Here is a 143,724-nt window from a genome sequence, read left to right as displayed (position 1 = left end):
ATTACTTTTATTTATATGATTTTTTATAGGAAAAAGTCTACTTAACCCCCCACCTTTCATACTTGGTCTACTTCACCTCTCAACTATAAAACCGTCTGTTTTACCCCCTGAACTTTCTAAAACCGTCTATTTTACCCCTGGGCGGTTTTCAGCGGCGGTTACTACAGTAACAGCGGGTCCACTACAGTGTCAGCGGGTTTGCTACAGTGCCAGTGTTTTGAATTTCCTTTTTTATTTATTTTCGGTGAATTTTTGAAAAATCATAGAAAAATCTAATTTTATTGGACTCCACATGAGTAGATCTACACAGTGAATATATAATACGGTATGCTTTAGTACAATTTTTTTTTGTAGCTTTAGATTAATTGGAAAATCTAATTTTGTCTGTAATTAATCAAACGATTTCATAAAGTGATTCTGATTAATTATCCAAAATGTTTTCTTAAAAAATTCTGGATCCAAACAGATCTAAAAAAATTCTGAATCCCAGCCGAACGCACCCGTCCTCAAACCAAAGTCTCATAAGTTGAGCCGCAGGATGTTGAATTGTTGAGAGTTGAGACCGTCCTAGAAAATCCATAAATCCTTTCTCATATTCACTTATCTTCCAATAAACTACGCACGTAGAAGAGACTTTTTTCGATCCATCGAGACTCATTTCTCGATGACTTATATATATATATATATATATATATATATATATATATATATATATATATATATATATATATATATATATATATATATATATATACTATTTTGTAGTTGGCCGTAGAATAAGTTATTCTATGGCCACTTTGAGTTATGATAATTACTATACTAATTTACGAGATTATGGTAACTCCTTCATAAGTGATTTACTATATTATTATAATAAGTATCATCTTGAATTATAATAACCTATGTATCGTAAATGTGTATTGTTATTATCGTAAATTGGTATAAACAAACATTGTCATAAATTAAGGTGACCATAGAATAAATTATTCTGTGGCCAGCTGGAGAATAGTCTTACCTTGTGTATATATATATACACACACGGCGAGCGCGTACTGTTACTATCGAGACTTTCTCATGTCACAGTCACAAAACCACACATATATATATATATAGTCATCACATGCTGCTTTCCGCTTCCGCTCGTACGTACACAGTTTTTTTTCTGGTCTCCGAAGTCTGGAGAAAAACGTTGGTTCCGAGCGTACTCTTTGATGGTTCAGCTGCCGGCCAGCGCCCGGACGACTATAAAGAAACGGCGAACGGGAACCTTTTCTTTTTTTGGGCTCGTTCAGCTAAGCTGTTGACTCGAGCGCCTCCTCTGCTCCAGGTCATCTTCTTGCGTGCAAGCATCGCCCATCTCTAGCACGCTTCGCTTGCCTTGCAGTTGTGGGAGTACCAGGTACTCTGCCTCCTCTCATTCGCCCCCGGCCGCGCATGCGAGTTTGATTTCCCATGCCAAGCAGAAGTAGAGATGGGACTGCTGTTAATTAATCAATCGTCGGGACTTCTAGCATCTTGTTTTCGCAAGCAAACGTGCCAAAAAAAAAGTGTTAGCAAATAAAGCGAATCGAGATCGAACACAAGACATTTTTTTTTGAAAAAATGTACGCGCGCCAACTGATAATAGTCTTCACTATAGAGTTTATAAAACACCGAGAATATAAAATGGTGTGTCAGCTCTTTTTGTTTGAAAATTGTAATAACCGTGTACATAATCCGCTAATCAGGTAATCCGAACTGCCGGGTCCTTCAGGCATCATCGCAAGACTCACTTCAACAAAGTTCCATTGTTGACTAATCTAATTCACGTTTTTTCTCCAACTAACGTGTTGAACACCATGATGTGTAGAGCTTAGCTACGAAAGCATGTGTAAATAATTTGCTCCTTATTATTTGTCCGGATGCTTGTCCGAGTTGTCGGACGGTGATCTGACAAAGACGGTTGGAGTGGGAACAATTAGGCGAGCATGACGTTGACGCGCCATATGTAGGACAGCCTTAAAACCTGTTTGGGTGCTAACAACTAGTAGCAGTTAAAAATTACCTCTAGTTTATCTAAACAGGACAACTAAAAAGATGTACTAAGCCATTGCCTACTTGTGTTAGCCAAACATAACTAGTTTTTTTAGCAGAACCAAAAATAACTAGGTAAATAATTTATTTGTAGATATGTATGCATCTATTATCATAGTCCCTTAGTGTCTGTTACCGGCCGCCATGCATGTTTTGAACCCAAGATTTTAACATGGCCATGCAGTTTTTAAATCCTGCACCTTAAAGAAAAATCACGTTTTACAAATGAGGCCTACAGCTAGCAAGACTCCGACTCCAAGATAAATGTAAGATTTTGAGTATGTAAAAAAAAATTAAGCATACAAATTTAATAAAAAAATATAGTAATAACATTGTTAAACCAACATTTTAAGCATACATATTTAATCCCATAGTTTCAGCTACAAAATATTTTTTAAGCTATGATAACCAGAGCTCTAATAAATCAGGGAGTTAGAGGAATGCCAAGCACAACAGTACTCTATGGAAATGAAACGTAATTTAAAGCTTTAAGGTAACCTAGGTGGGTATTGGATCCCAGTCCCTTTGGAAAGCATAGGCCTACGAAAGGTGTTGTTAATTTTTTTATTCCTCTTAATGAAAATATGCTAAGTACAGTTGTGAAAAAAAGTAAAGTGGGTGGGTGATGTTAGTTAATGAGTAAAGTGCATGGTGTGTCCTTAAATTAGTTGATATATTCTGTGTTAGACCCACGAATTACTAAAATGAGTACTGAACACCCCCCCCCTAATCTATTTAAGTGGGTTAGCAGGACGTCCAAAAGCTACCCTAGATCCCCTCTAGATGCCTATGAGGACAACCGAACACTACTACAACAATCTTAACTGAGACGAGTAAAAAACATTAACCGAGGCGTAAGAAAGCCCGTGGACAAGCCCAGCGAGCCCATCCACGGGCCCACCGATCCCATCCACGCGCCGCCGCCACCGCTGCTCACCGGTGACGCATCCTTGCCGGACCGCCAGGATTCGCTCGCCCACCTATGGATCTGATTCGCATCCAAGTAGTACCCATGTGGGAAACCCCTAGGACCCTGGTCCATCAAGCCCCCGAGCGTGTCATGGCTGAACTCGAAAGCCTTCTTGTTCCGCCTGATTTTGCCGAGTAGAAACAAGCGTAATCCAAGTGCTTTCGTGAGTAAAGCCATGTGGTGCTCTATAAAGCCTCCAGGTGACGTGCACTTTTTCAAAAAAGTGCACTCACTAAGTATAGCCCCCGAGCCTCTTGTTGTTTGCAAAACAAAGAGTTAGAGGGTTTAAAAGAAAAAAAAACATTCGTAGAGGATATGTACATAGTGAAGGGCCACATAGTGAAGGGTCAACTAGAATAAGTCTTGTGACGGCTGGTAGGGTGGCACGTCCAGCAGTCTAATGCCAATTCTTCTAGGGTGCCTATCGACGTCTGTCTATGAAGGGTCATACCCGGACCCGAATGTGTACAGATGGCGTTGGCTAGGTGGCAAGATGTGCAAATAGCTCATCCTACATACTAGCCTGTAGGCTTCCTCTTGCGGTAGCTATGCTCCCAAGGGCAGCCAACCAATAAATGTTCGTAGCCAGGACAGTCTACCCAAGGTTCTAGGCTAGGACACACTGCACTTCTGTTATCTACCCAGATGCATTACTCTTCTCCTCTTGGATCCAGGTGCATTGTGTACGAAAGTACCTACTGAGAGACACTTAGAGCATGAGTACTCTATTTTATTCGAGCAGGTGTTATCTTTGTTATTGACTGAAAAAATCTTGTATCCAATACTTGTACCTCTCTAAATAAATAGTCGCTCATTATTCTGAGTGGTCTTAAATCTTGTAAATTGTGCAACTTTGTATCTCTTGAACTGTTGTTCAATAAAAAATCTTCATCCAGGTACAACATTTTTTAATATATACTGTCAAGCGATTGTCTGAACACTGCATCAATCATCCAGGTACTTCACGATGTGGCCATGTAGATAATGGTCGTAGCATGGCCAGTACCCGGATAGAAAAAATCCAAAGGATAAGTTTGAACACATTGTGACGTGTTGGAAATCCTGAAAAGGCGTGCAGCCGTCGTATCAACCATGCAGCCACATTAAAATGGAAGAGAAACCGAAATGCCACACCCGTTGGTGTGATTATTGGGCCAATATCATGGTAAAAACCCTATAAAAAGGGAACCATTCTTGTGCATCATCTACCTCTACTCCATTTGCATTCTGCCTAAGCCCCTGAGCCACCATGAGCGCTGCCAATCTTGCATCTTGAAACCCTAGATCTATAAAAAAGCTCTACTTGATGGGTAAAGGCAAGAACCCGAGCGCCGCCGCCAAGAAGACTAGTCGAGAAGAGGGTGCTGGAGGTGTTAGGAGATGGTCAGTCGCAGCCCAGATCTAGGCAAGCACCAAGCACGAAGCCGAAGCACCTCCAGAAACTCCACGAGCAGGGCTATTTGCTAGATTAGAAGCTTGGTGAATGGAAAGCATCTGGTGAGCACCAGTATTCCCAATCTTGAGCCAGGAGAGATTATGCTTTTTGTGCCAATCATCCAGCATGGGTTAGGGTTGCCAGCTTGTCCCTTTTTGCATGGTTTTTTGCATCATTATGGCATAACCCTGAATCATCTGAACCCTAACTCCATTCTGCATCTTTCAATTTTTGTTCATCTTTGTGAAACTTTCCTGTGGCATCCCCCCATCTATCACTTTGTTTCGCTACTTTTTCAAACTAAAACCACACCTGGACGCCACAAGTCCAAGTGTTTTGGGGGTGCTGGTATTCAATTTCACGTGGGGAGAAAGAACGAGTATATCCACTAAACCCTAGTGGATTCTGTGAAGAACTGGAGGGTCAAGTGGTTTCATGTGGGGAACATGTGGCCCCCTAGAAGTGCATAGCAACACCACGCCAGTGCCCAACAACCATTGGGATAAGGAGACACTGAGTGTGACATAACTTGAGGGTATTCATCCTTTCCTCAGGCAAATCTGAGCCATGAAGGACCAAGGCCTTAGTGGAGTCAGAGTAGTTGCCAGCTTCATTAGATGCCAAGTACAACCTCTGTAAAAGAGGATCCACTATGGGTTCGAGTACACTGGCTCAGAGGACCCTGCCTAGGTAACCACTGATGAACTGACGGAGGGCAAAGTTCCAGAGAGAATTCAGAACATGCTTGCATCGATACAGGTGATACCATACCAGTACCTAGAGCATGATCATCAGAATCCGCCAGTCGTTGTAAGTATATTGGCATTGTGTTTTATAAATATCTTAATACTGTTGAAAACTGACTCCTGTGTGTTGATTGCAGGAGTTGGGGTGGAATTTCAATGATTTGCCTGCCCGTCCTCCGCGTCCCAATTCTAGAGGAGTTGGCGGAAGTGGAGCGGCATCCGGCGGAGCAACCAGAGGGAGCGTCGCCTTTGCTATCCTTGTGGACCTAGAAGCTAGTGGCGAGTCTAAAGAGAACCCAGGCATCATCATAGTCCAGGCAATCCCAAGTGCCAGGCAAGGAGCCGCTGGCGAGAAGTAGTCGTTGGAGGCTGATGTTGCCGTCGGGAGCGGGAAAGTGCCCAAAAGGCCCCATCGAGCCTGCACATTGAGACTAGGTAAAAGATGTCTAAACCATCTCCATGTAGTCTAAATTTTACCTAACGCTAAATCCAACTCGTGAACAGCTACTGCACATGAGGCCGTGGAGGAACAGCCAAAGGACGAGGAGGAAGACACCTCATTTTCTGTTAGATAGTAAGTAGTCTTCCAGAGTAAAATTCTGTTGCTGAATTCTTGACATAGGTATACTTGATGAAGTTTATTTGCTTTTGGCAGTATGCTGCCACTAGACATGTTGAGCGCCCGGGTGCCAACTTAGGGTGATGGGATCACGATTGGACAAGGTGCTAGCACTGCGAGTCATCAGGAGGACTCAGTTATGTCAGCATTTGTATCAAGCCTGGAGCTGGGTGGATCGCTTAGTGATATATCACTAGGAAAGCCCACCTTGAAGAAGAAGTCTAGTGCCAAGTAAGTGTCGAAGTTTGCTCTGTATGTTACTTCATTCCCAAGATATCAATTGACTGCTACTCATATTAGGGTAAAAGGGCACTGAGTACCCGGGCGTAGAATGAAGAGCCCCGGGTTGAATAGAGCCCATGTACCAATGGTGACCGGGTGGAAGAAGGCTAGACAAGCGAGCCTATGTCTCCACCCAGGTCCATTGAGACACCCCGAGCACAGGGGCCAACGTCCACAGAAGGTGAGGCAAAGCAACCTACGTAGCCGAGTACCAGCAGAGAGTGTAGAGGTGCCACAACCATAGGTAGTGGTGTATGTGGGTAATGAAGCACACCAGCCGCCAGGGCTAGACCCACAAAGGCTACTGCTCAAGAAGTGCAGGAGCACAAGGACTGACCCAAGCGCTACTGCACCGAGTGCTCATGCCCTAGAGGTGCTGACGGCGAGCAGTCCAATAAGTGGAGGGGGATGACGTCGTCCAGATTGCTGGACCAGGTACCCAGCTCTAGGCTTATAGCTTAGAGTTTCATCGGGTTGATGAAGTCATGGTCTGGGCTGCTAAACCAGGCTTCCATCTTTGATGGCTAGTTGAGGGTAAGTAAACGTATTTTGTCATTTCCTGTTGTAAATAACTTAAATTCTCATTCCAGAAACAGTCATATGCTTAGAGCATAGAGCTAAAAGCCTCTATCAAGGTCTAAAAGATCTAGGTAGAGCTCGCCAAACTAAGGGAGGAGCAGGCCATGAGGGAGACCGAGTGGGAATCTATGCAGAAGCACCATGAAGTGACCCTCTGTATCCTCCATTCTCAGATTGGTGAAGCTGGGCGACAAAAAGAGGCCTCCGAAACAAGGAAAAATGAAGCCTCTGACTCTTTGTTGAAGATGATAGAGAAGGCCGAGCTCTTTGATACAAAGCTAAAAGGTAAAGGAATTGTACGACTTCTCTATAGTTCGTGACATGTAGTAGTCGGTGATCATGATGATGATCGTTTATGGTCCTTTTTGCAGAAGAGTAGATCAAAACCTGGTGGTTGGAAGGTGAGGTAAAGGAGCTGAATGAAGCCCTGAGAACCCAGCACAACCAAACTAAAGAGGTAACTGAACAAGCAAGTGAAGAACTCGCTTGAGGCTAAGCTGATAAAGCTGGGGAGCTGATCGTGATCTTATGCAGGCTCTAAAGTTAGTGACTGATATGAAGGCCCAGCTAGAGAGCACACAGTCGGAGAAAAGCACGGTCTAGGAATCCGTGAAGCCACTCGCCCTCCTCTTTCGTAGGCTAGAAGATGGTGAAAAGAGGTAGGTGGATATAGTGAAAGACATCCCCAACCGCTTTGAGGGTTATGTGCATGGAGTCACCAAGGTCTACGTCTGGAATGTACTCGGTACACTTCGGGTGCTATACCTGGCTATGGATCTCCATCAGGTGACCACAGAATATGATGATGAAGGCCATCTTGCTACTGTGGAGAGAGCTGAGGAGGAACTCGATGGACTCACCACCACCATAACTGATGAATTAGACCTTAGGATGGAGAAGCCTGATGAATAGGCTATGTAAGTTTGAAGAAAACTTGTTAAGCATGTGTGCCAGGGTAGGCACATAAGAAATAATGTTCTTTTGCTTGTGTAGGCTGCTAGTTGAATGAAAAACTTAGCTTGTAAGTAATATGTCTTGTTAGGGTACTTATATGCCAAAGACTGGTTTTTCAACTAGGTTAGACTTGGTAATATTTTAAGTAAGATTGTAGTCTGCTTAGGCTATAAATTTGTCTTGTGGAGTCCTTTAGAAGGGCGTATAAGACTGAATAGCCGAGTAAAGAGTGATCAACGTAGTCGCTATGATTAGAATCATGTTAGACCGTTACGTTGATGTTAAGTGCTTGAAGTCACTTGTTCAAGGAACCCTTATAACGATTGTTTGGTGTTAGGATCCCGTACTGTAGCCAACAAATCAGGTTACTTGCTTCTAGGAATCAGCCTACCCAAGACAACATGCAATAGTTTAGACTAAATGTCGGTAATTGGCTCCCGACCAAGGAGATATAGGCAATCTAGGTAGGATGCGTATCTCGTATAATATAGCCTAGTACTCGGTATACAGAATAAGAACTATGTGTCGATTATATTTATCATATTGAGAGATGTGTAGCCGCATAATTAGTCAGTTGTATGTCTCGTATATGATGTAATAAAGGTTGCAACAAAAGAAAAAGATAGATTCATCTAGCGAAGAACACTGACTCTGTATTAATAACAAAGAATCTTAAGTATAGAAGCTAGAACACTGATTTTTCTTAAACATGGCAACTACTTAAGCATAAAATCTCCGTAGCTGATCAATGTCTAGGAATTAGGCATGGGATCGTCGTCCTCTATGATTAACTCAAAGGAGCCTGGCCGAGTAACTTTAGAGACGATAAAGGGGCCTTCCCAGGGGCTAAGTAGCTTGTGTTGTCCTGAGGTATTCTAGATACGCTTGAGGACTAAGTCTCAGACTTGAAAGGTGCGAGGGTGCACGTTCTTATCATAGTGACGTCGTAGGCCTTGTAGGTACCTGGCAAACTGGAAGAGTGCGTTAAGCTTGATTTCTTCAACACTATCAATTTCTAGCCACCGGGTTTCGTCTGCTTCGCCTTCATTGTACTATTCAACCCTAGGAGAGTTCTATATCAAATTCACTAGGCAAGATGGCTACTGAGCCATAAACCAGAAAAGGGGGAGTACCTTGTTGCTCTGCTTTGCTGAGTGCACAATCTCCAAACTATCTTGGGTAACTTGTATATCCACTTGCTACCATAGTCTTTAAACTCGTCGAATAGCCTAGGTTTTAGTCCGGCTAGAAGTAGCCTGTTAGCCCTGCTCTACATGGCCATTCACTTGAGGATGAGCTATGGAAGCATAGTCGATGCTAATGTCGCAATCTTGAGCCCAACTTCTGAACTCAATAGCTATAAAAGGTGAGCCGAGATCTGTAATGATCTAATTGGGCATACCGAACCGGTACATAATGTTTTGCATGAACTTGACTACCTTTGTAGCATTGAACTTTATGAGTGGCTTGTATACGATCCACTTAGTGAACTTGTCAATAGCCACGTAGATGTGCTCGAAACAACCCAGGTGCTCATTTGAGAGGCCCAACCATGTCAAGCCCCTAGAAAGAAAAAGCCATGATGCAGGGATGCAGATGAGGTTGTGAGCCGAGACGTGGGCATGCTTGGTGAAAAACGGACAGCCCTTGTAGTGTTGTACTAACTCTTCTGTGTCTTTTAGTGTTGTAGGCCAATAGTACCCGGATCTAAAGCCTTGCGTGATTACCACAACACCCAAAATGGATTTCCTCCAAGATCTTCTGCCCTTCTTCAGGTGTAATGCATTTGAGGAGAACACCAGATCATGCACCTCGTCGATAGAGCCTATCCCCGACTAAGACATAATTCTTGCTTCTGCGCGTGATCTGCTCTGCTTCTACCTTGTCATCGGGCAACTTATGGTCTCAGATGTAATCAATAAATACTTGCGTCCATGCTGGGTTGACCACTAGTACCTAGACATCAGGAGTCAGAGTACCGGTGAATGTGGAGGCTTCTTGTTTGATCAAAGGGACTTGGAGTTCCTAAACAAACACATCAGGGGGTACCTAGGCTCTATCTGATCCCAATTTGGCCAAAACATCAGCCGCAACGTTGAGATCTCTCATAACATGGAGGATTTACAGACCTTGGAAGTGTTTCTCAAGTTTGCGGACTTCTGTGCAGTAAGCATCCATGGTTTCCTTAGTACAGTCCCAACTCTTGTTGACCTAGTTGATGACCACCGAGGAGTCACCATAGACGAGCAAACATTTGATGCCAAGTGAGACTGCTACTTAGAGGCCATGTCAAGGAGGGCCTCGTACTCGGCTTCATTATTGGTAGCAGGCCAAAGTATTTATAGGACATATTTAAGCTACTTTCCATCTAGAGATATAAAGAGAATGCCAGTGCTTGTGCCTCCAAGCTTGAGGGAACCATCGAAATACATCTTCCAATGGTCGAGGATAACTATCGGAGTAGATTGTTGGGCTTCGGTCCACTAGGCTATGAAATTAGCCAAGACTTGAGATTTGGTAGCCTTGCGAGAGACAAACTTAATGTTCTGAGCTCCGAGTTCGACTGACTAGTTGGATATGTGTTCTGTTGCATCCCGATTACGTAGGACATCACCAAGTGGGAAGTCGGATACCAATGTTACCTTGTGTTCATCAAAGTAGTGGCATAGTTTGCGTGAAGTAATTAGGAGGGCATAGAGGAGCTTTTGAACATGTGGGTACTTGGCCTTGGATTTTGATAGCACCTCGCTAATATAATAGTAGGTCGTTGTACCTTATATATATGCCCTTCTTTAGCCTGCTCCACAACTATTGTCGTGCTGACTACCATAGTAGTAGTTGCAATGTAGAGTAAAAGTGGTTCATGCTTCTCGGGTGGGGTAAGTATTAGAGAGGTGGACAGATACTCTTTGAGCTTCTAGAAGGCTTTGTCAGCTTTAGCTGTCCACTCGAACTTGCCTGATTTTTTCAACAACTTGAAGAAGGGTAAACCTTTCTCCCTAAGTCACAAGATGAAATGATTAAGGGTGGCCATGCACCCTATCAGATTCTAAACATCTTTGACGCAGTGAGGTCAAGTCATCTGAGTGATTGCTTAAATTTATTTCGTGCTAGCTTTGATACCCCGATGGCTCACAAGGAAACCCAGTAGTTGTTCAAAAGAAACTCCAAACACACACTTTGTTGGGTTAAGTTTCCACTTTGTACTTACGAAGACTATCAAAGGTTTGCTTCAAATCTACTGATCAGGGTAGAAGGGTCAGGGTGAAGAATTTCTCTAATGAACCTGGCTGCCAATAGCTTGGTGATTTCCTTCTTGATTGCTGCATTCTTATATGGTGAACACCATCGTAGACGTTGTTTGACTGGCTTTGAGCTAGGATTAAATCTAATTTGTTCTTAGCCAACTCTCTCAGAACCCCTGGCATATCAGCCGGCTTCCATGCGAAGGTATCCTTGTTTTCCCTAAGAAAGTTGGTGAGCATGAGTTCCTATTTTTTTGGAGAGGTGGGCGCTGATGATAGCCATCTTGGTGGGATCACCAGTACCTAGATTAATCTCGATGGTATCCATCTTAGAGCGTGGTGCAATGATTCCTGCCTTCTTAGTCGAAATCTCCATGTCTTCTGGCTTAGTCTGCTGTGTAATGTTGGCAACCTCATGTGCTTCATAGGCTTGCTGCGTTCTAGGCTGCAATCTGGATGGCTTCCGTGTTGCAGTCATATGAGCGCTTGAGGTCACAACGAAAGGAGAGTACGCCATTGGGACCTTGGCATCTTGAGCAAGAGGTACGGGTAATGTGGTTTGGCCATGAACTTGGCCAAAGTAGGTCACCCGAAGATAGCATGGTATGATGATTCAAAGTCAGCCACCTCAAACTTGATAAACTTCATTCAAAAATTGTTTGGTGTGCCAAACGTTACCAGGAGCATGATCCATCTGAGTGGCATGGCAGCCTTGCCGAGAACTATCCCATAGAAAGGGACGTTAGTGGGGGTGAGTAGGCTGGTAAATGTAACACCCTCGGTGTTACACCCTAAATCATTTACTAAAACATGTCATGAGCATCATATTTATGTGTTAATGCATGTGATAGGATGTGTAGATAAATTTCTTGTAACTTAAAATGATCAATAAAATGTTAAATGAAAGTTGATTCAATAGCTCATGTATATCAAGTAGGGTTGAAAACCTAATTTTTATTAAGCAAAAATACTTATAGAACATGTGTGTGATACTTAAATAAAGTTTGAAGTACAAACTTTGTAGATGACAATGCAACTTTCGAGGTAGAAAAATAACATTGCTAGCTAGTAATTCTAGTAGCTTAGAAATGGAACTTAAAATTGAATTCAGCCCAAGACTTGGAAGATTCTTTTAGTTTATTGACAGCTAGACAATGCCATGTTTGAGAATTTATTTTGTGAAAGTGAGTTAAGAGGTGGTGTCGTGTTTTAGCTTCGAATTGGTAGCCTAATAGACCCTCTTTAGCATAGTGAAGGCGGTTTAGTGTCAACCTCAACCATTTAGTTGCTATCTATGCTTTAAAATTCGTGCACGTCAATGTTCTCGGGCTTGGCTCGCCTGGTGGACGCGGTCACCAAGCTCGGGTGCTCGGCGTCACCGCACTGGTCACGCGCGCACGCTGTCGCGCGTGGCCGGCCGTGGCTGCCTTTGGCCTGGCTACGGCCCGGCCATCGCTGGCCCCGCCACGCGGAGCCACCGCTGCCGCCGCCTACCCTGCCACGCACCGCAATGAAGCTGCTGCCGACGCCATCACCTCATCATCACATCCGCACTGCTGCCCTACCTCGTGTTGCCGCTACCAATGCCACTATGGCGCTGTGTTGTGCTACTGCTCGCCTTGTCCCCGTGCGCACGTGGGTTGTTCCAGCTACCTCATGTCGTCGCCTCACCTTAATGGTGCTACGGTCGCACATGCCGTGCCCCCACCTACCTCTGCGCATGCGCACATGGTATGGCCGCATTGTCATGTAGCGGGTGCGCAAACGCTGCCTCGGGTCCGATCGATCGTTTGCTGCCAAGGCGAGGATGAGCCGAGCCAGACCTACCCCTCCCTCTCTATCACTGCGACCGACCGACCCCACTCGCTTAATTCAACATGGTTGAGTCACCATCGCTCGATTCATCATGTCCTTGGATTCTCCATTAAGCCACCTGACCCCCGACCCCCTACCTAGCCTTGAAGCGAGCATGGCCAAGCTCCAATTTGGAGTTTTTTCCCACCGCCAGTGCCATTAAGGCCGCGCTCGGCCATGGTCAAGGGTAGCCCTCCTACCGTCCCTCCTGAGCCAATTCGCCTGCACCACTAGCTTCTCTTTATCTCCCTCTCCACCTTGCGCATGCCAGTGGAACCACTACCGCCTCCCCATCATCGCTAACGCGACTGTGCCACCGCGGTGCGCCACCGCATGGCTCGGCCACACGTGGCCAGCCCTCCTCCATCATCCTCCGCCCTAACCGTCACCTCGGCCTGATCCAAGGTTATCTCCTAATGCTCATAGCGCTAACCAATTAGGCATGTAGCTACCCCAGCTCACTGGAATAGTGGCGCCGCCATCGCGGATGGCCGCGTGCCGTTGCAGCCTTCCCCAACAAGTCGTGTCACCCGCACCGCCGCTTAGCGTAGCCGCTCGGGTTAGAGATGGTGACTGACCCGTTAGGTGGTCTGTCACAGGTCCCAGGTGGCCGGCGTAGCCACGCTGTGTCACCGGTCGCCACGCCGCCGTGCGTTGGGTTGTCGAGGGTGTGTGCGAGGAAATTCTAGGAAAGCCAGGGGGTTAAGTGAAAAGGTTTGAGAGAGGGAAAATAGTGTAAGTACAGTGAAAAGGTTTGAGAGAGGGAAAATAGTATAAGTACTTAGTTGTAATTTGAGAGAAGTTGGAGGTCTCTTTTGCAAAATCGCCAGCGCGCACGGGCTTTCCCCGGCGCGGGCCGTCTCCACGTGGGCCGACGTGTTTTACCATCTGAGGTCGTTTGACAAATTTGAATTTCAAAACATCAAAACTTCAGCCAAACTTTTGGTACCTCAAATGTAAAACTCATCAACTACAAAGTTGTTCTCATCGAGATCTACAACTTTGGGTTTGGTCGATTTTCCATCCGAGGTTGTTTGAAAATTTTGGTTTTTAAAATTTTTAAAATTTCAGATACAAATTTGAGACTATAAATGATCTCTAACGAAATAGTTGTCAACTACAAAGTAATATACCTCATCGAGATTTACAACTTTGGTTTTGGTCGTTTTTCCGTTTAGGGTCATTTGTACAATTCGAAAAAAATTGAATTTCAAAATTTGAGCGCTTCAAACAGAATTGTGGGACCGTAAATTATTTTCAAATGAAAAGTCATCAGCTACAAAGTTGTTGATTGCAGTCGAGATCTACAATTTTGATATAAAGCTTGTTATCATCTGACTTTATTTGAAAAGGTTATGAATTTATTTTTACTGCAGCATGGTTATCACCGCCGTATTGTATAACGAGCTAGCGGTGAAAATATCTTCACCACTGGTTCATATGACGAGGGCGACAGTGTTGATGAGCACATCATCACCGCTGGATAGTGGTGCAAACCGGCTATGATGATGGACTATCACCGTCGGTTGGTAAGACGAAGCGGCAGTGATAGTTATTGACCCGGACATTTTTACGAACTGGCAATGATACTCTCATCACCAATGGTTCATATGAACCGTTGGTGATAGCTATCACCATCGGTTTTAATGATATCGGCGGTGATAGAGGCGTTGGTGGTAGGTCAATCTGTAGCAGTGTTTGCCTAAGGTTATGAGCCCACATAAGGTTGATATTGTGCAAAAGAAATCCAGTGAGAAGCTTCCTAAGTTTCACATTGATCTACATAGCAGCAGTGGACGTAGGGTGCTATATGGCCTGACAGTGTTTGTATGCTCTGGTTTGAATTCAAGCAATTTATGATGCTTAAAAAGGTTTGTTCTGCATTTCTATGTTACTTGTTTGCGATCTAAACATACAAAGAAACTAGAGATTTGATAACTGAAGATACTTTATTTATAATTCAACTAGGCACACATAAGAGTACTCCATACATAATCACATTGCATCCAAGTAGACACTAGTTGACCAGCTGAGTAATTTGCACGGATAGGATGCACATACACAACAAAAAAATATCATCCTAAGCGAAGTAATTACTTCATGACTATTTTTGATAATTTCCTCTTTTTCCCACAAAGGGCATCATCTATGCCTACACTTTACTTCTTCTTGGATTGTGCACCATTGCCCTCCATCCTCAACTCATCTTGCCCTCCTCCGAATACTTCATTGCCTAGATTCCCTTCTCTCCTCAACTTTTTGAGGAAAGTAGCATACTCACCTTCTCAGTCATAGAATGCACAATCAACACCATTGTGCTACAATATAATAGCAACAAGATCAATAAGAAATCAAGAGACTTAACCACTCATGCTGCGCATCATCATCTCAAACCCTAACTCTCACCTTGCGCTAGGATCCATGTTTTGGTCGGCAAGGCATCAAACCACCTTCCTAACTCCACAATCCATGCAAGTAATGAGTGGTAGCTCACCCACGCCATGCCTCTTTCATCCACATGCACTTGATTCAACAACCATGGTTTTTATCCTCGTTGGTGGCCACGTCGTAGATGGAGCAAGAGGCTGCGGAGAGATTGGGAACGATTTGAAAGGAGATATAGCATTATTGTTAGGGATAGGAAGGGTACTCGATTTATTACGATGCTATGGGTCAAATTGCAAATTTCCATCTACAATTGTGCTTCAAATATCCTGCATGGATTGAGTAGGATCCAATGTGGTTGTCCACATAGCAACTAGAGAGGGTCTAGGGATCTTTTTGACCTCTACTAACACGATTAAATAGATTAGGGGGCTCAATACTCATTTTAAGAGTTCACAGACCTAAACAGACTGGACCAACTAGTTTAAGGACCTACCATGCACTTTACTCTTAGTTAATCTAGTTGTCATACCGAAACATGTACACTTTTGAATAGCATGACATGCACACCATGATTCATCTTTATAAAGTTATTCTTGTATGATGATGTCCCAATAGAAATGTTTATGGGATAACGAATATTTGAATTCTAGTATATGTATCCTTTAGTGAAGTGATGTATAAAACCAAACTTAAGTTTAGAAACAAATTAAGTTTTTGACCAGACTCGATGTGAGATTGAACTTCAAAAGCTTCAAGTGAGTTTTATACAATCTTTTAAGCTCAAAAGGGAGGTTTTTTTACTTTAAGTTCTATACCACCGTTGACTATAATAGAATATGTGCGGACACGTTTTGAATCTAAGTAGAAATCTCAAGCAACATTTTTACATTGGCAAATCTTTTGTAAGAATAAGGGCAAATACCCACCTACACACTATATCAGTTGTTAGATCAGTACTAAGAGAGCCACTTTTCATCCCATCCCTCCGATAACATGGCTTAATCTCAGGCTTTGGTGTAGCCAATCTGATAGCTAATAGTGAGCCACGTCATAGGACCGAGTGGGCACAAGGAACTCTCGAGAAACTCCGAGACATTATTTCTGTCATAAAACAACTTAACAAATAAACTCAAACTGAAACCGAAAACTAGCATTGGATATTTCTAATACATCATGACACATGTGAGAGTGTTTAGACATGCATGTAGCATTGTGTATGTTGGGTGATGCCTAATTGGAAGTTTCATGGACGTTGCTTATTAGCTAATCACTAGGGTTCGAAAAGGACAGGTTTTATATATTCCATGGAATCTATTGTCCAGATTTGTTACTTAAAGTTTCCTTAAAATAAACCAACTGCCTGCAACTACCCTACAACTAACTCCAACAAGATAGGCGAATAATTTATCCTCTTATTAAGTATACATCATCATATAGTAAAGTTGTAAGATGCTAATCAACATGTAGCTCAGTTAAGTCACTTGTGTATTTGTTTTTACGAATTAACTAATTCATCAAGCCACTAATTCCCATCTAGATACATTTTCATCTTGCGTGCGCCACTGCATCAAACTTGACATTAAGACTTTTCATACTCAAATTCTCAACCTGATAATTGGAAAATAAGTAGAAAAATGCAAATTCTTGTTTGTGAATCATAACATGAATGGAATAGGACAGCTCAGTAGATTAACGACGACTTGACATCATCGTCGTTGTAGCTAGGTAGCGACCCCACGCCTTCATTAATTTGTTTGAATAATATCATCAGTAACCATATATATACGATGCTCTTGCCACTTGCTGTTATATTGATGGAGGAGTTTCCACAGCTATTTCTTCCCATCTCTATCTGTAAAGAATAATGTGTTGGAACTAGTGTGTGTGTGTGTATATACATATATATATATATATATATATATATATATATATATATATATATATATATATATATATATATATATATATATATATATATATATATATATTGTAGCGATCAAGGAATATACCCACACCGTTATCTGTACCTTTTTTCTTATCTCATCCAACCTGACTGAGGGTGGAAAGGGGAGAAAAAGAAAGAAAAGAAAATGATAGAACTACTAAAAGTCAATAAGGCAACAAAATAAACAATATGTAGCTTTTGCAAGTGATGAATTGTTGCTATATAACACCATGCAAAAGGTAATTAACAAAGATCTCTTCCTGATACTTTATGTGCTTCCTAATCATCACCTAATAATGGCTGGGATCATTTGGGCGATTAACAAACAGACATGATGAGGAATCTTGCCCAATTAGTCAACAGAAAGAATGATCGGCGATATATATATATATATATATATATATATATATATATATATATATATATATATATATATATATATATTGCTGCCTACTCCTATGTATGTGTATGTATGTTTGTATATATATAACTATATCCCTGCATCATCATACATATTCCTATCAGCTGAATTCTGAATTCTGAAATCCTGAAGGTAACAGATGCTGTCTCTTCCTTGTCTTCTTGCACGGAAGGTAAAGGGCATGGCATGCCTGGGCCGATACGTTACAGGAAAGCTTGCAGGCGTGCATTCTTTTTTGGGAAGCTGCTGCTAGGTGGGACGCAATTATCACCAAATCATTTTATTGGCAGGGCGTCACCCCCTTTGGCCCAAATTTTTCTGCCTTGTAATTTGACTTGCCACAGACTCTAATATATTAAATGCAAGCAAATAATATTTTTTATTAATATTTTCTACTCGAAAAAACAAAATTAAATTCTGATAGTTAGGAGTTGTGATGTGTCACCCACTAGTTAGCAATATATAACGTGTTAGCGCCGGCTTCCCAGTTTCTGCAATATAATCAGACTGTTTGCTTGTTGGTTTCAGCCAGGGCTTATCACTCAGTCAACAGTGTTCTCCTCTCGTAACAAACCAGTACCAGCCGAGCTTATCAGCACATAAACCAACCAGCGAACAGGCCGGATAGAGACAAGCAACATATATGCATGTGTGTCGTAGCTTGAACCATGCAGATATATGATATTTAAGCATGTTCGGTTGACTGGTTCGTATCGTTGCTGGTTTGTGAAGAAATACTGCTGACTGATTTATGTGAGAGAAAAATATTGTTCCAGCTGAAAATTTACGATCGTTTACGACAAGCCAAAGCCAAACGAACAGGTTGTATATGTATATGTATATGTATATGTATATGTATATGTATATGTATATGTATATGTATATGTATATGTATATATATATGTATATGTATATGTATATGTATATGTATATGTATATGTATATGTGTATGTGTATATGTTAGTCTACTTTTTGATTCATCTAATCAAATCAAGCAAAGCATGACTGTCTGTCTCCAGTATACGTATGGAGCTGATGCATTTAGCAAATAAACAAATTTGCAAAGATGTATATTATAGCTCGTTTGTTTCGCTGAAAAAATAAATCAAAACATTGTTCCGATTGATTTGTTGCGAGAGAAAAATATGGTTTTAGCTGAAAAAAAATACGCTAAAAAATACGGATTAGAATTGAAGTGAACCGGGGCTATACCGACCAGTCTCACAACATCGGCCTGTTCGCTGGTTGGTTTCTGGACTGGTTTGGGCTGGCTGGTGCTGATTGATTGTGAGAGAAAAACACTGTTGACTGGCTGGTTTAGGCTGGCTGAAACCAACAAGCGAACAGGCTGCATGGCTCCCTGCAGCAGCACATTTAATAGAGGTTGATTTATGGCATACTCCCATACAACCATGCAGGGGCCGGGAGCAGATAATTCATCAATCACAGACCAGTTGATTTATGGCATTTAATTTACTGGTCAAACTGTCACAGCAAAGGAGCTCTCTTAATTTCCATCACACGCTATGTCCACTGAGAATTAGTACTATTTCCAGGGGCCTGAACTGTAGACACGTGCTCTTTGCATCTTAAATTGCAAGTCGTTACGGGTTTTCCTAGATACATGTACAGCCGTGTTCGGCAGGTTATACTCCTTATACTTATACAGCCGTGTTCGGCCGGATCCGTATCTGGCTGATCTTTTTCTTTCACACCAAACCAGTCAGCAGTACTTTCAATTCACAGTTATAAGTCAATTCAACCGAAACGAACAGGCTCAACAGTCCATTATTATATAGTAAAATTGTGTGCTACATATAAAGTATGTCTAAATGTGCGGTAAAAAACTATGTGTAACTAAGGCCCCGTTTAGATCTAAAATTTTTTAGATTTTAGTACACTTTTGTTTGTATTTAGTAATTAGTGTCTAATTATGGACTAATTAGGTTCAAAAGTTTCGTCTCGCGATTTCTCATCCAACTGTGCAATTAGTTTTTTTCGTCTATATTTAGTACTTCATGCATGTGGCGTAAGATTCGATGTGACGGGTACTACGCAAAAAATTTTAAATCTAAACAGGGCCTTAAAAAAAGGTTAAAACAACCTACGAGTTGGAACAGAGGAAAGTGCTTGGTTTTAACTTGTGTGCGTGCATGCAAGTACATATTACAATTTGGATGGTTTTTTAACTTGTGTGCGTGCATGTAAGTAAATACTGTTACATACTGATCTGCCCTGACATGCATTATTATATATTATATATAACCAATTTTAAACAGAGGGCAGCGTAGGTAGTGTTTAGATGGCGATTTTTTTTTGCAAAACACTACTGTAGTACTTTTTATTGTTATTTAACAATTAGTATTAAATTATAGACTAATTAGATTTAAAAGATTCGTCTCGTGAATTTCGTCTAAACTGTATAATTAGTTTTATTTTTTATCTATATTTAATGATTCATACATGTATAAAGATTCGATACGATGAAAAATCTTAAAAAAATTTACAAAATTTTCTGGAACTAAACTGGACCTTAGTCATCCATATAGGATAGCAGCAGAGAAAGCACCAATTATTTATGCCCCCAGGCGGGCAGGGACAGCCACCCACGTTGCCGCTTCTTTCCCTTCCCCCCCTGTATACATATACATATATACACCTCAAACCCCTCCCTGCGAGACAGCCTCCCCTCCCCTCCCCTCCAAAAAAAAATCTCAATCGGCCTGGCCTGGGCTGCCACTGCCACTGCCACATACAGGAACAGTCGCCAGCCCCCAGTCCACCTCTCGTCTCTCCTCCTCCTCTACTTCTTTCTCTTTCTTTCTAGAGAGAGAAGGAAAAGAAGCAGAAAAAGGAGAGGACAATAAACTCGAGAGGGAGAGGCACACTGTTGTGCTGTGTGCTGCAGTAGTGAAGAAGCAGAAGCGAAGGGATCGGAGGAGGAGAGGAGAGGAAGTGGTGGTGACAGACACAAGAGAAGAAGAAGATGATGAAAAGAGATGGGGAGGATGCAGCACCAGCACAGGCGGCGACTGGAGTTTGAGCAGCAGGAGCGCAGCTGAGGCTGAGGCGCTGAGCCAAGAAAGCAGCTGCAACCGCTTCCAGTTCTCCCTGACTCTCCCAGCCCAGCCAGTCGCCCAAGCAGCAAGCACCAAAGCGATCGAGCTGCGCTCCGTCCTTGCTGGTCCCCTCGCCTCGACTACACCTCCTCTCTCTGATCCATCCACCCAATTCGCCAGCTCCGCCGCCACCCTAGCTAGCACTCACTCACTAGCAGCTAGCGACTGAAGCTGAAGGCCGGATCGATCGGAGCAGGGAGATCGAGTCGAGCAGCCGGCGGGCGGCCATGGAGGACACGCTCAAGTCGCTGTCCATGGACTACCTCAACCTGCTCATCAACGGGCAGGCCTTCAGCGACGTCACGTTCAACGTGGAGGGCCGCCTGGTGCACGCGCACCGCTGCATCCTGGCGGCGCGCAGCCTCTTCTTCCGCAAGTTCTTCTGCGGCGCCGCGGCCGCCGACCAGGCCGCCGCCGCGCCCGGCGCGCTGCTGCTGGATCACCTCAGCCCGCGCTCCCCGTCCTCCTCCTCCTCCTCCCCGCGCGGCGGTGGCGCGGGGGCCTCCGCGGCCGCAGCCGCAGCCGCCGCCGCGGCGCCGGGCGCCGTCATACCCGTCAACTCCGTCAGCTACGAGGTGTTCCTGCTGCTGCTGCAGTTCCTCTACAGCGGCCAGGTGTCCCTGGTGCCGCAGAAGGGGGAGCCCCGGCCGGGATGCGGCGAGCGCGCGTGCTGGCACACGCACTGCGCCGCCGCCGTCGACCTCGCGCTCGACACCCTCACCGCCGCACGCTCCTTCGGCGTCGAGGAGCTCGCGCTCCTCACCCAGGTAACCAATTCGAGCATCTATCTCCCTCGCTCCCCTCCCTCCCAACTGCAATTCTTGACTTTCTTGTTTCGATTTCTTCTCCATTCCCGATGCTCCTGTTCTTCTTCTTCCTCCTCCGAAGGAAAGATATATATAAATAATTATTAATTTAAAAAGAGAACGGAAAAAAAAAGCAACGACATCGATTTCTTGCTTCCAATATATTTATTTTTCGCGTCTGCTGCTCGAGGGAATTGAGGATTGTGGGGATCAAGATGGGAGTTGGAGTTGGTTATGTTGGGATTGCCGAGCATTCTGCAGCATTGATTTGATCTCTGTACCCCCTCCTGCTTCCGCTCCGCCGTCCGCCCTTTTTAAATGAAGTGAAGGATGATGAGTCGGAGCAGCAACAGGCAGGCACTCAGGCAGTGGTCGGCCATCGCCGCCGTCGCCGCCCTGCGCACGCGTGCGTACCTGTGCGCTCCTTGCTTTCTTCCCTCTCTTTGTCCATCCATCTTTCTGTCCGTTCGTCCGTCCGTCGGCCTGCGGCTGCGGCTTGCCGCGCTTTCTCCTTTCGCTCTTAGGGTTCGTTGCACGGAGATCTCTCTTTATCTTTCCGCCACTGTAGGAGAGCTGGAGAGGAGGCATCGCTCTGCCATCGTCTTCTTTTCTCTCTCTCTACCGCATCCGAAACGCCATTGCTGCCGCACTTCTCTTCTCTTTTATGGCCGCGCGCGCCCACGCACACCACTGTTGCAGCGCAAGCAGCACGGATCGATAGAGGATGGCTTTGCCTTTCCGTCGTGCAGTGCAACTGCAACTACAAGCCTGCGCGATTTGCTAGCATGCATCCTGCTGTCAGCTGGAAAGAAAGAAAAAAAAAAAAGACACCTCTTTTAGTTTTCCCCTGATTTGTGATTTGCAATTTCTGTCTAGGGTTTCGTCATGCTGGGCTGGGTCTCTCCAAGACGGCAATACCTAGTCTTAGTTGTTTAATTGCCTCTCCTCCTTTGGTTTTTCCCCCAAAACTTTGCTCCCCCAATCAGCACCATGATGCTCCCATACTGTTGCACCCCTTCTCTATATTTTATGCACAGGGCCAATCCACTCACACTCACTATATATGCTGATGCTTATCTGAGGGAGGGATTCCTCTCGTCGCGTCTCTCTTCCCTTTATATGCCATTGCCACCGCACCGCATGCTGTGTGCTCCATGCCTGTGTGCTTTTGCAATGCGCTGCTACATACCAGCAGTGAGTGACTCACACTGACAGATGAAGAATACAATTCATTCGTTCCATTGTTGTCGCGCGCGCTTGCAGAAGCAGCTGGCCGGCATGGTGGAGAAGGCGTCGATCGAGGACGTGATGAAGGTGCTCATGGCGTCGCGGAAGCAGGATCTGCACCAGCTGTGGACCACGTGCTCCCACCTCGTCGCCAAGTCCGGGCTTCCCCCGGAGGTGCTGGCCAAGCACCTCCCCATGGACGTGGTGGCCAAGATCGACGAGCTCCGCCTCAAGTCCTCGCTGTCCCGCCGCTCGCCGTTCCTCGCGCACCACCACCCGCACCATCCGGCGGCGGGCGGCATGGAGGCCTCTTCCGCGGCTGACATCGACGACCACCACAAGATCCGCCGCATGCGCCGCGCGCTCGACTCCTCCGACGTCGAGCTCGTCAAGCTCATGGTCATGGGGGAAGGGCTCAACCTGGACGAGGCGCTCGCACTGCACTATGCCGTGGAGAACTGCAGCCGGGAGGTCGTCAAGGCGCTGCTGGAGCTCGGCGCCGCCGACGTCAACCACCCCGCGGGCCCCGCCGGGAAGACGCCGCTCCACGTCGCGGCCGAGATGGTCTGCCCGGACATGGTCGCCGTGCTGCTCGACCACCACGCCGACCCCAACGTGCGCACCGTCGAGGGCATCACGCCGCTCGACATCCTCCGCACGCTCACCTCCGACTTCCTCTTCAAGGGCGCCGTGCCGGGGCTCGCGCACATCGAGCCCAACAAGCTCCGGCTCTGCCTCGAGCTCGTGCAGTCGGCGGCCATGGTCATGTCCCGCGAGGACGCGCACACGGCCGCCGCGGCGGTCAACGCCGCGCCCATGTACGGCGAGCTCTCCGGCGGCGCCGGCGGCCCCGTGTACAATGCGAGCGGCACCAGCTCGAGCATGGTGAACCTCAGCCTGGACAACAGGATGGTGTACCTGAACCTAGGGATGGACGCGCAGTTCGGCAAGATGGGCGACGGCAGCGACGACGATGACGGCGGGAGCAGAGGGCAAGGGGGCCCGTCTTCTTTGTTCTCCCCGCATGGCTACCATTGACAAGCTGGAGCGGCTGCTGCTCTACTATCTCCTTGTAAGCTTAGAACTAATTAATTACAAGTTGTTATTCATATCCACATTACAGGAGATGATGATGATGGTCAGATAATCCTTTTGCCCTCTATCTATCATCCTCGGACTCTTTTAGCAGAGACGATTAGAGAGAGAGATCATGCATGCAAAGTGATTCATCATCACAAGAGTATGGATCTTGGTGAGTTGTTGTCTACTAGTTGTAGCAGTTCTATTGGTGGGGGTGTTGTTTTGGAAATTCTAAGAGATGTTTAAGAGGTACTTAAAACTGTTTTTTGTTGGTGGTTACTGGTGATGCATACAGAAGAAAGCTTGACTTGACAGTATGTATCTTTGTCTGGACTACATATATATATTTTCCCCCTGTTTTTTTTTTCCTTTTTCTCTCAAAAAAACTCATACCATTTCATAAAATGTTCTCTCTTCTAGAGGCATGCATATCTATCCAATTTGGCTAAATTGAATTACCTTTCTTTTTTATTAGGCTGATCATGAGACTCTTAATTAGCTAGGTACCATAGTGTTTTCCTTAAAAGACTAAAATTTTAGCCAACATGCAAACAAGGAAAACTGCTAGTAAACTCAAGTTTATGTATTATCTAATTAAACTTTATTGCATATACATATTGAACCAAATTACTTTTTGCAGCTACTATATAAATATGGTCTTTTATTTGTGGGTACATGTATGTGTGTGCCCTTTTTACTGTGAATGAGTGAACATGCATGTAAAGTGAAGGAAGCTTTTTATGACAAGGGCCGGGGGAAATCCGGCCAATTGCTGCTTTCAACTGTTGACAGTGTGTTGTCTTTTATGGGGTTTATTTGCGGCCCAATTCAAATATTTTTGGTGAGTATAGATAGGGCAGCTAGCTAGAGCGCCGGGGCCGGGGGTACACACAAACACACGCATGTGGGGGATCTGAAGAGGGAGACAACGGGAATCTACCTTGAGCTGTGAATGATGGAAGCGATCGATGCCGGTCAATGGTTTAACCCCACGACCCCTCCCCGTTTGCAATCCTCGTCTCCTTCTATACATCTTAGCTTTGTTTGGCACAGCTCCAGTTCCTTAATTACTACGGTGCGCGAAAAAATCAGAGTTGGTAAAGCTAAAGAATAGTGGTTTCATTGGTTCTTATTCACTTTAGAAACCGGGATAATAAAACATCTTTTTGCTACAGTGCATAGAGGAGCGGGACCGTCTAAAGCTCCACGAAAATGAGTCTTAGGTCGTGTTTTGCATAGCTCCGCGTCCGCATGCTCCTTGCCAGAGCCGGAGGCTAGAGCTGCAAACCGTGCCTAAAAAAAGAGCTTCGCCTCCTCAAACACACAGAGAAGCTGGAGTTGCCGCCGGAGCCGAAGCGACACCAAATAGGCTCTGAACATTTTTCTTGCAACCTATAGTTGCATTTTTCTTGCCATGTATAAGTATGTGTGTGTAGTGCCTACCATACCTAGTACGCATAAGTGAGTGTATGTGAGAGAGCCGAGTATTTGGCTTGTTTTTTATGCGAATGAACATAATAAAACTACCTCAACTGCTGCAATGGGGTGAGAGGTGTGAGTAGCTGTTGTATGCTCCCCCTTCTCTCTCTGTTTTTTTTTTTTAATTTTGGGGTGCGTGGAGGGGAAAGAACTGTATGTCCCCTCTCTTGCGCCATCTCTCCTTGACGAACAGTCCGTCACTATTGCTGTAGCATTGGTTATGAGAGATCGCCAGTAATCTCTCCTCTTTCTCTCTCTCTCCGACCCCAGCTGCCCAGCTGGGTTGTCTCTCTCTCTCTCTCTAGTGTAGCTGCTAGTGCAACGCTAGCTTTCCATGAGACATGGCCTATATCTATTTTTATGGCCCAATAGTGCCTGGGCTCACACGCTGCAAGGAAACTAGTGGGTTTTGCACAGCTGTGGACAAACGGATCCCTTGTCTTGCATGTTGCATGAGTGCAACACTGAGCGTGGCTAAACACGACGCATGCACACAAACACACACACACACACACGCGTCACACCGCTGCAAGACTGCATCCGTGTTACATGTGCATGCATGCTGCATTCTAGCTATTATACATTCATGCTGATTTCCTGTGCGGCCTCTTTCTCTTATCTTTGGCTCACGCCTTTACTTTCCATTTATGTTGTGGTTTCTTTATAAAGCTCATGATCTCTCCCTCTCTCTCTCTCACTCACACACACACCGGTAAAGTTGCATGGGTGTTTGACTACCTCCTGCATCCTCCAAAAACTAACAATTTATTTAGACCAAGAGATGTTAGGTGTGCGTGCTGCGTACGTTGTATGATGCTGTACATATATTATCATAATACACTGTCCCTTGTTGTCGGTGTTTTGGGTCCGACGAGTTCCTCAACCGACTAGTGAAAATGTACTGCGTGCCCTAATCCCGGATGGTGATGCAAAGAGACACGAGGTTTATACTGGTTCAGGCAATAGATGCCCTACGTCCAGTCTGAGAGAGCGATCTTGTATTCCTTGCACCGAGGTGCTTGTAGTAGGGGTTTACAAGCTGAGCGAGAGAGGGAGCTGGTCCTTGGATGCGAAGAGTAGCGTGGGTTGCTTGAGATGTTGATCTCTTGCAGCGAGAAAGCGTGTGTGTTACAGAGCGTTGTGCGTTGCTTGCACGTGTGAGTCTCTTACATAGAAGCGGCCCTGGTCACTCCCTTTTATAGTTGAAGGGAGGCACAGGGGCGGTACATGGATTAGTTACGTGGCGTTTTGTGAGCAGATGCGGTATGTCCGAGCAGATGCGTTTTGTGAGCTCGTCACTGTGGCGGCATGGTCGGTGGAGCGACCTTGTCCTCGGTGCACTGGAACGACGCACCGGTCACGCTTGATCCTGTGCGACGTGGGAGCTCCTGTGGTGGCATGCGCGCCTTCTTCTGTTGGAGGCGTGCTGGTCACTGTATGTTTGACCGGCGCGAAGAGCCGAGGCTAGGTAGATGCGATGGCACGGGTGTGCTGACTCTGAAGATACAGGAGCTTGGCCCTATGCACGACGTGGGAGCTCCTGCGGCTTGACACAGGGCATGGCGCGTACTGTGGACGACGTGCCGGTCCCGGAGTGCTGACGACGTGCCGGTCGAGGCCCTAGTCGGTGCAGAGGCTGAACCATTGTGGGGGGGCTCAGCGGGCGTGAGCCCCAAGGCTACAGGAGCCCAGAAGCGGATAGCCGAGGCTCGGAGGGAGCAGTTGGTCTTGTGCGCTGATTCCGAGGCTACAGGGACCCGAACTTGACTTTTCACGCCGCGCTGTCCTTGGAGCAGGGGTTAGGCAGCACAGTGCAGCATGGGTGTCAGCCATGGGCACAGTGCCGAGCACAGCGGCCAGTAACCCCTGCCCCGTCCTGTCCCGGACGGCATAGCGTCGATGTGACTCCCTGTCTCGTCGGCCACTTCCGCTGTATCGTGCCGCGCGTTCGGCTGATGTCGCGGGAGTGGTTGGACGTGACGTCCTGTCAGAGAAGTCGGTCAAGGCGGTGGTGACGGGGTTGATGCCGAGCCGGCCTTGAGCGAGTCGGTAACTGAGTGCTCGTCCGAGGCCTCGTGACGCGAGGCCTCGAGCGAATCGGAGAATCGGTACCTTGTCCGAGGCCTTGTGGCGCAGGGCCTCAGGCGAGGCGGAGAATCGGTACCTCATCCGAGGCCTTGTGGCGTGGGGCCTCGGGCGAGGCGGAGAACCGGTACCTCGTCCTAGGCCTTGTGGCGCGGGGCCTCAGGCGAGTCGGAGGATCGGTACCTCGTCTGAGGCCTTGTGGTTTCATTCTGGGCCGAGCCCTGCTTCGGATGAGCCCAGATATTGTTCGAGGTGGGCCGGGTGGTCCAGTCGGGCCTCGGATAAGGTGGGGGTTCACCGGTGGTTATCTCTTGGCTTTGATATTTACATGGTCTAAGCGATTTTTTCGGTTCTTGTTTAGGGGACCCCCTTTTTATGGTACCCAACAGTAGCCCCCGAGCCTCGGGGGGAGTGTGAGCGCTCTCCCTGAGGTTTTGACGAGACTTGGCTCGCGGGAGCTCCTGGCGGGATGGTGTTTCGTACTCGAGGCTTCGGTGGGTGCGCGCAAGCGCACCCGCCGGGTGCAGCCCCTGAGGCCCTGGAAGAGTGGATTTATTCCTCTAGGGGCTTTTCTCATGTTGTGTGAGGGGTTTTATCATGTTTGCCTAGCCCCCGAAGTGCGAGTTCGGGTCGCTGGGCCTCAGTTTGATTGCAGGAAGAGCCCCCGAGCCTCTACTCAGAGTAAGAGGGCGATCAGGAGTTTCCCCATCTTTTTTGTGCGGCCCTCGCGCATCCTTTTCGTTCGGAAGGAGGGGTGTTTATCGCGTTTTGTCCGAGCCCCCGAGTGCGAGTTCGGGTCGCTGGGCCTCAGGCTTGGTTGCAGGAAGAGCCCTGAGCCTCTGCTCGGAGCAAGAGGGCGATCAGGAGTTTCCCTATCTTTTTATGCGGCTCTCGCGCATCCTTTTCGTTCTAAAGCAGGGGTGGAGTATGCCAGGCTACCCTCAGTGGGCGAGCAGTGACACCTCTGGTGAGCTGCTACCGGGTAAGTCCGAGTGGAGGCACATGCCCTATTCGATAGGGGTTGGCTAGCGGTCCAGAGACGCACTCCAAAAGTTCCAGAGGGCTTCTCTAGTGGGTTCTAGGGCCGTTCGATTGGCCCCTGGGGGCTCGGTGCCTCCCTACGGTGGGATCCCATTCAGAGACCTCCCTGTCGGTCTTGGACATGACTTAGGGCATCCCAAGCAATTGCTTGCTTGGGCCTCGGCCATGTATGGGCTCGCCCATAGTCATCCCTAACTCTGTTTGTCCTAGGGCGGCTATCGAGACCCTCAGGGGCCCAGCCTTCGAACCCCTAGACCATAACGGGCTCGGTGCCCAGTTTCTTAGTCTGAAAGGAATCGAGTGGGGGATATTTCCTTCCCATCGGCTGACGACAGTGGGTGCGCCTTTTGAGGCGGTTCCTTGGGGAGACGAAACTGGCGCCTGCCGTTGCTATGGTCAGATGCGACACAACGTCTACGGATGGGACTGTTACTATGTGCGCACGGTTAATAAGAAGGTGGACCCGTGGGTGGTTTGGTCAGATCCAGATTAACTACGCTAGATCTGAGGGAAACTTCCCCGGTTTCATTACCCGTCCATTTCGCCCTCTTCCCTCCCTCATAAATACGTGATGAACCGTGCCCTGCCCCTCCTTACCTTTTCCACCTGCGTCCGCCCATTCTGCCCTCGAGCAGTTGCTAAGAACAGAGGAAGAGAGCGCTAGGGAGAAGAAGGAAGAAGGGGGAGGAAAGGAGAGAGAGAGAGAGAGAGGGATAGCGAGAGCACGCCTTACCACTGTAGCCACATTCTCCACCGCACCCATGGCCGGCAGTGCTGTTGTCCTCCAGGCGGATCCTTGGGGTTCGTTCGACGTGTCCACGGCGACGCTGCAGTCACTCATCGACGACGGTCTCCTCCGCCTGGTCACCGACCCCAACAGACCAGAGTGGATTGCTTTGGGGAATGAGCCGGAGCTGAGGCCACGCGATGGCTACATCGTGAGCTTCGTGACCTTCCACGAGCGCGGCCTCGGCTTGCCGGTGGACCGGTTCATGCGGGCGCTCCCGTATTATTACGGCGTGGAGCTCCACAACTTCAACCCCAACTCCATCGCACAAGCGACCATCTTCGTTGTCGTCTGCGAGGGGTACCTGGGCATCGCTCCCCCCACTAGGAGCTTGTGGCTCCACTTCTTTCGGGCGGGGCTCAACACCAAGCCGGATGGGCACGACGGGCACGCAGAAGGCGTTGAGAGCCGGTGGCTGCACTCTCCAAGTGCGCTAAGATAGGCAGCCCTTCTACATCCCAGCCCAGCTCACGTCGTCCAACCATCGCTGGTACAACAGCTGGTTCTACCTCCGCAATGATGACGGCGGGCTTCCCTCCTATACTGGGCAGGGTTGTGGAGGGCCAGCCGGAGAGGTGGAGGTTTGGCGTCCCGTTGGCTGATCAGCCCAAGCTGCAGCCGCTCCTGAAGGCACTGGAGAGGCTGCGCAATCGCGGCCTTACGGTGGTCGTGGTTGTGGCGGCCTTCCACCGTCGGAGGGTGCTGCCACTGATGGCTCGGCGGCAACACCTGTTTGAGATGACACCGGGTGAGCCGATCGACGGCATCTGGTTGTCCGCCGTCGCCCTTTCCGACGAGGAGTTTCTACGTCGGGTGAGAGAGACGGTGGAGGGGCGGCAGAGGAGCGGTGATTTGACCCTGTTCTTGATGCGCCCATTGTGGGGGTACATCTCACTAGTGAGTCACGCGTCGCTGTGGCCCCCGAGGCCTCCTTGCTCCTTACGTTTTCAATTTGTTCCCTTATTTGCGTTTGCCGTTCCTGCAGGGGATGAGGGATGTGCGAGCCTCCCCGCCGCCTGTTCCCGAGGACGCAGAGCGACGAGCGGAGAATAGGGCGCACACCGAGGCATACAAGGAGCGGAAGGACGCCTGAGGAGGCAAGGCCCAAGAGGAAGAGCCTCGAGCGCGATGAGCTGGAGAAACATCGCCGGCAACAGAGGCACGATGGTCTCCTGGAGGAGCCGTCTCCATCATCGTCGTCGATGGATTCTTCGAGCGATGACGACAAGAGCGAGGCGGGGTGGGGTCCCCTGGACCATCTCCCTGACATTAGAGAGACGACGCCCGGGGCCTCGGCGAGCGGCCTGGCATCTCCAAGGAGGAGGATGAGAGGGTGCCTCGGGGCTGGCGATCACCTGCCCTGGGGCCGAGGCCGACACGCCTGAGACACGGGCATCAGAGGAAGCGCGCCATCAGTCCAATGGGCTCGACGATGGAGGTGGAGCGAGCGACGGTGGGGGTGACCCAACTGACTCCGCAGAGGGCCGAGGAGGCGTTGGAGTCCGGCGAGGGCCGGCCGTTACCAGGCGGACACGGGGGCCGTGCCACCACCGCCGCCATTGCTGAGGATGAGGGACGTGGTGCGGAAGCTATTATGCCCCCGTTCGAGGTAAGTGTTTTGTCAGTGGAGTTTCCAGCATCTCCCACTCATTCTTTGGTCGTATGCTGACCTCGTGAGTGTTTTGTCTTCAGCCGGAAGCGTCAGGCGGAAGGGCCCGCCATGGCGCCACGTAAGGCGCTCAAGGTGAGCACCAGCTCCACCGCTCGATGGGTGGTGGACGCATAGGCCGCCCTGCGACGTGGCGTGGTGTCAGCCAGGGCCAACCCGAAGGAGCCGGTCGCCCAAGGAGAGGCTACCAAGGCGGCCATAAAGCAAGCGGGGGAGGAGACAGCCTACCCCCCGCGAGGTCGGGTCCCTCGAGTCAGGTGAAGCTAAGGCACCTTCAGTCACTGAGGCCACCGAGGGCGAGGCCGAGGTCGAGGCCCCTAGGACCTCTGAGGTCGAGGTGGCGGAGGCTAGAGCTCCTGGGACCACCGAGGCCGAGGTGGCGGAGGCCGGCTTGGGCGCAGTGAAGCCGGCAGCCTAGGATACAGAGACAGAGGCGGGGCAAGCTTTGATACCGCCCCCGGTCCAAGACCCACCACCGTCGCAGGAGAGCGCCCGGGAGGTGGAGGTTCATTCAATCTCCTTCGACGATACTTCCCGGGGGAAAGAGGTGGCGGACGCTGAGGTAGCCAGCACCGCGGAGCAGCCAGCTCTGACTTCCGACGAGGGGAGCTCGGCCCTCGTCCGGGTATGACCCGAGCCCTGCGGGTGGGATAGCCCGCGTGTCCTATGGCAGAGCCGGGACGACCCTAAGGGGGAACCTCTGTTCGCCCTCGAGGACGTGGACGAGGGGAGGCACTGGGGCTCCTTCGAGCAATTCTGCCGGCTGGCAGAGCGGTCGCTGCGGACAACGCTGTCTGTCGTGGCTGACAACCTACCCGGTGTTGCCCAGGTACGCGCTTTCTTTTCTCGTGCTGTGTCAGTCTTTTTCCTGAGTTTTCTCGCAGTGCTTGACGTTTGTTCTGCCTATCTAGGAGCTCGAGGCCCGGTCCCTCGAGAAGTCGATGTTCCTCCGACGGGAGAGGGACGTCTAGGGACCAGCTCCGGCAGTAGAAAGACCTACTCGCCAATGCTAATGAGCTTCTGTCGGTGCGGAGCACAGATGTAGAGGACCTCCACCTTTGCTGTGCTGACATGAAGGCTGAGGCGGCCACGGCTCAGGAGCAGGCCGCCCCTTTGGTGGTGTGGATCTAGGAGCTAGAGGAGGAGCTGACCCGAGTGGCCGGTGAGCGGGACACCTTTAGGTCCCAGGCCGAACAAGAGGTGGCCTCTGCCAAGGCCGTCACCGAGCAGCTAGAGGCAAGAGCAAGGCGCGCACGTGCTGGCAAAAGGTGCCTTGGCGGAGGCTATCAAGGTGGTCGAGGCCTCCCGGGTCGAGGCCTTAGCCTAGAAGGAAAAGGCCGAGGGTGAGCCCTGTTGAGCCGTGCCCCTTGTTTTATTTGTTTTTCTTGCGTTCGACACCTAACTCCCCGATGTGACGCAGAGCTGGAGAGGGAGGCTTCTAGGGCAGCCGAGGCCTCTTGGGTTGAGGTCCAAAACTAGAGGGAGAAAGCCGAGGGTGAGTCTCATAGGCTTACGCCCCTGTTCAGCTTGTTTTCTTTCGTACTTAACCCTATCCTGCCTGCCTTGGCGCAGGGTTGGAGAAGGAGGTCACCCGGGCAGCTGAGGCCTCCGTTGCAGTGTAGGCGATGCTCGAGATTCGGGAGCACAACGCGCTGCAGAGCGCTGCCCGTACCGCCTGCGAGGCCCTAGGAGGTCGGGGGGGAGTTGAGTCGGGCAACTCCCTCAGGAGCCGCTTGATCGCGTTGAGCGGCCGATTCCACGAGCGGCTCCAGGGGGGCGCTGCATACGGGCGTCAAGCGTGCCCTAGCCATCGCCTCCTCGCACTACGCCGGCATCGACCTCGAGGCCGTCAGCGATGGTTACATTGTGGCTGAGGATGACGAGAAGGCCGAGGAGGAGGTCATGAAGCTGGTGGAGGCGACTGAGGCCCCTGGCACGGCACTGGCCAGGTTGTTCGAAGAGGAGGTGGTGTCCTCCTACGCCAACGCTGGCGACCCTGAGTTTTGACCTAGGCCAAAGGGCCATGTAAATAGATTAGGACTTACATCATTGTACTATGACGCTTGTGGCCGTCAAGGCCTTTTAAAGTACTTGTGTGTATATGCTTTTTAATCGTTTTTATTGTATTTTCGAGCCTCTGCCCTCTGTCTTGTCTTTGAACATATCTCTTGCAAAAACTTTCTCGGAGCCTAAGCTGCCCTTCAGGCAAAAGGTGGTGAGGGAGTTGCCGTAGCCCAGAGGCGTAGGCCATCTCGTGGCTCGATTGGCCTTTTGGCCCTGAGACAGACTTTTGGTCCTTAGGTTTTTTACAACCAATTTGTCAAAGTACGCGAGAGAGTTTGGTGTAGAAATTTTTTTGAAAAACGACTAAAACGGTGTCTGGGACTTAGGGGGGGTCCCCCCTTCTAGCCCCCGAGGGAGGCTCGGTTCTGTAGAGGTAGAGCCGAGTCTTGTTCGAAGCCCTGCGGTGGGCACCTCTGCAGAGGTAGAGCCGAGTCTCCCTTATAGCGTTATCGTAACGCCGATCCCTCATCGATGGGCTCGGGGATTTCTCAAAAAATTAGAACAACTAAAGAACGCTTCTTTATTGTATTTCGAAAAAACAATATATACAATACTTGGAAATTTAAGGGTAGAAGCGACGTAGCTGTTCTATGTTCCAAGCGTCGGTCGCTGAGGCGGTCGTGCACCGAGGGGGCCTTGTTGGCTTTCGATGCTCGAGCAGGCTTGGGACGAACCGAGGCCTCTCTATCCTACCAAGGCGGTGCCACAGGTAGTTTCGAGGCGCCCCCGCGCCGTCGAGAGGCAGAACTTTCGGCTTGCTGTACCGCGGCGGTCTCGAGTAGTCTCAGAGCTCACCATGGACCCGTCGCCCCTCCGAGGTAGAGGGCTCGGACATTGTCTGGAGTAGCATCGCTGCTGCCGCGATGTTCTGGCTAGCGCGATTGAAGATAGGGGGTTGCTTGCCCCCTTCGTCATTGTTGATGCGGTGGTTGACGTCGCGAGCCCTCCGTCGGGCTGCTCCGCCATCACCGTGACCCCGCTGCTCTTGCTCGAGAGTGTCTCAGAGCTGCTGCAGAAGGAGTCGGTCTTGTTTGACCTTGGCCTAAAGCTCATGGAGCTGCTCTAGTCTAGGCAGTCAAAGTTCCTCGTGGGGCGGGGAGCGATTGCCTGCCCCTTCGTCCTCATCGCTCGCGCTTGGCACCTCGAGCTCGATGTTGAAGCACTCACGAGTGAGATCGTAAGTGTCTTCGTCATCGGAGTCAGAGTAGCCGAAGCAGTAGTCGCTCGTGGCCATGAAGCGGCGCATGGCTTTAGGGTCGCGAAGCCCGGAGAAGTTCGCTCCGGCCCACGCCTCATCCTCCTTCGAGGAGTCAGCGTGGGTGTGGGTCGAGGTTGTGGCGATGAGGTTGAGGGCAAAATGTTGGTGGCGTCCTAGGGGCTATGCGTGAGCGAAAGCATAGGCGGCGGCGGCATTGCCCAACCCGAAGGGGTATGGGGATGATGTCGTCACCGGGCTCTGCTTCGCCGGAGTTGACTCCTCAGGATGTGGCGGGGCAGAGCTTGATGACGGGGCGTTGCTGCGCGCCACCAGCATGTTTCCCTTGCCCAGGCTTAAGCTAGATAGGTCCCTAGCTAGGGACTCTGTATAAACAGCCGGGTATGGGATACTGGTGGAGCACGGTGCGTCGCCCTAAGCTCGCGTGGTGTCGGGGTGGTCCCACCTGCGTCGTGCCTGGCGAGCGCGATAAGAGCGGCAGCCCGGGCGCCGCCTATGCCTGGGCTGCTGGTGCTTGATGTCGTCCGTTGGTCGATGGGGCTCTGGGTGAGAAGAGTACTGTATCGTACTCATATCCTAGAGACATGAACTCTAGGCTCCCGAACCAGATCACCGTGCTGAGACGCAGTGGTCGCATGGGGTCTACCATCCGAAACTTGTTGGGATGACTAAGCTGACACGCAGTACATCTCCTACCTGGCGTGCCAACTGTCGGTGTTTTGGGTCCGGCGAGTACTCAATCGACTAGTGAAAGTGTACTACGTGCCCCTAATCTCGGATAGTGATGCAAAGAGACACAAGGTTTATACTGGTTCAGGTAATAGGTGCCCTAAGTCTAGTTTGAGAGAGCAATCTTGTATTCCTTGCACCGAGGTGCTTGTAGTAGGGGTTTACAAGCTGAGCGAGAGAGGGAGCTGGTCCCAGGATGTGGAGAGTGGCGTGGGTTGATTGAGATGTTGATCTCTTGCAGCGAGGAAGCGTGTGTGTGTTACAGAGCGTTGTGCGTTGCTTGCACGTGTGAGTCTCTTACCTAGAAGCGGCCCTGGTCACTCCCTTTTATAGTTGAAGGGAGGCACAGGGCGGTTCATGGATATGTTACGTGACGTTTTGTGAGCAGAGGCGGTATGTCCGAGCCCTGTAGCTCGTCGCTGTGGCGGCATGGTCGGTGGAGCGGCCTTGTCCTCGGTGCACTGGAGCGACGAACCGGTCACGCCTGATCCTATGTGACTTGGGAGCTCCTGTGGTGGCATGCGCGCCTTCTTCTGTTGGAGGCGTGCTGGTCACTGTATGTTTGACCGGCGCGGAGAGCCAAGGCTGGGTAGATGCGATGGCGCGGGTGTGCTGACTCCGAGGATATAGGAGTTTGGCCCTATGCACGACGTGGGAGCTCCTGCGGCTTGACGTAGGGCATGGCGCGTACTGTGGACAACGTGCCAGTCCTGGAGTGCTGACAACGTGGAGAGCCGAGGCCCAGTCGGTGCAGAGGCTGAACCATTGTGGGGGGGCTCGGCGGGCGCGAGTCCCAAGGCTACAGGTGCCCGGAAGCGGATAGCTGAGTCTCGGAGGGAGCAGTTGGTCTTGTACGCTGATTCCGAGGCTACAGGACCCGGACTTGACTTTCCACGCCGCGCTGTCCTTGGAGCAGGGGTTAGGCAGCACAGTGTAGCATGGGTGTTAGCCGTGGGCACAGTGCCGAGCACAGCGGCCAGTAACCCCTGCCCCGTCCTGTCCCGGATGGCATAGCGTCGATGTGACTCCCATCTCATCGGCCACTCCGCTGTATGATGCCGCCGTTCGGCTGACGTCGCGGGAGTGGTTGGACACATTGGTTGGACGTGACGTCCTGTCAGAGAAGTCGGTCAAGGCGGCGGTGACGGGGTTGATGCCGAGCCAGCCTCGAGCGAGTCGGTAACTGAGTGCTCGTCCGAGGCCTCGTGACGCGGGGCCTCGGACGAATCGGAGAATCGGTACCTCGTCCGAGGCCTTGAGGCGCGATGCCTCGGGCGAGGCGGAGAATCGGTACCTCGTCCGAGGCCTTGTGGCGCGAGGCCTCGGGCGAGGCGGAGAACCGGTACCTCGTCCGAGGCCTTGTGGCGCGGGGGCCTCGGGCGAGTCGAAGAATCGGTACCTCGTCCGAGGCCTTGTGGTTTCATTCTGGGCCGAGCCCGCTTCGGGTGAGCCCGGATATTGTTCGAGGTGGGCCGGGTGGTCCAGCCGGGCCTCGGATAAGGTGGGGGTTCGCCGGTGGTTGTCTCTTGGCTTCGATATTTACAAGGTCTAAGCGATTTTTTCAGTTCTTGTTTAGGAGACCCCTTTTTATGGTACCCGACACTTGTATAGCTAGATTAGTTAAGATCGATATTATTAGGGTACGGGTGTTTTGTGCGTATGTACGAATCCATGAATAAATAAGCCCATAGGCATGTGCATAGGTTCACAAAACAAAACCATACTCATTCATGCTTAACACTATTCTAATTTGTAACCTAGCAGCTTGCTGCTATAAGATAGCACAAGGGGCTTTCAGAATCGACTAAGATAGTGTGATGGAGAATCTGCTATAAAGGATTATCGCGTTGTTTCCTAACCAAAACACTTATCTTTGTACTTTTCCTTATTTTGTACTTTCTACTGCCTCATTTGTGTGATCTGCTGTCCGCATTTGAGAACAACCCTTTATTATATTTCTTCGCTATATATATTATAGGTTTTCAGTACGTCCCTACATGGTGACCAGTGAGGTTGTATATATATAACATTTTTTGTCGTCGCAACTTTTATGTAACAACAAACTTGAACGTTTCTGAATATATGCTCATCTGGAGTAGGTATCAAATTTTAACCCGAAAGTATACAAATGCATGTGACTAGCTAGCCAGTATAGCAAAAAAAAAAAAAAAGGGTGGACGGATGTATTCACAGCACCGCCGTATGTTTCACACGCAGAAAAATATTTGAGATTATAGTTTTCTTTGTCCTTGTACCTTTGGGAGTTATACTTTATATTTCCTACATTTTTATGTGGGACGAACAATGCATTTCAAAAGTAATTAATACATTGATTTTATATAAACTAATATTGCTCAATGTTAATTAATACATTGATTTTATACAAGCTAGGTATTTCAAATGTAATTGTGCTTTAACATGTTCAAGTCATATATCAGACTTTTCTAAAATAATCTATATATACTATAAATATTAAGTGTGTGGTGATCATATGTGGGCAGAAATTAATAAGAGGTAAATACATCATTGGCCCATGAACTTGTCACCGTGTGCCACTTAGGTCTATGAACTTTAAAATTGCATTTTTAAGTCCTTAAAGTTGTTCCTTGCCTACGTGGAATGAACAACTTGGACACTGAGGTTAACACATGATAGTGGGAAGTGCTGGGAGGCGTGGGAAGACAGCTGCTGGGGAGGCATGGGTGGCACTAGGGTGCGGTGAGACCGAGGATGGCGAGGAGTGCATGGCCGAGGGCAGCACGACTCGCGGGCAATGGTGGTGGGGCTAAGTGGGGCACGAGGCCCGTAGAGCCTAAGGGGCACACACGGGATGAAGACATGTGCCGAGGCATGTTGCGGTCACGGCGGCTATGCGATGGCTCGGTGGAGCAAATGCAACGGGGGAGAAAGAGGAAGAAGGTGTGGGCATTGGCTTACATGCATGTGGCCCCCTCGACTAATGACATATAGAAAACATCATCCATCCAATGTAGTCCAATCCCTCCCACAAAACAATAAGTTGGAACAGTCTCATTCCTTTTCAACCAAATAAGAGTTTGGACGATCCCATCTTTAAAATCAGGGACATATTCATTCTATCCCATGTCGTCTCCAAACCAAATTGCTATGTATCAACTTACATGAGAAAAATAGCTTTGGCATATCTATACAGTAGCGCTTCTAATTAAGTGGCTACCGTAAAGAGAGTAAGCATCATTATTTGATGAATATGCAGTTTCTACTGTCTACACAGCGTTGGGTATTAAGTGAGAAGTATCTTTTCATTTGGTTGGTGTTTTTTTATATATATTTTTTGTTTTGGTGTCGATATAACTTGATACGTGCAAATACCGACAAGCGCAGGCATGTAGGTTCATGGAAGCGTACGTCAACCGCCATTTGTTCTCTTGGGACCTACCCCAGCGGCCCGGCCCACCACACTCCCGAACGACGGGCCGGCTCATGGTCCCCCGCCTGTTACGGTCGCAATAATGGATACGGACCTCAATTAAATTCTCCTGGAAGTTAACGAACAGTACGATGGACGCTGACCAACTCAGCGAGGGTTCCTTATCCTGATGAGACAGAGAGAGACAGAGAGAGAGGACATGTGCAAATCAAAGTTTGGGCTGCAGCGCACCAGATCCGTAAAAAGGCCTCCACTCTGCTTTCCGCCTAGCTACGAACGAAATGGGCCAATAGATCGCAAGGCTCAGAGGCCGACATCACCGCCGAAAAGCACATCAGGACTGGCAAGCACGCCCGAGGACTTGATCATCCTGTACCGCGTCATGGTCATGGCATGGGCACCGCGGCCCGGTGCCGTAACAGGGCTCCGCCTCCCTCCGTGGGCGACATGGGTCAAAAGTGAATCGGCCCACAAATAAAATGGTCAGACACAAAAGGCATAGAAAAACACAGAAGCACGAATCTATATCTGGGTTTCGTTGTAAAAAAAACGAGTTAAATTCCACTCCAAAACAAAAAAAAAAATGAGTGAAATGAACCAAGAATAATAACAGGCTATTGAACAGAAAAGGTTACCGCGGGCCTGTGTGAGGCTCTGATTGCTGCTAGCCTGCTTATCTCCATTTTCGACATCCAAAAAAAAAACCTGTCATGGCCATTATATTCTTTCTCTCACTATCTGTCTCAACCTTTTCTAGGGGAGCAAATTCTTTTTTTTTTCTTAAATAAAGGAACATATTATCTCAACCTCTACATGAACCTAGGATGCACAAAGCTGTCTCTCATCACCTGTACATATGCCATGCATGTCGCACAGCAGATCTCACAAGAAAAGGAGTGAAAAAAAAATGCTACTGAGGACTGAGCACCACCAGTCCACCACCACCTGTTTCGCCATCCATAACTGGTGAGAGCTGAGACTGAGAAAAATCAGAATGGGTGACAGGCATGAGCCATGGGACAGAGGACCAAAGGAAGGAAACCATGGTATACAAACAGGGTGACGCATGGTAAGCAACCACTGCCATGCTTATCAGGAAACACTGAAACCTTCAACACCCAACCATGAACCATCTTCATGCGACAGGGGACGAAGACGAACAGCTGAATTGCACTGCATGTACAGGCAATAGCAACCACTGTCAACGACTCAAAGCTAAGCAATGTCAGGTACAAATTAATTAATTAGTCCATCCTTGAGCGTGTTCTTGCTCTGGTTGAGAATATGCAACTGCCAAAATGAATACACATACACCAAAAACCAGCACTTGCATTTGGTTATTACGGATATCACAAGGTGCAAAGACACGGCTCCATTTTTATTCGATACGGCGAATCTTTCAATAGATTTACCTTTTCCAGACCTTGTATACACCATCTATTCATCTTGCACTACTTTGGAATCGAGACTCTACCTTTTCGTTTGTTTATTTTTCCTTCCGTTGAGAAAACATGCCATTGGAATGTCGACGATCGTAACCCCGACACTTGCACTAGTATTTGAAACCTTTGGTCATAATGAATGCATGTCATACTTCAGAGAACAAAGACGAGCCTCCAATTTTGTAAACGGTGAATCTTTCACTAGATTTACTTTTTTTGAGACTTATTTCTGAATCGAATTCGAAGCTTTATTCTTTATCCACCTTCTGGCCTATTGGGCCCTTGGATCTGCGTCTTGATCGGGGGCGTCCAACCCTAATATGGTTGGTGGACCCCTGTCGCACAGCACTATAAATAGAGGAGTGGGGAACTGGGCTCGATGAAAAAAGTTGACCGGAGCCGCCACAATTCCACCACAGAGTTCACCACCATACCACTACGGACTCCACCGAGCCGAGCTGCCTCTACACTGGCGCCCAAGCCGCTGCGGCGCCATGGACAGAGCGGTGACCTAGACTAAGGTACACCAACTATTTTTCCCATCTAGTCGAAGCTCTACCCCGATCTATGGTCTAGAGGTCCACAGTGATTCTTACAACGGTATCAGAGCAAAGGACGGTATTGGGTAGAGCATAGAAAAGAAAGAACATGGGTTAAATCTGTTTCAGGATTAAAACTCTAACCCTAACCGGGTAAAAGAAACTGAAAAGAGACTAGGGGTGGCGGACATCACTGACTGCCGGTCACCACCGCCACCGCGCAAGTGGGGAAAGATGCCGCACCAACGTCTTTGCCAGCGCGCGGCAAGAAAACAAGAGAAAAACATCCATTCGATCAGAGAAGAGATAGGGCTCTTGGCACTTCAAGCCGAACCCTAACCCACGAACAGACGTGAGGAAGAAGAACAGTGGTTCCCCAACGCTAACCCTAACTGGGTGAAGAGGAAGGGCCCTCGGCACACCAGGCCGAACACTAAACTCGTAAAAGTCTTCAACGCGGAAGAGAAATAGGAATACCCTAAATGCCAGAAAGAATCCCCATCTCGATCTTGAATCAAAATCGAGAGAAAAAACAAATCGGGTTCAACCGAACCCTAACCCTAACTCGAATAAAGAAGGGGTAGAGAGCGATTCGGATGAACTCCGAGAAGAAAAGAAATCAAAAGAAAAACGAAACCCTAACCCAAGATCCCCATTCGGATGAACTCCGAAAAGAAAAGAAATCAAAAGAAGAGAAAACCGAATCGAATCGGAAAAGAAACCCTAACCCTAGAGATAAACCCTAATCCCCAACACTGGTTCGGATAAGAGAAAAGCATATCTAGATCAGGGAAGGAGAAAGGGGGAATGAACCTACCTCGCCATGCGTCGGGATGACCCTTCGCCGGCGCGGGAGAAGAAGACCGAGCCGGGGGAGATGTTTCGCCGGGCTCGGCCAAGGGGGGCGCCGCAGCCAGGCTGCTCGATGGCGGCGTGCTCACTTGTTGGGGAGCACGCGCGCCGACGAGGGGGCCGACGACAGCGCCATGACTGCCTCGCTCAATCGTTGTTGGTTGTGCTGAGGAAGAAAGAACGAGGCGCGGAGAGAGAAGAGGGAGGGGCGAATGAGATAGGGTTTCAGGAGAGCGGCGCCGTCACCATTTTTGTTCGGCCGAAGAGCACGCGCAGCCGTCGATCTCCATCGGATGGCTCAAATAGAGCGGGCCAGCGATCGACCCAGGCGAGCGCGCGCGGCCACGTAGCTTTGGCGACCTAGGCCCAGGTTGCGGCCTGGGAGCCCCAGCGTGTGCGTCAAGGAAGATGGGCCAGGCCGTTTTGCCGGTTGGGCTGAATGCACAGTAAGAAATGATTCGGTTTTTTGTTTTTTCTTTTTCCAGAAAATGAATAAATGGCTTAAAGAAAACAGAAAAGAGATTTGTCCTATGAGAAAAATTCATTAAATTGAATTATTTTTTCGCTGCTAAAGAAATTATTTATTCTCCAGTTAATTTGTACCAACGCGATATTCAATTGGAGAAAAAGAAAGTTTTTCTGCCGCTAAAGAAATGTTTATTCTCTAGTTATTTTGAACCAACGTGATATTTAATTGGAGAAAAAGATATTTTGACTTGATTATGATGTTGTTATTTTCTAACCAACGTTGTTAATAACATTATCGTAATTTTAAAGATTTTATGCATTAATTCTATTTCTGTCCAACGGTGATGTAGAATTAGTGTGTAAGAACGGTTGTAAATTTTAATGATTTATGCATTAATTCTATTTCTGCCCAACGGTGATGTAGAATTAGTGTGTAAGAACAGTTATGAATTTTAATAGTTTTATACATTAATTCTATTTTTGTCCAACGGTGATGTAGAATTAGTGTATACGAACAGTTGTATGTTTTGATTTTGACCAACGTTGGAATCAAGGCATGCAAATGGTATTATTTTTGTGTTAAGAAAAGTTTTGACCTGCCTTCATCTTGTTTGAGTTGGACTGGGTAGTCACCTCACCATGTCCCACTGATCCTGTGGCACTAGTGAGGGAGACAAATGAGATTGATGCCGCTTGGGCAACTAAAGAGAGGGATTTTGAATCCCAAAAGATGTCCTATGACTTTGAGCATAGGAAGAGGGTCACTGCCAACAAGAAATTTTTGGCTGTGATAAAGAACACGATTAAGCCTATAATTGTGGGCTCAATCCTAGAGTGTGACACCGTCACCGAGTACCTCGATAGAATAAAGAGTCAGTTCACTAGCTCTTCAAAGACATATGCTACCCAGCTGATAAAGCAGTTGATGACAGAAAGTTAATCTGGAAATTGTGGTATAAGAGAGCTCACATTGCGTTTTCGAAATTATGGCACTATCGTTTAGGCCATATTTCGAGGGAGAGAATAAAAGACTAGTTAAGAATAATATTTTTTCTCCATTAGAGCTCTCAGATTAAAGATGACAAACAAAGCGCAGGAATTTTACAGATCATTCACACAGACATATGTGGTTAGTTTCCTGTAAAGAGTGTGGATGACAATGATTCGTTCATAACATTCACAGATGATTACTCCCGTTATGTCTACATTTATCCAATCAAAGAAAGAACATGTAGATATTTAAGGCAAAAGCTAAAATCCAACGTAATTTAAAGATTAAGATAGTCAGGTCCGACCGTGGGGGAGTACTACGGTCAGCATACACTATATGGCCAAATTCTTGGACCTTTTGCAAGATTCTTACAGGAGAATGGCAAAGTAGCCCAGTATTCTACACTGGGCGAACCTCGGCAGAATAGAGTAGCTGAAAGACGCAATCATACCCTGATAGATATGGTGCGCAGTATGATAAGTTACTTCACCTTACAGATGAGCCTATGGATGGAGGCGTTAAAAACCGCCATTCATATTCTCAATAGAGTACCAAGTAAGTCGGTGCTGAAAACACCGTATGAGTTGTGGACAGAAAGAGTACCCTCACTAAAACACTTAAGTGTGTGGGGGAGCCCTGCTGAGGCTAAAGTATTTAACCCAAACATTGAGAAGCGAGATTCTAAAATAGTAAGTTGCCATTTCATTGGCTACCCAAAAAAGTCAAATTTTTTTCGTTTCTACTGTCCAGAGAGACATACAAAGTTTATGGAAACAAGAAACATTATCTTCCTAGAGAATGAATTGATGAGGGGGAGTATGGTAGCTCAAGAAATTGACCTTGAATAGAAACAGATGTATGCGCCCACTCCAATGATTCATTAGCTATTTTTCTCACTACTTGCTATCGCTTAAAAGGTCCTAATGGCTAGAGGGGGGTGAATAGCCTAATAAAAATTTCTACAACAACACTTAACAAAAGGGTTAGACAATTATAAGGCGAAGCAAGTGTTGCGCTAGCCTACTCAAAATGCAAGCCACCTGTCACAATTCTAGTTTAGATAGAATCTATTCACACAATAGCTATGACATTACTCTATGTTAGTGTGCTCTCAAAGGCTAACTAAAGAGCCACACCAACCAAGCAAGCAAGCTCTCACAACTAACTACACTAAAGAGCTTGACAACTAGTTTGTGGTAATATAAAGAGAGTGATCAAGAAAGTTATACCACCATGTAGATGAAGGAACCAATCAATCACAAGAGTGAATAACAATGAAGACCAATCACCTCAGAATCAAAGGATGAACACAATGATTTTTTACTGAGGTTCACTTGCTTACCGACAAGCTACTCCTCGTTGTGGCGATTCACTCACTTGGAGGTCCACGTGCTAATTGGCATCACACGCCAAACCCTCAATAGGGTGCCGCACAACCAACACAAGATGAGGATCACACAAGCCACGAGCAATCCACTAGAGTACCTTTTGGCGCTCCACCGGGGAAAGGTCAAGAACACCTCACAATCACCACGATCGGAGCCGAAGACAATCACCACCTTTCTCTCGATGATCCTCGCTGCTCCAAGCCATCTAGGTGGTGGCAACCACCAAGAGTAACAAGTGAATCCCGCAGCGAAACACGAACACCAAGTGCCTCTAGATGCAAGCACTCAAGCAATGCACTTGGATTCTCTCCTAATCTCACAAAAATGATGAATCAATGATGGAGATGAGTGGGAGAGCTTTGGCTAAGCTCACAAGGTTGCTATGTCAATGTAAATGCCCAAGAGGGTAAACTTGAGCCGGCCATGGGGCTTTAAATAGAAGCCCCCATGAAATAGAGCCGTTGGCTCAATTATTGGGCTGACTGCGTGTCGACCAAACGCAGCACCGGACGCTGCACCGGATGCTCCGTTCGTGAATACAGGACATGTCCGGTAGGTCAACCAGACGCGTACGGTCTCTCCCAGATCGCCATGTGTCTAGTTCAAGACAAGGTAGCCATTGCAGCCCACACATTCATGCGATCGGACGCTCGGACCGGATGCAGAACTACAAATGACCGGACGCTGAGCCGCCGAGTCTGGTCAAGTCCAGTAAGCCACTAGGGCCGACCGGACGCGTCTATTAGAAACTGACCGGACGCTGAGCCTCAGTGTCAGGTCAAGTACAGTAAGCATCCACGCTCGATCGAACGCGTCCGGTCACTTCGGATCGGACGCTGCCAGCATCCGATCAACTGCACTACCGAACACCGACCATGCAGATTCATACTGGACACATCCGGTGTGGCAACCAGATGCATCCGGTCGCACTATGCAGTTTAGTCCTGAGCCACATACCGGACACGTCCGGTCACTCTGTGACCAGCGCGACTAACTCGTTTTCAACTCTATCTTCTTCACCCTTGCTCAAATGTGCCAACCACTAAGTGTATCACCTTGTGCATATGTGTTAGCATATTTTCACAAACATTTTCAAGGGTGTTAGCACTCCACTAGATCATAAATGCATATGCAATGAGTTAGAGTATCTAGTAGCACTTTGATAACCGCATTCTGATACAAGTTTCACCCCTCTTAATAGTACGACTATTGAACCTAAATGTGATCACACTCTCTAAGTGTCTTGATTACCAAAATAAAATAGCTCCTATGGTTTATACCTTTGCCTTTGAGCCTTTTGTTTTTCTCTTTCTTCTTTCCAAGTCCGAGCACTTGATCATCACCGTGGCATCATCTTTATCATGCAACGATCTTCAATTGCTTCACCACTTGGAGTGTGCTACCTATCTCATGATCACTTGATAAACTAGGTTAGCACTTAGGGTTTTATCAATTCACCAAAACCAAACTAGAGCTTTCAATCTCTCCCTTTTTGGTAATTGATGACAACCCTTTCATAAAGATATGAATTAAAATTCAATTGAATCCATGTTGCTTGCCCAAGCATATTTACCATTTGTAAAAGGATATGGACAAGTTTCATGAACCCTAAATGGTAGCAATTGCTCCCCCTACATATGTGCTAAGAGTTTAGATAGTAGCTTGCACATATGCTTAGATAGGAAATATAGGGGACAATGTCTACCAAATGATGCTAAGGTATAAAAGATTGACCTTTGAAGCGTGATACCAATCGGAGTGCACCAATATACCATCCTTAGCACCATGGTTAGCTCAATACCACTTGGAAATATTTGGAAATGAAATCACTAGATATCCTATGCATGCTAGTTTTCATTTCATCATTCAAACCGACAACTAGCATACACCACACAAGCATAGATATTGAATTTTAAAACTTATGCCATGCAAGCAAACATATGAAATGCACCATACAAGTTCATGAGCTTGCTCTCCCTACTTGTGTGCTCAAAATTTTAATTGATCCTTTTTCTTTGTCATATCTCTCCCCCTATGTCATGTATCAAGATATCTTTATATTTCTCTCCCTTTATGATATTTCTCCCCCCCCTCCTTTCACTATCTTTACTACTATCTTTGTTTCTCTTCCCCTTTGTCATCAATGACCACAAAGGTTCAAAATATAGATAGTATTACTTGTAGGGTCAAGATTATCAATGTCAATCAATGGGATGAGGATCAAAGTTCTGAATTTGGTTCAAACTAGAATATATGCCAAAGATATTTAACTTGGTTTGATCCAAGGACAAGCTTCTTCACACCTCCAAATAAGGGTTATCTTATACCATATTGAGTTAAACACTTATAGCTCATTTTCTAGATTAAACACTAGGTTTACAAGCCCACAAACATGTCGTATGCTACCACTAGATCAAAAAAGCATAGAAGCAATAGTGATACCATATAAACATCAAATTCATTTGATTTTCATGAATGAGCCTAATAAAATAGAGAAATGACTAGATGCACTAAATATGTCCTTAGCAAGGATGTATGCTATGCCAATCAACTTTTACCTTGGATTGCTCGAAGGAGAGGCATGTCATATAAGTGGGGGGTGCATCAACACATATTTGAGAAATCCAATATGTTCAACTCATTCCTTAGCTTGCAAAACCTTTTCTCATCCAATGGCTTGGTGAATATATCGGCAAGTTGATCTTCGGTGCCTACACTCTCAATGCAAATGTCCCCCTTTTGTTGGTGATCTCTTATGAAATGGTGGCGGACATCAATGTGCTTTGTTCTTGCATGTTGAACCGGATTGTTGGTTAGCTTGATTGCACTCTCATTATCACATAGCAATGACACTTTCTTGAACTTGATTCCAAAGTCACTTAAAGTAGCCTTCATCCAAACTACTTGTGCACAACAACTACCGGCAGATATGTATTCAGCTTCGGTGGTTGATAATGCAATATTATTTTGCTTCTTTGATGACCATGAAACAAGTGATCTTCCTAACAATTGACATGTGCCCGAGGTGCTCTTCCTTTCAACCTTGCATCCCGCATAATCCGAGTTGGAGTAACCAACTAGCTTAAACTTTGCTCCTTTGGGATACCACAAACTGACATTTGGGGTATGCTTCAAATACCTTAATATTATCTTTGTAGCCTTCAAATGACTTTTTTTTGTGAGGCTTGAAATCTTGCACACATGCATACACTAAACATGACATCTGGCCTTCATGCGGTCACATATAGTAGGCTTCCAATCATAGACCGATACAATTTTTGATCCACCATATTTCCTCTTGCATCACTATCCAAGTTGCCATTTGTTCCCATTGGTGTGTTAATGGCTTTACTATCACTCATGCCAAACTTCTTGATCATGTCCTTGATATACTTGTCTTGACTCACAAATATACCATTCTTCAATTGCTTGATTTAAAGACCAAGGAAGTAACTCAACTCTCCAATCATGGACATCTCAAACTCATTAGCCATCATCTTTCTAAACTTATCACAAAAATCTTGGTTGGTTGATCCAAATATGATGTCATCAACATAGATTTGTAATACAAATAGATCTTTTTCAATCTTCTTGATGAAAAGAGTGGTGTCAACCGTGTCCATTGTAAAACCTTTAGAGAGTAGGAAATCCCGCAATCTCTCATATCATACTCTAGGTGCTTGCTTCAAGCCATACAATACCTTCTTCAACTTGTACACATGGTTAGGCTTCTTATCATCTTCAAAACTAGGAGGTTGCTCAATATATACTTCTTCATTGATGTAACCATTGAGAAATTCACTCTTAACATCCATTTGATAAAGCTTGATGTTGTGGGCACAAGCATAGGCTAGCAATATTCTAATTGCTTCTAATCTGGCAACCGGGGCATATGTTTCTCCAAAGTCAAGATCTTCAACTTGTGTATAGCCTTGTGCTACCAATCTTGCTTTGTTCCTTACTACTATCCCATCTTGATCTTGTTTGTTTCTAAAGACCCATTTGGTTCTAATCACATTGTGTCCCTTTGGTCTCTCTACTAATTCTTATACTTGATTTCTTGTGAAGTTATTTAACTCTTCATGCATTGTATTCACCCAATCAACATCCTTCAAAGCTTCATCAATCTTCTTTGGTTCAATGGATGACACAAATGAGAAATACTCACAAAATGAAGCCAATCTTGATCTTATTTGTACACCTCTTGAAATATCACCAATGATAGTGTCTAATGGATGATCTCTTGCAACATTGGTTGGTTGGAGGATTGGAACTTGATTGCTTGCACTTGCTTGATCATTGGGTTGAGATGATGTACTAGCCACTTAATCTTGTTCATTGTCATGAGAGCCATTTGTACTAGCTTGATTTGTATCATCTTGCACATTTGAGTTGGAGAGCCCTTGCACTTGATCATCTTCATCATTATTTACTTGCCTAGGCCTCAATTCACCAATATCCATGTTCTTCATAGCATTTGAAAGTTGAATGCCTCTAACATCTTTCAAGTTCTCATTCTCTACTTGTGAACCCTTGGTTTTATCAAATTCAACATCATGAACTTCCTCAAGAGTACCACTATCCAAATTCCAAACTTTATATATTTTGCTTGTAGTGAAATAACCAAGTAGGAATCCTTCATCACATTTCCTGTCAAACTTGCCCAATCTAGTGTCTTTCTTCAAAATATAGCATTTGCAACCAAAGACCCAAAAATATGCAATGTTGGGCTTTCTACCATTCAAGAGCTCATAAGATGTCTTCTCTTTCAATCGGTGACAATAGAGGCGGTTGCTACAATAGCAAGCCATGTTGATAGCTTCGGCCCAAAAAGATTGACTCATATTGTACTCACTAAGCATAGACCTTGCCATATTAATGAGTGTTCTATTCTTCCTCTCAACAAGGCCATTTGATTGTAGAGTGTACTTGGCCAAGAATTAATGTCTAATTCCAAATTTATCACACAACTCATCAATTCTAATGTTCTTGAACTCACTACCATTGTCACTTCTAACTCTCTTGATGGTTGTTTCAAACTCATTGTGAATGCCCTTGACAAATGATTTGAATGTTGCAAATACATCACTTTTGTCCACTAGAAAGAATACCCATGTGTATCTAGTGTAGTCATCTACTATCACAAAGCCATATTTATTTCCACCAATGCTAGTGTATTGTGTTGGCCCAAATAAATCCATGTGCAATAACTTAAATGATTTACTAGTGCTCATCATGCTTTTCTTAGGATGGGTGTTTCCAACTTGTTTGTCGGCTTGACAAGAGCTACAAAGCTTATCATTTTCAAACACATCTTTCAAGCCTCTAACCAAGTCATGCTTAACTAATCTATTTAATTGTTTCATTCCAACATGACCAAGCCTTCTATGCCATAACCAACCCATGCTAAACTTAGTGAACAAGCATGTAGATAATCTAGCTTCACTAGCATTAAAATCAACCAAGTATAGATTATCATATCTAAAGCCTTTGAAGATCAAGTTAGAGCCATCTACACTTATGATCTCTACATCATCTACCCTAAATATGTATTTGAATCCAAGATTACACAATTGAGCCACGGATAGCAAATTGAAATTTAAGCTCTCTACTAGCAACACATTGGATATGCTCATGTCATTGGATATTATAATCTTACCAAGTTCTTTGACCTTGCCTTTACCATTGTCACCAAATGTGATACTATCATAACCATCATTGCCATTGGTGTTGATTGAGTTGAACATTCTGGCATCACCGGTCATGTGTTGAGTGCACCCACTATCAAGAACCTAATGCCTTCCTCCGGCTTTGTAATTGACCTACAAAAGAAGATCAATTCTTTTTAGGTACCTAAACTTGCTTGGGTCCTTGAAGGTTAGTCACTAAGCTCTTTGGTACCCAAATGACTTTCTTCTTTGAGCCCATCCATGGTTTACCAATGAACTTAGCCTTCACACCATTTGTACCCTTAGTAAGCATATAGCATGAATCAAGCTTAAGGGAGGATACATTAGCATTTTTGCTCTTGTTTTTGCACTCTTGCTCTTTATGATCAACTTGCTTGCAACTAGTGCAAAACCGATCATTGTTCTTCACAAAACTAGTCTTATGAGGAGCAAAGGCTGCCTTGCCTTTCTTGGGGGTATAGCCCAATCCCTCTTTATATAGAGAAGCTCTTTAGCTACCCAAACACATAAGCAAGCGGTCCTCACCACCATAGGCCTTAGCCAAAGTGTGAGTGAGCTTGTTAACCTCCTTCTTGAGATTCTCATTCTCAACCACTAGTGAGGCATCACAAGTGAGACCATCACCACTAGATGAGGTGGAAGTGAAAGTACTACAAGAAAGGTTAGTAGAAGGAACAATGATAGGCATAGATAGTGATTCATCAATTATATCACAAGTTAAACCTACATTATAAGTTTCAACATGCTTCTTTTTATCTTGTTCATTAAGCAAAGTGGAATGAGCCTTTTCAAGCTTTTTGTGAGCCTTGCCAAGCTTCTCATGGGCTTCCTCTAGCTTCTCATGAGTTGCTTTGAGCTCATCAAGGGCTTGCTTAAGGGCCTTTACCTCCTTATTCAAGCTCTTGCATTCCCTTCTCTTAATGTCAAAGTGTTCTTTAGCATCTTCTAGCATGTCAAATAATTCATCCTTAGTAGATTCATCATTATCACTATCATTATCATTTTCATTTTCATGTTCATTATCATCATCATATTCTTTATCACTTTCATCATCATAAGATTGTACCTTAGTGGCCTTAGCCATGAAGCATGATGAAGATTCAAAGAGAGAAGGCTTCTCATTTATAGCAATGCTTGCAAGAACCTTCTTCTTGGTGATCTTGTTGTCATCACTATCATCATCATCATCACTTGATGAAGCATCACTATCCCAAGTGACTACATATGAACCACCCTTCTTCTTCTTGAAGGCCATCTTATCCTTCTTCTTTTTCTTTTCCTTTTTGTCCTTCTTCTTGTTCTTCTTGTTGTCATCATCATTGTCTCTATTGTATGGGCATTGGGCGACAAGATGATCTTTGCTTCCACACTTGAAGCACCTTCTTAACTCTTCTTTATTCTTAGATGAATATTTCTTTCTTCTTGAACGGTAGCCCTTCTTCACCATGAACTTGCCAAATCTTTTGACAAAGAGAGCCATCTTCTCATCATCATCATCCCATGAATCATCCTCTTCACTTGATGTTTCTTGTTTAGCTTTACCCTTGGATGATGTGGCCTTAAATGCCACACTCTTCTTCTTGTCATCCTTCTTCTCATCTTTCTTCTCCCTCTTTTCTTCCTTCTCATCATTATCTCTATAAGCATCATCGGTCATGATGTCTCCCAAGATTTGGTTTGGTGTCATTGTGTTCAAACCAGTCCTCACTAGTAAGGTGACCAACATGCCAAATCTTGCGAGCAAATATCTCAAGAACTTATTGGAGAAGTCTTTGTCCTCTATCTTCTCACCAAGTGCTTTGAGATCATTGACAATCACTTTCATCCGATGGAACATGTCCGACACACTCTCATCTTCCTTCATCTTAAAGCTTGCAAACTTCTCTTTGAGAATATATGCCTTTGCACCCTTCATGGCTTGAGTGCCCTCAAATGATTCTTCCAATTTCTTCCAAGCTTCATGAGCCATCTCAATATTCTTGATTTGCTCAAATGTTCTCACATCAATTGCATCATGAATGGTACTTAGAGCAATGCCATTATTTTAGAGAAGCACTTCTTCGGCCATGGTGGGATTTTCTAGATCCTCAATCTCAATTTTAGTTTCTACCATCTTCCACACCTTTCTATTGATTGACTTGATATGTGTGGTCATCTTTGACTTCCAATAAGAATAATTTGAGTCATCAAATTGGGGTGGCTTCTTAGTGTTGTTGATTTGAGCCATTTTAACACCGAAGGTTGTTAAACCTCAAATAATGGTGACCTCGGCTCCGATACCACTTGAAAGGTCCTAATGGCTAGAGGGGGGTGAATAGCCTAATAAAAATTTCTACAACAACACTTAACAAAATGGTTAGACAATTATGAGGCGAAGCAAGTGTTGCGCTAGCCTACTCAAAATGCAAGTCACCTGTCACAATTCTAGTTTAGGTAGAATCTATTCACACAATAGCTATGACACTACTCTATGTTAGTGTGCTCTCGAAGACTAACTAAAGAGCCACACCAACCAACCAAGCAAGCTCTCACAACTAACTACACTAGAGAGCTTGACAACTAGTTTACGGTAATATAAAGAGAGTGATCAAGAAAGTTATACCACGGTGTAGATGAAGGAACCAATCAATCACAAGAGTGAATACCAACGAAGACCAATCACCTCAAAATCAAAGGATGAACATAATGATTTTTTACCAAGGTTCACTTGCTTGCTGGCAAGCTACTCCTCGTTGTGGCGATTCACTCACTTGGAGGTTCACGCGCTAATAGGCATCACACGCTAAACCCTCAATAGGGTGCCACACAACCAACACAAGATGAGGATCACACAAGCCATGAGCAATCCACTAGAGTACCTTTTGGCGCTCCACCGGGGAAAGGTCAAAAACCTCTTACAATCACCACGATCAGAGCCAGAGACAATCACCACCCTTTGCTCAACGATCCTCGCCACTCCAAGTCGTCTAGGTGGCGGCAACCACCAAGAGTAACAAGCGAATCCCGCAGCGAAACACGAACACCAAGTGCCTCTAGATGCAAACACTCAAGCAATGCACTTGGATTCTCTCCCAATCTCACAAAAATGATGAATCAATGATGGAGATGAGTGGGAGGGCTTTGGCTAAGCTCACAAGGTTGCTATGTCAATGTAAATGCCCAAGAGGGTAAGCTTGAGCCGGCCATGGGGCTTTAAATAGAAGCCTCCACGAAATAGAGCCGTTGGCTCAATTATTGGGCTGACTGCACGTTGACCGGACGCTGCACCGGACGCTCCATTCGTGAATACCGGACATGTCTGGTAGGTCGATCGGACACATCTGGTCTCTCCCAGACCGCCACGTGTCTAGTTCAAGACAAGGTAGCCATTGTAGCCCACACATTCATGCGATCGGACGCTCGGACCGGACGTAGAACTACCAATGACCGGACGCTGAGCCGCCGAGTCCGGTCGAGTCCAGTAAGCCACCAGGGCCGACTGGACACTGAGCCTTAGTGTCAGGTCAAGTATAGTAAGCATCCACGCTCAACCGGACGTGTCCAGTCACTCTGGACCGGACGCTGCCAGCGTCCGATCAACTACACTACCAAACACCAACCATGCAGATTCATACTAGACACATCTGGTGTGGTGACCGGACGTGTCCGGTCGCACTGTGCAGTTCAGTCCTGAGCCACATGTGTATCACCTTGTGCACATGTGTTAGCATATTTTCACAAACATTTTCAAGGGTATTAGCACTCCACTAGATCCTAAATGCATATGCAATGAGTTAGAGCATCTAGTGGCACTTTGATAACCGTATTCCGATATGAGTTTCACCCCTCTTAATAGTACGACTATCGAACCTAAATGTGATCACACTCTCTAAGTGTCTTGATCACCAAAATAAAATAGATCCTATGGTTTATACCTTTGTCTTTGAGCTTTTTGTTTTTCTCTTTCTTCTTTCTAAGTCCGAGCACTTGATCATCACCGTGGCATCATCTTTATCATGCAACGATCTTCAATTGCTTCACCACTTGGAGTGTGCTACCTATCTCATGATCCCTTGATAAACTAGGTTAGCACTTAGGGTTTCATCAATTCACCAAAACCAAACTAGAGCTTTCATCGCTGCACTGATAGTTGAAGGGTCGAGATGGCGACTAGAGGGGGGGTGAATAGTCTTTTCTAAAACTTAATCGCGTCGGCTAACCGATACAAATACGGAATTTAAACTAACGGTCTAGCCAAGACTACACCCCACTATATATGTTCACTAGCACCTTGCAAAGATAACAATTATGCAACAAAGGTGCCGGGCTAGCTAGAGCTCTCCTAAACAATTCTAGGAGCAAGGTTACACAAACCTATGCCACTAGTGCTTTAAGCAACAAGGGAGCTCCTACACATGCTAGTAAGCAAAAGCACAAAGATAACTAAGCTCACTAGCAATGCTCAATAACAAGGCAACCAATGCCTAATTAGAGAGCGCAAATACTTAGCTACACAAACTAAGCAATGTGACTAACAAGGTTACTAAAACCAAATTAGCCACGCAAGAGAGCTACTTCTATGCTACACAAGCAAGAAGGTAATTAGCAAGCTACACAAGCTACACAAGCTATCTAATTACAAGAGCAACTATACAAGCTTAATATGTATAAAAGTAATTGCAAGCTTGTGTAATGGGGATGCAAACCAACGGGAAGAACAAGGTTGACACGATGATTTTTCTCCCGAGGTTCACGTGTTTGCCAATACGCTAGTCCCCGTTGTGTCGACCGCTCACTTGGTGGTTCGGCGGCTAATTAGCATCACCCGCTAAGCCCGCACATCGGGCGCCGCAAGAACCTACCCCTTGAGTGAGGGTAGCTCAATGACACGCTTTACTAGAGTTGCTCTTCGCGGCTCCCGTGGGGCGAGCACAATGCCCCTCACAAGCACTTCTCCGGAGTGCCACACAAGCTTCTTACGGGCTTCGACGGAGACCACCACCAAGCCGTCTAGGAGATGGCAACCTCCAAGAGTAACAAGCACCACCGGCTTGCAACTCGATCACCTAGTGCCACTCGATGCAACCTCACGATGTAATCACACTAGAATCACTCACTCACACAATCGAATGATCACTATCAAGTATGTGTGTGATGGAGGGCTCCTAAGCACTCTCAAGCATGGACACAAAGTCCCCCAAGGTGCTCCTCACCAGCCATGGCCGAAGGCCACTTCTATTTATAGCCCCAAGGGCTAAACTAGTCGTTACCCCTTCACTGGGCAACGGTCAGGCTGACCGGACGCTCCGGTCGTGTTGACCGGACGCTGGACCTCAGCGTCCGGTCGCCCGCAGACGACCACGTGTCCCGATTCCAATGGTCACTTGACTTGACCAGACGCAGCAGCTTCAACTGACCGGACGCTGGACCCTCAGCGTCCGGTCGTTTCCAGTAAGCTCCCGAGCATGACCGGACGCGTCCGGTCGAACGTGATCGGACGCAGCCAGCGTCTGGTCACTCTCCAGCTACTGCTACACTCCATGTCAGTGCGACCGGACGCAGCCTGCCAGCGTCCGGTGCATTCAGATCTAGCGTCCGATCAGTTGACCGACGCCAGCATCTTCTCCATTCTCTTCACCCTTGCTCAAGTGTGCTAACCACAAGAATTTGCATCCGACGTAATAGAAAATAGGCATTCCATTTTCCCGAAAGCGCCGAATCCCGCCTCACAAGCTCGGTGGGAGGGAGAGAGGGACCCAAACCCATCTCACCCCTACAAACACCACCTCCTTTGTAAATGTGCCAACACCACTAAGTGTACACCACCATGTGTATGTGTGTTAGCATTTTCACAATCATTTCCCAAAGGATGTTAGCCACTCAACTTGCCACGCCACTCAATCCTAGCGACAATGCAAAGTTAGATCACTCGAGTGGCACTAGATGACCGATATGCAAACAAGTTTGCCCCTCTTGATAGTACGGCCATCTATCCTAAACCCGATCATAAACTTCTCTACACACCTATGACCGGTGAAATGAAATGCCCTAGGTTATACCTTTGCCTTACGGATTCCATTCCATCTCCTTCAATGTCGATGCAACACATGCACCAACATGATCAACAATGATATGATCCACTTCATATCATCACATGATCATATTAGTTCATCGATCTTGACTTTACTTGCTCTTCACCGTTGCCATCGTCCATCGACGCCAAGTCTTGCTCAAGCTTCACCGCCACGTGGTCCATCACTCCAAAGCCTTCGACGCGCCCTTCACGCTTGCAACCGGTCCATCAAGCCAAGTCTTGTCTTGATCTTCTCCACCTTGATCACATGACTCAATGTCATGTCTCATGTGCATTTAAGCTCCTTCATCATCACATGTGTGAGCTTTGCAACATCTCCAAGTCATTTTCACCTTCATGGCATATGTTGCTCACACACATGTACCTATGGACTAATCACCTGTGTATCTCACATAAACACAATTAGTCCACCTAAGTTGTCACTCAATTACCAAAACCAAACAAGGACCTTTCAATAGTGTCAGATACTATGGTGCCAGCACCTGTTGTTATTCCGCCTGTGTCAACAATGAATGATGATAAGGAACCTATTCTTCAGTATCCTATAGAACCTATTGCCACACATGAGGGGGAGCAACAACAACAGCCTCAAATAGAAGATGTGCCAAATATGGAGGCCCCTAGAAGGTCTCAAAAAGTTAGAAAATTGGCTATTCCTGCTGACAATGAAGTATACAACACTGAGGAATTTCAAATGGAGGATGATGCCACCTCATTTGAATAAGCCATGAAAAGTGATCATTCATCAAAGTGGCTTGAGGCTATGGAAGATGAAATGAAATCTATGAATGCCAATAAAGTTTGGGACTTGAAGATAATTTCTAAAAGAGCCAATACAGCAGGTTGTAAATGGGTCTACAAAACAAAACTTGACTTCCAAGGGAATATAGAGAGATATAAAGTACAACTTGTGGCAAAAGGCTTTACGCAAAGAGAAGTGATTGATTACAATAAGACCTTTTCTCCAGTCTCATGTAAGGATTCCTTTAGAATCATAATGTCATTAGTGGCACATTACGATTTAGAATTACATCAGATGGATGTAAAGACGGCATTTCTCAACGGGGACTTGGAGAAAAATGTTTACATGGCACAACCGAAAGGTTTTGTCATGGAAGGAAAAGAATAAATGGGATGTCGTCTAAAGAAATCCAGTTAAGGATTAAAACAAGCTTCAAGACAGTGGTTCTTGAAGTTTGATCAGACAATAAAGAATTTTGGGTTTAAAGAGAATGTAGAGGACAATTGTGTCTATGCAAGTTTAAGAATGGGAAGTTTATCTTCCCTGTCCTGTATGTGGATGATATCTTACTTGCTAGTAGTGATGTCAGTCTACTGCTAGAGATAAAGAAGTTTTTGTCCTCAAAATTTGATATGAAAGATCTTGGTGAAGCTTCGTTCGTTCTAGGGATCGAGATTCACCAAGATAGAAGTAAAGGGGTATAAGGACTGTCACAAAAGGCATACATAGAAAAGATCTTAAAGAACTTCTGTATGCACAAATGTAGTCTCTCACCTGCTCCTATAGTCAAGGGCGACAGATATAGGGATTTTTAATGCCCTAGGAACTAATATGAGATCGATCAAATGAAAACAGTTCCATGTGCTTCAGTTGTTGAAAGCTTACAATATGCTCAAGTATGTACGCGCCCTGACTTGGCATTTGTTACCGGGTTACTTGGCAGATTCCAGAGCAATTCTAGAACAGAACACTGGAAATTAGTAAAGAAAGTCTTACGTTATTTGCAAGGAACGAAAGACCTCATGATGACGTATAGAAGATCTAATTCACTCCATATAGTGGGATATTCAGATTCTGATTATGCGGGAGATGATAGAAAATTCATGTCTGGATATGAATTCACTCTCGTAGGGGGAGCTATTTCATAGAAAAGCTCAAAGCAAACCATCACTATATCGTCCACAATGTATGCTGGGTTTGTAGCGTGTTATGAGGCAACGGGGTAGGTGAACTAGCTAAAGAAGTTCATACCCAGTTTGAAGGTGGTTGACGACATCTATAGACCACTAAAGTTATACTGCGATAATGATCCAGCAGTACAGTATGCTCACAACAATAAGTCAAGTGGTGCTGCCAAACACATTGACATAAAGTATTATGTTGTGAAAGATAAAGTCCAGGATCATGTCATAAAGTCTTGAGCATATAAGTATAGAAAAGATGCTCACGGATCCGCTTACAAAAGGCTTACCACCCAACGTATTCAGAGAACATGGTGTTCAGAGAACATGTAGCTAGCATGAGTTTAAGGGAAAGCCTAAAATTTCTAGACAAAAGAAGGCCCAAAGATAAGTATCTATTTCAAAACAGAGTAGTGTGTTGTAGCTGTTAAATCCATCAGCAATGAACCATGACGATGAGACATGCTCTATGCGCTAATCTGTAATGGAATGAACAAAAGTAAATGATATGAAATTAAAAGATAGTAATGAGATCAAGGGGGAGAATGTTAGTTGATATCCACCAATAGGCCCAATGACCTATTGGGCCCTTGGATCTGTGTCTTGATCGGGAGCGTCCAACCCTAATGTGGTTGGTGGGCCCCCGTCGCACAGCACTATAAATAGAGGAGTGGGGAACTGGGCTCGATGAAAAAAGTTGACCAAAGCTGCCGCAATCCCACCACAGAGTTCACCACCGTACCACTACGGACTCCACCGAGTCGAGCTGCCTCTACACTGGTGTCCAAGCCACCACGGCGCCATGGACAGAGCGGTGACCTAGACTAAGGTACACCAACTGTTTTCCCCATCTAGTCGAAGCTCTACCCCGATCTATGGTCTTGAGGTCCACAGTGATTCTTACATCTTTATGTCTTATATAGCCACAGGACTAAAATGGCAATCGAGTTGTGGGTGGCACAATTCCTACCATTGGTGTTTAAGAGGTCACACTATTTCAGTTGAATTTTCAATAGACTCTGTGCTTTAGTTGAATTTCACTCAAGTTCTGTCAAAATTCTCTTTTTTTCTTGCAGATGTTTTTAGTACCAGGGCGGGGATCATAAAGCAACTTATCTGATGGCATAAGAAATAGTAAGGCCTTGTTAGGCACAGTTTCTCCGGTAGTTTCTGAATTTGTTTTTTAATGGGTTATCCTAATTTTGAGCTTTCTTAAAATGTGGTCCTGTTTGGTATAGCTCCTCCTTGCTAGTGGAGTAGCTTTTTTTGGCTTTAACTCCATGCACAACTTCACTATGGAGCTGAAGCTATTTTGGTAAAAAGTTTAGTAAAACCTTTTCTCGTAGTAGATAAGAGAGAGAGAGAGCTGGGAGAAGCTTGCCATCTAGCTCTCACCCCTGGGAGAGTGGGTTTTAAGAAACTCCATTGAAGGATTTGTTTTACTTTAACCTCTTTGGTAAAAAAAATACCTCTAAACAACTTCTAAAGTTTTTGGGGAAGCTATGCCAAACGCGAGACAAGACTCGGAAGATTTGGACGCTGAATGGAGCTAAAATACTACCTCCTTCCAGCTCCCTCTCCTAGATCTAATGTGAGAAGTGTACCAAACGTTTATCCAAAACAGATTGAGCTGCACTAATAAAATTGCTCGTGGAGTTGAAACGGAAAAAAGTTATTCCACCAATAAAGCCCACATCACCAAAGAAAAACAAAATGGTGTGAAAACCAAAGGAAGTAGCTCCAAAGTCTATCACCACACCACCAAAGACAAATAAAATGGTGTGGAAACCCAAGGAAGCACAGTCATCCGCGTCTACCTCTCTTGGACTAGATGCTTCATCATCGAGCAAGAAATGAAAGGAGAAGAGTCATGCTCAACGAACTTAAAATGGTGAGCCCTTGCCGAAGATAAATCGATAGTTATCACATATTTAATTCAAATACATATCTAAGTTTTAAAACTCAAATTATATATTCAAAACTTAAAATTTAAATTGCATGTTTAAATTGTTGCACATGCATCAACATTTACAAACCCTAGAAAACATAATAACAATAAATAATAATAAAATTGGCCCTCGACATTGTCATTTTGTTATATAGCAGTCGGAGGACCATAGGCGTGAGCTAGCTTGGGGGAGGACCCCCACACAGAAGTAACTTGTATCTTGCATTTATTTTACTAGCTTGCATAAATAGAAAAAAAACAAAAGACCAAAAAAATAGAATGTGATAAAAAGAACAAAAATATTTATTCCACTCTTGTTGACACTGTTTTTTGCACGTGTCAAAATAATCGGAGTGGACTAATCGGCAAGGGAAAAGTTATTGAATACTTTGATAGCCGATGAAAGCCGGTTTGTAAAGATGGTTGCCGATAGCTGGTGATGGTCGATGGAAAGGTTGATTTGGACTCGGGCGTTGCCGATGAGGTTGGAGGTGTTATTATCGATGCCGATGAAGGGAGGCTTGAGGACTACTGCCGATGAAACATGGAGTATGCCGATGAAGGAAGACTTGAAGACTACTGCCGATGAAATAGGGAGTATGCCGATGGGAAGGAGGACGGTGAGATTTCCATCGTAATTGAGGCGGACAAGGAAATAGATAGGAGTTGATTTCCTTTTCTATATTTGTTAGGGTATGATTCATGTAAGAGTCACGTGTTTCCTTAGATATGGGATTGGTGTCCTAGTTGTGTTTGGTTGTGTCTCTTTAGATCAGGGTATAAATATGGAGTAAGGGGCAATGTAATATAGATATCAATCAATATCAAAACCAATTTTTACTCCTATTTGCGTCTACTTACTTTTCGGCGACTTCGTCAATTTGCATATTTTTCTTTTTTACGAGTTCTCATTGATTCGGCGAGCTGCATCGTTTCAGTGCGACCTTCGGCGATTCTCGAGTTCCGCGTGAGCACCTCTTGGCCGTGACTTCCGGGCGTATCGCTGTTGTCAGGACCAAAGTGTTCGTATCTTCATCCTTGTCGATTAGCAGGTCAAATCGACTGGCACGCTTTGGATATCGATTCGGGTATTAGCCCTTTGTGTTTGCAGATCACTTTTGCATCAACACATCTTTTGGCACGCCTGGTGGGACCAATCAATCAATATGTTCAATCCCGAGATCGATTCAGGGAACATTATCGCAGTATCAAAAGAAGATCTTAAGGAAGAACAGAGGCAGGCTATGGAAAAGGCTGTAGAAGAATACAAGCAGCTTTGTCTGAGATCGTTTAGCTTGAACAAGAGTGGACAAGTCATCCAGAAGCAAGATTTGCCGTTGCCTCGGCAGGTTACCTTTGACTCCAATCCTGGTAAACTTCAAGAGATGGTTAATTCTGCAGTAAATCATGCTTTGATTAATCATTCCAATGTGCTGTCCAATACTGTTCATAATGCTGTGGTTCGAACTCTCAAAGAAGGACAAGCGGCACCACATTACGTTGGGCCTGCCTATCATCAACCAGAGCCGGCATCTGTCAAAACTCCATCGGCTCCTTCGGCCGTTGTGGGTACAGAAGTTACTTCCCCTCCAGTATTGGCAGGCTCACCTAATATTCAATCTACACCGATACAATCAGATCAGGTACTACTAGGAGGGTGAGTTCAGCTTAATACAGATCTATCGGCATCAGCTATGTCAGGCCCTGTGTCTCAGAATAGCCAGATTCCTACTAATTGGTGGGGATATGGCATGCCTCCAGAGTCATCTGCTTTCAATCCTAGATTACCTCAAGTGTTTGATGCAGTAGGAAGAGCGCCTATACCATCGGCCGTTTCGCCGATGGCTCAAGTGCCTCAATATGCCGCAACTACTTCTGTGCAACCAACTCCAGGAGGTTTCCAGATGCCTATGGTTCAAACATTCAATTCAAGTCCATCGGCGAGCTTACTGCTGATGCAGCAGAAAGCCCCTGCTATGAGTCAAACTGGGGTTCAGTTCATGCCTCAAACCAGTTATAATTATCCAACAATATTAGCAAATTACCAGCCATCGGTAAGTTTTGTACCGATGAGTTCTAATAATGATTGGTCAGGACAGTTACCTGTTCAACATACAGTTCAGTGAAATCAGCAGGTTGCAGGGATTCAACAAGGTCATATGCAAGCTGGTTTCCAGAATCAAGCATCGGCAGCCCAGCCGATGAATCCTTTCCAACAGGCTAATGGACCACAAGTAACGGCAAATATGCCGATTGCTGGAGATCGTGGGCCACAAAGATATGTGGAGGGATGTCAGCAGGCACCTCCTGTAGAAATTCAACCAGTTCGTCAGCAGGAGGCTGATGCTTTTTGGGCCGATAAGATAGCAGAAATTATGAAGGATCAGTTTGGGATAAAGCCTAAGGTCAATACTTATTCTTATCGGACTCCATACCCTCCTGCATACGATTTAATTCCTCTCCCAAATCGGTACAAGGTACCGGATTTCACTAAATTCTCTGGGCAAGATGATACATCAACAATGGAATATGTCAATCGCTTCATTATTCAATGTGGAGAGGCAGCTAACAGAGATGAATTAAGAGTTCGATTATTTTCATCATCTTTGTCTGGATCAGCATTTACATGGTTCATTTCATTACCACCAAATTCTATTATTACTTGGGTTGATCTAGAAAAACAATTGCATAAGTATTTCTTTGCTGGAATCCATGAAAAGAAGCTTACCGATTTAGTAAAATTGAGACAGCGTAATGATGAATCGGTAGAGAGCTTTGTACAAAGGCTACGAGATGTAAAAAATAAGTGCTACAGCCTGGTGCTGGATGATCGGCAGCTTGCCGATCTGGCTTTCCAAGGGTTATTACCACATCTTAAGGACAGATATGCTTCTCAGGAGTTTGAAAGCCTCAGTCATCTTGTGCAAACGATCTCTGATCAAGATACTAGGGTTTTTGAACCTAAAAAGAACTGGAGTAAAAAGGTATCATTTGTTGAAGAAGTAGGAGATTCTGACTCTGATGAAGAACCAGTTATCGGCTTAGCTGAGTGGGTTAAGAATAAAAAGCCGATATCATGTCCCTTTGGTCAAAAAGAGCCAGAAAAGTTTACCTTTGATATCACCAAGGCCGATAAAATATTTGATCTTCTGCTTCAAGATGGCCAAATTAAGTTGTCACCTAATCATGTGATCCCATCGGCAGAAGAGTTGAAGAAGATTTTGTACTGCAAATGGCACAATGCAACTTCACACAGTACAAATGAGTGCAAGGTATTCAGGCAACAGTTACAATCGGCTATTGAATCTGGGAGAATTAAGTTTGGTACTTCCAAGGCCCAGAAGCCGATGAAAATTGATCAACACCCTTTTCCAGCAAATATGTTGGATACCAAAGGAAAGACCAAGGTATTGACGTTAGAGGCTGCTGAGAGAAACGCATCAGTGGACCCCCAACATCGGATAACTACCGATGATGCAAAGAGTAAGGGTTTGCTAGGAGAAAGCAGTAGTTCCAAAAATCATCCTCGACCTGGCATTGTGATTACTCATCGAAGGCAGCAGGAGGGTTGGCGTCAACATAATGACCGATATCGACAACAGCAAGAAATGAGACGTCGGGAAGAATGGAATCGACATAAAGATCATTGGAGATGTCCGTTTTTCATCCATTGCTGGGAAGAAGGTATTAAATTGCCAACTGTTGAAAATTGCCCTGAGTGTAATGGTTATTACGGAGTCAATCGCTCAGAAAGGAGGTTTTAACTTGGTAATCAGGGTTTGTCTATCAATGAGCCGATCAGAGGCAGAGCATCAGTGCATGATCGGCTGGGGGGCAGACTTAGTGTACATGAGAGGCTTGGTAAACGCGCTGGATATTTTCCAAGGAATCAAGAGGAGCTTGAGGAGATGGCAAACGCAAGAGTTCCCGATGAGGAAATATTCTACAAGGACCCTAATATACGTCGTGTAGAACCAACTAGGACTTGTTATCAGCCGGTTTGGAAAACCAAGTTTCCTCGATGGTGCCCAGAGGGTCTGACAAAGACGCAGAGAAGGAGGATGCAACGTGAGCGTCAGGAGGATTTATACCAAGAGGAAAATTCCTCCAATGAAAGGCCTGGTCATCAGCAGTGGCAGGTAAAACACAAAAATAAAGGTCCATCGGCAGATGTTAATATGGTATTCATGTTGCCGATGGAGTTTCTGGCACTATCTGATAATGAGGAAGAAGTTGTTCTCTCTGATCAAGTAGCTCAGCTAACACTAGATCCAATGATGGCTGTTTTTGAGAAACCTACCGATGACGAGAGACAGCATCTTAAGGCTTTATTTGTGAAGGGCAGAGTTGATGGGCAGCCTATGTCTAAGGTACTTATTGATGGAGGGGCTGCGATTAATATTATGCCTTACGTGATGTATCGGAAACTTGGTAAGGGAGATCAAGACTTGACCAAAACCGATATGATGTTGAAAGATTTTGAAGGCAATGTATCACCGGCTAAAGGGGCAGTGTGCGTTGAATTGACCATCGGCAGCAAAACCTTGCCAACGACGTTCTTTGTTATCAACGGCAAGGGTGCATATAATCTGCTTCTAGGGAGGGATTGGATTCATGCTAATTGTTGTGTTCCTTCTACAATGCATCAATGCCTCGTACAGTGGATTGGGGATAAGATTGAGGTCGTCCCTGGTGATTCTTCTTATATCATCGCATCGGTAGAATCAGATACTTATGAGCGAACTAAATGCATATCAGGAGAAGCTTAGGAAAAAGAGTTCCTTAGAGTTGCTGATTATGAAATTCCACCGATCCAAGCAGTCGGTTCTGAAGAGGAGTTTTAATGGATAGGTTTGCCGATGATGGAAAATTAGGTCAAGGGTTCACATCGGCAGATGATTTAGTAGAAGTAGATATCGGTGATGGTGATAGGTCAAGACCTACTTTTATTAGTGCTAAGTTAGATTCCAAGTGTAAGCAGCGAATAACAGATTTGTTAAAAGAATATAAAGATTGTTTTGCTTGGGATTATACTGAGATGCCTGGATTAGACCGATTGATAGTTGAACATCGGTTACCTATCAAATCTGGATTTCGGCCACATCAGCAGCCAGCGCGCCGATGCAACCCTAATGTACTTCCTGACATTAAGGCCGAAATAACTAAATTAATTGAAGCAAAGTTTATTCGGCAATGTCGATACGCAGAGTGGATCTCTAATGTGGTTCCCGTTTATAAGAAAAATGGAAAACTTCGTGTCTGTATTGATTTCAGGAATCTCAACAAAGCCACACCGATGGATGGCTATCCAATGCCGATTGCTGATTTGTTGATTGATGCTGCGGCTGGACATCGAATTATCAGCTTCATGGATGGTAATGCAGGTTACAATCAAATATTCATGGCTGAGGAAGATATTCCCAAGACTGCTTTCAGATGTCCAGGTCATGTGGGGTTGTTCGAGTGGATAGTCATGACGTTTGGTTTGAAAAATGCCGGTGCTACTTATCAAAGGGCTATGAACTTTATTTTTCATGAGTACATCGGCACATTAGTAGAGATCTACATTGATGATGTAGTGATTAAGTCTGGAGATATCACAGCACATTTAGCCGATCTGCGAAAGATACTGAAGTGCACAAGGAAGCATGGATTGAAGATGAATCCTAATAAATGTGCATTCGGTGTATCGGCAGGACAATTCTTGGGTTTTATGGTGCATCAGCGGGGTATTGAAATCAGTAGGAAGTCTATTGATGCAATTAACAAGGTGATTGCTCCTGCCAATAAGACTGAATTGCAATCTTTGATCGGTAAGGTTAATTTCATTAGAAGATTCATATCTAATCTGTCGGGTAAGATCAAGGCTTTCAGCCCACTACTTAAATTGAAAGCTGATCAGGAATTTGTATGGGGAGTTGAACAGCAATTAGCCCTTGATGAAATTAAGAAATATTTATCAAATCCTCCAGTGCTAGTTCCACCTCAACATGGGAAGCCTTTCAGGTTATATTTGTCAGCTGATGATACAGTTATCGGTTCAGCTCTTATTCAAGAATTTGAAGGGAAAGAACGTGTTATTTATTATTTGAGCAGAAGATTAGTGGATACTGAGACGAGGTATTCGGCCATCGAAAAATTGTGTCTGTGTTTATACTTTTCTTATGTCAAATTAAGGCATTATTTGTTATCTGCCGAATGTACGGTCATATGCAAAGACGATGTGGTCAAGTATATGCTGTCGATGCCGATATTAAGTGGTAGAATCGGCAAATGGATTTTAGCATTATCAGAATTTGAACTACGCTACAAATCAACTAAGGCGGTTAAAGGGCAAGTGATGGCTGATTTTGTCACTCAGCATTGTAATACAGTGGACTCTCTGGGGATTGCTCCCTGGACACTTTTCTTCGATGGGTCCACATGTGGTGAAGGAGCAGGTATCGGCATTGTGTTAATTTCACCTCAAGGAAGAAAGTATGAGTTTTCATTGCCGATTGTTGCTACAGCGACAAACAATCAAGCTGAATACCAAGCCTTGATAAAAGGGTTAGAATTGCTAAAGGAGATACGTGCCGATGTTGTTGAAATCTTTGGTGATTCTATGCTAGTTATAAATCAATTGGCTGGAATTTATGAATGCCGAAGTGAAGCTTTGATTTCGTATTATGAAAGATGTTTACAATTGTTGAAAGGATTTAGAGATTTTCGTCTTGAACATATCTCTCGATTGCATAATGAGGAAGCTAATCGACTAGCTCAGCATGCTTCAGGGTATCAGCCTATTCAGGAAGTGCTAACATCGGCAGTTGATACCGATGACTGGAGGAAAGAGATTGTCGATTATTTAAAGGATCCATATAGAAAGGTTGAGAGACGTATAAGGTTCCAAGCTACTAAATATGTGCTCCTCGATGATGAATTATATTATCGAACTATAGATGGAGTTTTACTTAGATGTGTTAGCAATGATGAATCGAAAAGCTTGATGGGTGAAATTCATGAAGGAGTATGTGGGGCACATCAATCGGCTTTCAAGATGAAATGGATGATCAGAAGGAATGGGTACTATTGGCCGACTATTCTTGAAGATTGTTTTAAATATTTTAAGGGATGCCAGGGGTGTCAAAAGTTTGGTAATATTCAAAGAGCGCCTGCATCGGCTATGAATCCTATAATCAAACCATGGCCGTTCCGGGGATGGGCTATTGATCTCATTGGTCAGATTTATCCGCCATCGAGTAAAGGACATAAATTTATTCTGGTTGCTACCGATTATTTCACAAAGTGGGTTGAGGCAATTCCTTTAAAAAAGGTGACATCGGTCAATATGATTGATTTTGTGAAAGAGCATGTTGTTTACCGATTTGGTATTCCTCAGACTATCACTACCGATTAGGGCACTATGTTTACATCAGGAGAATTTGATGAGTTTGCTGTAGGTATGGGAATTAAAATTTTAAATTCTTCTCCATATTATGCTCAAGCTAATGGTCAAGCTGAGGCTTCTAACAAAGGGATCATCAAACTCATTAAGCGCAAAATTGAAGAAAATCCTAGGAGGTGGCATACAGTATTAAATGAAGCCTTGTGGTCATATCGGATGTCATGTCATGGTGCAACCAAAGTAACGCCTTATCAGTTAGTATATGGACACGATACAGTATTGCCTTGGGAAATTAAGGTTGGCTCTAGACGAATACGTTCTCAAAATCAGCTGACAGCCGATGATTATAATACTCTTATGAAGGATGAGTTGGAAGATGTGACGGGTCATCGGTTAAGGGCTTTAGTTAGTATCGAAGAAAATAAGAAAAGAGTAGCTAGATGGTATGACAAGAAGGTGAAAGTAAAAGAGTTTGCCGATGGAGATCTGGTCTGGAAATTGATTTTACCGATTGGGACTAAAAGTTCAAAGTTTGGAAAGTGGTCTCCTAATTGGGAAGGTCCATATCGGATAAATCAGTCTGTTCCTGGTAATGCATATATTTTAAAAACCCTCGAAGGGGTTGTGTTTCCCAGAGCGTTAAATGGAAAATATTTAAAGAAATATTACCCTAGTATCTGGATAGATGCATAAAAGTATAAGTGCCGATAACAGTACTATCGGCTAGAATTATGCAAGGATGTCAATGTCTCATAAAGTGCCGATACAATAAATAAGATTACACGTTCAACAAGGATTGGATAGCTAATATCGCACGCAGGCGAATCTGGTCGGCTTCCTCCATTTCTTTGATATCGTCATCGGCAGCACCCTCCACAGGCTTGAGTTTTTTCTTCATGGCTAAAGCTTTGCGAGCTTGGATATCTCTTTCTTGCTGAAGGGCTTTGACGGCATTGGGTAGCTGGCTTTCTTCTTGTTGAGCATGAGTTAAGGCCGCATCGATTTCTTTCAATTCAGCCAATAGAGCTATCTTCCTTGCTGATAGATCCAAGATTTTCTGCTTAAGTGCAGCACCCGAAGTCTGCAAGTTGACGATGCCCTTGTGCTTCTCATCAGCGATTTGTTTCAGTTGTAGCATCTCTTCTTTGAGTTGAGCTTGAGCTGCTCTATCGGCAATGCGCTGAGCAGCCCGTTGATATTGCAGTTGGTGGCTTTCTAAGTGAGCTGCTGGGAAGAGTACTTCTTCAACATCGGCAGGGACCTGGCCACGAATTGTTTTGAAAATTGCCTTTGCGGGGTCCGAGTCATCTACCAGTTGGGCGGTTCCTTGCTGTAGCAAGTTCAGGAGGGTTTCCAACTTGGATTTAGTCTCTGCCGATATTGTTCCCAGCGCAAGGGAAGAACTTGTCTCCTCTCCATCGTCGTCAGAAATGTCAATGGCAAAGGAAAATAGGCTGTTCGGGGAATCTTGTTCCTGAGAGAGAGAAAAGGAGATCAGTTAGGGGTAAGTATGAGTATTGTAAAATCAGCTAGGTTGATCGGTTTACCTGTTTTAAGGCAATTTCCTGTGCTTGACTGGAGGAAGCAACCTGGAGTATGTCGTGTGGGGGATCGGCTGAGCTTGCCGATGGGATATCCTCTGTGACTTCATCGGTGGTGGGTTCTTGAGGTATGATGACTGATGACATTGGGGCAGATGTAGGGATCGGCATAGACCTTTGTCGTTTTGGCTGTGCTTCAGTATCTGTTAAAGCTTTGCGCTTTGCTTGGGCATCGGCAACGATTGGCTGGGGGGCATCGACACTTGTTGGTTGTGAAGCTTGGACATCTGGTACGTTTGCCGATGTACCCAATTGTTGCTGCAAAACAAGTGTAAGATATGATATTTAACAGATAAAATGTAAAGTCAAGAAGCTACCTCTGAAGGTTTATCAAAAGAAGTGGTGCTTGATATCGGCGGAATTGCCGATGATGATCCAGTAGCAGCTCTTACCCCCTGATGATTAAGGTTAATACAGTTTGTGATCGGCATAAGTGAAAATAATCAGGGTTGTTACCTTAAATGCTTTGATCAAGGTTGTAGCAGCGGCCGATGGAGTAGCCCTGGATGTAGCCAATTTGGACTTAGAAGTGATGGTCTTGGTACGAATCTTCTGGTGGGTCAAAGCGGCTAAGGTGGGAGCGTTGTAGCCGATCGGCGATGTTGGGGAAATAGGCCGGAGATTGAAGGGTTTCTCACTTTTACTCACCGATGGTGCTGGGTTGTTAACCTGTTACAAGAGAATCAGTTACTGATATATGAAGGGAAAAGCAGAAGGGAGTTAAAGGAAACTTACCGCGTCGTCAGGGATGGCATATTCAGGGTCGATCATGTGCCGATATGTGTGAACAGAAGTTGCGAACAGTTGTTCTTTCCACTCTCGCCACCATTGCTTATATGACTCGGTGATGAAAGATATTGGTGTCCAGGTGGATATATCAACATCTGTAGTATCGGCATCGGGGGAGAGTTGTACTACCTTGTTCCAGTCTGTTCCGCAGGTGATTGTTTCCCTGGGTTTGATCACATCGGCAAAGCAGAGTTTGATTGGCAGTTGCCCAAAAGCCAATTGGCGGGATACTGCCGATGGGTTGTAAAATTCATATGTAATGTTGGTGTTTTTCCCGCTGCCGAATGTGTTTACTAGAATTGCCCTGGGAGTGATGATAGCCATCATGAGCTCATTATCTTGATTCAGAGTGTCATCGGCAAAGTTGAAAAAAAGGGGGAATCTGTTTTCTTCGTCGATATAAGGCACCCAGGCCCTATGATCACGAGAAAGACCATTGTAGAAGCTTTGAAAGAATCTGCCGATTTGGTCTTCGTTGGCTTCTGTTCCAGGAAGGACAATTATGGCTTCACCAAAATTGAGGGGTGAGCGTGTTGCCGATTCATCATCCCTGAGCACATAGTCTTCAGCAATTTCTCGTGGGAATTGTTGAGCAAAAAAGTCCCATTGCAAACGTTTGTGCATATGGGCATTCAGCCACATGTTGATAAACCACCACGGGCCTCCCAGGTTGCCGATGGGTTCGCCAAGCAAAAGTTTCTGAGACACTTGATGAAGAAGATGATAAGTGGAGCTCAGAAGGTATCGGCCAAGAGGAAACCTTACGCCATTAGCCAAAAGTTCAGCTGCAGGGAGGAAGGCGTTGGTTGGTCCTACTGATCGACCACAGAAGATAAATTTTTCTAACCATATATTCAGGAATGTGGCATGTTCCCTCTGGCTAAGTGTCCCGGTTTTCTGGTATTCTTGAATATATCCTGTCCAACCGCCGATGTTGCGGGTATTCACCCTATATTCAGACTTTCTACCATAGATGGAGCCTTCATCGGCAGTTGAGATGTCCAAGCCAGTAAGCATGTGGACATCGGCAAGGGTAGGAGTAGCTGGGCCATGTCCAAACATAAAAGTATTGGTTGTGTCTGACCAGAAATAAGCAGCTGCAATTATCATTGATTCATTTTTCTGCATATCGGCAATAGAGAGCCTGATGCATTGGTCTAACCTTCGTTCTGCCCAGTATACTTGCATCGATCTATTAACCCTCAAGTACCAATCTTTCCACCCTTTGGTGGTTTTGGGCCAAGATCGGAATGTGTCTTTCCACAAATTCAGAGAGAAATTTTGGGCTCTAAAGGGGATTCTGTTAACCTCTGCATTGATCAGATCGGTTGGATCTGGGTTGTCCATTGGTCCAAGGCATTGGACGTGCGGCTGATCGGTTGGGATAACTAATTTGTTGCGCAGTTCCTAAGGTTATGGAATCCAGAAGACAGAAGAAAGGAAAAATCACCAACTGAATGAATTTGCAAAAAGATCAAAGTAAAAGGTAATGGAAGTGGAGCGAACCGCGGGGACATCGAAGTTGATGGCCATTGTCTTGAGGAAGGTGGAGGTACGAGCTGGAAACTTGAAGTTAGCGCCGGAGAAGGGTTCTTGTTGGTTGAGGTCGCGCGGTTGTTCGTCAGAGTCGCCGCCGGAGAGAGAGAATGCCAAGGATTGGAGGCTGAAGGTAGAAAATGAGGGTTCCGGAGAAATCTATTTATAAGCCGCCCAGAATAAGGGTATTTTGGACTTATCTCTATGTCGCGCGCATATAGGTCAAGGCGGTTCAGAGGGATATGGTAACTGTTCGCGCGATAATCAGGGGATTGTACAGATGAGTTGATGACAAGTAATCATGACTCGGAGGGGATATCGATATATGATATTTTAATTCTGAAAATGGCAGCATTATCATGTTAAGATCTTGCCGATGGGTTATTGTTTCGGTATCTTAACCATAATCAAGGCAAGAGTGGTTGGTGATTGTGCGATATTTACTGAAGTGCGTGAATCAAGATTAGATTTGATTGGATTTGATAACAAATCAAGTTTTGGCTTGGAGAATGAGTTACGGTAATCGGGCAAAGGCAAGCGTTATCTGGAGTAAATTTCGGAGCATTAATGGTTTTATACTCCGAAATTGGGGGGCATGTGTTGACACCGTTTTTTGCACGTGTCAAAATAATCGGAGTGGACTAATCGGCAAGGGGAAAGTTATTGAATACTTTGATAGCCGATGAAAGCCGGTTTGTAAAGATGGTTGCCGATAGCTGGTGATGGTCGATGGAAAGGTTGATTTGGACTCGGGCGTTGCCGATGAGGTTGGAGGTGTTATTGTCGATGCCGATGAAGGGAGGCTTGAGGACTACTGCCGATGAAACATGGAGTATGCCGATGAAGGAAGACTTGAAGACTACTGCCGATGAAATAGGGAGTATGCCGATGGGAAGGAGGACGGTGAGATTTCCATCGTAATTGAGGCGGACAAGGAAATAGATAGGAGTTGATTTCCTTTTCTATATTTGTTAGGGTATGATTCATGTAAGAGTCACGTGTTTCCTTAGATATGGGATTGGTGTCCTAGTTGTGTTTGGTTGTGTCTCTTTAGATCAGGGTATAAATATGGAGTAAGGGGCAATGTAATATAGATATCAATCAATATCAAAACCAATTTTTACTCCTATTTGCGTCTACTTACTTTTCGGCGACTTCGTCAATTTGCATATTTTTCTTTTTTACGAGTTCTCATTGATTCGGCGAGCTGCATCGTTTCAGTGCGACCTTCGGCGATTCTCGAGTTCCGCGTGAGCACCTCTTGGCCGTGACTTCCGGGCGTATCGCTGTTGTCAGGACCAAAGTGTTCGTATCTTCATCCTTGTCGATTAGCAGGTCAAATCGACTGGCACGCTTTGGATATCGATTCGGGTATTAGCCCTTTGTGTTTGCAGATCACTTTTGCATCAACAACTCTATATATGTGTTGTAAGAATGTTCTAGTTTCTCCATGTTGAAATAATGAATAGTTGCTCTGTCTTATATTTCTTCTGTACCTAGTTTATAACTTAGTATTCCACAAGATTTGAGTTTGTTGACTAAACATGTCTCATCCTGAAACTTAAAACTCGTGGGTTACAAAAGCATGATCCTTTAAGTTGTTGTGAGTTATGATACTGATAAAATAGAATTTGCTATGAATTTGTTCTAAGAGAAACTTGACATCCAGAGTTTTTAATTTTAAAAATGCTAAAATAAAAAGTTCATCAATGATGATATATCCTACCAAGGCCATATGACAGAATACAATGCAAAACCCTTAGTCATAAGCTGCTTGTTATCATATTGAGCTTTGTCAAATTGTTGTGACCCGTGTGAGATTTTCGTCATGTACCCATGATCAAGATTCACGTACACTCTAGAAATAAAATGCTGACTCTTACACTGAGAGTCACGCAACAACATTCTATCCGTCCACCAAATAAAAATACTCCATCCATCTGTCATGAGTCTTTCTCTAAAGTTTTCCTTTGCCAAAAGAAAATTATGGGCTAAGTAAAAAAAATCTATGCCAAAGAGCATGAGAGACAGAAAATCCATGCTAAAAAGCATGAGAAAAGAAAAGAAAAAAAAGATGGCCCATATTTTTAAACAAAAGCAAAGAGAGAGTCATGTAAAAGGAGTTCAAAAAGTAAAAATAAAATAAAATTCCACACACTTGCACTTCTTGATCAAAGTGTATGGCTTGCATCTCCTTGGATCTGGTTTTTGACTTAGCAAAATTATGTGATGCAGGTATGCCTCTTTTTCATACCTACCCAAAACTCCACAAAAAAGCTTATTAGAAGTAGGATGAAAAAGAAAGGCAATATCAAAAGTCTTTGGTGAGGATCATACACATTTGAGCGATTGAGTTAATCATTCCGAGGATCTAAGTTGCAATTGTCGTTGTTGGCAACTGGCAAATAAAAGAGTCTGAAACAGCATCAAGTTGCAATTGTCGTTGTCCAGCGTCGGACTCATACCTTGAAAACTGAATGCAGATCAGTAGAAGTTGTGGATTAATCCTTTAATAGATCAGTGAAGTTGTGGATTAATCCTTTAATACAGAGAACTCGAACTCAAAAGCTGATAAAATTTACCATACATGCATGTGCTGACCTGAGGTCTGTTACCAGAAGAATCAAACATATTTGAAATGTCTACACACGATGAAGCTCTCTAGAACTCTGGATCTCAATGTTCTCTCAGACGCCCATACCATCTAAGCTACACAACACTTGTGACTATATAACGGAATGTTATTCTTTTTAACTGCACATTTATAAATCTTATATTGTATATTTGACATCTTCTACAAAGTTGTAGATCTTGTCGAGCACTACAACTTCAATGTCGAATTTGTCTCCATTTGACATTGTCAACCATCTCAAATCCTGATTCGAGAACTTATTTATATAAACCATTTCAAATTAAAAAATTGTCAACTATAAAATTTTAGATCTCTTTGAACTCTACAATTTTGGTACAAAATGTCTAGATCTAACTTCATATAAAAAATATGACTTTTTTATGCAAAACAACCTATTATTATTGGTTATAGCCACGAGCCGGCATTGAAAACATACCTATCACTGCCCAGCAGTGAAAACCGACCTAGCAATCGGGTCTCCATGTGACCTCTCCTAGACGGCTCCTCACCATCTCCACTCGGCCAAAACTCTGGAGGGTGCTCGCTAGGATTTTCTCTCTCAAACCATTGAGAGTTTGATCTATGTTCTTCAATAATAATAAAAAATCTTTGAATTAGGAACAACTTTTATCAACATCGACTAGGCTGATTATGTTTGGAATTATGAGAATTAGATTGATGAACAGGGCCGGTCCAGGGTCTGAAACTTGAACTCGGCACCGGTAGCAACTTGTCTGCTTGCCGACGACGCCGACCGACACATAGCTGTTGCTGCCGAGACGCCACAACTAAATATTGCCATACCCTGCGCCATTGTCCATCCGCTTGTTGCTGCTGTCCTTGGTGATTGCACCATCGTCGTGCCCTTGGACAACGATAAGGGGGTGTTTGGTTCCCCGTCTCCATCCGCCACGCCACAAGTGCATGGCCGTCACAACGGTGATGGCTACAATTTGGTTGATGACTAATAATAGGTAGCCACAAGTCCTCTCCTCTTTATTCTCGCCGCAGGTTGTGGCGACGATTTTCTCTCCCATACTTGTGGCGCTGCCGTAACTGAGGTGTGGCGCATCCAAATAAATGCATTCCTATAGCTGGGATGGAGGCAGTATTTAGAAACACAACATTCATGGATGAACAAGCCATCAGAGGTGCTCCAACTCCAACAAGCATGTAAATGTGATGCATCTCTTCTTTGGAACCAGATACCTTGCTTCATGTAGGGTATCTCTATTTAACCTTTTAGAGCCAAATTTAAGGTTTATATAACAAAATCATCCTCCAATGGCCTCTATCCAACATCCTATTGTTGACAACCAAAATTGTCCATTTTGTTAAGTTGTCAAAATGTAGAATGAACTTCATTGTGTTCCTTTCCTCTGGTCGAGATGGTCAAAAAAAATATGGAATGTCCAATTTAGAATTCGGATGAAGAAATTACGTCCTCGAAAAAATGCTCCAACGTTAGATGTTCTGACCTATATCAGAAGTGCTGACATACATCGGAACTTCCGAGAAACCTAAAAAAATCTTGTTGGGTTCCGAGGTTCATCCTACATCGGAACTTCCGATGAACCTAAAAAACAAACCTGTTCAGATCCAGCCTTTTGGATTCCAATCCTACTTGCAAAAAGAGTACTTCCTGTTCAATGTCTCATTTGGTATGATCTAGATTCTTTCATAAATGTTTCACATCCAAAATCTCGTTGAAAATATTTTTCACTGAAACATAAATCACTTACTAGAATAGTTTGGCTACATGCTGATCCAAAATTTTCCTTAACTAGACTAAGTGAGAAACATCTTTTGAGGTGATAAATCTTAGGTTGGAATGTTTCAAGGTGATTTAGGATCAAACAATATTTGGTAACAATTTAGAAGAATCCACCAGAATCAGAAACATTTCACCTGTTTCACATATGCGAATGTGACATTGAGGGCATATGTTTGAATACACCTGGCTAGTACTAGATGGGGCTAAAAATTAGCTCATATTACATATAATTAGGCTAGCTAGTTAGCTAACAACTAGTTGAAGACTTATCTAAAAAAATTAGCTCATCTATTAGTCCTCATATTTGGATGCACTAGAGCTAATTTTGACTATTTTTTAGCTAGCTCAGCAATTAGCCCTCGTATCCAAATAGACCCTTGTTAGTGCACCAGTCTATAGGGACATTTCACCTGTTTGACAATTAGCATCTCACAATGGAGACTCTTACCACTTTCTCGGCAGCTGAGTGGGTGGAATGGAAGAAATTTTCCTCAAAGATCCATTTTCCATTCATGTTGTTGAATTTCATCGCTGCATGCAACAGCAACACAGTATTCTAACGGACTCAAATCTAAGGAACATGCAGATTAAGAACACATTATTATGGAACCTTCCAAGGGCAAATTAAGAACACATTGCTCATTGCATTTTCATACTTGTAACATGTGTCGGTGTCATTCATAAAACACTGATTTAGAGGGGGAAAAAACTGAAGTACATTGGTTGTCTGCCGTCCCCTCAAAAGCTAAATATATTGCTCAACCATTCATCACCTTCGATTACCAAGGATCCAAGCAATTGGAGTAAAATACTAGACCTCATCGAACTTGATCTTTTTCGCTGATGGTTGAATGCTCCCTATCTGTACAAACAAGAACACAGCGGACTGTTTATAAGAAATATATAACGAGGAAGATAGGTGTCCAGACCGATAAAAAATGATCACAAACTACCAAAAATTGGGATCACAGTGCTGTTTAGAGAGTGAACTAACGAACTACTGAAAATAGACAAACATCAGAACTGGACCGGTAATCCTATTTTATATTTGCAATTTATATGAGAAAATTGAAACATCAACAGGCGACAAACATCATAATGTTGGACAGATAGCAAATAATGTGACGACAAAGCACTTTCACGTGCCCTGTTTTGGATTTTAAGACTTATAAGATTTCCAACCCCAATTCACGCACAATTATTCAGAACTCCAAACCAACAGGTCCTATAGTCACACTTCATCTTGTTGTCAAGGGAAGAGATCCATTATGAGATTACAATGCCATCCAGTCATTCTAAAAAGTGCTACTGTTGCTAATAACTAAGTCAACCTACTACTTAAGACCCTGTTTCATGAGTGAAAACCAACAATACACAAGAACACAATTCCATTTGCATAATAAATTTGTATCTACCATATTCTCCTAGTTAATATTAGAAAAAAAATTCCTTAACAACCTTTCCTACATAGTATTTGAAAGTCCAAGGCAAAACTAGAACCTACATACCCATATCTTCAATTGGACAAAAATTAATAAATGGCAGATTATAGCATTGTTATGATATGTACAACTAAAACAAGCTTGTGCAAAAGTTATCCTAACCGTTATCAAGGCTGTAACTTGTAAGGACTACAGGTCCTGTTTGGAAAGGTAGTTTTGAGATCTAAATCCCATGGATTTAGTATAAAGATGAACTAAATACTGAAATTTCCTAGACCAAGCCTTCCCTTCCAACAGGCCTTTAATTACTATGTTAATTGTCAAGTGAGTAGCAACACAGTAAAATAAACAGTGCTTTATCACTGATCTTCACACAATACTCAAAAGCAGGAAAGCATCAATTTTAGCCCTGATCGGCTGCACTTTTGCAGCAACGGCTACTCAGTTTCTACAGTAGCCGCTGGGGTGCTGCAGCAGCAGCTGCAGCAATCAGTTCACATCGCTGCATTTGTATATGTGATCAAGAGATGACATTAAATAAACTGAAAGCAGCAAAAGGTTTACTTACAAGAGCTGGACACTCGTAGTCAATACCAGCTGCCTTGATTCTTTTGCGACGCTTTTCATCCCGCTTTACAATTCCTTCAACCATCTTTTTGTGCTCTTCTACAGTCTTATCCTGGTAACAACATAACTATTCAGTACAATGCACATATTAAGCTACAATTGTAGTTAGCACTTAGCAATAAATTACCTTATTGTGTCTCTTCCGTTCGATTGCAACTCGATCAATAGGTATAAATCCCCGTCGCACCCCTTTCCATCTGAACAGAATTGATAAGGCATGGAAATTGCAAATCAGAAGAATTTCAATCCCATTCTAAACAAAAACAAAGAAACAGACAGCATGACAAGATCACAAATATAAGTCCATTATGTTCAGGACAACAACAGTCAACAGGGTCTCCAATCCAATATGACACTTTGATTAGCAATATCTTAAACATATATTGTCTTATTAAATGCAAAGTATTTTCGTAAAGAATTTGGTAATGCACTAATGCAAATCTAGTGCTAAGTGTATAAATTTTTAGGTATTGACAGTCGCATATTAAAAAATTAACTCGCGACAATACCTGGATGGACTTATATTTGTGATCAGAGGAAGTACATCAATAAAGTATAAATGATATGCAATTATATTTCTGTACATACTACTGCTAAAGTGCTAAGTTCCATATCAAGCAAGCACATAAAAAGAACAAGGATACAGGAAGACATGTTTCTTAAAATGTCAGATTATGTCCTCATCTAAAACTTTATGCCCCCAAGTTCTGGTTTTTTATTTGAAGTTGCAGTTCCATCATCCAAGCCAAACATACACCCATTCAATGCAAATACATAACCACAACTTTACAACTCAGGCACCTAGTTGATTGGTGCACAAAGTCATACATGCAAAGTGTAAGAAACTTCAGCCGTATTTTTCTTAAGTTAACTAAAACCTATTTACACTGATCATTATCATTTCAACCAACTATATGTTTTAGTATTTGTCTTAGAAGTCTATGTTAAGTTTTAATTCAACAGACATGTGCTTTCTGAAAGTTAAAAGTCACTTCCCATAACCAATGTCACATCAGGTGCATTTCTGCCCATGTCTTCACACACCACAAGCTTATCTGAGTGATTAAAACCCAGACTACATGGAAAATCAATTCTACTTCTCTCCTATTATAAAGATAAGTGCAAAAACAAACAGAATCAAGTAGTCAAATCTAATAGGCACTTAGAGAGGCTTACAATTTAGGATGAACTTTCTCCGGCGGAACAAGTGAAACTTGCAAGGTGTGCTCAAACAAGAGATAGTTATTCATCTCATCAGCTACAATCTTTGCCACCTGTTACACCAAAGCACATGACTAAAGTTGTAAGCAACCAGCAAATAGCATACATTTGCTGCAATGAGATCTGAAATAAAGTTCTTACAACAGGGCTCTCAAACTCAATGAATCCATAGTGCTTGGACTTTCCTGTCTGAAAATATCATGAAACCATAAGTTCACCAAAAAAAAATAGCATAGAAGTCATGGCATGTGCAATACTACACATACCTTGCGGTTCCGGGCAATCCTAAGCCTCTTTATATCCCCAAACTGCTTAAAGAACCCTGCAAAAATAGCAGCAGCAAGAAAAGAGTGCATCAGCACAACGACTTTAATGTCCCATTAATGTTTCACCGTCACTGGAAGGAAACATACCTTGCATCTCGTCCTCGTAGAAGCCATGGGGGATATGCCCTATGTAGACGACTGTGGCGGTGTTCTCGGGCTCTTCAGGCTGCTGCACCTTCCGCAGCTTCTTCCCGGGGCCTCCTTCCAACGGCTGCACCAAGCGCAAGACGCCACAGCAACACCAAGGATTAGCCAAAAAAAAAGGAGCTTATATCTCCCATCCCACGGAAACCAAGGAGTGGTGTGGGAGAGCCACGCACCAGGAAGTCCTTGCCCTCGCCGGCGCGCGGTGCCGCGGTACGGCGCGCGAGCACCCGCTTCTGGTTCCGCTTCTTATCTCGCATCCCCATCTCGCCGGACCCTCCTCCTCTCTACCTACTCTCCTGCGCAGTCCTGCGGGATGCCGCCGTTCCGGAGAGACAGCGAGGGAGATAATCAGAGCAACGCGGGAGGAACTCAAGGAGGGTCAAATGGAACGGAGACATTCGGTGGGCTTCTCGTACCTGTACACCGAGCTCGTCAGGCGCGGCGGAGGCGAGAGGCGCGCTGGCGTCGGAACTGGAGGCGACGCGGCAGGGAGAGACGAGGCGAGGAGCCGTCACGGGGATGGCCAAACGAAGGAGAGGGGTTAGGGTTTGCGGGGCGCGTTCCGCTGCGAGGGAAGTACTGGGACCTGCGGCGGAAGTCTTGGGCCGCGGCCGAATATGAGAGAGATGTATGGGCCGTTTGCTTATTTCATTAGAACGTTGACAGGGTATTCGTTCGTTGGGCCTTGGGTCAAGTTGGTTGTGGTTAGTTGGGCCTCTTCAGCCCTTCCTCTGTTTTTTAAGTTGCGTCAAAAGATGAGCGAGACGAGAAAAGCTTACGATTGATTTTGATAATAATTAAGGAATTTGCTAAAATTAAGGTGCATGAATTTTAGTTTCTTTTCAGGCAACAGTTATTGCATGTATTTTATACTAAAATTGCAGATTTCATTTGTTGCAATTTCTGTAAACGCAATCTGCAATTTTCGAAACTGAGAATAAAAAACCCGTTACACAAGACTACAAACCCGACAAAATCTAATTTGTGTTGGCACAAAGATAATTAACAATTTACAATTATTTTTTATAGTAATACAAGGACAAAATTTGATATGTTATAACACAAAGACAAATAAAAAATCACAAAAGTACCAATTTACTTGTACTAGTTACAGGTACAAGAGTGTTGTCTGAAATCATCTTAAAATTCAGGCACCTGAAATATAGGAAAAGTGGATAATTAAATATACTCCCCCTGTCTCAAAATTTTTTTGTCCAGATTCAAAGCTAGAATTGTAATTTTTTGAGATAGAGGAGTACTCTTCTTGTCTTTATGGGTAGTTCGTCTCAATTCAATCAGCATGGACTAGTATAACCGGCTAGGCCGCTATAGACAGGCATGGAGTTGTAGCTATGAAGCCGGTGTTTGTCTCTTTTCTTCTTGCTCCCTTTCCATATGTTTCTCTTTTTTCTTTCTCCTCAAGAATATAGAGGGAAAGGAAGGTGCTCCATTGCTTGTGGCACAGTAGTAGAGGTCTAAAGGTGTGTTTGGTTTGCAACTAGAATAAGCCATACCTAAGTTTTGGGCTTGCCAAAAGTTTAGCCAACAAAAAGGGCTCCAAACTTTTGGTTATCTTTGGCACAGAAAATGGCTATAGCATGTCTACACATCTATGGCACACGATAAGTTTATTGATGAATCAAACACTATCGACATGTTGAGTTGTGACAAGTTGTGGCACGTTCTGATCATCAACCAAACTTTCCCTAATTCTCTCCCGCCACACAACTAGATTTATCCCTAGCTATAGAAATTAAGTACATATGACAAATTCATGACAAAATCTAAAAAACTTCAAAAAAATGTGTTTTTACAAGCTTTTGGATTTTTATCACTACAATTGGAGAAAGTTGATCCATCATTTTTTATCTTTGACAAAGTTATTCATCAAGACCAATCCTAAATAATGGGAAACGATTATGATTTCTAAGGACAACAGAGAAATGGCCATTTGGCCAACAGTGCTTCCTTTCCTCCCCGTTGGATATAGTATGTCACAATATGCATAGTGTATATCTATCTAAATCTTCACAAACTTTCATGGTCATTGGTTTTACCCTATTCAAAGTGTTTGTTGGACCTATGTAATCGCACTCAATTACATAATTGAATTGCCTAACTTCGCCATAGTATTCATCCTTCACTTATTGGCTTCATCAGCCTTGTAGTCAAATGGCCCCTGGATGATCCCTACTGAAAGATAAATCAACAAACGATGTAGTGAAATGGAGGGAGTAGCTACAAACGGTTAATTTCAAGGTAAAAAAGGATCAATGTGAAATAAGCATCCATGCTCTTATTAAATACTCCATCCACATTCTAAAATATAAAACATTTTGGCTTTTTAATACATTGTTTTTACTATACAAAAACATAATGTATATCTAAATGCATAGCAAAAACTAAGTATTGATTAGGAAAGCCAAGATGTCTTATGATTTGGAATGGAGGGAGTAACAAATCACTATGAAGTCATAGACAAACTTAGTGGAATGGAGAGAGTATTGTCCAATTTGGAGGCCCTGAGCATCTCGCCAATGTAGGGTCATTCATGTCGCACCTTGATCACATTGCATTAATCAATCGCATTCACTACAACCTGGAGATGTGCTCCGTCTATCAATAAAAAAATATATAATTATCATTTTTCATGGGGTTAAACATGTTTTAACTTTGACTAAAACTATATAAAAAAAACTAATACTTAATAAATATTAATAGATTAATCATGAAATATAGTTTTATGGTATATTTAGTATTACTAAATTCATAAATTTAATAATATTTTTCCAAATTTAAGGTTTGACTTAATCCATACTTAGAATTACATCTTTTTTTGGGAGGGAGTTAGTATCATAGATAGAATTTTCATGCTTCAGAATACCAATGCAACCTCTCGACCCCAAATCCATTCACGCGGGCGTTCGCTGGATTCTTGTGCGGTGAACGATTGGTCCACTCACGTTTGGCTTGCTAGATCGTTAATGTTCTTCTATATTAATTAATTTCTGTCCAATCATTACCATACGTGAACACGGTTTGCACTCTCTCTTTTTATTTTCTTCTTCTTTTTCCTTTACCTTTTTATTTTATTTCTCTTTTTCTTATTGTTTTTTATTTTTATTTATGTTTGTTTTATGTGTTTTTTAGTATTCTTTTCATTTTTTATATGTTTTATTCTTCTAATTTATTTTGGCGACGTTGGCAAGTTATATAGATTAACTTATAACATATGACATATAACTTACAACTTATTCATACAAGTTGTATTGAATAACTTATGTACATAAATTTGTATAGAATAATGTATATACATAAGTTGTGTTTGATAACTTTTGTAACTAAGTTATGTTTCATAACTTTTATGTTTTTAAGTTTTGCTATAAGTTATAAGTTAATTCGTTGTTTTATGTGTTAATAATTTTTGTATTTGTAAGTTTTGGCATTAGTTATAAGTTAATTTGTGTCTTTGTGCTTAATAACTTTTTTAAATAAGTTGTGTTTTTGTCGATGGCAAAAAGCGACGGGGAGCCGTCGACATGCAGCAAGCCGAGAGAAACCACGCGTAGCAGATCCCGAGCTCTCTTTGGGCTTAAGGCGGACACTAGACCGGATGATTGTGACCGAGGGCGTGCCAGTCAATTTGATCCTGTAATTGACAAGGAGAGAAAGTTGATCGGTAATTTAAGGTGGAACATGCCGACGTTTGTCCAGATAGTTCCAAATATGCGGCTAAGTAGCCGGTGAAATAAGGCTATCGACTAGAGAGTCGATATCTAGTATGTTCACGATGCATGATAAATAAAATAAACATATCGTCAATTGTCATTTACTCAGTTGCATGGACCTAACTTAGTCGATGATCATAAAAACATATGGAAGATATAAGGATAGACGTGTAAACATACATATGAGAGACATACTAGCTTTTAAATAGGATAAAAGCAAGTAAGAGCATGTAAACAGCCAGTACATCCTCAACAAAGCGGGCTATCGGCTAAAATAGCCGGTCCCAGCGATCTTGTCGTATAGCACACATCGCTCATCTATTGGGTATAAATAATCTACATACAACTAGACTCAATCTATTGTACCATCAACAGGTCGAGTCGTCTGATGCAGCATTGACGGTAGTATCCTAGACCAGAGACCAGCAGTCGATAGATCTACTTACATCGCAAAGAAATCGTGAATACATGTTATACACGTGGAAGCTCAAGCCATTGGCTAAATAGCCGATGGAGACATAGCGGATGGCTGACGCCATGCTCTTCTTAATAGATAGGCCTATCAACCAACAATATCCATTCTGACATGCTATCAACAGATCGAGTTGTCTGATACAACATTAATAGCGGGGTCATACCGGATACTAGCGGCCAATGAATCCATCTCTTAACAGAACATGACTTCAAGCACCCGTCATATACGATCAGGATCGAGATGATTAGTCATCAAAACAGGATCTAACGTCAAGAATTGAATTCAACTGTGTCGGTAATCAACAGACAATAGATCAAAATAGTAAGACTAACAAATCTCAATCTAGATCGTGCAATTGGTGATATTATATTAAACAGTAAACTATTTTACACAATATCGATAACTTTGATCAATATCAACGTTTACAAGAGATCAGTCGTGTGTTGCAGCCATGTAAAGGTTGATACGAATTGATAACTAATCTATACCGCGATTTATAAGAGATCAGTCGTCTGTTGCAGCCTTACAAATAACAATATAGACCGATAACTAACTTATACCACGACCAACAAGAGATTGGTCGCCTGTTGCAGCCTTACAAGTAACGATACAAGTCATGAAGGATATTCACAAACAAGCCGGAGTCAGGTCGTCTAATGCAGCCCTGCTTGCCCAAAGAACTCGTCGAAATCTACTCTACTCATACTCCTAAGGGGTGGCCTAAGCCAAAAAGTAAAGGTACTTGTTTGGTTGATCGATGAAAGATGTCGATTACAATAACCGGGATTCATTAGTTGTACCTAAGACTTGACTACGAGTCTTGGTCGAAGAAGACCGGTTATGAAGTCTTGGAAAAGAACATAAAGCCTCCTAAATTACGATAACTGACCTCAATCTTTCCCTTGTATGAAGTCCGATGTGTCTTCCTGCTTCATGCCTTGCCTTTCTCGCCAATGGGGCCCATTCTTTCGAAGTGATGATGTCACCTTGTTAGTTGATTCCGTTAATGACCGATTTGGTTGAAGACTTCGGCTTCCCTTGATGAATCTTGACTTTAGGGAATTCCGATCTTAGACCAAATTTCAGTGTCAACAGTTTCGTAACTTTTAAGTTTCCAAGTTTTCGCATAAATTATACGTTATAAGTTATATGCTATAAGTTAATACACATAAATATTTGCTAGAAAAAATCTTCGAAACATATATAAGTGTAGTCTAGTTTTGTTCGACTCATCACGTAGAACACACCGGTGTAGACAGAATTAAAAATAGAAACACCATTTAGAAGTTATAGTATTTTAAAATAAATGTTTTGTTTTTTCGTAGTTTGTGCCTGCGCTGGCGTCAGCATGCAGGGTGAGCGCACTTTGTGTTTTCGTGGAGGCTGAACGGGTGCGTCTAAAAGAAAAGCAATGGGATGTTTTTTTAAAAAAAAATAGAAAGTTTTGCATGTCGGAATATTGATCATCTGGATTGAATCCGGTGATCGTTCGTTGTTTAGCGTGGTCGCCTCTCGACCTCTTTGATTTTGAGATCAACTGTCCACTGTCCTGTGTCCTCCATTTGATTTATCCTCCTATCCTGCTTGGGCTTGCTAGTCTTACTCCTACCAGGCTACCATTGAGATATTCTAGGTCGAGACCGGTGAGAGGCAAAGATAGCAGCAAGACATCGAAAAGGAGCGAATGGGCCCGTGATTTAGTGGTGAGATGCTACCACCAGGGTCTGGTGATCGTACCTTATTCTAGATTTTTTTTTCAGAATTTTTAAGGTACACGTACGCGTGCGTGTTTGATGGTACTTTACGTTTCCCACGCACTAAAGGTGATGTCTCACAATCTCTTTTTTGCATGTGTACGGACGCGCACGTGTGTACGTGTGGTGTAAGTGTGGAGTGTGCGGGTTGTGTGCGTGCAAGTTGTACCCGCTAAAAAAGGAGTAAAGTGCATCAACGGTCCCTAATTTACGTTGTGTCATCCCGGTCCTTAAAGTTACAAAACAGCCATTTAGGTACCTAATGATTGTTTGGTTCTCAGTTGGGTCCAATCGGGCATGACACACGTTCCACTAATGCCACTGCCCCTTGAGCGAATGCAAGGGCAATCAGAAGAACCTGTGTCGCTGGGAGCCACCATCTCCTTTCTCGTCAGTCAGCCGTCGTCGCATCCATCGCCCCTCACCGTAGCTTCCTCTGTCCTGCATCCGCTGTAGATCGCGCCATGTCTCCGGGTGCTGCTGAGCTCCATTGCCACGGCTATGGACGTGCTGCCGAGGGAATGTCGTCAGGGCGTCCGCAGACGCCGAGGAGCTCGCGGGGTTGGGGTCCTGGCAGATGTGGCACACGGCGGCGTGGCTGCGGCAAGACCCGGAGGACGACCACGCGAGGCGGGGCGTACGCTCAATGCTAGCGCGGTTTTGCGACTGGCGTGACGCTCGATGCCGGGGACACCAGGCTCGTGCTCGCTTGCGTCGGCGTCGCCACCTGGTCGCACTGCCCCGAGGATGCCGCGTTCCTGAAGGCCGAGCTGCTGGAATGCCTAGAGACCGGCAGGGACAACGACAACGACCTCGTGCTCATTGGTGGCCTCATGGCGTTCTTGCTCTACTGTCGCGTTGTCCATGGGCGGCAAGGCTGCGATGGCGAACGGGCTCCCGCCGAGGTGCGCGGCAAGAGTGAATCGGGAGGCGCTGCAGTGCCCGATCACGCTGGAGCTGATGACGGTGGCCATCGCCCAGATGTATGACCATTTTGGAGCTGATTACAGCCATCGGCTTACACTGACGAAACTAAAAACAAGTCTGAAAAGCAGTCTGAAACTGAACACTCAGTTCAGGTGACGCGTGCACTGTGGTATGCAATCAAGAGCGGGTGCCGGACGTGCCCTGTCACTGGTGAGAGGCTCTGCAGCGCCGAGTCGTGACGAACCGCGAACGTCACGGCACGCGGGGTCATCTCGAGCAGCTCCTCCTCAACCAGGGCGTCTCGCTCCACGAGCCTAGTAGAAAAGCACCGGCCGCTGGTACGCAGTCGACAAGACCGCCACACTATTCGGCACGGTCGCGGCCGGCGTCGTGCGCCTCTCCGCGGCGTTCCTAATGGCGAGGCTATCCAGCGTCGCGCCCGAGGAGCATAAGAAGACGACGTACGAGACCCGTAAGCTCTCAAAGCGAAACGTCTTCTAACGAACGTGCCTCGTGGAGGTGGAAGCCGTGCCGTGGCTGCTCCACCTGCTCTCCTCCACGGACGCGTCCGTGCAGAACAACACCGTGAACGTGGAGGCCAGGAGGCGGGCGGTTGGTGGAAGGCGGCGGGCATCATCAATGCCGTGAACGTGGCCGTTTAGGTCAAGGTGCGGCACAACGCGGCGGCCGTCATGTTCTACCTCTCGTCGAACCCAGACTCCTAGAATACTGCAACGAGATCAGCCGCATCCCATGGACGCGCTCGCCGCCCTGCTAGGTGCGTCTTTCTAAAAGAGATAAACACTGCAGCTAGATTTTACTATATTTGGTATGCAACTCAACTTCATATCTGAATTGCAGAGTACTGTCAAGGTATGGAGTTCGTGCATTCCCGACGATTTTCCTTCTGAACTCTACAGTGCGTGTGCGTTATCATGGATCTCGGGCCATGAATTCCCTTGCTATGTTCTATAAAGATGTTACAGGTATTATTTCCTGCTGCACCTTAACCATTCAGATGCCATGCACTGCAGATTTAGCATGCATTTTTCCTAGACTGTAGATATGGTGGTATTTTAGTAGGATTCACATCCCACAGCTTGAGCCACTCTAGCGTTTAATTACCTTTCCATAAAGTTTTCCTAGATTTCACCTTCCTTTTGGAATTCTGAAGGCCTGAATCCTGTATCATTGGACGCCACATCCCTGGAGAGAATGGTGGATACAGTTACTATAATTGATCATGACAAAAAGACTGAAAAGGAGGATTCGCTGTTATCATGGGCAAGATCACCAGACCGGTTACTTCATCAAGATACATGTCTTGCATTGGCTAGCTCCTTTGTCCTCTTGAGGTTGCTTCATTTCCTTCTTCCCAAGCTTAATGCATGTATGAAGCAAGCCTGGAGGACGCCACTTTATGAATTGAATAGGTTGTTCCCTAGCTTGTCTTGAGGAAGGCAATGTGGAACTGGAAACTTGAACTGACTCTCTAATAAGGCAGCATACTTATAAGAAGTGATGCCGGCAGCAAACCGGATCACGAGGAAGCCAGTGTCAAGTTAATCCACATTGGTGGCTCATGGCTGAGTAGTGAAAATATACTGCTACCAACTCTGTATACCCTGAAGGTCAGAAGGTCTCGTCAATTGATGCACTGTTTTCCATCCATGTCGAACTCATTCCGTGTCAACTATGTTTGGTCTTTACCTTGGGAGATATCTTAATGCAAAGCATAAGTGACGTTCTTGGAAGTGCTGACTTAATGGTAGTCATCTGTACAACTGTACCATTAGCCATCTCCGTCTGAGTTCAGATTTGTATCTTGGTGTTACTCCTGATAGACAAAAAAAGGCATGTATTCTAAGAAAGATTGTTCATTTATGTTAGGCATAGGCATGATTGATATGTTTGTGACCCAATTAAAGTCGGTGAAGTCTGTACCTTTTGTTTTCCCATTCTGTTGACCAACTGGGTTGTTATAGTAAAGTTTGCTGGCTGTAAATGGAATTGCTGCCTCATATCAACTTATCAATAATTTTATTTTGCAGGCGATACAATCTTATTTGACGCAGTAACCATTAACCAATGTGTCTATCAACCAGTGTGTGTCTCACCGTTTATACCATGTTCAACCATGTCAGCGTTTTTACCCGGTTCGACCAAACTAACAGGTGTTTGTTTTTCCCCGAGTGAAATTGGCATTATTAAGCACAGAATAACTGAGTTGAACAACTTCTGGACCGATAATGAATTGTGTGCTGTGTGGGGATTGTTAGCATTGTTGAGCTTCGACTTAAGCACAAAATCGTATTACGAGACTGTTGGGATTTTCTCCTCTAAACTTTGTAGCTAAAGCTATAATAAGTGGTCTAAAGTTAGCTCTAAACCGTCAACCTCACATTAGAGCTTAGAGCTCAAAAGTGAGCTAAAGTGCTCTAAAACTTTTAGAGCTCTAAAGTTTAGAGAAGGGAATCAAACACGTCCTAAATTACCATCTTATTCTAGTCTTCGTCTCGTCATCAGATGCGGCTCCACTCAGCAAAGGAGATATCATGGGCTCATCATTAGGAGCTTAAATGAGCTTCCCCACAAGGGAATCTCAGCCTAGAAACCTATGAGGTAGTTTCACTACACACAAAAGCCATATTTCTAATAGATGTTTATCTTTGATGATCTTGTAGCAAAGGATCCGAAGTCAAGTCTCTGATTTTGGTTGGGAACTCTGGTTTCTTCTCAGTTTTTGAGTGCATGGAAAATTAAATCGCGTGAACTTTTTTACTTATTAGAGCATCTCCAAGAGTGTAAAAAAAAATAGTTTCTCAAATCATTGAGTTTTCCAAGTTCCAAAAAAGGATTGGAAGCATTAAAAAAGAGCTTCTCCAACAGTTTCTAGAAAAACGCTCCTAAGAATCGCACCACAGCACCAGGAACGGCCATGTCTTGTCGGACGGCAGGATCAACTCCTCCGAGGACTGCCACCACCACCACAAAACAGCACCACGCTCAGCTTCATTGGCATCAGCTACAGCTACAAGTGCGGCCGCCAGCACCACAGGAGCACGGCAACGAAGCTAGAGCTCTACCGCTTGGATGGATCTGGTACTACGCCGGCTTCCTGCCCTGAAGCTCACAGTCAGAGGAGCGGCGGCAGTCAGCATGGTGGCCTGCTGGCCAGTGGCCAGGCACAGGCAGGCGGCGACCTCCAGCAAAAGGCAGCCGTAGCGTGCCGGTAACGCCCAGCTACTCCGCGGGTGAATTTCTCAAATTTAAAATTTAAATTTTGTAAACGACCTACCAAAATAATAACCATATGAGTTCCCAAGCCATCCTGCTACCGCAGCCGCTCAAACTTGACTTCTTGGGTGCACTATCTCCACGACCGAACGTTGATCCTTTGACCACTGCTGGACCGAATGCATGTAAGCCTGGACAGAGGATCAGAGACAGAGGGCCAGAGGGGCGGCGCATCTGCCTCGTGGGTCTCGTGACGGCGACGACGTCACGGCATCTCCCCGCCGCCGCGCTCCGCGTGCATGCAGGTTCCAGCGGGCGCGAAGCCTCCGGCGGCCGGCCATTATATTCTTTCTCTCCCCTCCTGACCTTTTTAGGAGGACCCATTTCTTTTTTCTTCTTAAATAAAGGAACATATTATCTCAACCTCTCTACATGAACCTAGGATGCACAAAGCTCTCTTACACATGAGGCACATCTCACAAGAAAGAGGGGGGAAATGCTACTGAGCACCACCCAGCACCCAGTTGTTGCTGCACTCTTCGCCGTCCATAACTGGGGAGAGCTGAGAATGAGAGAGAGATCAGAATCGGTGACAGCCATGGGACAGAGGGCAGGAGGAAGGAAAACATGGTACAGATAGGGTGATGGACGGTAAGGAACCTCTACCCATGCTTCTATCAGGGCAGAGGCAGCGCCGACGAGGACACAGTGTCCTTGGTTTTGCTCCCTGCCCCTACTGGACAGTGATTCAGTGAACATAGAACACCCACCTGAGGAAACACCCAAGCCTTTAGCACCCAACCATGGGACGCCTTCCGAGATAGCAGCCTTAGTTTTGGCGCTACGCTTTTAGCAGCAGATAGAGGAAAATGATACAGATTTACCACATTTGCTGGCATGGCACGCCACATAGCAGTCTAGCTTGGCTCGGAGGCATTAGGGCCAGGTAAAATGACCGCCCCTGCCCCTGGCCTCTCTATTCCCTCCCCTGCGCGGCCCGGCCCACTCTACTCTCCCCTTCTTTCTCCTCTGCCCCGCGCGACGCTCAGCCACCGCAGCGCCGCCGCCACCGACGACGTGTACACCGCCACCCGCCCCCTACCTCGAGCCATGTCCCAGTACGCAGAGTCCTCTGCCGCTGGAAGGGCCAGGAGTAGGCTGCAAGGTGTTCGGAGCTCCCGCATTGCTTCCATGGCTATGGATCCAGTTGGTGAGCTGAGCGGGTTTCCGCTGATCCCTTGCCCGGACTGCAGTCTTGCTCGGGTGGTGGAGGGGAGGACCAAGAAGGACAGTGAAAACCACGACCGTGTTCTTCAAGTGCGCGAGGAACGGGGTGAGTTGTGTATAATATGTTCCCCCTCATTAGCATTTAGGGTTCTAAATCTCCCTCTAAATCTTGTTGATTTTACCGTTCTAGGACATGGCTCGAGGTGGGGGGCAGGTGGCGGTGTACACGTCGTCGGCGACGGCGCTGCGGTGGCCGAGCGTCGCGCGAAGCAGAGGAGAAAGAAGGGGAGAGTGGAGTGGGTCGGGCCGCGCGGGGGAGGGAATAGAGAGGCCAGGGGCAGGGGCGGTCATTTTACTTGACCGGCTGACCCTAATGCCTCCGAGCCAAGCTGGACTGTTGTGCTGGCGTGCCATGCCAGCAAATGTGGCAAATTTGTATGACTTTCTTCTATCTGCCGCTAAAAGCATAGCGCCAAAACTAAGGCTGCTATTTCAGGAGGCGTAGCGCCAAAAGTTAAATACCCCCAACCATGAACCATCTCCATGCGACCAGGGAGGAAGAGGAAGAGCTGGATTGCATGTACAGGCAATATCAACCACTGTCAAAGACTGAAAGTTAAGCAATTTCAGGTACACGTACAAATTCAAATTCGTTCTTCAGCACGTGCATGTGAGTATTCGTGTTCTTGCTTTTGTTGAGAATATGCAACTGCCAAATGAATAAACCAAACACCAGCACTTGCATTTGGTTATTACGGATATCATACACCAAGGAACAAAGACATGGCTCCATTTTATTCGATACGGTGAATCTTACTAGATTTACCTTTACCAGACCTTGTATACACCATCTATTCTTCTTGCACTACTTTGGAATCGAAACTCTTCCTTTTCGTTCTATTGTTTTTCCTTCCGTTGAGAACATGCAGTTGCCAAAAACATCAAACGTAACCCCCACACACTTGCACCAGTAGTTGAAAACTTTGGTCATGTTGGATGTCATACATCAAAGAACAACGACAAGCCTCCAATTTTGTAAACAGTGAATCTTTCGCTAGATTTATCTTTGTGGAGACTTGTGTTTCATTTGTATATATATGTATATGCCACCTCGCAGTACTTTTTTCTGGATCAAATTCGAAGCTTTATTCTTTCTCCACCTTCTTTATATCTTAATAGCCACAGGACTAAACTGGCATTCAAGTTGTGGGTGGTGGCACAATCCCTACCATTGGTGTGTAAGAGGTCGTACTATTTCAGTTGAATTTTCAATAGACTCTGTGCTTCAGCTGAATTTCACTCGAGTTCTGTCAAAATTCTCTTCAATACAACGGTGAGGATAGTAAAGCAACTCAATATAAGAAATAGTAAGGCCACGATAGGCACAGCTTCCACAGCAGCCTCAGAATTTGTTTTTTTTTTCAAATAGGTTAAATGGAATATCTTCTTATGTGGAGCTTCTTAAAATGTAGCCCAATTTAGTACAGCTCCGTTTTACTAGTGGAGTAGCTTTTTTTTCTTTAGCTCTATAAGCAACATCACTGAGAGCTGAAGCTATTTTTTTTGTATAGTAAAACATCTTCTCATAGTAGATAAGATAGAGGGAGCTAGAAGAAGGTAGTATTTTTAGCTCCATCTGGCTCTCACACCTCTATGAGAGCGGGCTTTAAGGAACTCCATTGGAGGAACTGTTTTGTTTTAACCTATTTGGTAAAAAAACAGCTCCAAACACCTTCTGAATTTGCTAGGAAAGCTATGCCAAACGTGAGACAAGACTCACAAGATTTGAACGTTGAGTTGAGCTAAAAAAATACTAGCTCCTTTCAGCTCCCTCTCCTAGATCTAATGTGAGAAGTTGTTTTACCAAACGTTTATCCTAAATAGATTTAGCTCCACTAGTAAATCTATTTGTGGAGCTAGAAAAAAAAAACTACTTCACCAGTTAAGCGGAACTATAGCAAATATGGCCTAAGTCTAAAACACAACAAGTTAGTCAAAAAATCTACATTGATTTAGCAATGACAAACATTTAAATGTTAAAATTCTCTGCCGAATAAAACTTCCTTTGGATGGAGAAAACGAAAATGTCAAAATTCTCTCAACGTTTAGACATGCAGATGGATGTGAGTTCCCAAGGCATCCTGCAACCGCAGCCGCTCAAACTTGACTTCTTGGATGCACTATCCCCACGACCGAACGTTGATCCTCTGACTGACCCATGCAACCATACCATACCACTGCTGGACTGAATGCATGTAACCCTGGACAGAGGATCAGAGACAGAGGGCCAGAGGGGCGGCACATCTGCCTCGTGGGTGTCGTGACGGCGACGGCGGCACGGCATCTCCCCGCCGCCGCGCTCAGCGTACATGCAGGTTCCAGCGGGCGCCAGGCCGCGGGTCACGTCCATGGTTGGTCGCATCCTGACGGCTCCGTGGCGCTCTTGGTCTCCCTGGCTGTCTTCATCTGACCAATTTCGTTTTTATGCGGAATATAAGATCCATTCGGTTTTTTTTCTAAGTCTTAATCAAAATTTCACAAAACTTTCAAGTTCTCGGGCAGAATGTCAGAGATTTATGTGGGTAGGTACCACCGCTAGTTCGAACGGATTCATTGGATGGCGGGAATTGCGCGATGTAGATGAGCACATGCCGTGGCGGCGTGGCCGACAGCCGAAAGGCCGTCCATCTCGGGGAATTCCGAATTCAGATCTCGATCTTTCTGATGCGCAGCGCAGCCATGGATCCATGAAACCCACTATGGAGATGGCACCAGTGGTCGCTGCAATTCTCAGTCAGATCAGACACAGACGGACACACAGGTTCAGTTCACACTCGGCAGGCCTGGGTTTTCTTACCCCGGTGGCCGGTTGGGTGATCGATCACAATCAGGAACCAACCGCTTCTTCCGGTCACTGTTGCATTGTACGACGAATGCACAACGATGACGGCGTACTGATGTGGAAGCCGATTGAGACAACAACAATATATAACAAAAAGTAATATATATGATCCGCTGCCTCGGGGAATAGTTCATAGTTGGGAGAGGTTGGGTCAGATGAGAGGAAAACAATTCAATCCGCTTTCTTTGTCCAACCAACAACCAGGCCAGGCCAACATGATCTGGTGTGAACGATCGAGCAAAGGTTTTGCTTTGCATCTCTAGAGGCCTTTTCCCCCCTCCATTCTAGAGGGAACCGGGTTCTTCATCATCTGAATATCTCATACACACGTCAGGCTTGATCAAAAGGCCCGACTCCAAGGTCAGTAACAGAGCTTTGTGATGTGTCACTGGGCCCGAGTCACCTTTACTTGTTTCCTCCGGCCAGCCGGCGCAGCCGGAGCCAGCCACCGACGAACCGCATCCACCGCTCGCATTGCATGCATGCGTGTAGGTCCGATGGCTAGCAGGGCTTCATTCGTCTTGTTTCTCTCTTTGCGAAAGCAAAGGATAGGGCAGGAGACAAGTTGGCCTGTTCGCTTAAATTTATTGGTCGGCTTATCAGTTAGAATCTACAGTATTTTTCTCTTACAATAAAACAGCTTCAGCTAACTTTAATACCAGCCAAACAAGCCCAGTTAAATTTGTCTGATAAGCTAATAAGCTCGGCCACTGTGGCCTGGTTTAGTTCCAAAAAAAATTTTCACCCCAAACTATCACATCGAATCTTGCGACACATGCATGAAGTATTAAATATAGACGAAAAAAATTAATTACACAGTTTGGCTGGAAATCGCGAGACGAATGTTTTAAGACTAATTAGTCCATGATTAGCCATAAGTGCTACAGTAACTAACATGCGCTAATGATGGATTAACTGGCTTAATAAATTCGTCTCGCAGTTTCCAAGCGAGCTATGTAATTAGTTTTTTTATTAGTATCCGAAAACCTCTTCCGATATCCCTGAAACATCCGATGTGACATCTAAAAATTTTCATTTCGCGAACTAAACATGTATCTTGTGTGTCAAACAGGGAATCGGTGAGTTGTCAATCTCTGACGGCATGCCGAGGCGTGCTGGAAAGGGTAAGGCATGACAACGGCTCTCCATTGGTCAGTGGTCACGCAGCAGGCTGGCCTTATCTTCACCTGAAAGAAAAGAAAACCAAGGCGGCAAGGAAGGAACGTAGCAGCAACACACTGGACACTGCCCTGCAGCTGGATTGCAGGTCGTAGCCCGTAGCCTATATAAAACCCCACCAAGGCAACCACGTACCATACCCGTGAGAGCTAGAATCCGTTGCTCACTACTACAGCATAGCCGATCGTGCTCTAGCTAGAGCTAGAAGCGAGGATCGGAGGTAGACAAGGATGGAGAACAACAGCAACAGGCAGCAGGCGCCGCCGCCGCCACCAGGTCAGATCGATTATTATCTCCGAGTCCGTAATAACTAACACAGATAAATTAAAGCGGGCGCTTCAGCTTCATGGCTGGATTGTTCTTAGCTTGTTCATTAATTCATGGATCATGAATTCATGATGCGTGTGGAGCTGTGGATCGATGGACACACGCTAACAATTGAAACGACATGCATGCATGCAGGCTACCCGACGGCGGCTGCAGGCGCCGAGGAGCAGGGAGGGAGCAGGAAGGGACGCCGGGGGAAGACGACCTCGCGCGGGGAGAAAGGCTTCATCGAAGGATGGTAATTACAATCATAAATCTATCTCCTTATTAATTCCATCTTATAAACTGAAATCTTTAGGAGTTAGCATCATCCATGTCGTTCGTCATCGATCATCTGCCGACCAGTCTCTCCTCATGAACTGAACTGTCCTGTGTTTTGGTTTCAGCATCGCGGCGCTCTGCTGCTGCTGGATCTGCGAGATGTGCTGCGACTAGGCGCGCCGCAGCTCGCTCCGGGCGGCCATACATACGCATGTGCATGCATGATGAGAGCCTCCTGCTTTGACAAGAAAGATCTGCTCAGCTGTTTACTTGTTGTTTCGGTGTAGTAAAGGAGCTTAGCTTAATAATTTATTAATATCTGTGATGATGAGATGATACATGCGCTAGCTGCCTGTCTTTTATTTGTGCTGTACGTAGTACGTGTACATCCCGTACTGTACCGTTACTTATGTGTGTACCGTTACTTGATACGTGAACCTTCTAGGTGCTATATATACTTGAAAATGTCTCATTCAATCACTCTCCAGGCATTATCAAAAAAAAAAAAAATCACTCTCCACGTGTGCTCCTTGACAAAAGCTCTTTATTCTCAACGACTCGTGGTGTGTAGGTGTCGACATTGTGATTGTGACCTCTGAAATTGCACGATTGACCCCCACCCTCTCTTTTATTTAAAAAATTTCGTACCATTACCCCTGATTAGAGTAACTCGACGCACCAGCACCACTGCTCCTTGCTCTGCCCATGGTTTTGCCACAACTTTATATTACAGTTTCTAGGCTGTGGCTATAAAAGTATGCTCTTAGAAAGTAACACTAACAAAGCACATGAAATCTAGACAGTAATTCTATTAAGCGAGAACCATTTATGCTTAGCGATGATATCCATAGCCGCCGTTTCTAACATACGGTAAGCCCCACTTCAACCTTGATACGTCGCTCTTCGTTTGGAGAATGGTCTCAAAACGATCTCGGTATATAGCCTGAAAATTAATAACCTACAAATAATATTGGTTGTGTACTAACAGAAATTGTTTTGCCATAATTTAATGAACAAAACAAAATGCAGGGGACCAATGGTGCAAAGTTGATGAAAGCGAGCGCAGAGAAATGCAAATGGGCTTCCGCTGTAGGGCCGTCTCGGCTTACTGGGCCGTGAGTTCATACGTACACAAGCTAACACATTGGGCTTTTCTACCTGGGCCTCCCCGCTCCAGGACTCCGATCAACGTCACCGTACATGAGCCGTGGGCTCTTGGATGGCACGCGTCAATTTTGTCGTCTTGGGTTGGAGCTTTGCCTGTCACGACTCACGACGGTCGGCCCAGTCAGCACGGACGGGTGTCAGCTGACTTGGTCAAACTCCGGAACTGGTCAAAACCCCAGAGAGTCAGAGACGCGTTCGGCTTCGGCTTCGGCTTCGGCGCTGTGTGTGCTCTCAGCTGTGGCTGCGAAAGCGAATGACACAAGACACATCGGCGAATCCGCCGTATCTTAGTCGCGATCGCGACCTGCTACCGTCATAGCAATCCTACTAGACACCTGCCCAGGTTGCTCTGCTTGCACGCTCGGGGCCTCTATGAATCCGTTCAATTGCCGCCAAATTTAAATTTACTCGGTTCGTCGATCAGAAAAGCACGAGCAGAAAAAGGTTAAAATATGAAATTATTCCACAGATTCACCTGGCAGATCTGATGTGGTGCCTGCCTGCCTGCCTGATTCGCACTGCGACCGTGATTTATCAACTGATGAAGTGATGAAACGCCACGGCCTCCCTGTCCCCTGCGGCTGCGTGTCGTAAAAATCGGAGGCCGCGGCCCGCGGGACAGGCAGACAGCGACCGACGACGCATCCATCCATCCCCGGCCGCGGCCAGGTCGTCTCCCATCCTCCCGTCCCCCTCCGCCCATGGACGACTTGACCGCTTCGCCGTGCGCACCGCTGCCGCCCCCTTACTCCACCACTCCCACACTTCCTCTCGGTCCCCACCCAACAAAGCCACCGCCTTGGCAGCAGCGGTGACTCCCACCGCCTGCCGCCGCTGTGCTGCCTGCTGATTGCTCACCTGCCGCACGCGATGGCGAGGGCCGCGGTGGACGTGGAGGACCTGCTGGTGCGCGTGAAGACCGGCGCGGAGGACGAGCTCGCCGCCGTGGCGCGGGAGGTGGCCGCGCTGGCCGGGGACGGCAGGCTCGGGGAGGACGACGACGAGGACGGCCTCCTCGTGCCGGCGCTGCTCGCGCGCCTCGCCGCCGCGGGCACCGCTGACGCCAGGGTCAGTGTCATGGCCGCGCTCAGGCGCCTCGCGGGCTGCGTCGCCGGCGAGAGCAAGGTGAGTTGAGTGAGGCCCACGCACCCGCCCCCCGAATCCCCACTCTTCCTTTTCTTTCTTGCCTACGAAATACGAATACATACACGCCTGCGCGCTCTGTGTTCGATGCTATGCTCGTACGCTACTGCTTATACTAGTATAGTACTACCTACGCTACGGTAGTAAATTTCGAAATGCTTCGGTTTTGGACGGTCGACCTCATCATTCCTCTTGCTGCACTTGCGAGAGCTGCCCTCTCACCAAGCTGCATTCAGCTGATTATCGGACTTGCATTGAATCTTCTCCATCATCTCTGTTCTGACAAGCAGTACATTCGCGTCTCTCGACGCACCACAGGAGAGGTTGGCGAGCATCGAGGCGCTGTCCAGCATTGTCCGCTCCCTGTCCAGAGACGTGGACGAGAGGACGGAGGCGATTGCGGTGCTGCTGGACCTGTCGGACATCCAGCAGGTCAGGCAGAGGATTGGCAGGATCAAAGGGTGTATCGTCATGCTAGTCACGTTGAGGAATGCACATGAATCAGGCACCGTGGACAATGCGGAGAAGTTGCTCAGCATTTTGTCGTCCAACCCGCAGAATGTGCTGTTGATGGCGGAGGCTGGGTACTTCCTGCCGTTGATACAGTACCTCAAACAAGGTATTATGATCTGGCATACTATGTCTCAGATTGATTTTTTTTAAGTGTGTGTGAACATAAGTTCTTATGGTTTTCTCCGTATCTTGAAGCCTTTTTAACAACACAAGTACCTACAATAAGGCAGAGGCGGTACAAATTTTCCATTTTATTATAAGGTCCAGAAACTTCGACTCTTATAAGAACAATAGCCTCTCGAAGGAAATGGAAGAGATATTGCAAGTAAAACGATGCAAGAGAAGTAGCGATTACTTCATTTTTTAATTTAACTACCAAGAATTTTGGTTCCATCACTTCTGTTCACCTCTTTCTTATCCATCAGGCTACAATATTCTGAGAAAAAAGTCACTAGATTAACTTCAGCCTATAAATTTGGAATTCAATGTAGAATTCAACTTTCTCCACTCTATCTAACCATATCATCACCTAATAAGCTTTGCCCTCCTATTTACTTTGCAGGTTCTGACATGAACAAGGTCCTTATGGCAACCGCTATTTCAAAAATGTTCCTATCTGAACATATGAAATCTTCCCTCGGCGAGGATGGAGCTATTGAACCCCTCATGGACATGTTTAAATATGGAAACCTTGAAGCCAAGCACTCGGCCTTAGGCGCCTTGCGTAATCTCTCTAGCTCTCTACAAAATGCAGAAATCCTGATAAATTCTGGTGTAACAGGACCGCTGCTCCAGCTCCTTTTCTCTGTGACATCAGTGCTCATGACCCTCAGGGAGCCAGCCTCAGCTATACTTTCAGCTATAGCACAATCTGAGCGTATTCTACTTCATAAAGATGTAGCACCTCAGATGCTCTCGCTTCTTAATTTATCGAATCCGGTAATTCAACTTCATCTTCTGAGGGCCCTAAACAGCATTTCCGGGCACGCGAATGCTAAAAGAGCCAGAAGTAAAATTAGGCAAAATGGAGGGGTGCAACTGCTTCTACCTTTCCTAACAGAAAAGAATGTGGATATCAAAATTGCTGTGTTGCATTTAATGTTCCATCTATCGAAAGATTCTTCTCAAGAATTGGCTGAACAGTTCAGGGAGACCCATCTAGATATTTTGGTAAAGATCATCTCTTCTCCTACTTCTGGAGACGAGAAGGCTGCAGCTGTTGGTATCCTAAGCAACCTCCCAGTGACAGATAAGAAGGTAACTGAGATTCTGATGCAGGCAAACTTGATTCCTACTCTGATCACCTTGTTTGAAGCAAACATCGCCGCTTCCGTGACACCTCAAAGAATGTGGTTGCTTGAGGGCATTGCCGGTGTATTTATTCGGTTCACAGTTACCTGGGACAGGAAGCTCCAGAGTTCAGCAGTTGGATATGGGGTGGTTCCTTGCCTTGTTAAGTTGCTTTCAGAAGGATCATTGGTTGCCAAGTCTAAAGCAGCGACATCCTTGGCCCAACTATCACAAAGCACAATGGCGCTGCGTAAGTCAAAATCGCCAAGGTGGCTTTGTGTTCCTCCGTCAGCTGAATCTTACTGTATAGTCCACAGCTGCCAGTGCACTGTCAAAAGCACCTTCTGCTTATTAAAAGCCGGCGCCGTCAGTCCTCTGGTTCAGATACTAGAAGGTGAAGAGCGCGGAGCAGATGGAGCAGTGCTGGAAGCACTGGGTACTCTTATGCAGGACGAGATCTGGGAGAATGGGAGTAGAGTGATAGAGAAGGCATCAGGCATCCATGCTCTGCTGAGGATTGCCGAAGCCGGAGAGCTGAGTTCCCAGGACAAGGCGATATGGATGCTGGAGCGGATGTTCCGGCTCGAAGCCCACAGGGAGCGGTACGGCGAGATCGCACAGGCTTTGCTCATCGATCTTGCCCAGAAAGGAGACCCTGCCCTGAAACCGATGATCGGCAAGATACTGGCTCACCTTGAGCTGCTGCAAACACAATCTAGCTACTTTTAAGCGTGCAGGTGTTACTGCAGAGATACTGGCCATTTGCAGTTACTCAGGGCAATGCCATCTGACCGGGCAATGATCTGAACGAAATGGTATACCAGATTGTGGGCCGTGACGTGCGAATCATTGTAACTTCAGGCTGTGTTGTTTATAGCAGATTGTGCGAATATTTTGCACAGCCTCCCTCTGTTCTTTAACATTTGATGTTTGGTCGGTTCGAAATAGAAGCAATCAACGTCAAATGTTAGAGAACAAAGAGAGCGTTGTTTTTTTTCCCTTGTAGATCCAACGAGTTTTGCTTCAAAAGAGTGAGAATATGTAGGATGTATAGCTAGCCATGTGTACTCCTGTAAAGTTGTAAAGTGGTGACAATGGCAATAGCTTAGATGGAGAATATATTGCCATTTGTACAGCAAACTCGTTCAGCAGAGAAAGTTGAGCCGTTTCCATTCGCATGTGAGGCGTTAATGACTCGTCGTGACTCGTGAACGTGTCATGTCTGTTCTCCTAGATAGAGATGTGTGTTTATCTGGAGTGGTATGCTTTTCTGAGGCCGCTCCATCTGATTGTGTGGGCCGTGAAGTGTGCATACCTGTAACTTTAGGCTTATGTTGTCATAGCAAATTGTGCGAATATTGGACGTTTGTTAGTTCAAATCTGAGCTAAGTGTGGCCAAATACTAAAAGAACATAGGGAGCATTATTTTTCTTGTAAGTAGATCCAACGAGTTTTGCTCGAAAGAGGAAGAAGATGCAGGCTGTATTCTCCTAGATATGCTGATGATTTTGATGTGCACAACACATACACATGTCGCATGTTATCTGGAGTCACATGTCCTATAAATTTGACGGATTTGCGCGAACCCATGTCCTATCGAATCCGTCAAATCTGGTGCGGTGAGTAGCAGCCAGCGAGCCAGCTTTGCCAGGCGCCCAGGCCCAGGCGGCGACGGCACCCGTCATCGGTCATCCGGTGAAGTTTTACCATAAAGCCCCTGCTGAATCGCACGTCAGCCCGTCCCGTGGCACTTGTCAGTTCGCGTTCGCCACCATCCTCTCTCTCTCCTCCCAAGTCCCAGGCCCCGTCCAAAACCCCCCACCAATCCCCCAAACCCAACCTTCGCAACAATGGCGGCGCCGCCTGTCCAGTCCGTGCCACCCGCCGCGGCGGCGGCGGCCGTGAACGAGGACGGGTTCCGCCTGGGTTTCGTCGGCGCGGGAAACCTGGCCGAGAGCATCGCCCGCGGCGTGGCGGCGTCGGGCGTCCTCCCGGCCTCCGCCATCCGCACCGCGCCCCACCGCCGCCCCGAGCGCGGCGAGGCCTTCGCGTCCTTCGGCGCGTGCTTGCTCCAAACCAATGCCCAGGTATCCCCCCTCGTCGTCTTCTTTTTTCCCCTTTGCTCTCCGGTCCTCTTGATTGAGCGCGCTTGTATTTCCTGGCACATCGCCGTGGAAACTCGGCTCTTACGCGAATTTTAATCCCCCGTGCGTGCTAGGTTGTCGACGACAGCGATGTGATCGTCATCTCCGTGAAGCCTCAGATCGGTAAGTGCCGAGTGTGTGTGTGTTTTGAGTTTTGCTTTCTGGATCCAAGGAAGTTGATTGTGCAATCTTATGATGTTTAATTAATTTCGTGATCCATGAACAATCCTTTGCTGTGTCCGATTTGTTCTCGTGGTATTTGTTTGTGATTCTACCCATTGTTTTAATCATGCACACACATCGAATTGCAGTGAAGCAGGTTCTACTTGAGCTGAGGCCACGTCTGTCAGAAGAAAAGCTTCTGGTGTCCATTGCTGCTGGCATCAAGATGCAAGATTTGCAGGTTAGCGTGCTTTTGAAAATTTTACCATCTCTATCAACATGATTGGATGTGGTACAACTAAAAGGGTCCAGTAGATAATGCATTGTTTCAAATATTTATTATTATTATTCCATTCCAGTTTACTTACCAGGAATAAACTGATGACATGTGTTGTAAATGGGTAGTTCAGTATGTAAAGCATCTGCTCATATTCATTCACAATCTCTTGATCCGACCCGAACAAAATAGAAGAATTGCGTATTGGATGAACCACACTATCATGCTAGTTTCTTCCTGAATTTACACTTGCAAGGTTCTGTTTCCTACAATTCTAAATTCATAGAGGGATTCTGCTTGTTTTTATAAAATTGTTTTTTTATCTGTTGGGTGTAACAAGGTCATGATTGGATTCTCTGAGTAAAAATTGTCATACAGATCTACATTTTACAGTACGTGGAATTATTTGTATGACTATATTTGTTGTGTTCAAATAATTTCCTAATAGATCCAATTGAATTGCTCATGTTATCTTTCAGTTACCTGGTAGTTCTTACTTTATCATTCAGTATCTCAATATGATAATTGCCACTAAAACTACATAAAGCAACAGTTTACCTCTGTCAGTATTTAAGCTGCTCTACTATCTCAGTGCTATTATATTATTATTTTCTCTAGGTCAACACGTTGTATGCTGTGTTGGAATTCTATATCCTAAGCCCCCACATCCTTCTCCTTTGATTTCAGGATTGGTCTGGTCAACGGCGTATTATTAGAGTAATGCCCAACACCCCTTCAGCTGTTGGACAAGCTGCATCAGGTAGACTTTTCTGACAATCCATGACCCATTTTTAACCTATGAATAATACATGAAATGTGGTATGCCTTTTATGAATGAAAATTTGGTAGGCAATCTCTGTCATGAAATGGCTGCTTTGTGTGCTTAACGTTTATGATTATAGAAAATTTGGATGCACTGAAAAAATTGAATTATCTTTCATTGTGCTATACTAAAGTAAATTATCAGGGGAGGTAACAAGATGAAACACCGTCTGATGTTTTTGCTTCTCACAGTCATGTGTTTGGGAGAGATGGCGACTCAGGATGATGAAAACCGTGTAAGAAAACTGTTCAGTGCCATTGGAAAAGTTTGGACAGCTGAAGAGAAATATTTTGATGCTGTAACTGGCCTGAGGTATGTAGCTGACTGTGTATGTGATACTGAAATAGGGTGTCAACGTTCAAGAGTGAAGCTAATTTCTGTATTTTTAATGTTAATATAGTGGTAGCGGCCCGGCCTACATTTTCTTAGCAATAGAGGCCATGGCTGATGGTGGAGTTGCTGCTGGGCTTCCTCGTGACCTTGCCCTTGGTCTTGCGTCTCAAACAGTGAGTGTTCATTCCATTAAGATATGCTGCAATCCACTCTTTGTATATGCTGTGTGATTCTTTTTATCTTTTAAGTCACCATCTCCTGATAGACGTTTGTATTCTTCATTAAACTGAGTTCCTTTATGCATTACTGTATCTTGGTTCAGTAAAACTGAGTTCCTTGTGCATTATACGTACTCAGTTTACACCACGTTGTCTTTTTTTTTTAATATTAATATAGTGATTTCTGTTTATCGTCTGCCTTTCTCATAGACGTTTTGGTCTATTATATATGTTGTTTAGGTTCTTGGTGCTGCAACCATGGTCAGCCAGACAGGTAAACATCCAGGGCAACTGAAAGACCAGGTCACTTCTCCAGCAGGGACTACCATAGCCGGGATTCAGGAGCTCGAGAAGGGCGCATTTCGTGGAACGCTGATTAGTGCTGTTGTTGCTGCCGCAAAGCGTTGCCGCGAACTGTCATAGGGTTCGATCCATATTCATTTTGGCGGATTTTGACAAGGATGCATTTTGTTGATATACATGCGTTGGTCTGCAAGGTGCAAATTGTTTGGAATATTAGATTAATAATGTATTGGTGGCTTTAGAGCGGTGAGATGTAATCATGGTATTTTGCAGAATCAAGTGACAGTTATGATAAGTACATGTTTCCTTGCAAAGCTTGGTGTAACCATTATCATCAAACGGCGAACCTTAACCATGAATCTAGAAACGAGGGCAAATGTTTTATTCAAGAATGCGACTTTTTTTTAGTTTTTCACAGCCCAGAGAATTAAGCGCACATTTTACCTTGTTAAGTTATAATAAGGACATTCACTATTGAAATACGTGCATAAGCAGACACATCGGCCACAGTTTTATACTGCGGTGTTAACCACACACCACAGCATATAGGCATATAGCGTCAGCTAAAAAATCTTCAAACAGTACTAAGGTTTATACTGCGGTGTTAACCACAGTATATAGGCATATAGCATCAGCTGAAAAATCTTCAAACAGTATTAAATTGGATCACAAAGTTGGAAATACAGGACCTTGACAAGGTTTTCACAGCAACCTGACATACAAATCTCATAGTACCGTGTTACTATACAATCAACTTTTAAGCCTTTGGCTACAGCAGAAAAAATCACATGTAATTCCTTGAATACCATCGATCTTCTGGAGTCCATTTATCTTCGTATCTTCCAAGCGAGTATCCCACAGCAGGTACATCAGCAAGATGTAGGGGATCTGGTTCTATGCCATAATCAGTCAGTGGACGGTGCTCAAGAACCTTATCATGTTCAATAACAAAATCTGGAATTTCAACCTCCCCCTTTCTTATATCGCCCCAGAGATACTCCAGTCGACTAATGTACTTGATTTTCCAATATAACCTGTAACAGAACAATTAACAGAGGTAAGGAAGTTGTTTGTTAATGTTCAAAACTGAATAAAAATTTAGCCACCAGCATTAAAAACAAAAGGTCAATGGATCAATAATATTCTTGGCAGCTCAGATGGAACGACTAGAAGAAAATTGCAGCATTCTACCTTGCCAACAATATCCAAATATTCAAGACTTGACAGTAAATAAAGAATAGAGAGCAGTAAACAAGACAGCAAGTAAATAAGAGTTTATTGCAACATTGCAGTCCATTTGAACTCTATTTTCTAAAAATAGGGACTGCTACAACAGCTGATGACACGCTTACTTGTCTGTTTAGAGACTTTACTCATTCTGGATAATGCATGTAATGAGTATTCAGTATACTGCATGCAATGAATATTCAGTAATGACTGTTTATTTCCATTTTCAACATTTACCTTATTAAGAAGAATGTAATTTGCATTCTACTTTAACTGTCTATAAACATATTTGTCTTACATACACAAAGAAAAGTGATCAGTTGAACTTTATTTGTGTATAATATATAAGCATGACTATTGAGTACAGACAAATCTCAAAAAAAAAAAAAAAAGACTATCGAGTACAGAGAGGATTATATAGGCATGTAGCATCCTTGTTTTGTTTACAATGTACGAACAGCTTCAGTAGCTGCCAGCTTATATAACAGTAATGCCTGAGAACAAGATGAAAGAATACTGACCCTCCACTTAAAAATAGCCTGCCAAGTGTGGCGATGGCCAGCCTGGAGCGAAGCCCAGGATGCAAGAAGTAGAAAACTTGAAGCCTTTCCTTGTATTCAGGTGGAAGCTCCTCATAAATGGTCCTCAAGATTGACATCCCAGGGTTGTTATCATCAGACTGTACAGTACTGTGCATGTACAAGATGCAGAATGGACCCACAGGCAATTCAGTGCGGAGTTTGTAGAACACATACTTCTTCAGACGTTCACCATCAATTACTGAAGCTGAAAACCCAAATTCCAAAGTAAATGCCATGTAAACATTGACACCAAGAATAGTCTGGGAAGCAATAACACTAAGCTTGTAGCAACAAACAACAAGGATAATGAAGCTATCGAGGCCTTATTCAGCTTGTTGGCTTGTTAATAGCAATAGTGAAAGAATAAAAAAACTGGACTGGCACTTGTCTTTTTTCTTTCTTCGTCTAATAGAAATCGCGGCAAAGCTTTTGCCGTCCTTTCTAAAAAAAAATAGTGAAAGAATAAAAAATTGATCAGGTCTACTGATATACTGGCTGGAACTAATAACTTCATACAATTCAGCAAACAGATTGACCATCCATCCTTAATTTAGAATGACCAGAAGAAAATATACACTTTGCTGGTAGAGGAGCTTCAATACAATAAAATAAGCTACAGCCTACATCAGATGTTGTACTTGAAACAAGTAAATAGGGTGTGGATGTTACGCTGGGAACCTAATTATGATAAATTCAATCAAACGATCCACATATCCGAATTTTGTTTTTGGATAACGCATATCCGAGTTAAAAAAGATAGCATATGATCTGTCATCCATTGAATAAAAGTTGGTTGGTACGTAGTCCTCAATCTGCAACACAAATCGTTACTGTAGGTACTTGCTGGATGGGATTCTGATTTCACCTAAAATTTCACTTCAAGTCTGATATAAACTATCGGCCAGGAAGAGATCTAGTTTGAACCAATCGTTACTGGAAAGCTCACACCTAAATAAAATCATCAAATACTATAAGCGCATGAAGCATCCCCAATCACGAATTGACAAAAAACCCCTAAGAGAGCGGTGGAAGGACTGCAGCTGTAAGGGGAGCAACTACGTGGTGGATTCGCGCACCGAGGAAGAACTTGCCGACGATGCGGACGATGGTTCGGCCGGCCCGATCGGTGCCCTGGACGCGCACGACCTGGCGCTCCTCGAGGTCGTAGAAGCAGGCGTCCGTCTCGGCGAGGTCGGGGAGGCAGTCGTGCCACACCTCGCGGTCGGTGGGGGCGAGGAGCGCGGCGCCGGCGTCGGTCGCGAAGTCGGAGCCCACCACGACCACGGAGAAGTCGCTCCCGCCGCCGCTGCCGCCGGAGGCCGACGCCATCGGTTGGCTTGGCTGCCGCCCGTAGCTTAGCACTCCCCGTCTCCGTCTGTCTGACTCGGCAAGCCGGCCGTCCACTTCCGACCGACAGCCACAACTCGGGCAGAACGAGGCTCTTCACTGTTTTGGGCCGTGACGCGATTTTGGACCGGCGGCCCAATGGTGGACGGAAGCGAGTGGGTTTTGGCCCATCTTTCAGAACCGAATACACTACAGTTCAGGGATGGCCATTTGCTAAGAACTCTCTGTCTTTGCCCATGATTCTATTTCTAGGAAGTACGCCTTCGCTTAGTTAGGCCCTGTTTGGTTACAGGACTAGAGATTAAAAAAGGATTAAAAGAGAGACTAAATAATATGTTTGGTTTCAGGGATTAAAAGGAACTAAAGGGCTGAACAAAGACTAAAATATCCTTTTTCTTTCTTTGGACAGAGGTGAGGGAGGGATAAGGACTGTAAAGTTGGTCCATTAGTTCTAAAAAGCCTCTCACAAAGGACTAGTGGACTAGAGACTAAAAGTCCCTCTAGTAGTCCCTCCTATTTGGTTAAAAGGGACTAAAATGGACTAAAAAGTAATCTCTAGTTCCATGGAACCAAACAAGCCCTTAGTGTGTCCGATGACGTGGTTTGAGGGTACACCATGCTAGCTAGCCAGCGGGTTTAAGTTTTCTTTGATTTGAGTATGAATGTTTTCATCTTTTTGAAAACAAACAAAAACCTTATTTCTTCCTATTGGAAGACAAGAAGTCTAAATGAAACTCTAGGCATTATGCAAATTATTATCTTTAGGTTTGACAAGTTGGTTACAGTGACTAATCGACATTGAGTGATACATTTCCTTTCTCCTTCCTACAGGAATAAAAAACTGAAGCAATAAGATATAGAAATCAACTCCTGTAAAAAGGAATAGCTACCTTACTGCAATAAGATATAGAAATCAACTCCTGTAAAAAGGAATAGCTACCTTACTGCCTCCAAGCAACTTTAGCTACCTTATTACTGCCTCCATGCAACTTTACTTGCTCGCACGGCTCATCTTATTGGAGTATATGTTAGCACAGGACATATATTACTGTACTAAAATATTATAATTTTTAAAATAATCATTACGGAGAAAAAAAACCCCAGTATGAGGTCGTTGCAATCAGACGAGGAGCAATTTACAGCATCCAAGATGAAAGCCCACGCGTTCCAGTACATGTAACAGGTATCACGTCTAAATCAGCCAGTAAGCTAACGATCGGTCACGTCTAAATCAACTTGCAGAGGCTACATACCGGGAACAAACCGCCAGGGAAAAAAAACTATTGGCCAAAGACACAAGCCTTACTCAGAAGGACAGCTTCTTCCCTGCAGCAAACAACTTCTTCAGGTCTGCCCGACCCTGATCCTCCAATCCTGCATGGTCCTCGCCACTTCACTTGGGGGTTCTACTCTACATTCCAGTCACCACTGTGCTTTGCTAGGAAGTCTGTCACCTTCTTGTCCACGACGACACTCACCAAGTAGGCCAGTAATCTGCCCAGGTGTGCTTGCCATCAACTGCAGCTTTCTCCATACACTGATCGATGATTTATGATGATTTTTTTGAAAGAAGATTTATGATGAATTTTATTAAGACAAATATAATCAGTAATGATACATGGCTTTATGTTGAATCTTACATAGTAATGCATATGGTTTTGGCGTGACAAGATGCCACAAAATATGGTTTGTAACAAAGTTATACAAATGAATAGTACAAAAATTAATTTCCGGTAAGATGATTAGATGCAGTCCATATTTTCTCTCCAACACTGAAGAAGAATGCTCACCATGGGTGGTATGATCTCCAACCAGCAATACCGATAAAACGAGTTGATCTTGGCATTCTGCAGTTCGCAACGCAGTGGCTCATGCCATGCTCGCAAGGGTGAATCCAGTCCCTTGCAATGCATCCTCAACGACCTTGTCTAGCCTCTGCGCCATCTCTGGTGTCATGTGATTGATCCAATCCCCAGCAACTCCCTTCCTGAGGTAGCTTTCGTTCTTGGCCCTTGACCTGGTGGTTCCATTTTTATTCACCTCCATGTCCTTCAACTTGCGGAGGCTACACAGCTCCACGATTGAGCTCACCACCGCTCCCTCATCCTCTTCCTTGGAAAATTCACATCCCATGAACTTTGCTAGCTTCTTGACGTGACTCTCTGGCTCAAGCAGCATATCCTCGTACCTAAGGAGCAACACCTTGTCAGGCCTCCTCAGGCTCTCCTCCCAGTACTGGAGAACATGCTACCACTGCGGGCCACCCGGACAGCGGCCTTCGCAGAACAGCTCTGAAGCCTCCTGGATCGTGAATGACTGGGCGTCAACTCCCCTCGCTGGCGCCGCCTTTCTGGTGAACAGCCAGTAGGAGACCAGCGAATCCTTGGGGTCCCGGCAGATGTACACGATCCGACACCCTGAGCGCTCCTCGGAGATGACGCTGCTAGGCAGCAGGGAGTAGGGAAGGTGCATGGCCAGCACACGCGGGGACGCGAGCGCTTCAAACTCATCCTTGTTCTGGTATGGTAATGGTGGGAAAACTGTCAATGATCAGAATACCAGCTCTTCTAGACTGCAGGAGCCGGTTATCTCTCAAGTTCCTTCCAATATTGTTGAGAATGAGTTCGATTCCACTTCGCCACAAGACCCAGCTGTAATAGCTAAGGAAATTACATCAATTTCTAAATCTGTACCAGCCCCTATAATCCCACAACTACCAGAAGCAATTCATGAGAAAGAACCCAATGATCATGAAATGGGAAACACATCTGAACCACCTCAAACCCCACCACTACCACCAAGACCATATATCTTTACCCCACAACTTAAAAGTATTAGGTTAGCAAAGAAATCCAAATCCGAAAAGGAGCAATCCAAGTTGTAGAGGAGTTGCTTGTCAAAAAGATAGGAGACTTATCGCCACCAACAACACAAGAGGAAGTTGACCAATTTGATTTTTATGCGCAACATCTCGAGCGTCCACTCACCAAGGCGAACATGGATGCCATCAAGGTGCTAATTGAAGTGGGGGGGGGGGGGGGGGGGGGGGGGGAAACAAGAAGAAGAGGGGCAAGATAACCAAAGTGGGATATGAAAATATTCAAGAGGAGTCAGTGGTTTGATGGAAGTACTCATCGGCAGCTAGGATGGGTTGTTATGCTCGGTGCTGGTTGGTAGAGATAGTTGTTTTTGCTAGTTGGTTCTAGGGCCGAGTTGTTCTTAGTTGCTTTAGTTGTTAGATAGCTGCCAGTGCAGTTGAGTTGCTACTTAGGTTCGTTTTCGACCAAGTTGGCTCAGGGTTGAGCAAGTACTGCGGCATAGTCTTTAGTTGTTCGGACGGTGTTTAAAAGTTGGTCGGGATGAGTGATGCACTCTCCCAGTTGGTGGTTTTTGGGCCTGGTTTCCACTCAAAAAGCTGGATGGAACACTTGTATTTTTAATTTCCCCATCTAAAAAATCGCTGCAAAACTTTTGTGGTCCCTTCGAAAAAAATCAATTTCGAGGGACCTAATACAGTCACGAGGGTTGCAATGGCGCAGTGGATGGTTGTCGTAGAACGACAGGTTGATGGAACGCTTCATCGTCGCGAAGGCAAGGGCCTTGAGCCAAGTGGTGCCAGACTTGGGGAAGCTTGCGAGGAACATGTCGGTGGTCTTGGCTTGAAGCAGGAATGGACGCCGGGGACGCCTGCCTTCAATGTTACCTCAGGCAGCCAAAAGCTGGCATACCGGCGAAGCGAGAACGGTGGCCGCCTAACCTTGAGGGGCAGCGAAGGGATGATCGTGGCAATGTTGGTGTGAGGAGTCGTCAATGGTGCTGCTCCTTCTTGTGCATTGTTCTCTGACTCCCTGGAAGCCATCGTCCTATTGGTGAATCTCAAACGTGAGGTCACTAGTGGTGTGTGCCCAGTCCAGTTGCTTGCTGCAGCCTGCATGTGGACGAGGGTGCACAAAAAGGATTACATGAGAAAAAAACTTATCTTAATTTAAAGTTAACAGCGAGAAGTTAAGATATAGGTTACAGAGAAACCAAGTTTCACTGAAAGATGATGGTACATAAGTTATCACCATATGACCAGGAATCATTCAGTGAACATTACCACAAGAATTGATTGCACTGCAAGTCAGTAACAGTGGAGTAATACTACATCTCCAACTCACATTAAGAGGTACCAGGAGGTGTTGACACTCAAATTTGTCCAAGTGCTTATAATCACCCAGTTTGGATGGCCAAATGCTTAAATACACTCAGCTTGGATGGCCGAGTGCATATGTTCACTTCGCTTCACTGGTCGAACACACATGGTTACTCCACTTGGTTAACTGAGTGAACATGGATACATTTAGGCCAGACAATATGATGTCTTCTGAGAATTAATTGGTTATCTAGAGTTTTGTTTGTCCTCATAAGCAAAATGTCTGCATCTTTCAACAATTATCAGGATGTTTGTCTGGGATTTTCAGATTTTGTCTATCCTTTGTAGAGACAATGCGGCATTTTGTCTGTCCTATATGTCCACCTGCAGGGATTGTTGTCTGCTCTCAAGGGTGCACAAATGCTTGCTGCAGCCTGCATGTGGACAACGGTGCACAAAAGAGAGAATTACTCCATCTGTATCAAAATAGAAGATGTTCTCGCTTTCCGAGAAGTCAATATTTTTTTTAACTTTGATCAATTATATATAAAATAATATTTATATTTATAATACAAAAATAGTATCATTAGATAGATAGTTGAATATACTTCTATAATAAACTTATTTAGAGATTTGAATGTTGGCCCCATTTTTTACAAACTTAGTCAATGTTGGGAAAGCTTGACCTGTACACATCCTATAATGTCATTCTTTTTGGGGCGGAGGGAGTATACGAGAATACCTTATCTCAGTTTATAGTAAATAATAGCGAGAAGTTATGATATAGGTAACAGAGAAACTAAGTTTCACTAGATGATGATACACAAGTTATCACCATCTGATCAGGAATCATCCAACGAATATTGCCACTGAAATTGATTGCATTACAAGTCACTAATAGTGGAGCAATACTACAGCTCCAACTCACATCAAGAAGTAACCGGGGAAAAAAAGGCCAACTGCAAAGTGCTCAGGCTTTAAATTACAAGGTGTTGAGAAATTTTGCACAAGGCTAGTTTTTTTCTCAAGATTGGATTATTGCTCCAAAGTAGGCAAGCCGACTCAAGTCAAGGTCAAGCATCATGTTATTCTGAGCTACATTTGTTAACCTTCCCGAGCAGTTTGACATAAGTCACAAAAATCTTACATGCGAGCTACCATTCTGAACCTTGTTCCAAGTTAAGATGAATAGGGCCCAGCTGCAAATTTTTTGTTACTTAGCAGCTGACACAACCAAAATCCTAATTGTTGTAGCTCAACATCAAATGAAGAACAGAATAAAGTGAATTGGCTCTGGGAATTTCTTCATAGCCCAACTGTCCATTTTGAATCAGAATATAGGGATTAGGACAATTTTTTCTTGCAAAAAATTAATTAAACAGCTAATAGGATACTGTAACTGTGTCGCTGTCTATTTACTGACTTAACTCTAATTCAGGATAATACGTGCGACCGATAACCTCTATGTTTGTTCCTTTGTCAGTGCTTAATTTTTATTCTATACTTTTTCCCATACTTTTCTATTGTTATAGGAGACTTGCACTCAACGGAAAGATTGGCAGTACATGATTATTTATGAAAAAAACAAATGCACAAATACGTTGACAAAACCTAGTTCATACCCTCACTAGCCACTAGCAAGTCCATGCACATGCCTCATCCTTATGGCATCTTGTGTCCCCAACCGACACCCCAAGTAGCAGCTGGCGAGGGTTTTCTTCAATCCGCATAGGCAAAACCTTGGAATGTATGGATCGATTATGGAACGGTGGGAGAGGGGGAGAGATTGACTAGAAAGGGAGAGAGATTTTGCGCACTGAGAAAGAAGATGCCGGCGACGAGGCGGCACACAATGCCGGTGTTGGTGCCCGGCAAACTAGCCGTGTTTCCCTCCCCGGAACGAACGAATGCAGTGTAGCAGCTCTTAAGAGTTGGAGACAGAGAGGAAGGCGTCCGTGGGTGCGGAGTCGTCCTCGCGGCCAGCATGGGAGAGCAGAAGTTGGAGCCCGGCACGAGTCGTCGATCTGGTGACCGGTGAGGTCGTCGGACGCAATGTCATCGTCGGCTAGCCAGCGTTCGCTGCGCTGCCCCACAGGCACAACTGTTGACCCTGAAATTGGGCCCAGGCCAATTTAAATAGGCCCATGGCAGTTTTGGCCTAATCTAAGGAAACTCCGTAAAACGACATGATAATAGTATCACATTGGATTTTCTATGGGATAAGACCACCCCTACTATGGGGGTATGGTCTCCGATATCCACAAGACAAGACATGGGCCGCACCATCATAGGTGGCCCAGCCCACAAGATCAAGATGTGCACGACGCTGCTCGGCGTGCATCGCAAGCTATTGTATAGTACCAAATAGGCTACTTTCCTTATAACCCTGCCCCTCCAGAGTATATAAGGAGAGGCAGGGGTCCTCTAGTGGACATGATTCATACATGTCAATGCAATACATCAGAACACAGGATGTATGTATTATGTCATACTGACGGTCGAACCTGTCTAAATCTTGTGTCTTGGTGCTTGTATTACCATCTCGCTCCTGATCTCGCTCACCTCTATGATAAATCTACCATCGTGGGATACCCATCGGTGGACTGCCGAGCATCTTTTGTCGACAATTGGTGCGCCAAGTAGGGGTGTGCGCTTGATCCATGGCGAGCCAGATGGACCTCAAATCAACATCGCGTTCTCATCATCAATCTCATGGAGATCCATGCCGGTCGACGACGATGATTCATCGCTGGCTACATCAGCCCCCACGACGTCAGATCTGATCTCAGAACCACCTCCGAGGTTGCCTTCACCAACAACTCACCGCCCGTCAGGTGCTCGCCGTCAACGCCGACCAGACGTTCTGTCTAAAGCTAAGTCACGCTTTAATATTTTTCTAAATATTCTCCAAACTTTGTTAATCGCCATGATGTTTCTCAGAGCTGTTTTCTCCATGTTTGCTCTCCAAATGATTTTTCGAGCCCCCGAACAGTCATGTTGATGCTCGGACGCCTCCAGAGACGACCCTGTCTCCGGCTCCTTCCTACATGTGCACGAGCGTCTGCCCTCTGTGTTATGGGTGGTCGGCAGCGGCTCCTTAGCGACGCCTGTTCCTCCTACACGTGCATGGGCTCCGCGCTCCGCGTTATGGACTATGGGCTAGCGAGGGCTGGAGACTCAGCTACACACTAACTGTTCAGGCGGTTTATATTAAATACATCTTCACACCAACTAATCGCCGAGCTACTTACGCTATTTCATCGCCATTGCTGATTTTTCTTCAGAGTTCGTATATTTGTACATCATGTACTACCCGTTCTACATATTTGTATTGTAGGATCATCGTCCAGGTGATCGGATCACCTGGTGCTTGGACTTCACCACCGATCAACTGTTGACTAGACTGTTCGTCGCTCGTACTTCATCGCTAGCTACGCTGGGGACTCCTCAGTGCTCAGATTCTTTGTGCTCGAGGACTAAGTAGGCACACTTCACCTCACAGATGTCGCCAGCTACGCCGGGGACTCCTCGATGCTCAGACGTCGCTAGCTATGCCAGTGCTCGGACATCGCCAGCTATGCTGGGGACTCCTTGGTGCTCGAACATCGCTAGCTTCGCCAGGAACTCCTCGCTGCTCGGACGTCGCCAGCTACGCCGGGGACTCCTCGGTGCTCGGACATCACCGCCTACACCGGGGACTCCTTGGTGCTCAAACATCACCAGCGGCGCCGAGGACTCCTCGATGCTCGATCATCGCTAGCGACACCGGGGACTCCTCCCTCCTCGGTGCTCGAACATCACCAGTGACACCGGGGACTCCTCGCTCCTCGGTGCTCGGATATCGCCAGCGACGCCGGGGGCTCCTCGGTGCGCGAACATCGCCAGCTCCACCGGGGACTCCTTGGTGCTCGAACATCGCTGCCTACGCCGGAGACTTCTCGGTGCGCGGACATTGTCGGCTATGCTGGGGACTCCTCGCTGCTCGGACCTCACCAGCTACTCTGAGAACTCCTCGCTGCTCGAACATCGCCACCTACGCCGAGGACTCCTCGGTGGTCGGACGTCGCCAGCTATGCCAGGAACTCCTCGCTGCTCGGACGTGCTAGCTGCGTTGAGGACTCCTCAGTGGTTGGACATTGCCAGCTACTCCAGGAACTCCTCGCTGCTCGGATGTCGCCAGCTACGTCGAAGACTCCTTGGTGCTCAGACCTCGCTAGCGACGCCGGGGACTCCTCGCTCCTCGGTCATCGCTAACGATGCCGGGGACTCCTCGCTCCTCGATGCTCGATCATCACCAGCGATGCTGGGGACTCCTCGCTCCTCGGTGCTCGGACATCACCAGCGACGCTAGGGACTCCTCGCTCCTCGGTGCTCGTTCATCGCCAGCGACGTCGGGGACTCCTCGGTGCTCGGTCATCGCCAGCGACGCCGGGGACTCCTCGCTCCTCGGTGCTCGATCATCGCCAGCGACGCCGGGGACTCCTCGCTCCTCGGTGCTCGATCATCGCCAGCGACGCTGAGGACTCCTCGGTGCTCCCTTGGTGGTCGGATCTTGCTACGTCTCATCGGTGTGCTATCAAGCTGCTCCATGTTGTTTGGATTAGGGTACTAATCTTGGGCAGCATGTCTGGTGTCTTGATGCGTGCATGTCAAAAGATGTCGGCAAAGCTTTTAGACTTCTTTTTTTGACCCCGCTACAAGATTCATTCTTCATCTTCCAGCAGGCTCGGGGACTAAGTGGGCATACTTCACCTTACGGTGAATGTGCTTGTTCTCATCTTGAGGCTACGCCCGGGGACTGGCTGCCCGCTCGGCTGGTCTTCTACTTTCTGACCCTGGCACCACGTGACTACGTCACCTATTGTCAGGCTCAAGGACTAGCTATAGGGGTATGGCCACCGATATCCATAAGACAAGACATGGGCCACACCATCAGAGGTGGCCCAGCCCATAAGATCAAGGCGTGCGCGCTGCTCGGTGTGCACCACAAGCTATTGTATAGTACCAAATAGGCTACTTTCCTTGTAACTCTGCCCCTCTAGAGTATATAAGGAGAGGCAGGGGTCCTCTAGTGGACACGATTCATACATCTCAATGCAATACATCAGAACACAGGATGTAGGTATTACGTCATACTAACACCTGAACCTATCTAAATCTTGTGTCTTGGTGCTTGTATTACCATCTCGCTCCTAATCTCGCTCACCTCTACGATAAATCTACCATTGTGGGATATCCCTTGGTGGACTGTCGAGTATCTTTTGTCGACACATACCCCTTATAAAATAAAGGGTATATGGCCGATTGAGTTTCCATCTATCCAATCGAACAAAAATACAACAACTACCTCTCTATTGCCTCTTTACTCTTTCTTCCCACCTCTCCTGCTGCTCAATGCATCTCCTGACGAGATTTGTCGGCATCCTAGGTGGTCTTGCTAGTCCTAGGACATCCTCCACGTGCTCCTCCTCGATGGTTCTTCTCGGGAGAAGTTCGGGAGTCTACCAGGTGAAGAACGGGCTCAACATCGGCCTAACCGATCCCTCGATTGGTCTCATCGATTTGCTATAGTTTTGGTTACTAACACCGGTTGCTTACAACCACAGGCGTACTAGCTCTTTTTGTTACTACCACCTATTGCTTGCAACCATGGGCATACTAGCCCTTTTGTTACTACCACTGGTTGCTTGCAACCACGGGCGTACTAGCCCTTTTGTTACTAACACCGGTTGCTTGCAACCATACTAGCCTTTGTGGGTGTGTGTTCTGGGATACATCTCGGTGTCAACACACTTTTTGGTGACTCCACTGGGGAAGGTGAAGTGATCCATGATTCAATCTACCAGCGAAATAGGAAGCAAGGGCGAAGCCACGGGTGAGAAGGGCAACAAGACCAGCGTCCCTCACAATGTTAATATGGTCTTTCCTCAGTCCGTTGATGAGCTTCCCGATGAGTTGCCCTAGAAGCTGCAAGCCAAGCTCGATGCCGATGTTCGGGCTTTCTTAAAAAGTTGCACCTAGAATCGGCATGACAAGGTCACTCAATTTCGTGATCCCGCCTACGGTGATGCTACCGCTACTACATCTACAGAAACTGAGGTAAGGACCACCGATAAACCCAAATATGATGATGATTCATATGATGATTCTTATCCTACACATGCCAATTACGTTACTATGATGGATGATCATAAGAAAGTCATTGATAATAATCTTTTAGCTGCGGTAAATATGATCATGGCTCGTTTTGATAAGTTAGAAGGGAAAACAACCGATTGTGATCAACCGGGTGTTGCTTCTACTTCTAAACAACCCGAATTTGCATGCCTTTCAATTTTTATGAGAATCAAAGCTTATATGTAGCAACAAACAAAGGCAAATCAGCCCCTTCGGCACCTGAAACCGATAGGACCGGTTTAGTTGGTGTTGCTCCATCTTCACAAATGGTCATCTATGGTCAAAATTTGGCTCAAAACACATGAACCGATCAAAGATCAGCAGCAAACCGAGCTTTGGTAGGGCAAAACACGGTTCTTCCTAACCCACCGAAGTCAACAAGTCAAATTCTAGTGCTTGATAATGCTCCTACAGCTCCCATTACTGATTTTAGTGACACTTTGAATCAGTTTAAAGAAGAATTGTCTAAATCTATTGAGGAGAGTTTAGGTGTGCAAATCAAGCCCACTAGAACTACGTACCGGAATCCGTACCCTTCGCATTTTGATTTTATGAAAGCACCCGATGGGTGGAGGGTACCAGATTTTTATAAATTTAGTGGTGATGATAGCAAATCAACTATGGAGCATATCAACATGTTTCTTGCATAATTAGGTGAAGCTAGTGCTTATGATTTTATGAAAGTTCACAATTTTTCTTTGTCATTTACTGGCACAACTTTTGCATGGTTTGCTTCATTACCATCCTGTTCTATTGGTTCATGGGTTGAATTAGAAGAGAAATTTCATAATCACTTTTATAATGGTGTCCATGAAACTAGATTTTCTCATCTTACATCGGTTCATCAAAGGCGTGATGAGTTTGTCCTAGATTTTGTTAAACGATTCAGAGAAATCAAGAACCGATGCTTTCATTTAATGATTTCAGAAAGAGACTTAATAGATTTATGTTTTGCTGGTCTGTGTCCTAACATTAGAGAGAGACTTGAGCATTATGAATTTATTAATGTTAATCAATTGTTGCAAAAGGCCGTTTCAGCTGAATCACGCCTCAAAGAGTCTCGTGATGCTTACAAGTCACACATTTAGAATGTGCATATTATAGATGGTTGTTCCGACAGCTTAGACGATTAAAATAAAGAATGCTTAGCTGCTGAAATTAGATGGCCAGCAGAGAATAAATTAGTTACATGTCCTCTCAAGCCGATTCATAAGAAACATAATGAAGAAGTGAAGTTTACTTTTGATTTCTCTAAATGTGACCGAATTTTTGATGAATTACTTAAATTCGGTTATATTAGAATTAATTATACATTGCCATCAGCTGATGGGTTAAAGAGAAGGGCTTATTGCAAATTTCATAACTATTTTTCTCATACCACTAATGATTGCAATGTTTTTCGTCGATAGGTCCAATCGGCTCTCAATAAGGGATGATTTTGTCTTACTGAAATGCAAGTTGATAAGTCCCTTTTTCTAATGCATATGGTGGAAGCTAGGGCACCCACTGTTTTGATTCGTCTAGAGCAAGCCGATAAAGCTGAAGGCAAGAATGTTATTATCGACGAACCACGAGTAGCACCCAAGGTTGAAAAGAATTCGGGGTGTAGAGTGGTGCTTGAGAAGGATGATGATGGTAAGAACAAGCTCAAGATCACTGCTGGTTCAGCACAATACTTGAGGAGGCAAAGATGGCATGAAATGGTGGCGGCACAGCAGAGGCCGGCCAGGCCAACTCCTCCACTCGGCCAAGCCAACTCCAGCCCATCAGTAGCCAAGTCGGCTAAGCCAACTATCCCAGTCAGCTGAGCCAACTATCCCAGTCAGCTTGGTCGACTCCCCTGGTTCCAATAGCCCCGGTGCCTCCGGTGTTCATGTTTTGCGCACATTTGTTCTACAGAGGCCGGAGATAAGCATTTGGAAGACTAATGAGAAGAAATACTAGGGAGAGATTGTGAAGAAACAATGCATTTCTGATAGGCTCATGGCTAAGTATAAGCAACAAAAGGCCGATTCTAAGAATCGGCCATTAAAAAAAGAGAGTCCACTCCTCCCAAGCGAGAAGATGATAAGTCCAAGAAATTTGCAATGATGCAACCAACAGCTCCACCTCAGAGAGTTGCTCCTCGTTTGTCTCACTAGGGCCCTCCAGTTTCACCTCCTCCACAATGGGGTCCCCATGGGGTTTGGGTGTCGTATCCTCTATCGGTGCCCATGTATTATCAACAAAGGTGGGGAGAGCCTGTTGGTCATGTCCCAAGACCTTCTGTGTTTAGCCAATTGAACAATGGTCAATCGAGCTCCAACAGTGCAAGTCAAGGCCGTGTGACTACTTTTAGGACTTTGACTCCACAAGAATCAGGAAAGGCGATAGCGCAACAAGCTTATGTGCCAAGGAAAGTCGAGGTTCCCATCGCTCCTGCACCAAAAGCTAATCCTCTTCCAACTATCATAATCAGCTCTATGGAAGCACCCATCACTAATCATGTTGGGCCAATTGTGATTGAAGATTCTCTAGCACCTAAGCAAAATGAAGCTCCTAAAGATGTTGCTGGAGTTGAGAAAGAGAACTCTAAGAAGAATTCCAAGTAGTTGCCACCCAAGTAGTGTCCTCATGGGTTGAATAAAACTCAACGGCGCAAGTTGCAGCTTGCTCAACATAGACAACAAAAGAAGGAGAAGCTTGAGAAGATAGAGAATGAGATCCTTGGCTCCACACATCCAATTCTCCACCAAGTAAGTCAAGATGGTGCTCCTGTAGGTTCCCAGTCAACTCTAGCACTGCTATGTCTGCTGACTCAACTGCCCCTGCTCCTGCTGCTCTAGAGATCCTAGAGTCGACTAGGCCGACTGCTATTGCCCTTGCCACCCTGGAACACCTAGAGTTGGTTGAGCCGACTCTCGTTGTCTTGGGTGCCTTCGACGTGTCTCCTGGTGATTTTGCTTCCACCCTTACTACTATGGTTGGTATCAAGGTTGTGGATGTCTCTAAGGTTCTAGAAGAAGAATGGTGGACTATGAGGCTACCCCAGAGAGGGCAGAGGTCAATGTGGTCTATTTGTCCACCGATTACTATGTTGTGGGAGATGATTCAACGACTATAGAGTTTAATTTTGCTATGGAGAGTGCTATATTTCATAAACCAGATGACTCTATCAACCATCTCAAGCCTCTACATGTGAAGGGCCATGTCAATGGCATGTCGGTGGATAGTGGAGCAATTGTGAACTTGATGCCATATTTGCTTTACAAGAAGCTCGGTGGCACTAATGAGGAGTTGATCAAGACCAACGTGATGATCAACGGTGTTGGAGGAGGTGCTCCCATCCTGGCCAGAGGAGTTGCTAACATGGAGCTCACCATTGGAAGCAAGACTTTCTAATCATGTTGGGCCAATTGTGATTGAAGATTCTCTAGCACCTAAGCAAAATGAAGCTCCTAAAGATGTTGCTGGAGTTGAGAAAGAGAAGAACTCTAAGAAGAATTCCAAGTACATGCAACCCAAGTGGTGTCCTCGTGGGTTGAATAAAACTCAATGGCGCAAGTTGCAGCGTGCTCGACATAGACAACAAAAGAAGGAGAAGCTTGGGAAGATAGAGAATGAGATCCTTGGCTCCACACATCCAATTCTCCCCCAAGTAAGTCAATACGGTGCTCCTGTAGGTTCCCAGCCAACTCTAGCTATTGCTATGTTGGCTGACTCAACTACCCCTGCTCCTGCTGCTCTAGAGATCCTAAAGTCAGCTAGGCCGACTGCTATTGCCCTTGCCGCACTGGAACACCTAGAATCGGCTGAGCCGACTCTCGCTGTCTTGGGTGCCTCCGACGTGCTTCCTAGTGATTTTGCTCCCACCCTTACTGCTATGGTTGGTATTGAAGTTGCAGATGTCTATGAGGTTCTAGAAGAAGAGATGGTGGACTATGAGGCTACCCCAGAGATGGCAAAGGTCAATGTGGTCTATTTGTCCGCCGATTACTATGTTGTGGGAGATGATTCAACGGCCGTAGAGTTTAATTTTGCTACGGAGAGTGCTATATTTTAGAAACCAGATGACTCTGTCAACCATCTCAAGCCTCTACATGTGAAGAGCCATGTCAATGGCACGCCGATCCACAACATGTTGGTGGATAGTGGAGCAATTATGAACTTGATGCCATATTGGCTTTACAAGAAGCTCGGTGGCACTAATGAGGAGTTGATCAAGACCAACATGACAATCAACGGTGTTGGAGGATGTGCTCCCATCCTGGCTAGAGGAGTTGCTAACATGGAGCTCACCATTGGAAGCAAGACTTTGGCCACATCGTTCTTCATCGCCGACATGCAAGGTAGCTACAATTTGATACTTGGGCATGATTGGATCCATGCCAATCGTTGTGTACCATCTAGCTTGCACTAGTTTCTCATCCAATGGGTGGGAGACATTGTTGAGGTTGTGCATTCAGATTCATCGGCCGATGTTGCTACGGCCGATGCTCCTTCACTCGGGGGGCACGATGCTATTGCCTGCTTGTCTGGTAGAGATCTTTCTAATTTTGAATTTATTAGTGTTAGTAAGCAAGGCTTTGTACCTATATCTCTAAAGTCGATTGATAATCGGCTCAATATCATCATGTAATCATTTATTATAATGGATGCCAACATTGAATGGTTAAAACATCATGTTGAACAGTATCAGGCTTCTAAGAAAGATGTTTGTGAAGCTATTGATGATTTTGATGAGCTTGATAAGTTGGGCCAAGGTTTTACATCAGCTGACCCTTTTAGAACAAGTTGATATTGGGGATGGCTCTGTGCCTAGGCCAAGGTTCATGAACCAAAACTTGAAAGCCGATTACAAAGCTTAGTTAATCGTGCTTCTCAAGGAATATGTTGATTGTTTTGCATGGGAGTATACAGAGATGCCTAGATTGAGCAGAGAGCTTGTTGAGCATTGGCTCCCCATTAAGAATGGATTCAGGCCTTTCAAGCAACACCCCCGCTACTTTAATTCTGCAATCTACGACCGGATTAAAGAGGAGATTAATCAGTTGTTGCAAGCGGGGTTTATTCAACCATGCAGGTATGTGATGTGGGTCTCTAATATTGTGCCTATTGAGAAGAAAGATTCTACAAAGATCAGAGTCTGTATTGATTTTAGAGATATGAATAGAGCTACTCCAAAAGATGAATATCCTATGCCTATAGCCGATATGCTTATCAATGATGCTTAAGGACACCAGGTTATTAGCTTTATTGATGGTAATGCCAGTTATAATTAGATTTTCATGGCCAAAGAAGATATGTCTAAGAAGGCTTTCATATGTCCTGGGTTTGTTGGTCTCTTTGAGTGGGTTATGATGACATTTGGGCTAAAGAATGCAGGTGATACTTATCAAAGAGCTATGAATTTGATTTTCCATGATCTAATTGGAGTAATCATGGAGGTATATATTGATGATATTGTGATTAAATCAGCCGCCCATGCATCTCACTTGGCCAATTTACATCTTGCTTTTGAGAGGATGCGCCGCTATAGTTTGAAGATGAACCCACTCAAGTGTGCTTTTGGAATATCGGCTAGGAAGTTCTTGGGCTTCATTATTCATGATAAAGGCATAGAGATTGACCCCAAGAGGATAGAGAAGATCAAGGGAGTTCAGGCGCCTACATGCAAGAAGGACTTGCAAAAGTTCTTGGGAAAAGTGAACTACTTGAGGAGATTTATTGCTAACTTATTGAAAGGATCTAGGATGTCGCCTAGAGGGGGGTGAATAGGCGTTTCTGAAAAATCAACACCTTTAAGAGTGGAAACGATTAGTAATAGGAGTTTCCAAAATGGAAACTCCAAATCAAAGTAATACAACCCCTCACAAGTTAGCCACAAAGTATATAAAAGATACTAGATAAACCTAGGGAGCCAAACAACGGCAACCAAAGAGTTGAATCAAAATGCACTAGTCAGTTAATATCAGAAGTCCCGACAGTTTGGGTCAGAACTTCCAATGTGTCAGAAGTCCCGACGTTTGGGTCAGAACTTCCGACGTGTCAGAAGTCCTGACAGTTTGGGTCAGAACTTCCAACACAAACTGTCAGCACTTCCGACCCCTACGGGAAATGAACTACAAGTGCTAAAATGAACTTTGTGATGCCGATAACTTACAAACCCACTTCCTAGTGGTAAGGTAAGGTGTTGGGTCACTCTCTTGACGTTGATAAGCCACCACTCCATAGATCGAGGCCCAAACCCTAAGAAATAGCTAGAGAGAGGAAGATAACCAAATACATGTAAATTCGAGCAAATCACAACAACAACAAGCACGCGGGAGACAAGAATTTATCTCGAGGTTCGGCAGCCCCACAAAGGAGCTCCTACGTCCTCGTTGTTGAGGTGACCACTTTGGTCGGAGTCTCTTCCACCTCCTTGCCTCACTCAAGGATACCACAAAGGTCACTTGAGTTTCTTCACTAGAAAACAAAGGTAATACAAACTTCCCAAGGCTCTTCCACAAGATGGAAGCTCTTGGGTGACGTCTAGCCGACTAGGGGAAAATCCCCAAGAGTAACAAATGCAAATCAAACCGGCTTGACGAAGAAATCAAGTGCTCAAGCTTGCTCAAAGTGTTTTTCTCACTCAATCCACTCTCCAATCACTCAAACCCTTTGGGAATCAAAGTTGGAAGCAAAGGAGTGAAGAGAGGGGAGCCTAGAATGCTTGGGGGCTGTTTTGGCTGAGTGTTCGTTGCAATGAAGTGAGTGGGCAATGGTTAGAAAGGAGGAGAGGGGTATATATACTCCAAGGCAAAATCTAACCGTTCAGATCTACGTCGGGAGTTCCGACGCAGATCTCGGGACTTCCGACGTATGAAGAAAACACTGTTCATGCGAGGTCAAAGTCCACCCGAGATAGCCAATGTCGGAACTTTCGACGAACGTCGGGACTTCCGACGATCGGAACTTCCGACGAACGTCGGGACTTCTGACGTGCACAGTCAGCAGGTCAGTAGAACCATCGATGCCGGGACTCCTGGCTCACGTCGAGACTTCCGACTGTTGGGAGTTCCGACTCACGTCGGGACTTCCGACATCCACAATCCCCGCGCAGGCTGTGACTGGGAGTCAGCACTTCCGGCAAGAGTCATGACTTCCGACTGTCGGGAGTTCCGGCTTACGTCGGGACTTCCAACACTGACAGTCACAGAAAATTATTCTATGTGCTCGTGAAGTGCTAGAGTGTCTCTCTTTTGATTTTATTTAAATGCTTGAGCACTCTATCTTCCTCAGACCATCGAAACTTGCATCCCTCTTAATAGTACGGCATACCTATTAACTCAAGATCAAAAGAAAAACAAAATTAAACCTTTTGAGTTGATCTTCTTTAAATTGATGCCGTGTCTTTCAATCTTCATCAAGTGAGGGTGCCAACATGTCAATATTGATTTTGTCACTTGAGCATAGCCATCTTGAGCACGTGACTTGATTCCATTCATCAAATATGAATAACTCCGAATGCTTCAAGTCACTTAAATCAACTTGTCCAATATAGATTTGATCCTTCACATCAACATGACCATCTTAGCTTGATTAGTACCTCAACTAAATGCAAGTACTTTCTTCTTCACCCTAGCTAGGTTCTTCGGCCGCCAAGCCGTCGCTTGCCCTTCACCCTTGCTTAGTACCTCGAAGCCTTTCCTTGCTATCTTCACCATCTCAAGCTATTAAGTCACATCTTGTGTTGAATCATCCATTCATATGTATTGTTATCTTTTTCATTTCAATTTAGCAAGCTTCAAATATGAGACCATTCCATATGCAATCCCTCATGTCTCATTAACTAATACTCACGAGCTTGCTTTCACATAGTACATGAAAATCCCACAATAAACAAGCATTTGCATGAATTCTATTTGCATTGTTGTCTTGTGCTTGAACTAGATTGTTTATACAACAACACATCATTTTGGCTTTCATTAAGTGCCTGTGAGATAACCTATTACCTGTCCACACTTAGCAAATGGGTTAGTTCTTTAATCACGTTGTCATTCAATCATCCAAAACCCACTAAAGGGCTAGATGCACTTTCAATCTCCCCCTTTTTGGTGATTGATGACAACTTGATTAAAGCTTACAAAATGATATAACATTTAAACTTTTGGGTTCAATGATTTATGAGAGGCTCCCCGTTAATATGTGCTTATGATTAGAATTCACAAAATGACCTCAAATATCAATTGCACATACTAAAACATATAGGAGACTCCTCCTAAATCATTGCATCCGTGGGGGGCATGTGTGTGTGACAAAGTGAAACCATGATGCATATGACAAGATATATCACACAAGAATAAATATAAAGGCATTACATCAAATATTTTCATTCTAGCATGCATAGTCCTTATGAAAATAAATATAACACATGTAATTCACACATAGCACTCATTACACATTTTCTCAAGTCCTCAATCCACTAAAATATAAATAAAGATCATGTCTCAAGAGATACATAGATAAAGCATAAGTAAGTCTCATCTCTCACATGATACAATCTATCTCAAATCCAAGATACATCAATGAAGCTCAAAAACAAGAAACGACAGCCTGCAGTATATATCTTCAGGTACAAAGATAAGCAAATGAAACTATCCTGAAGCTTTAATCAGTCTCTCTCTCCCCCTTTGTCATCTATCACCATAAAGGTCCAACAACGACATACTAAGGACAAAGGGGCTACAAGCTGTCACACAAAGCACAAAGGGTGTTTAAGGTTCAAACATTGTACTAATCTCTCCCTTTGTATTAAACTCTCCCCCTTTGTCATCTTAAAGAGGTTGTACTTGTCACTTGTTTGCAATTCAAAATAGATCAAGTACATGGGTTTACTAGCTCATGAACAAACTCATACACTAACCACTAGATCATATAATCATTCAAGCAATAGTGGTAGTCTATGAATCTAAAAATTTTCATTTGTAATGCATGATCCTATAAGCATGTACTATATGCACTAACCGCATATTAGTAAGGGATGAAAAATGATCATGCACAATACAATGATACCTTTGCTATATTGGAGAGGAAGATAGTCATATAGATTTCAATTCATTTCTCCAATAGCACTATGAAGTCCAATTATAAGCTTGGTGAAGACCAATAGATACCAATTCTTTGAATTCCCATTCTTCACCCATATGAATTGAGAATCACTAATGATCAAGTGCACTCTTCTTGTTGTGGTTGGCTTGCTTCTTCTTTGATCATTGCTTGCTTGAGAGAACTAAAAGATGCACCACTTGAAATTTCATGATACCACTTGAAATTTCATGACTTGTTCTCTTTTGGGTATTGCTTGCTTTCTAGACCAATCTCTTGATTTTCTTCAACCAAGTACCTCAAATGTCCCTTTAGATTACCACTTCAATTTTAGCCATCCAAGCCTAGGGCGAAGTGACCTCTCTCCAAAGAACCATCCTTGATACTCACTTGAAATAACTTAAAAGAAAACCACTTAATCCACTTGAAAGATTTTGTTTAATTGATCCATATTGTTGGACTTAATTTGATGAATAACTTTGAATCATTCTTTAAGTCATTTTCTTTCTACTTGTTTAAGTCTTTTTGTTTCTATCAAAAGATCTCCAATTATTATTAGAACTTAAACTTCATCTTCATCTTGATCTTGGTCTTCATCTCTAGCTTGAGTACCAAATGCGTACCAGATACACTCTTTAAATAAATTGTCTTATACTCATCATTTGTCATGCTTCTATCTCAAACCAAAACCAAAACATAGGTACCTCAATCACTTATAGATATGATTCTAATTTGGGGACCTTTGCATCTAAGTGACTTTTGATCAATTCAATAATTGTCACTTTCTTGGCAGATTCTGTACTCTTCAAAGAATAAATCATATCTCCCAAAGTACATATCTAAAAACCACGAAATTTGGTGAAGATGTGACACACTAAGTCTTCTAGTAGCTGTAAAAATTTTAGCTTCTTTTCACTTCTTTATTGCTACCAGATTTCATATCTTTCCACACTGCTACATGCTGAAAACTGCTGCACTATAGCTGACAAGATCTACTCCAAATCCGAAGTATCACTTATCCAAATCTCATGAAATTTGCACGGCAACTAATACCATAAGTGTAGAGCATGCAGACCAAATTTCAAGCCAATACAAATAGATTTGGTTACTCAAACATGTCTATGATCACTGCTACCTCAGATTTTCAATATTGGACAGATTTCAATAATTGAGCTATTTTCTTCAAATTGAACCAAACTTGAAATCAACTTGTTTGAATACTCTCATAAGACATATGTCCATTCAAACCACTTACTAGAAGAAATCTTATGAATATATCCAATCAAACCAACTTCAAACTTGATTACTTAAGCATTTAATCCATTCAAACATCTCATAGCAAGCAACATATGCATATATATCCAATTCAATTAACTCATATGTACCCAAATAAACTTTGATCAACAAGAGATATGCCTTGATAGCTTATGATCATCTTTGCAAGCTTCAACTCCACTTATTTACAGGCCTTCAAATATATAAATAAATTTCCACAACTTGAATATGACACTTGTATGTTGATAGCATATGGACTTCACTCAATTTTGACTTGGCATTGGGATAGAATTGCACTAGGTTTCAATACTTAACTCAACATAAGATGAACAATAATAATTCCATTGAATCAAGTCTCCAATGCCATGGTACCTACAAATGATCATCCACTTTTCGATGGTACCCAAACTAGTTTGGGTCCTCTCATGTTAGACGCAACATACTTAGGCATAGTCTTAGTATGAATAGCATTTTTTTTGCAATACTAACCAATAAGGTACCATAACAAACCTTCCTAGGCATAATATTTGCATCAATTGAAATAGGCTTAGGATTCTCACTTAGGGGACATGAATTAGCCAAGAATTGATTCTCTTTTTCGAATATTTGGCAAATTTATGATTTTCAAAAACTTGAGAGAGATTTTAGATGGATATAGGGATTTTTATGGACTTGAGAGAACCATGTCACATGTGATTAGGCAAATAATCAACCAAGGGTAGCAATAATCACAATATGACAAGACTAGGTCACAGAGACCCCAAAACATCTATCCTATATCACACAAATGCACACACTAGCATATAAAGGGCCTTAGATGCACTTACAATGCATGTATGTAAATACATACCTTTGCCTTGAGCCCACAATATCACTACTGAGATAATACATGGCATGACAACATCATGTTGACCTCACTTGTCAAATAATCATACCATATATGAAATCAATTTTCATCCAAAGGACTACAAATAATACTAGATAAATTTGTTAGTCCACAATATCACCACTGAGATAATACATGGCATTACAACATCATGTTGACCTCACTTGTCAAATAATCATACCATATATAAAATCAATTTTCATCTAAAGGACTATAAATAATGCTAGATAAATTTGTTAGTCCACAATGGTGCAAAATAGAAACTGAGCTCCCCCTAAATAAGTACCACAAGTAATTTGAATGACTTTCAACAAGCACTTTATTCTTTTAAGAATTTGGGAGTCAATTTTCTATTTTGACCAACACAAAGTAATTTGCCATATTTAAATTTTGTTGAGACATACTCACAACCCACTTAGGTTTGATAGATCACAAGCTTCTGAGCAAATTAAGGATATATGAAATCATATGGATCAAACCTCAATTGCATCCCAATTAGTGCTCTAGTTCCTGCCATACTAGACACGTCCGGTAGACATACCGGACACGTTCGGCATGTGAAGAACATAAACATTTTTCCTTTTTGCCCTGGCCATACCAGACATGTCTGGTAGGCGCAGGACAGAAACAATTGAAGCGCTGCTTGTGATTCTTCATTTTAGCTCTAGTACTTCTTGTATGCTTGCATCTGAACAAATGCATTGCTCTACTAGAGAGCCATTAAAAGCATCATATGGCAAATATGATAATGATTAAATAAAACTAATTAGTCACTTCTAATTATTTCACAAATATGCTTATTTGTGAGCCATTGAGCACTAAACACAAAGTGGCTATCCTATAAGGTCTTTAGGTACTTGTTACCAATGGTAGAGATGAAGTAAACGATATGGTCATTGATTTATCTTTGGGTCAACCATATATGAGATTATGATAAGAATTGATTGATAGATTGAGTGAATATTTTCAATTTGCTTGCTCAACCACCCCGAAGCTTTCATCTCACCACCAAGTACCTACATTATCAACCTAAGCATATTTTGGTACCCAACTCTTGTTGGGTCCTTTTGGGTTAGTCAACAAGTGCTTAGGCACCCAAATGGCCTTAGTACTAGTTTGTGGTGAACACATCACCTTGCTAGTGCTAATTCCATTTGTGGTCTTCCTAAGCATATTATCATAAACAAATATGTTCGGCTTAGGGATGTTACCATTTGGGCAATCATAGCTTAGATGCCCCTTTCTTCCACAAGCATAGCATATGCGACCTTTGTTTGCTCTATGCTTGTTTTGCTTGTATGGACATCCATCAACCTTGTGGCCCATCTTATTGCATCCATAGCATCTTCTTGTTGCAACTTGGGCTTCCTTTCTTGCCTCCTTGTACATTGGGCATTTCTTGGTTGGATGCCCCAACTTCTTGCACATGAGATAAGTGCTTTGTCCATCACTTTTCCTTTGGTTGGCCAACTTGTTTGAGGTCGTTTGATTGGCCACTTCACACTTGTCGACCCAACTCTTGTGTGGACACATGGTAATCTCATGTCCATTCACTCCACAACCATAGCATAGTCTTTTTCCATGTTTCTTGCTCTTGGTTGTGTTGGCCTTGCTTGAAATGTGATTCTTTTATTGGGATTTGGAGGAAGCAAGGTTTGAACCCTTCTCAAGCTTCTTCACCATGTTAACATGGTTATCTTGCGAAGGTTGTGCTCTCTCCTTACCCTTCAATCGAATCACATCATTTCTTAGCCTTTCCACTTCTTCCTTAAGCTCTACATTGTCTATAAATTTTTGCTCAATCGAAGATTGGCTTGCTTGAGAAGCACACTCATTAGCACAAGAAATATTCAATTGAGATTGTGTACAAGTGAGTGTGTGAGTAGGAGGTTGAGATGATTTTACCGTTGTAATCACAACCTCATGAGCCACCTCAAGCATGATGCTTGATTCTACTAATTCTTCCTGAGAGCATTTGAGATGAACATAGTTTGCTTGTAGCACATTATATTTGCTTGAGAGTTCATCTAATTTTGCCTTGAGCTCAAAGTTTTCCTTCTCTAGTTGTGAAACACTAGAAGAGGAGTTAGTAACTAAAGCATGCTCAATTGATAATTTTTCATACCTCTCATTTATGGCCTTTAGCTCTTGCAATTTGGAGATGAGAAACTTTTCTTGATTTTGAAGTGATTGCTCTTGTTTCTCATTCTCTTCCTCTAGCTCATCATTCTTCTCAACTAGCTTCATGAGAATGAGCTTGTCTGTGTTGCTTAGATGATCAAGAGTGTAGCTATCTTCAATTTCAATATCACTCTCTTCTTGATCATCTACTCGTGCTATCTCCTTGGCTTGATCTTTCTTGCTAGCCTTCTTCTTGCTTTTCTTGGCCATGAGACACAAGTGATGAGTATCATGAGATACTGAGGTTGACTCATCACTTGGCCGCCACCGAGCTTGAGCCTCATCATCACAGACTGCCTACTGTCCGGCTGCCTCATCCATACCGAACATGTTTGGCAGGGATACCGAACACGTCCGGTATGTGCTTGCAGACAGCGCAGTCGCCTTGGCTTGCACCTCTTGCTCCGGCTCGACGCTCTTGAGGTCTTGTGAGGCTTCTTCGCCGCATGAAGACATAATGGACATATTTTCCATTGACTCGACCTCAAGTGCATCATCGCATTTGGATTTTCCATATACCTCAACGAGTTTGGTCCAAATGAGATGAGCACTCTCAGGAGGTGGTTGTCCATTGAATATTGCCTCATCTTGAACCTCTACACTCAATGTACTCAAAATGATATTAATAGCTTGAGCATTGAGTTGCACGCATATTTCTTCCTCTTTTGATAAATTCTTATAGTTGCTCCAATCAACTATAGGAAGAGGTATGCTTGCAAACACAATATGCTCAACAAGAGGACTAATATCTCTAAAAGCATTGAGTACATGAATTGACCAAGATAGAAAGTTTGAACCATCATTTTGGAGAAGCATCGGCTCCAACTCGATAGGCGTCGACATCCTTTTCTCACGGCGGTGAAGCTTTAGGTGAGAACCTCGCTTTGATACCAATTGAAAGGATCTAGGATGTCGCCTAGAGGGGGGTGAATAGGCGTTTCTGAAAAATCAACACCTTTAAGAGCGGAAACGATTAGTAATAGGAGTTTCCAAAATAGAAACTCCAAATCAAAGTAATACAACCCCTCACAAGTTAGCCACAAAGTATATAAAAGATACTAGATAAACCTAGGGAGCCAAACAACGGCAACCAAAGAGTTGAATCAAAATACACTAGTCAGTTAGTATCGGAAGTCCCGACAGTTTGGGTCAGAACTTCCAACGTGTCAAAAGTCCCGACGTTTGGGTCAGAACTTCCGACGTGTCAGAAGTCCTGACAGTTTGGGTCAGAACTTCCAACACAAACTGTCAGCACTCCGACCCCTACGGGAAATGAACTACAAGTGCTAAAATGAACTTTGTGATGCCGATAACTTACAAACCCACTTCCTAGTGGTAAGGTAAGGTGTTGGGTCACTCTCTTGACGTTGATAAGCCACCACTCCGTAGATCGAGGCCCAAACCCTAAGAAATAGCTAGAGAGAGGAAGATAACCAAATACATGTAAATTCGAGCAAATCACAACAACAACAAGCACGCGGGAGACAAGAATTTATCCCGAGGTTCGGCAGCCCCACAAAGGAGCTCCTACATCCTCATTGTTGAGGTGACCACTTTGGTCGGAGTCTCTTCCACCTCCTTGCCTCACTCAAGGATACCACAAAGGTCACTTGAGTTTCTTCACTAGAAAACAAAGGTAATACAAACTTCCCAAGGCTCTTCCACAAGATGGAAGCTCTTGGGCGACGTCTAGCCGGCTAGGGGAAAATCCCCAAGAGTAACAAATGCAAATCAAACCGGCTTGACGAAGAAATCAAGTGCTCAAGCTTGCTCAAAGTGTTTTTCTCACTCAATCCACTCTCCAATCACTCAAACCCTTTGGAATCAAAGTTGGAAGCAAAGGAGTGAAGAGAGGGGAGCCTAGAATGCTTGGGGGCTGTTTTGGCTGAGTGTTCGTTGCAATGAAGTGAGTGGGCAACGATTAGAAAGGAGGAGAGGGGTATATATACTCCAAGGCAAAATCTAACCGTTCAGATCTACGTCGGGAGTTCCAACGCAGATCTCGGGACTTCCGACGTATGAAGAAAACACTGTTCATGCGAGGTCAAAGTCCACCCGAGACAGCCAACGTCGGAACTTTCGACGAACGTCGGGACTTTCGATGGTCAGAACTTCCGATGAACGTCGGGACTTCCGACGTGCACAGTCAGCAGGTCAGTAGAACCATCGATGCCGGGACTCCTGGCTCACGTTGGGACTTCCGACTGTCGGGAGTTCCAACTCATGTCGGGACTTCCGACGTCCACAATCCCCGCGCAGGCTGTGACTGGGAGTCAGCACTTCCGGCAAGAGTCATGACTTCCGACTATCGGGAGTTCTGGCTTACGTCGGGACTTCCGACACCGATAGTCACAGAAAATTATTCTATGTGCTCGTGAAGTGCTAGAGTGTCTCTCTTTTGATTTTATTTAAATGCTTGAGCACTCTATCTTCCTCAGACCACTGAAACTTGCATCCCTCTTAATAGTACATCATACCTATTAACTCAAGATCAAAAGAAAAACAAAATTAAACCTTTTGAGTTGATCTTCTTTAAATTGATGCCGTGTCTTTCAATCTTCATCAAGTGAGGGTGCCAACATGTCAATATTGATTTTGTCACTTGAGCATAGCCATCTTGAGCACGTGACTTGATTCCATTCATCAAATATGAATAACTCCGAATGCTTCAAGTCACTTAAATCAACTTGTCCAATATAGATTTGATCCTTCACATCAACATGACCATCTTAGCTTGATTAGTACCTCAACTAAATGCAAGTACTTTCTTCTTCACCCTAGCTAGGTTCTTCGGCCGCCAAGCCATCGCTTGCCCTTCACCCTTGCTTAGTACCTCGAAGCCTTTCCTTGCTATCTTCACCATCTCAAGCTATTAAGTCACATCTTGTGTTGAATCATCCATTCATATGTATTGTTATCTTTTTCATTTTAATTTAGCAAGCTTCAAATATGAGACCATTCCATATGCAATCCCTCATGTCTCATTAACTAATACTCACGAGCTTGCTTTCACATAGTACATGGAAATCCCACAATAAACAAGCATTTGCATGAATTCCATTTGCATTGTTGTCTTGTGCTTGAACTAGATTGTTTATACAACAACACATCATTTTGGCTTTCATTAAGTACCTGTGAGATAACCTATTACCTGTCCACACTTAGCAAACGGGTTAGTTCTTTAATCACGTTGTCATTCAATCATCCAAAACCCACTAAAGGGCTAGATGCACTTTCACTTATCCGAGAAGATTATTTCTTTTACCCCCATATTAAAGTTGAAGGATGAATCTGAATTTACTTGGGGGGCAAAGCAGCAAGAAGCCTTTCAGAAGATAAAGGAATATCTATCAACACCGCCAGTTCTTCGTGCACCTAGAAGGGGAGTTCCTTTCAAATTATACAATGCTGCCAAAGAGAAAGTAATTAGGGCTGTTTTGACTCAAGAAGACGAAGGTAAAGAGTACGTGATTGCTTATCTTGGTCGTCGTCTTCTTGGTCCCGAGACAAGGTATGCCCATATTGAAAAATTGTGCTTATCACTGTACTATGCTTGTGCTAAGATGAGGCATTATCTTTTGTCTAGTACATGTGTTGTTGCTTGCCAGGCCGATGTGATAAAGCACATGTTATATCGGCTGATCCTTAGTGGGAGGATAGGAAAATGGGCATATGCACTAATTGAATATGACTTGACATTTCAACCATTGAAAATATTGAAAGGTCAAGTCGTTGCTGATTTTATTGTTGAGCATGGTATTGATTTAGATGATGATATCAATTACCTTACTTTTCCTCCATGGAAACTTTATTTTGATGGATCAGTTTGTAAAGATGGCCAAGGTGTTAGCATTGTTATTGTTTCTCCCAATGGTGCTAAAATTGGGATGCCAAGACGATTAGATTTCTTTTGTACCAACAATCAAACCGAATATGAAGCTCTCCGATTCGGGTTGATTATATTGCGTTCCATGGAGGTAAAACATGTCAAAACCTATGGTGATTCTTTGCTTGTGGTGCAGCAAGTTGCTGGTGAATTTCACTGTTTAGAAGGATCACTAAGAACTTATCTTGATGCTTGCCTTGATATTATTGACTATTTTGCTGAATTCCAAATTTGGCATATTCCGAGGCATGAAAATCATAAAGCCAACATGTTAGCTCAACAAGCATCTGACTATGACGTTGGTGTGCGTAATTTTTGAAGGGGACCATGACGCCTAAGAGGAGGGTGAATTAGACAACTTAGAGTTTTGATTTCTGTTCACCTCCATGTCCTTCAACTTGCCCAGGCTACATAGCTCCATGATGGCACTCAGTACCCCTCCCTCCTCTTTCTCAGAAAATTCACAACCCATGAACTTTAATAGCTTCTTAACGTGACTCTCTGGCTCAAGTAGCATTTCCTCGTATCTAAGGAACACTACCATGTCAGGCCTTCTCACACTCTCCTCCCATTACTGGACGACATGCTTCCACTGAGGGTCACCTGGACAACGGCCTTTCACAGAACAACTCCAAAGCCTCCTGGATCGTGAAGTCAACTCCAGGCGCCAACTTCCTCGTGAACAACCAGTAGAAGACTAGAGCATCCTTGGGTTCCCGGTAGATGTACACGATCCGGCACCCTGAGTGCTCCCCTGTGATGTAGTTAGGCAGCAAGGAGTAGGGAAGGTGTGTGGCTAGCACATGGGGGGAAGGGAGCGCTTCAAACTCATCCCTTGTGTTGAATTCAATTTCGAGGAACCTGACGATGTCATGGGGGCTGCAATGGCGCAGTGGATGGTCACCATCAAATGGCACATGTGTCGACCACTTGAGCGTTGCAAAGACGAGGTCCTTGAGCCAAGTGGTGCCAGGCTTAGGGAAGCTTGCAAGGAATACGTTAGTGGGCCTTGGCTCGAAGCACGAATGGACGAGTGGAAAGCCTGTCTTTAATGTTACCTCGACCAGCCAAAAGCTAGCATACTGGCGAACTGAGAGCGTTGGCCACCTGGTCTCGAGGGGAAATGAATGGATGATCCTGGCTATGTTAGTGAGGAGTCGTCAACAGCGCTGCTCCTTCTTATGCATTGTTCTCTGAGTGCCTAGAGGCTATCATCCTATTGGTGAATCGCAAAAGCGAGGTCACTGGTGCTGTATGTCCAGTCCAGTTGTTTGCTGTAGCCTGCATGTGGACAAGGGTGCCCAACAAGGATTGCATGAGGAAAACCTTATCTCAATTTTAGGTAACAGAGAAACCAAGTTACACTAAAAGATGATGGTACACAAGTTATCATCTGATTAGGAATCACTCAATGAACATCACCAAAGAAATTGATTGCATTGCAAAACAGTGGAGTAATACTACATCTCCAAGTCACATTAAGAGGAACCCGGGAAAAAGGATAACTACAAAGTGCTCAGGCTTTAAAGGTGTTCAGAAGTTGTGCACAATAGTTTTGCTCAAGATTGGATTATTGCTCCAAGTTAAGGCAAGCCGACTCAAGCCAAGGTCAAGCATTAGGTTATTCTGAGCTAGATTTCTTAACCTATCCGAGCAGTTTGTCATAAGGCACAAATATCATTCACGCGAGCTACCAATCTAAACCTATTTCAAGTAAGATGTATATAGCTCGACAGTAATTTTTGTTACTTGGCAGTGGGCACAACCAAAATCCTAATTGTTAACCTCCTGTAAATATTGCTTTAGCTATCTAGTTAATGAAGCGGCAGAGCACCTGGCCATTCGGCAAAAAACTTCTAATTGTCGTGACTCAACGTCAAATGAAGAACAGAATAAAGTGAATTGGCTCTTCGTAGGCAGCTTTCCACCTGAAACAGAATATAGGGACTAGTACAATTCTTGCTTGCAAATAGTTAAACAGCTAATGAGATACTGTACTATGCCTGCTATTCTATTCACTGACTTAGACTCTAATTCATGATAACCCGTGCGACCAGTAACTTGTATGTTTGTTCCTTTGCCACTGCTTAATTTGATTCTATACTTTTCCCATACTTGAAACCTTCTATTGTTATATGTACCTTCTACTCAACATCTCAACTGAAACAGATCAGCAGTACCCTATAGTTGTGACTATTTACTTATTTCACTACTAGTCCGTACATTTGGCAGACTCCATACAATTTTATTTTGGTCAATGTATACACTGTTTTCACCCCGGTAGCAAAGTTCACTTGAGATGCATACTTAGCTCCTTTCTAAAAGAGTGTGAATAAGTGATACATTGATCCATCTTTGTCAACAATCTACCTTTGAAGTTTTTCAAAGAGAGAGAAAACATAAAATGTGGACATTAACAAATCCAAAGCTATCTAATTCATATGCAGGAAATATACACTAGCCACTAGCAAGTCCCACATGAAGCCTAGCTATGAACTAACTGTGACTACGAGAAGTAGGCTGGACCAATCGTTGCCAGAAGGTTCATGTTCATGCCTCATACTTATAACATCAGGTGTCCCCAACCCCAAGTAGCAGCGATAGTTTTCAGAATCTACTACCCTTCAATCCGCACAGATAGAGTCTCCAATATGCGGAGCAGTGGGAGAGGGGAGAGATTGACAGGAACGGGAGAGGGATTTTGCGCACCAGGAAAGACGATGCCGGCGACATTGCGGCAGACCGTGTTGGTGCCCGACAAACTGTCCATGTTCGGCGTTTCCCTCCCCAGATGCAGCAGCTCCTAGAGTTGTTGATAGAGAAGAAGGCGTCCGCGGGCGTGGAGTCATCCTCGCGGTCGACGTGGGAGAGGAGAAGCCAGGGGCAGGTACGACCATGGATCTGGTGAATGTCGCCGGACGCATATCGCCGTCGGCTAGATGGCATCCGTTGTGTGTACCCCACACCTACAGGCCACAGCTCAGCTCTAGTTCTCCCACCCGTCACATGGTGTGGCCGGGCCAGACCACTGGGTCCATCTTTTCGTCTTGGCTACGGTTTGTCGAAGAAAGGAAAGGAAAAAAGGCCTCCTAAACCCTTAACTATTGCGGACTAATGCTCGGACGTTCCAGCAGACGGCGCTTCCGAAGGCAGCTCTCGCGCGATATCCCACACCGCATCTTACGGCCCGAGTCCGTATCCCATCTAGCATCAGTGCTCCCACGTCCGCATGCCGCACCCACGCCCATCACGTGCTCCAGCAGCCCATCTCGTGCCCCGCGCCCATCTCCAGGCCCCACATGGGTCCCAGTCACATGCCCCACTTACGGATGCGTGCCGCAGAAGCGTCTGCTAGACTTAGGCACCCGCACGGTGACCCACGATGGCGCCCCCAGCAGCAGCAGGACGGGTTGTGACGGATGAAACATGTGCTCTTTCTAGATCTATTTTAAAAACATCCAGATAAAACCTTGCAACATACGTCTTAAACAGATGAAATACTTGAAACATACGCTTGAAACATGCGTGCATAGTCATAGCAACACATGCAACATCGAGGTCTACTTTTGCAACATCCAGAAGAAACACTTACAACATGAGTCTGAAACATGTGAAACACTTGAAACATCCGCTTGAAACATGCGTATAGAGCCATAGTAACATATGCAACATCCAGATGAAACACTTGAAACATACGTCTAAAACACCTGAAATACTTAAAACATAAGTTTTCAACATATGTAACATCCAAGATCTACTGGCAACATTCAAATAAAATACTTGAAACATAAGTCTGAAACGCCCGAAACACTTAAACACAATGACGTCGGTGGACACAGCCTACCTGGTGGGAAACACCGGTAGCCAGCAAGCTCGTGTCCGGTGGACGTCGAGAGCAATGGTCCGGCGTACACCCCAGGCGTAGCGTGAAGGCCTCCCCTTCCTGCCGACGGGCGCGCAGGATGGGGGCGCAGGCCTCCTCTGTCTCTCCTTCTGCGACAGGCGAAGTGGATGGGGGCATCGCGCGCGATGCAGAGCGCGGAGCAGCACCGGATGTGGCCGGGCACAGCGGCGGAGAGGAGGACAAGTGGGAGGTGCAGCAGAGCGCGGCCACGGAGCAGTTGCGGCACTGCGATGATTTTTTTAAAAGAAATTGTGATGCCTAAAGGAGAGCGGGTAAGAGAGCCTCATGGGCATCGTGACCCCACCAATGAGGCCGCCCGGACGGACGGACGGCCTGGACAGAGCACTACCGTATTGCAATAGTCCGATTTAACTATTGAAACAGATTTTTTTCTTTAAAAAATAGTTTTAGGACAGTTTAGTCTAACATGCATCAGATGCCCTATGTGATGCCACATCAACTATGAGGGAACTATATTGATAGTTCAGGATCAAAGACTTTTATAAAAAAAAGTTATAGAAATAAGTTCCAAAATCTGGTTTAATCTTAGGGATTTATACAAATTTTGTTTTAGCTCAGAAAAATATGATGGACTTTCAGATTTTTTTAAAAAAAAAATCATGTAGTTGATGTGCATAGGTTAGACCCAAACAAACAAGACCACATAAGACCCAAACAATTTTAATCTATGTGCTATAATATTTTATCATGATTTTAGAAGAAAACTGAAACTCGTTTCATATTTTTCTAAGCTAAAATAAATTTCCTATGGATTTTCTAATATTAAACTAGATTTTGAGGTTTTAAGTTCCATATATTTTTAAAAAATATTTAGGAAGATTTTTAATTATTATTTTTTGTAACCTTTTTTTGGTGAACTCTATTTGACTATCCTAAACTATTAACAAGGTCCAGTTTATCTCCCTTGTGATTGATGTGACACTACGTCAGGTTAAACCGCCTTAAAAACCATTAAAAAAAAGGAAAAACAACCGGTTTTAATAGTGAAGGCGTCAAAATATCCAGTTTTATAGTTTGAGAAGGTAAGGTGTATCGAACTCCAACAACAGTTGAGACTTGAGAGAGGTCAGAGAGAGTCTTCTGAAGAAATATGGAGAGACCGAACAAAGACTCTGCAGTGCAGCATTTGAGCGAAATGGTCACGGCACCGTACAACTTTGCATGAGAAGCGAGAAAAGAGGACCTTAAGTAGCCCCACCCAGCTCGACAATGAGTCAATGAATGCCTGAATCAGCCCATAAGCACAGGAAATCGGTAGGCGTTTTTTTTCCTCGCAGGTTGAAAAGAAGATAAGTATAAAATCTGATGACACGTGACTTTATGGTACACTATTTACATAGTAACGCGTACTTTTTTTTTATTACATGGTACATGTGTCGGCCAGGGCTAGGCCCTCATCTCGTGCCCTGATGGGGGCGCACGAACCAACCTATGGTGGGCCTCCGTTTGCAGCGTTATAAAATGAAGGTGAGGGTCGGGCTCATGACATGAGGTTCACCGTAGCCGCCAACTCCTCACCTATATCTTAACCCTAGTCCGATCGAGAGGGCAGCGCTAATAGCGACGGGAAGTCCACCGCCCTCGTCGCCGCCAGGACGCCACCGCTCTGCACTGCGACCTCTTCACCGCCACTCGTCTTCCACTGTCACCATGGACAGCTCCTCCTCTAAGCCCACCGATGGTCAGCTACTTCTACTACCTCCCTCCCTCTCTCAGTTTGTCCATCCGATGTTATTCTTGCTGTTTAACTAGTAATCACCCACTAGTACTCATATAGTATGCATCTATACTCTCGATTGTCAAGATGTTACAATTACAAATGAGTTGTACATGAATTAATTTCCGGTATGACTATTGATGAAGTCCACATTTTCCCTCTATCACTGAGGAGCAGAGTATATTTCTACAACCAGCAATACTGATAAAACTACTAGTTGATCTTGAGATTATGCAGTTTGCAACCAATGTTGTGTATGCGCCAAGAGTGTGGTTCACGTTGTGCTCGAGAAGGCGAATCCAGTCCCTTGCAATGCATCCTCAACGACCTTGTCCAGCCTCTGCGCCATCTCTGGTGTCATGTGATTGCTCCAGTCCCCAGCAACTCCCTTCCTGAAGAAGCTTTCGTTCTTGGTCCCCAACCTAGTGCTTCCATTTCTGTTTACCTCCATGTCCCTCAGCTTGCCCAGGCTACACAGCTCCACGATGGCGCTCACCACCTCGCCCTCCTCCTCCACGCCGGAAAATTCACAACCCATGAACTTCGCTAGCTTCCTCACATGCATCTCAGGCTCAAGCAACATCTCCTCGTACCTAAGGAACAGCGCCTTGTCAGGCCTTCTCACGCTCTCTTCCCAGTACTGGAGGACGTGCTGCCACTGCGGGCCGCCCGGACAGCGGCCATCGCAGAACAGCTCCAACGCCTCCTGGATGGTGAACGACCGGACGTTAACTCCCCTCGCCAGCGCCGCCTTCCTAGTGAACAGCCAGTAGGAGACCAGCGCGTCCTTGGGTTCCCGGCAGACGTACATGATCCGGCACCCCGAGCGCTCCCCGTCCCCGGTGATGCTGCCAGGCAGCAGGGAGTAGGGGAGGTGCGTGGCCAGCACGCGCGGGGACGGGAGCGCCTCGAACTCGTCCTTGTTCTTGTCGTTGAGTTCGATCCCGAGGAACCGAACGCACTCGTGGGGGCTGCGATGGCGCAGCGGGTGGTTGCCGTCGGACGGCGGGTGCGTGGACCGCTTAAGCGTCGCGAAGGCGAGCGCCTTGAGCCAGGTGGTGCCGGACTTGGGGAAGCTTGCGAGGATCACGTTGGAGGGCCTTGGCACGAAGCAGGAATGGACGGCTGGCAAGCCCTCCTTCACTGTGACCTCCGGCAACCAGAAGCCGCCGGCGTACCGGCGGAGCGCGAACGGTGGCCACCTGGTCTCGAGGGGCGGCGAAGGGATGATCTTGACTGCGTCGGCGTGAGGCGTCGTCACCGGTGCCGGGCCTTCTTGTGCATCATCCTCTGGCTGCCTGGAAGCCATCGTGCGTGCTACCGATGGATCTCACGAAACGTCACTTGCAGCATGTGTCCAATTTTCTTGTTGTGGCCTGCATGTAGATGTACCTCAAAATTGAAGGGATGTCAAAACTTAGACCGGGAAATGAAATATAACTTGAAAGCATCAAAACTGGGCCAAATTTGCAAAGTCTAGGGGAAACCAGGCCAGATTGATTTAGGGCTATTCACCGGTTGCCAACAGCTAAAGACGGCATAGGCCGGTTTCTACGTGGGTGTTTCGGGTGAAGAACGAAGATCAAAACTGCATAGTAGGCGACTTGCTAGTCACCCTGGCTATTTAGACGTCCCTCTGTTGCGTGTCTAGAACGTGTTGTGCGGCTGCGGCCTCGAATGATCAAGTCCGCTAATATATGACTTGCCTGTTCGCTGATTGGTTTCTGGGCTGATAAGTTCGGCTGATGCTGGTTTATTATGAGAGAAAAACACGGTTGACTACCTGATAAGCCTTGGCTGAAACCAACCAACGAACATGCTGAGTACATGCAGTCTGCATCCGTGGAGCTAATTATCACGACCATGCATGGGGATTCCGTGCGATTCCCAAGCGTCTCCAACGAAGAATGTGCTCCATGATCGGCAGTGAATTCGTGATCGTGACATCAAAGGAGTGCAAGTGTTGGTCGACTGCATCCGTGGCTGCGAAATACCCAATCGTTGCCCAGGCATAAAGGTGGGAGATTGAGAGGAGACTAGGTTTGCAGACATCTCACCTTGCATGTTATGGGAAAAAAGACAAGAGGGAGAGGGGGAAGGATTTTGCGCACCCTGGAACAACACGGCGACGACGTGGAGGCAGGCAGGTCCTGTCAGCGGTCGGCGACTTCCTGGCGTGTTATATATACGCGCTTTGCTGTGGGTGATATATTTGGTATAGGAAAAATATTAGAAAATATAGCTTATATGTCTAATATGTTTTCTCATCACATTCTACGAAAGATTGGTCTATTTGGTACATTAAATAGGAAAATATGGGAAGGAAAGGTAACACTGATTTTTTCATTACAATGTTGTAAACGAACATAGATGTTGGTTGTCATTACATGGTGCTTATTCTAGGCCAGCAAATCAATGACATATTAGTGGAAAGAAGTATTTGATGGAGCTAGGCTCAAGCAGCTAGCACACTTAGATTCAAAGCACAACATTGGCTAGGATTACATTATAGATGGAAAGAGCAAAAACTACAACACAAGTACGTCTCGTAACGCGAGGGTTTACAAAAGAGTGAATTAGGATCCACTCCCCTTAGACGAAGCTACAACGCATTTTGTAAATATAGAATTACACCAAAGATTACACGGCGTCGAACACTAAATTACACCAGGATTTAAAGTTACATGGTTAAGAGCAACCTAGTACAACCAAGGCTTATTCAAGAAGTTGGGATAGACGAGGGCAATGGAGAAACAATAAGATAATGATTATCCAAAACATGGAGTATGACCAACAGATCCAGAAACATGAGACTGAGAAGTCAAACATAGTGAACCCTAAGACCAAACTAACCAACGGTAGACTTGAACTTATTCAAAAACCAGATCCTTTCTCAGATTACACCATCACCTCTGTCAGACGAACCTAGTTCAACAACGACGACCGGATCTCGTAGCTCTGCTTCGGATTCGAGAGGGGTGGGGATGAAGAAGAAGAGCAAGGACCAAGGGCATCTTATAGTGGCGAATGGAGATGGGGCGCAGCGCACCAGAAGTGGAGACGACATGGATGGGATACAGTGTCGGTTCACGCTGTGGGGATACAGTCGGCCATGGCACGCTCCCTGCGCAAGCGAACGGAGGGGGGAATAAAGGAGAGGAGAGAGGGTTCGCTCGACGAGGGAGGCGTGCGGGTAGCCGTGTCCCCAAAAGAAGAAAGAAGGGAGGGGGTCCGGTATGGGGACGAGGGCGAGGATCAAGAGCGGACTAGAGGGCAGGAAAAGGAGAAGCGCACAGTGCACGAGGACGACGAATGCGGAAAAGTTACTATTCAAGTAGCCTGGAGTGATTGGAACGCTTAAATTGCCGCACTCGCCTTGTTCACTCGCACAGTTCGTTTTCTCTCCTTTTCCTGCACCCTGTCGGTTCTCGACTCTCGCCCTCGCCCCCGTATCGGGCCTCTCCTTTTTCTTCTTTTGGGGCACGGCCGCTCGCACATCTCCTCGTCGAGCGAATCCCTCTCCCCTCCTTTTTCCTCCCTCCACTCAAGCTCGCGTAGGGAGCGCACCATGGCCGACGCTCTCCTCACCTCGTGACCCGCCAGTGTTTTCCTTCCACGTCGCCTCCACTTCCCGGTTGCTTGGGTGCGCCCGAGTTAGTTACATTTGCTCCACACCCATGCACCAGCAAAGCGCACAATAGACCGCATGCAAATTAAAGCCGCGCGCATCGCTAGTGGCCACTCACCCGCGCTCCTTTCACCGCACACTGGTGCCGTCCTCTCAGCATCACGCCGTTGTCGCTTCTACACCGCCACCCACCGCACGTCACACCACCGCCCCACGACACCGCTTGTGATGTCACCTCCATTGGCCCGATGCTGCCGCGGCTGTCCCCCACAAACCTGATTC

General features: G+C 45.0%; 7 protein-coding genes and 3 pseudogenes across 10 annotated transcripts; 5 read left to right on the top strand and 5 right to left on the bottom strand.

Moving 5' to 3' along the window:
• The first annotated feature begins 20,220 nt into the window (after window positions 1-20,220).
• Window positions 20,221-24,933, top strand: LOC136454005 (BTB/POZ domain and ankyrin repeat-containing protein NPR5-like). 3 transcript variants are annotated; one of them, XM_066454554.1, is made up of 3 exons: window positions 20,221-21,397; window positions 22,700-23,735; window positions 24,919-24,933. In XM_066454554.1, the coding sequence occupies exons 1-2, from the start codon at window positions 20,858-20,860 to the stop codon at window positions 23,699-23,701; spliced, it is 1,542 nt and encodes a 513-aa protein (XP_066310651.1). In that variant the 5' UTR covers window positions 20,221-20,857; the 3' UTR covers window positions 23,702-23,735; window positions 24,919-24,933. The 3 variants fall into 3 exon arrangements, with proteins under 3 accessions (XP_066310651.1, XP_066310652.1, XP_066310650.1); XM_066454555.1 differs by lacking the exon at window positions 24,919-24,933 and having other exon boundaries at window positions 22,706-24,089; XM_066454553.1 differs by lacking the exon at window positions 24,919-24,933 and having other exon boundaries at window positions 22,700-24,089.
• A 50,943-nt stretch (window positions 24,934-75,876) lies between these two features.
• On the bottom strand, window positions 75,877-79,590 carry LOC136454004 (uncharacterized). The gene is made up of 9 exons (XM_066454552.1): window positions 79,435-79,590; window positions 79,192-79,324; window positions 78,959-79,082; window positions 78,812-78,867; window positions 78,687-78,734; window positions 78,501-78,598; window positions 77,452-77,521; window positions 77,266-77,376; window positions 75,877-76,117 (listed from the first exon to the last, which is right to left on the bottom strand). Exons 2-9 carry the CDS (start codon window positions 79,279-79,281, stop codon window positions 76,067-76,069), a joined length of 648 nt encoding a protein of 215 aa, XP_066310649.1. The 5' UTR covers window positions 79,282-79,324; window positions 79,435-79,590; the 3' UTR covers window positions 75,877-76,066.
• Window positions 79,591-85,311: 5,721 nt separating this feature from the next.
• On the top strand, window positions 85,312-86,680 carry LOC136455560 (U-box domain-containing protein 19-like; annotated as a pseudogene).
• A 51-nt stretch (window positions 86,681-86,731) lies between these two features.
• On the top strand, window positions 86,732-87,951 carry LOC136455559 (5'-adenylylsulfate reductase-like 4; the record flags this gene model as incomplete). The annotated part of the gene is made up of 2 exons (XM_066455532.1): window positions 86,732-86,888; window positions 87,077-87,951. Coding segments are annotated over 2 exons (438 nt in total), but the record flags the coding sequence as incomplete, so codon positions are not given.
• Window positions 87,952-96,480: 8,529 nt separating this feature from the next.
• LOC136451098 (U-box domain-containing protein 43-like) lies at window positions 96,481-100,326 on the top strand. 2 transcript variants are annotated; one of them, XM_066451842.1, is made up of 4 exons: window positions 96,481-96,545; window positions 96,672-97,327; window positions 97,664-97,964; window positions 98,421-100,326. In XM_066451842.1, the coding sequence occupies exons 2-4, from the start codon at window positions 97,073-97,075 to the stop codon at window positions 99,875-99,877; spliced, it is 2,013 nt and encodes a 670-aa protein (XP_066307939.1). In that variant the 5' UTR covers window positions 96,481-96,545; window positions 96,672-97,072; the 3' UTR covers window positions 99,878-100,326. The 2 variants fall into 2 exon arrangements, with proteins under 2 accessions (XP_066307939.1, XP_066307938.1); XM_066451841.1 differs by lacking the exon at window positions 96,481-96,545 and having other exon boundaries at window positions 96,566-97,327.
• Window positions 100,327-100,734: 408 nt separating this feature from the next.
• On the top strand, window positions 100,735-103,900 carry LOC136451099 (pyrroline-5-carboxylate reductase-like). The gene is made up of 7 exons (XM_066451843.1): window positions 100,735-101,235; window positions 101,367-101,415; window positions 101,604-101,695; window positions 102,419-102,491; window positions 102,746-102,866; window positions 102,955-103,060; window positions 103,346-103,900. Exons 1-7 carry the CDS (start codon window positions 100,999-101,001, stop codon window positions 103,526-103,528), a joined length of 861 nt encoding a protein of 286 aa, XP_066307940.1. The 5' UTR covers window positions 100,735-100,998; the 3' UTR covers window positions 103,529-103,900.
• A 141-nt stretch (window positions 103,901-104,041) lies between these two features.
• LOC136451100 (uncharacterized) lies at window positions 104,042-106,767 on the bottom strand. The gene is made up of 3 exons (XM_066451844.1): window positions 106,293-106,767; window positions 105,157-105,421; window positions 104,042-104,442 (listed from the first exon to the last, which is right to left on the bottom strand). The coding sequence occupies exons 1-3, from the start codon at window positions 106,543-106,545 to the stop codon at window positions 104,193-104,195; spliced, it is 768 nt and encodes a 255-aa protein (XP_066307941.1). The 5' UTR covers window positions 106,546-106,767; the 3' UTR covers window positions 104,042-104,192.
• Window positions 106,768-107,858: 1,091 nt separating this feature from the next.
• On the bottom strand, window positions 107,859-110,567 carry LOC136454003 (cytosolic sulfotransferase 5-like; annotated as a pseudogene).
• Window positions 110,568-134,506: 23,939 nt separating this feature from the next.
• LOC136455558 (cytosolic sulfotransferase 12-like) lies at window positions 134,507-136,733 on the bottom strand (annotated as a pseudogene).
• A 3,332-nt stretch (window positions 136,734-140,065) lies between these two features.
• Window positions 140,066-141,123, bottom strand: LOC136454002 (cytosolic sulfotransferase 5-like). The gene has a single exon (XM_066454551.1). The coding sequence runs from the start codon at window positions 141,121-141,123 to the stop codon at window positions 140,089-140,091; it is 1,035 nt and encodes a 344-aa protein (XP_066310648.1). The 3' UTR covers window positions 140,066-140,088.
• Between the last annotated feature and the right edge of the window lie 2,601 nt (window positions 141,124-143,724).

This window comes from Miscanthus floridulus, chromosome 5, assembly GCF_019320115.1.
Source record: "Miscanthus floridulus cultivar M001 chromosome 5, ASM1932011v1, whole genome shotgun sequence".
Lineage (NCBI taxonomy): Eukaryota > Viridiplantae > Streptophyta > Magnoliopsida > Poales > Poaceae > Miscanthus > Miscanthus floridulus.
The sequence above is the reverse complement of the archived record's forward strand: the minus strand, read 5'-3'. Positions and strand labels throughout refer to the sequence as shown.

What these genes read in the sequence shown, in the direction of transcription:
- LOC136454005 (XM_066454554.1), top strand. Translation starts at nt 20,858, where the DNA reads ATGGAGGACACGCTCAAGTCGCTGTCCATGGACTACCTCAACCTGCTC. An exon ending in AGCTCGCGCTCCTCACCCAG is followed by an intron (nt 21,398 to 22,699) that starts GTAACCAATTCG and finishes GCGCGCTTGCAG; the next exon opens with AAGCAGCTGGCCGGCATGGT.
- LOC136454004 (XM_066454552.1), bottom strand. Translation starts at nt 79,281, where the DNA reads ATGGGGATGCGAGATAAGAAGCGGAACCAGAAGCGGGTGCTCGCGCGC. An exon ending in GCGAGGGCAAGGACTTCCTG is followed by an intron (nt 79,083 to 79,191) that starts GTGCGTGGCTCT and finishes CGCTTGGTGCAG; the next exon opens with CCGTTGGAAGGAGGCCCCGG. An exon ending in CTACGAGGACGAGATGCAAG is followed by an intron (nt 78,868 to 78,958) that starts GTATGTTTCCTT and finishes CTATTTTTGCAG; the next exon opens with GGTTCTTTAAGCAGTTTGGG.
- LOC136451098 (XM_066451842.1), top strand. Translation starts at nt 97,073, where the DNA reads ATGGCGAGGGCCGCGGTGGACGTGGAGGACCTGCTGGTGCGCGTGAAG. An exon ending in GCGTCGCCGGCGAGAGCAAG is followed by an intron (nt 97,328 to 97,663) that starts GTGAGTTGAGTG and finishes GACGCACCACAG; the next exon opens with GAGAGGTTGGCGAGCATCGA. An exon ending in GATACAGTACCTCAAACAAG is followed by an intron (nt 97,965 to 98,420) that starts GTATTATGATCT and finishes TTTACTTTGCAG; the next exon opens with GTTCTGACATGAACAAGGTC.
- LOC136451099 (XM_066451843.1), top strand. Translation starts at nt 100,999, where the DNA reads ATGGCGGCGCCGCCTGTCCAGTCCGTGCCACCCGCCGCGGCGGCGGCG. An exon ending in CTCCGTGAAGCCTCAGATCG is followed by an intron (nt 101,416 to 101,603) that starts GTAAGTGCCGAG and finishes ATCGAATTGCAG; the next exon opens with TGAAGCAGGTTCTACTTGAG. An exon ending in GATGCTGTAACTGGCCTGAG is followed by an intron (nt 102,867 to 102,954) that starts GTATGTAGCTGA and finishes ATGTTAATATAG; the next exon opens with TGGTAGCGGCCCGGCCTACA.
- LOC136451100 (XM_066451844.1), bottom strand. Translation starts at nt 106,545, where the DNA reads ATGGCGTCGGCCTCCGGCGGCAGCGGCGGCGGGAGCGACTTCTCCGTG. An exon ending in CGTCGGCAAGTTCTTCCTCG is followed by an intron (nt 105,422 to 106,292) that starts GTGCGCGAATCC and finishes TTGGGTTTTCAG; the next exon opens with CTTCAGTAATTGATGGTGAA. An exon ending in AGGCTATTTTTAAGTGGAGG is followed by an intron (nt 104,443 to 105,156) that starts GTCAGTATTCTT and finishes GTTCTGTTACAG; the next exon opens with GTTATATTGGAAAATCAAGT.
- LOC136454002 (XM_066454551.1), bottom strand. Translation starts at nt 141,123, where the DNA reads ATGGCTTCCAGGCAGCCAGAGGATGATGCACAAGAAGGCCCGGCACCG.